The 144084-nt window shown below is 47.3% G+C and overlaps 1 protein-coding gene across 3 annotated transcripts; it reads left to right on the plus strand.

Annotated features, from left to right (window-relative positions):
- The first annotated feature begins 426 nt into the window (after positions 1-426).
- adnp2a (ADNP homeobox 2a) lies at positions 427-71550 on the plus strand. 3 transcript variants are annotated; one of them, XM_038797008.1, is made up of 5 exons: positions 427-569; positions 14999-15160; positions 47267-47379; positions 63647-63736; positions 64619-71550. In XM_038797008.1, exons 3-5 carry the CDS (start codon positions 47272-47274, stop codon positions 67265-67267), a joined length of 2847 nt encoding a protein of 948 aa, XP_038652936.1. In that variant the 5' UTR covers positions 427-569; positions 14999-15160; positions 47267-47271; the 3' UTR covers positions 67268-71550. The 3 variants fall into 3 exon arrangements, with proteins under 3 accessions (XP_038652936.1, XP_038652935.1, XP_038652937.1); XM_038797007.1 differs by lacking the exon at positions 14999-15160; XM_038797009.1 differs by lacking the exons at positions 427-569; positions 14999-15160 and adding an exon at positions 1764-1939.
- Positions 71551-144084: the final 72534 nt, after the last annotated feature.

A 144084-nucleotide genomic window follows, 5' to 3' on the forward strand; every position in this document is an offset into this window, starting at 1 on the left:
GAACTTGACTTATTAATTTCCTCATGTCACCCTCATTTAAGAGCTTTTCTCCATTCTTGGATTACACTTTCTCCATTGGGTAACAACCCAATGGCTTACCATTGCATGGCTGCACCATGCTGATGCATGGTGCAAAGTAGGTCAAGTGTTAAATTTCTCCACGTGGTTGGTGACCGCCTCCAGCATACGTCACTATGACGCTGGCCCTTTAATTCTCGCGAGAATTAATATTTTGGGGGGTCCAGGACCCAACTTAGATTGATAAATTGCAACATTTTTGTACACTGGCTCATTTTGCATTGATTTCTGTTGAAACAAGTTTCAGCAAATTGCTTTATGCATATTTCAAGAGATGCATACGGTACTATATTCCTATTGGTCCATTGGTCGGTATGCAAATTACGCTATACGTCACTTCCAGGTAGAATCGAGCGCCATTTTGTCAAGAACGTTACGGTTCTGGAGTGAATTTATGACAAAAGATCAGATATAGAGGAGGGGAGGGGGAAGAAAAAAAATCATTAAGCAATTTGACAGCGTACCAGCGGAAAGTTGGAAAACGGGCTAAGGTTAGTCGGGTGAGGGAATTTGGCGCGCAATGTTTTGAGTGGAAAGGGGGTGGGGTGAATAGCTCCCTCTTCCAGCCCTGCCTGGTAGTGAGGGGCTGAGGGTAAAGCGGCGTCGGTCGCTATCAGCCCCCCCCCCCCCCCAAACTCAAAAGGAGCCATGCGCTTCCACCAACCACCCCCTTAAAAAAGAAACAACCCTGCACCTTTAACACTCATTGAGTGAACTGGGTACTCCTACTGGTTGGTGCCAGTGCGCCTGTGGCTGAGCTGTTTGGAGGGGGTGTCTTTTTAAATATATGTATATTTTATTGTTTTGTCAGAATGTTTTGCTTTGTATTGCCTCGAGTTTGTAAATAAGTAGACAGCCAACAGGTGAGCGAGTTCACAGCAGCCCGGCGACTGCTCCCGGTGCGGGCAGTACCTGGGCTGCACCTCCCCTCCCCGTGCAGCGGAGAGGATGCCTTCAACTTGCTCAAAGGCGCAAACTTGAATGGTTGGTTATGACACTCTGCCAGGCTGGTTGGTTGGGGGGGGAGTATATCAGATTTTCCTCACAAGCTGCCGGCGTGAAGCGTAGCTGTGCCAGGAGAAGCCTTGCGCGGTAATCGGCGCTTTAAGGTTGCATTGAACATTTTTGCTTAAAAGTAACTTCCATAAGCACTTGGTAGTGTGGTATTCAAGATGGTTTTTTTTTGTGGGGGAAGATGCGGCAAAAAAGATCAATATTCATGCAAAACCTATTTTGATGAAACGTGGAATTAATAGATGCATGCACTTGGGAACTATCTGCTAGAAAGTAAGATGTACTTCTGCCGCATGTAGTTGATCACTGCATTTGATTTGGTGTACTTTCTGGCATTCGTTAGTAATACATTGAAAAGTGGTGTAGTGTGGAGATGAAAAATTATGTACGGTATTGGGGAAACATTGCACTGTAACAAGAGTACTTGCAATGTTGTATGTTCCACGTGATGGCTAACTTTTGTTTGATCAACACTTTAGGATCACTTTCACGCATACAAGTGTAAACATTGCGGTAAATATGGCCCATCGCTAGTCAAGATCGAACCAAATTGATTTGCAAGTGTCCTGTTATTTTTTTCGCCCTCCGGGATTACTAAAGTAGCAGAAGATTTATTGAATGCAATTTCAACTTGATTTTGGCTACTGTAACAGTTCTTACGGGGTGTTATGTACCTTTTTTTTTAGATCAGTATTATTTCTGAGCCACTCTAATCTATGCTGATTCCCTTGTTCCAGTCCAAGTACAGCTAAGCACGTGATCACTGCTATTTATTTCTATTTGACGAGGCTCTCAGCAAATGCCAGTGAAGGCAAGCCAAGTGGGGGCGGGGTTTGGCTTGTTTCAGGTCAGTATTAACCACGTGATCATTTCCATGGTAACAGTGGCTCATTGGGTTCTGAATGGTGTGATTGGTCCCTGGAAACAAGGTGATTAGAAAGTTGATCTGTCATTGGTCAGTAACTCTTGCACTTTATTGGTTGGTTATAATCACCTGAGCACAAATAAATTACATCACAAAAGCAGTGACATCAGAGCAGTTTCAATTGTAATTTTTTACCGGATGTAGACCTAATTATATAACACCGAAATGGACCATATGGTCCAACTGGTGGATGCTCCACTGGCTTCTTCATCTCGCACTATTCCTTCTCCCGCATCTAGTTTCCCCGTGGTACTATTCGCCTCACTGCTTCCCAGTAGTGGGAAGTTGCATTCTATGGATAGCAAAGTTTCTCCTGGATTTATTAATGACTATTTTATATTTGCAACCCCTTAGCTTTAGACTGTCACCAGTGGAAGCATCTTCTCTACAAATATGCTATCATAATGTTCAAGACTATTTATCAGTTCACGTCTTGGTATTCTCTTTTCCAGCCTGTTAGTTAATCCTGTTGGTTACAGCCTCTCCGTTCTGGTGACCTTGTAATTATTTTTGTACATTTTCTAATGCCTAAATGCATCTCTATATCCTTTTTGCGATTATGGAGACCAGAGGGTTTCACAGTAATCTATGTTATGAGGGTCATGGATTGTGTTGCACACACACGAGATGTCATGCAGGCAAATATGCAATGCACCGGAAATGTATGTTACATTTCACATAATACAAGTAATATCCACTCAATTTTCAAACACCCTGCAGGTAATAAATACAGTTATATTTCTTCAGTCCAAGTATCATGCAGCCAGCCTTTTTCTCTATTTGCCTAGATCAGTGAAGTAACTAGCCTCATCACTCGTGACCCATGATGGGTACTATGGAGGCCACCTGCAATTCTTTATCCTTTCTTGGAAGCTCAGGAGCTATTGACATATTCTTTGCGACCCCTGCCAAACTTTCAATCAATTACTGAGCCAACAAATTGAGAATTAATGACTCCTTAATGTCTGGTTACAAGACCAAGTTATTATTTTATTGCTGTACCAAATATTCCTGGAATGCCAGGTGCAATTGGGTGCAAATAAGCTTTTCTCCTGCTGCCCATCCCACTGGTCAGTAAAATTCTTTTAGTAACTTAAAAAAAAAATATTGATACAATTCAAGAGACCGTTAGTCATTGTGATGATCATTATGACTTTTTGCTGTTGAAGCATCTCAACTGTCAGCTTAGTAGTTATAATTCTTCAACATTGGACTTTGAGACCCGCAAACAAATTTGACTTTTGACTGACTTTTTTCCACATGGGCTTTCCCTCAGTGATATTTTCGTCTCAGTTACTGTCTGAATTTGGGATGGAAAAATTGGCAGATGGGAACCTTCCTACACTATTGAAACTCACTACTTTCCAGCAATAGTATTTGTGATTGTGCTGTTTTAAGGAATATGGCTGCTTGAAGAATTTGACGAAATCAATTGACTTCAGCGATTCTTCACAACCTTACATGAAAAATGAAAATCGCTTATTGTCACAAGTAGGCTTCAATGAAGTTACTGTGAAAAGCCCCTAGTCGCCACATTCCGGCGCCTGTCCGGGGAGGCTGGTACGGGAATCGAACCGTGCTGCTGGCCTGCTTGGTCTGCTTTAAAAGCCAGCGATTTAGCTCAGTGAGCTAAACCAGCCCCTTGTCGTTGCTTTAATGGAAACTGTCTAGACTGCAGCTATGATTCGCCTCTGATCACACTCTGCTTCTCCCAGCTCCTCTGCGTTTTTTCTCAATCAAGCATCTTGGCTTGTTCGACCCTCCATTTTCTTTTGAAATTAATTCTCAACTGCCCTGTTTCCCAGTCCCTACAGTGTGTTTCTCACAGATACCCTTTCTTCCCTCTGTCTGCACCGAGTGACTCTTCTGCTTTGGTTTTTCATCTCAACTACTCTTGTCCTACTCCTCTGATTTCACTGCCCTTCAGTAACACCTCAACCCTTTAATGTCTTTTGGATATGCTCTCCCAGCTCCCAATCCCGTGGCATTTGGCACACTCCATTCATCACTTTATGGATGAAGCATTGATCTGTTCAGTCATCTCTTGTTCCTTTCCTTTCCTCTTTGTCTGTAAGTTATCTCACACTTCGACCAGTTTATTGCCACAATGTTTTCCCCAGGTGCCCTTGTTTGCAAGATGAACAAATGACAGACACGGGTTACGGTTTTATGCACAGTTCTCTCATGCTCTCAATATAATTCAGACTCCCACCGAAGGAGGCTGGCCAGGCTACAATCACTCAATGTGGTTCCCCTTTCTTGCGATGATTGTGACAGGGGACTCCCAGGTTATTGCTGAAGATCTTTCCCGATATTTTTTTATATTGATTCTGCTGGCACTGAGTCACTGCTGCCTCACGGGTTTGGTCCCGGTTCCGGGTCACTGGCTGTGTGGAGTTCGCACATTCTCTCTGTGTCTGTGTGGATCTTGCCCCTCAGCCCAAAGATGTGCAGGGTAGGTGGAGTGGCCACACTAAATTGCTCCATAATTGGAAAAAATGGTTTTGAACGGTATATGCCACATACCTGGCCTGAGTTCTGTTTTCTCCATCCAGACTGGAGCTCATTAATGGGAATAAACAGGATACTCCTGTTCTGCCAGGGTGATTCAATCAAGATCTATTGTCCTCTAAAACACGCTTGTCTGACCTGCTATTAGCCCATTATGGAGTCTGCTGGCCTTTTTGTTTGTCCTGCTATGATGTTCATCACCTGTGTCTGGAAGTTAGTTACATATTCATAGCATTGTCTTGTTCATAAATGTAAATACATGGTGTCACTAGTTTGGGCAATACTATTTCCTGGAGTGAGTTCAAGATGCATACAATATTCAAAGCATATTCAATCATACGTTCAGAAACCAATTCCTATTTCTCATTACAGACTCCACTTTTAATTGATCTCCCATTTGTCTTTTTCCATCTTTTGAACATAACCATCGTAAAAGCTTGATATATGGTAACAAGAACAACAGCAATAATAACAAAATGTAATGTACCCTGTATCCAAGGGTGTATTTCCACTTTAGAGCCCCAATCCCAAATATTGTCCCACCAAGTTATTTCTTTCAACTGCTTGATGTTATTACTCTCATGTTTCTTGTTCTACTTGAATATATTTGGGGCAGCAGGGTAGCATGGTGGTTAGCATAAATCCTTCACAGCTCCAGGGTCCCAGGTTCGATTCCCGGCTGGGTCACTGTCTGTGTGGAGTCTGCACGTCCTCCCCGTGTGTGCGTGGGTTTCCTCCGGGTGCTCCGGTTTCCTCCCACAGTCCAAAGATGTGCGGGTTAGGTGGATTGGCCATGCTAAATTGCCCGTAGTGTCCTAATAAAAGTAAGGTTAAGGGGGGGTTGTTGGGTTACGGGTATAGGTGGATACGTGGGTTTGAGTAGGGTGATCATGGCTCGGCACAACATTGAGGGCCGAAGGGCCTGTTCTGTGCTGTACTGTTCTATATATCTTGTGTACCCTTTTTAACCTTTTCTTTAATTGCCTCAATTTTTTCTGTAAGATAGCTCTCTTTTATAGTCTTGCCGTTTCTCTTTTAGTAACGCTAACAGTGACCCTCTCAAGGCAAACTTGATTTTCTCCAAACAGAGAAAGCTAGCCATGTCCGATAGCCAAGTCTCCGACTTCGGGGGCTTTGAGTCCCTCCAAGCTAATAGTATCCGCCTCCGGGCTACCAGGGAAGCAAAGGCCAGAATGTCTGCGTTTTTCTCCTCCTGGATCCTCTGGTCTTCCGATACTCTGAAAATCGCCACCACTGGACTCAGCGCCACCCTTGTTTTAACACCGTGGACATAACATCTGCAAACCCCTGCCAAAATCCCCTAAGCTTTGGACATGTCCAGAGCATGTGGACATGGTTCACTGGCCCTCCTGCACATTTTGTACGCCTGTCTTCCACCCCAAAGAATCTGCTCATCAGGGCCACTGTCATGTGAGCCTGGTGAACGAATCGGGCTGAGCCTGGCATGTTGCGGATGCATTGACTCTACTCAACGCGTCCGCCCATAGACCATCTTCTATCCTCCCACTTGTGCTTGACTTTTGATCATTTATGTATGCCTATTTCCCATATATCCTACTTTTTAATGTTTTGTTTGCATTATAGTTATCATTGTAAACCTAAATTCCCAATAGTCACAGCTCAAACCTCTTGTCTCCACTAACATACCCAATCTATGTCCCCATAATGTTTAAATGACTCAGTACAGGTAAAAGTAACACATTTTATGCCACCTTAAATTGTAGAAGAGACTCCTCCATTAACTCATCATTGTTCTCGACCCTTCTTTCTTAGTTCATGAGTGGTGTGATCTGCACCAATGGTGTGTTTTATTCCTCTAAGTTTTTGACTCCCATTCCCTAACCCCAGATAATTAAGTGATGCAAGAATCCCACCATCTGTTGCAGCTTCATTGACACTCCCCAAATTTAACATTATCTACCCACCTGTAGATCCCCTCACTCGTGAACACATAACACTGTTCTTACCCTTTTACAGAAAGTCATTCATTTCTAACCTTTTTGCAATTAAGTACAAAACGATGCAAGAACAACAGAACCACCCCACTTCAACACTCCAATAGCACTGAGAAACCCCCTTCCCCCTTCCCCCAGCCACCACACTCTCCTTAGCAGCTGATAGTAACCAGCACTTTAAAGTGTAGAATAAACAGACTCCATCTCTTGTTTCATTGCCCAAATACAGAAACTCCATCAGGTCTCCAAGTCCCACACAGGCATAGGGTGGAGAAGCTGACCTCCACCTCAATAGGACTGGCCTGCAAGCAATTAGCGAGGGAAGGCTGAAACATCTGACCTGCACCTGCCTGCAGGTCTGATACCCCAAATATGACCCCCAGGGGACTGGGCTCCAAGTATACATGCAGGATCGCTGACACGGTGCTGAAAAACAACCTCTAAAATCTCGCCAACTTCGGCAAGACCAGAGCATATGTGCATGATTGGCCGGACCCCTCCCATTCTGCGGGCAAATGTCCTCCACTCCTCAAACAGCCGGTTCGCCCTGAACCTTGTCAGCTGCACCCTGTGTCTTGACACCAGCCTTGCGCACGAGGTTGGATGTGTTCACCATCTGCAACACAACCCCTCCTCCTGTATCATCCCCCAGCTTCTCCCACTTGACCTTTACCACCTCCAGCGATGCCATATCCACCTCCAAAATCCTACCACAAGTCACCGAGATGACCCCTTCCTCTAACCCCATCGCCGACTGCACTCCCATCAACAACAAGGAGGACGCTGTCACTGAAACATTGGGAAAGCCTTCCTTGCAAAGTCCTGCACTTGCATTTACCTAAGGCCCCCCTCCTCGCGGAATCCCAAACTTCTCAGTCAACTCCTCCAAACTTGCAAACTGCCCTTCCAAAAATAAATCTTTCATTTCTGCCAACCCCAAAACATAGCATCCAGACTTGCCAGCTCAAACACATGATTCTCTCGTTCTGGCATTAGTTTCGACCCCACCCCCAACCTTAAAATGCTGCCTCCATATCTTCAGCATGGCCACCACCACCGGACTACCAGAGCAACTCCAACCCCGACCCCCTAAAAGAACCTGCATCCATCCTCGCCCACATTGCCTCCGGCTCCCTACCCCAGCCCTGCACCTTCTCTGTGTTCGCTGCCCAATAATACAACAGATTTGCAAGAGCCAAACCCCCCGACTTGTCGCCATCCCTGTAGCACCATTCTTTGAAGAGGTAACCAGTACAGTCGACAAGGGGGAGCCAGTCGATGTGGTATATTTAGACTTTCAGAAGACGTTTGACAAAGTCCTGCATAAGAGATTATTGTGCAAAATTAAAGCACATGGGATTGGGGGAAATGTATTGAGGTAGATAGAAAACTGGTTGGTAGAGAGGAAACAGAGTAGGGATTAATGGGTCCTTTTCAAATTGGCAGTCAGTAACCAGTGGGATACCATGGGGATCGGTGCTGGGACCCCAGCTATTCATAATATATATTAATGATTTGGATGAGGGAACAAAATGTAACATCTCCAAGTTTGCAGATGATACCAAATTAGGTGGGAGGGTGAATTGTGACGAAGATGCAGGGATCCTACAGCAAGGTCTGGACAGGTTGAGCTAGTGGGCAAACCAATGGCAGATGCAGTATAATTTGGATTAGTGTGAGGTTATTCATTTTGGAAACAAAAACAGAAAAGCAGATTACTACCTGAATGTTTGTAAATTGGGAGAGGGGTGTGTGCAGCGGGACCTGGGTGTTCTTGTGCAACATTCGCTGAAGGTAAGCATGCAGGTGCAGCACGTGGTAAAGAAGGCTAATGGTATGTTGGCCTTCATTGCAAGAGGTTTCGAGTATAGAAGCAGGGATGTGTTGCTGCAATTGTACAGGGCCTTGGTGAGGCCACACTGGGAGTATAGTGTGCAATTTTGGTCCTTCTCTGAGGAAGGATGTTCTTGCTCTTGAGGGAGTGCAGTGAAGGTTTACCAGACTGATTCTGATGATGGCGGGACTGTCATGTGAGGAGAGATTGACTAGGTTGGGATTGTTCTCGTTGGAGTTCAGGAGAATAAGGGAGGGGGATCTTATAGAGACTTATAAAATTCTAACAGGACTAGACAGGGTAAATGCAGGGAAAATGTTACCAATGATGGGTGTGTCCAGAACCAGGGGTCACAGCCTGAGGATTCAGGGTAAACCATTTCGGACAGAGATAAGGAGACATTACTTCACACAAAAGAGTGGCGAGCCTGTGGAATTCATTACCACAGGAAGTAGTTGATGCTAAAACTTTGAATATATTCAAGAGGAGGCTGGATACAGCACTTGGGGAGAATGGGATCAAAGGCTATGGGGAGAAAGCAGGATTAGGCTATTGAGTTGGATGATCAACCATGATCGTGATGAATGGCGGAGCAGGCTCGAAAGGCCACCTCCTGCTCCTATATTCTATGTATCTTCCGAATCCTCGCTACGGTACCCACCCATACAAATGACAAAATCAACCCTTCCACCCCCATAAAAAACATCTTTGACAAAAGGGCCGGTAAGCACTGGAATAAAAATAAATACTGTGGCAAGATATTCACCTTTGGGTGACATGGTAGCACAGAACTTAGCACTGTTGCTTCACAGCTCCAGGATCCCAGATTCGATTCCCGGCTTGGGTCACAGTCTGTGTGGTGTCTGCACTTTCTCCCCGTGTCTGGGTTGGTTCTCTCCAGGTGCTCCGGTTTCCTCCCACAGTCCAAAGATGTGCAGATTCGGTGGATTGGCCATGATAAATTGTCCCTTAGTGTCCAAAAAAGGTAGGGTGGGGTTACGGGAGATAGGTTGGAGGTGTGGGTTAAGTAGGGTGCTCATTCAGGGGCTGGTACAGACTCGATGGGCCGAACGGCCTCCTTCTACACTGTAATGCTATCCCAATTATAGATTTATTAATTGAATTTAAATTCTACCAGCTGCTACGGTGGGATTTGAAACCATGTCCTATGTCAATGAGCCTGAGCCTCTGCATTACTATTCCAGTAAGAGGAACCAGAGGTCAGACGAGGAGAATTTTGTTTATAAAGTCAGTTGTGATCTGGAATGCACAGTTGTCATAATGTGCAAACATGCAACCAATGAACACTCAGAATAGGACACAACCAATGGGTAGTCAGGACACTCAAGAGGTGGCATCACCACAAGGGGGCATGACATAAACAGTATAAAAGGGACGAGGCACTCGTACCCTACCTCTTGCCACAGACATCACACCCCAGCCCGTGGCTTAGAGCAAGCTGGTACAGTTAGACTGAGTTACTACAGTTAGATTAGCAGAGAGTCGAACTCATTTGAGAACTGTTAATAGTTCAATAAACACGTTGAACTCATTTCAGAGTCTGGAGCATCCTTTAGTTAAGACTGCATCAAGTAGCAGCCTGTGTTATCTGAAGCAGCATAACACAACAACAGTCTGGAGGAGTGGTGGGAACTGATTCAGGAGAGTTGAATAAATACTTGAAGGAAGAAACTCTTTGAGGCTATGGGGAAATGGGAGTAATTGGATAGTGCTCTCAAAGAACTAGCACAGACATGATGGGCTAAATGACCTCCTGTGTTGTATTCTATATTCCATAGACTAGTCATTGGGTCAAGAGTTGATACTACTTTCACTTAAGATGTAGTTCATTGAATATTACTTGGTGGAAGATCATTATTATTTCTGTCTCTTAAAATCCTAAGTAGCATTCTGTTTCTACTATTGGAGAGATGTTTATAATGGCTGTGGATGGACATGAGTGGGTCCTCCCATTGAATTTTGACATTAGAACTTATGATAAAAGGAATCAATAAATAATTTTAAAAATCCATAAATTTGAAGGACATCTTTTAGATTATTGCTGCAATAATTTAAGGTCAAATTCATCTTTGCTTGTACCAAAATTTGCAAACTGTCTCACTTGATGATTCAGCAGGTGGACAAGAATAATGTGAAAAGGCCTTCAGCGTTGGAGAAAGACTTCTTGGGCCTATTAGTCTACCTGGTATTCTTCTTTACTTTGTTGAATGTAATTCAATTTTCATGGATCCCAGTTGAGCAGCTTTGGAATGGTCTGGTGTTAATTCTGGATTAATGTTTGAAGAATTGGGCCATAGATTTTCCACACTAAGCTTGAAAGAATCCAGTTGAGCTTTATCATAGAATTTACAGAAGAAGGCCATTCGACCCATCAAGTCTGCATCGGCCCTTGGAAAGAGCCCACACCTCCACCCTATCCCCGTAACCCCACCTAACCTTTTATTTTTGGAACACTTAAGGGCAATTTAGCATAGCCAATCCACCTAACCTGCACATCTTTGGACTGTGGGTGGAAACTGGAGCACCCGGAAGAAACCCACGCAGACAATGGGGAGAACGTGCAGACTCCACACTGACAGTGACCCAAGCTGGGAGCTGTGAAGCAACTGTGCTAACTACTGTGCTACCATGCTGCCCGAAGTCACTATTGATGGAAGAACTTCATTCTTGTCTCAAGAGTATCCAGTTGCAATCCACATTCTAAAATGGAACCCAGAGCGGCATGGATTCTTGCGGGTTGACGCTCCCATTTAAATGAGGATTCTTTTGGAGTTTTGCTGTATTACCTTTTGGGATGAGACCAAATTTATGCAGCACTTCTTTCCTGTGGGTCAGTATCACTGTTTGAAAGAGTAGTTTGCTTGTAGAGGCAGTAACCATAGCAATCAAAGTGGTCTTTCCTCACTTTAACTTTGTTAGTGTAAAGATTTCACTCATTCTGACTAGTGACCATGTTCTGGCAGAATATTGTTGTTGCATATTTTGGGTTTGCAATTAAATTATACCCACTTGCATATGCCTTTTAACATGGGAAAATGTCTTAAAGCGCATCATTGGCGCGATATTATGATTGCGGGGAGGGATTGAAAGCAGTGAAGAGAGTGGCAAGACTATTAAGGGATTTGAACATGAGGATGACATTTTTCACCAAGGGATTTGTGCACTCGGGGGCAATGTAGATCGGGAAGGCCAAGAATATAGTAAGTATGGTTTTGAATGAGCCTGTTTGTAGGCTGCAAGATGGGAAACTGGGCAGGAGAGCATTGGAATCATCAAGTCTGCAGGTAACAAAAACATAGATGTTAGCTTCAGCAGCAGATAGGCTGTGTGGGGCAGAGATGGCTGATATCATGGAAATATCTAGGCAGTCTTGGAGAAGATGTGGTGTTAGAAAATCAGTTCCAGATCAATTAAGACGCTCAGGCTGTAAGCAGCTTGGTTCGTCCTAGGACAACAGCTGGGGAAAGGAATGGAATCAGCTTGAGAATGGTGTGGGGCTCAAGACGATGACCTTAGTCATTATTTTTTAAATTTAGAGGGCCCAACCTTTTCCAATTTAGCGTGGCCAGCCCATCTACCCTGCACATCTATGGGTTGTGGGGACGAGACCCACGCAGACACGAGGAGAATGTGTAAACTCCCCACGACCAGTGACCCGGGGCCAGAATTGAACCCGGCTCCTCGGCATCAGGAGGCAACAGTGCTAACCACTCTGCCGCCCGGCTTCAGTCATAATGAGGAAATTGTGGCCTATCTGAAATATTGGGAAAGTAAACTGTTAAAGGCAGCAGAGGGATCAAGAGATGTGGTGTGAAGTAGAACTGGGTGTCATCAGTGTGTGGGGAATATGACCATCCGATGTCTGAGATGAGGCCAAGGCTCAATTCCAGGATAGGGGTAATGTGAAAGTGACAGGATATCCTCTGCCAAGACTGGATGGTTAAGATACAGGACCCAGCAAATCGGGACAGTGATAAGGAGGTGTTGAAGGATGTTGTGGTTAATTCTGTGAAAGAGGAATAATGCACTGCAACCATATACACATGGAATGTCATTTGTGACATGGGTTAAGCCATTCAGTGCCCAGTAGAGCGGAAACCCAATTGGAGAGGTTCAGACATGGAGTTGCAGTAAAGATGTGCATGGATTTGGGAGGCTAAAACACATTCAAGGATTTTGAAGTCGAAGGAAGGACAAATTGATGTGTTTTGTGTCATGTATCTTGATATGAAATGTCATTGTAATGATGTTTCACCCCTCTAAGGAGGAGGTATGTTAGTCCTTCCTTTTGACTTCTCTTTGTTTCCATTGTTTCTCTTATTTTTGGTCCATGGACCCATAATTTGAATGTGCCTTTTAAGCAATGGGCTTGAGCTGAAGCAGCCTGCTAGCCACGACTGCGTCCCAGAATTTGTTTTTGGAGGAGAAAACGGACTTGTCAGTGATGAATGGATCTTCAGAACCAGCTTTGGAGGAAGCCTGTTTAATTAGCTGGCTGGAAACCTGTGCGTTGGCCAGGGACAGTGTTCTGGCTGACAACAATCGGTGATTGGTTCCTGCATGATGCTTCTGAGAGAGATGGGGCAGACGCAATTCGACCCTGAAGGGAGAAGGGACACTCTCGCACTCTCTTGCTGCTGAAGTAAAGAACTACTTTATTGTTCTCCGTGAGTCTGGCACATCTTTAAAATATATTTGAAAAGATCTGGAATCTACAAAGAGAGTAGACAGCCTTGCCACAGAAAACCATCGCAAGCGGAAAAGGAATAAGTATCAAAACTAATGCTTGAACTTAACTGGAAGCCAACCTACTAGATCGGTGATTCTTTATCCTATTATTATATTATTAGGAAAGGAGTATTAGGTAGTTACATTTTTGTCAGTTTAATTATATTAATGTTAAATAATAAGGTTATTAACTTTGCAAACCTGCTGACTGCAGTTTTTTTTGGACTTAGTGAAGGTCCTCCGCTATTTTAAAATAACTTGTGTTGTGATTCTGGGTCAAGTGGGCTGGAATTAAGCGTGCACTAGCCCAGGGGCTCGTGACAGACTGGAGTTGGTAATTTTCAAAGCCAGAGGAACCAAACTGCTTTTGAGGAGCTCATGTAAACTGTTGCTATCTCGTATGAAATTGACTGTCTTTAATTTAATCTGTAAATAACCCGTATTAATCTTTTCATGACATTCAGTTCTGTAGTTTCTTGGTAGGTACAATAGGTTAAAGTTGCAGCAGAGTTTGTAAAATGTAACATTGAAGTGCATAACTCTATTTGAAGTTTTGAGTACACTTCAGTGAACAACATAATGAACACGGATGCAGCAAAATATTTGAGGAAGTTTAATTGTCTTTAATTTGCAGCACGGTAGCATAGTGGTTAGCACAATTGCTTCACAGTTCCAGGTTTGATTCCCGGCTTGGGTCACTGTCTGTGCGGAGTTTGCACGTTCTCCCTGTGTGTGCGTGGGTTTCCCCCGGGTGCTCCGGTTTCCTCCCACAGTCCAAAGATGTGCAGGTTAGGTGGATTGGCCATGCTAAATTGCCCTTAGTGTCCAAAAATTGCCCTTAGTGTTGGGTGAGGTGACTGGGTTATGGGGATAGAGTGGAAGTGTGGGCATGGGTAGGGTGCTCTTTCCAAGAGCCGGTGCAGACTCGATGGGCCGAATGGCCTCCTTCTGCACTGTAAATTCTATGAATTCTATAAGCAGGCATATGTTGACTATTACAAGGACTCTGTTGTACCCTCAACTCTAAATAATTTTTTGATCAAGATCTCATCAGCAACTGTTCTTGATCATAACTTTTGCAAAGTTATAAAAACAGCTGTATTTTCTCATTAGCCATTGCAAAATCATTTTAGCCTGAAATTGAGAGAGCAATTTGTTCTGACCCAGGCTGGCATGTGTTTAACTACCCTTCGCAGTAGCTCGGATCAGACATTCACCATGTGAGGGATTACCCTTTACTCGTGATGTCCTGTTGTTGTTCAATGCGCTACATTGCCACACAACTTAACAGGACAAGAACAAGAAGTTAAGAGGTGTAACACTTTTGAAGCAAGTAGCGGAACAAATAATTCTTATGTCCTTTTCCGGTGTCACCTTTCACTATCTATCGAAAAGCACTGATTTTCAAAGATTCTCCTTTTTCTTCAGTAATTGAAATGTCCAAAATTGGATTTCAAACAGAAGTTGCATGTTTTATTAATAGTAGATTGAATCATAAATCTATTAACTTAAAAAACATTCAGTTTTTATTTGAAAGCCTTGGCTTCTCCCAAAACCAGAGATTTGACTTGATAATTTTGTCTAAAGTTCAATGTGGATTGTGTAGTTTGAGCATGTGATTTTTGTCAAAATACATCAGTACCATATTATTCGGGTAACTGCTAGTATATTGTCTTATCTTCTAGCAGTTTTTGTCTGATTTGTTTTGAGTATTTTCTTTATGTATAGTGAGGAAATATTTTGTATGAGCTTAAATTTTTTTACAAATATTGCAACAAAAAATAAAAATAAAATGATTAGCAATGCAAACCAGGTACAGTCCAGAAAGAATTATTGCACATATATGAACAAACAAGACAGGAAACATTTAAACTACATCTTTAAGGAATTAGTGTCTTCAATTTGATACAGGATCAATCCAATAACAGAGATTAATAACAGATTAACGGGAAAGGAGGATAAGGCCATATAAATACAAAAGGATAACCATTCAGGCTGCACACTTTCATGTATCGCAAAATCAGGACTTATAATATGGCTCATGGAAAACCCAACAGGAGCAAGTCGGACAAGGTAAGAGTCTATAAATTTAAAATAGAGGTCCCACAGTCTATGGGATGCAGCAGATTTAGATTGGATCACAGATGTCAGGAATTCCACAGGAATGCATTCCATAACTAATTTGTGCTAGTTTTGAATTGAAAGATGATCACTAATCCTGGAGCACAGGATATTCTTACAAGCTGCAAAAGTCAGGATATTGTACAGCCTTTTTTTTTATTAGCATCAGTACTTCTCCCATCTGGAAGACCCAAAATTAGAAACATAGGATTAAATTCTAATGCTCAGTCAAAGATTTTCTCCAGGTCTCTGACTACATTAGACCAATAGGATTGAATCTTAACACGATACGCAGTGTGCACAGTCACCGTTGGCTTTTGGGAACTTTAGGCATATTGGGGATATAGCAGGATTAAACCTGTTTCTTAAGACTAGGTGTGATATGCAATCGGTGTAGCATCTTAAATTGAGTCTCCTTCATTTTATTGCAAACAGAAATTTTACTGGCGTAAATCCTCATCGATGTTAGTTGCCAAGTCTTTTTCCCACGTCTACAGGGTACTCGTGTACAAACACAGGATCTAGTGCCACAGGGCTCGGTCCTTGAGCCCCAGATATTTACTATATATATTTTTTAAAATAATTTTTATTGAAATTTTTTGAAAAATGTATAGCAACAGAACAATAATAATAATAACCCCCCCCCCCCCGCACTCGTAACAACGCATATAACGAACCCCCCCAAACCAATAAACAAAAAAATAATAAATTAACAATAATTAAATTAACATAAACAATACCCCCCCCCCCCGGGTTGCTGCTGCTGCTGCCCTAGTTCCTTATCGTTGAGCCAGAAAGTCGAGGAAAGGCTGCCACCTCCTAAAGAACCCTTGTACCGACCCCCTCAGGTGAATTTCACCTTCTCCAGCTTAATGAATCCCGCCATGTCATTGATCCAGGTCTCCATGCTTGGGGGGTCTCGCATCTTTCCATTGCAACAAGATCCTCCGCCGGGCTACTAGGGACGCAAAGGTCAAAACACCGGCCTCTTTCGCCTCCTGCACTCCCGGCTCCACCCCAACCCCAAATATCGCGAGTCCCCAGCCTGGTTTGACCCTGGATCCTATCACCCTTGACACCGTCCTTGCTACCCCTTCCAGAATTCCCCCAGTGCCGGGCATACCCAAAACATATGGGCATGGTTCGCTGGGCTCCCCGAACACCTAAACGCACCTGTCCTCACCCCCAAAAAACCTGCTCATCCTCGTCCCGGACATATGAGCCTTGTGCAGTACCTTGAACTGGATGAAGCTAAGCCTCGCACATGAAGAGGGGGAATTCACCCTCTCCCGGGCGTCCGCCCATGTCCCCTCCTCAATCTGCTCCCCCAGCTCCACTTCCCACAGCCTTCAGCTCCTCTACCGACGCCTCCTCCACCTCCTGCATCACATGGTAGATGTCAGACACCTTCCCATCCCTGACCCACACCCCCGAAAGCACCCTATCTCTTACCCCCCTGTGTGGGCAGCAAAGGGAACCCCTCCACCTGCCGCCTAGCAAACGCCTTAACCTGAAGGTACCTGAACATATTCCCCGGGGGGAACGCAAACTTCTCCTCCAGCTCACCCAGGCTCGCAAACCTCCCGTCAATGAACAGGTCTCCCAACTTCCTTATGCCCGCCCTGTGCCACCCCAGGAAAACTATTTACTATATTAAAGACTTGGATACAGGGATAGAAAATTCTATAGCCAAATTCTCAGGTGACGCAAAAATAGGTGGGACAATCAATTGCAATGAGGAAATAAGAACCTTGCAAATAGATAGGAGAGTGGGCCAAAATGTGGCAGGTGGAGTTTAACGTGGATAAGTGTGAGACCATGCATTTTGGTCGAAAAAATGGAAAGGCAACTTGTTATCTAAATGGGGAGTGACCTCGGTGCTCCGATCTGGGTGTCCTTGTGCATGAGTCACAGAAAACGAGCAAGCAGGTGCAGCAGATAATAAGGAAAGCAAACGGAATGTTGGCATTTATAGCAAAAGGAATTGAGTATAAAGGTAAGTATTGCAACTATGCAAGGCATTGGGAAAATCGCACCTGGAGTATTGTGCACAGTTTTGGTCCCTTATTTGAGGAAAGATGTAGTTGCATTGGAGGCAGTTCAGAGGAGGTTCACTAGATTGATTCCAGAGATGAACAAAACAGGTATACCGCTTTGGATACTGTTGAGGGAGATGGCTCACCAGGGGAAGGCAGCAGCAGCCAGGTTCATGGCACCGTGGCTGGCTCTGCTGCACAGCAGGGCAGGAAGAAAAATGGCAGGGCTATAGTGATAGGGGACTCGATCGTAAGGGGAATAGACAGGCGGTTCTGTGGATGCAATCGAGACTCCAGGATGGTATGTTGCCTCCCTGGTGCAAGGGTCAAGGATGTCTCGGAGCGGCTGCAGGACATTCTGGGGGGGGGGGGGAGGGTGAACAGCCAGCTGTCGTGGTGCACATAGGCACCAACGATATAGGTAAAAAACGGGATGAGGTCCTACAAGCGGAATTCAGGGAGTTAGGAGTTAAACTAAAAAGAAGGACCTCAAAGGGAGTAATCTCAGGATTGCTACCAGTGCCACGAGCGAGTCAGAGTAGGAATGTCAGGATAGATAGGATGAATGCGTGGCTCGAGAGATGGTGCAAGAGGGAGGGATTCAAATTCCTGGGGCATTGGGACCGGTTCTGGGGGAGGTGGGACCAGTACAAACCGGACGGTCTGCACTTGGGCAGGACTGGAACCGATGTCCTAGGGGGGGGTGTTTTCTAGAGCTGTTGGGGAGGGTTTAAACTAATGTGGCAGGGGGATGGGAACCAATGCTGGAAGTTGGAAGGTAGTAAAACAGGGACAGAAACAAAAGGAAGTAAGGGGAAAAGTGCAAGGCAGAGAAGACATAGTCAGAAATCCATAAGGGCGACAGTACAAGGTACAGTGACTGAGGGGAGCACAGTGAATAGGCCCAGTAATAACAAAAGGAATAAAACTGGAGATGTTAAGATTCAAAACAGAGGTAAAAAAACCAACATAAGTGTACTTTACCTGAATGCTCGTAGTATTCGGAATAAAGTAAATGAGTTGGTGGCACAAATCATCGTAAATGACTATGATTTAGTGGCCATTACTGAAACATGGTTAAAGGATGGTCACGACTGGGAGTTAAATATCCGAGGGTATCAAACTATTCGGAAGGACAGAGTGGATGGTAAGGGAGGTGGTGTTGCTCTGTTATTTAAGGATGACATCCGGGCAATAGTAAGGGATGACATCGGTGCTATGGAGGATAAGGTTGAATCCATTTGGGTGGAAATCAGGAAATGTAAGGCGAAAAAGTCACTGATAGGAGTAGTCTATCGGCCACCAAATAGTAACGATATGGTGGGGCAGGCAATAAACAAAGAAATAACTGATGCATGTAGAAATGGTACAGCAGTTATCATGGGGGATTTTAATCTACATGTCGATTGGTTTAACCAGGTCGGTCAAGGCAACCGTGAGGAGGAGTTTATAGAATGTATCCGCGATAGTTTCCTAGAACAGTATGTAATGGAACCTACGAGGGAACAAGCGGTCCTAGATCTTGTCCTGTGTAATGAGACAGGATTGATTCATGATCTCATAGTTAGGGATCCTCTCGGAAGGAGCGATCACAATATGGTGGAATTTAAAATACAGATGGAGGGTGAGAAAGTAAAATCAAATACTAGTGTTTTGTGTTTAAACAAAGGAGATTACAAGGGGATGAGAGAAGAACTAGCTAAGGTAGACTGGGAGCTAAGACTTTATGGTGGAACAGTTGAGGAACAGTGGAGAACCTTCCAAGCGATTTTTCAGTGCTCAGCAAAGGTTTATACCAACAAAAAGGAAGGACGGAAGAAAGAGGGAAAATCGACCGTGGATATCTAAGGAAATAAGGGAGAGTATCAAATTGAAGGAAAAAGCATATAAAGTGGCAAAGATTGCTGGGAGATTAGAGGACTGGGAAATCTTTAGGGGGCAACAGAGAGCTACTAAAAAAGCTATAAAGAAGAGTAAGATAGAGTATGAGAGTAAACTTGCTCAGAATATAAAAACAGACAGTAAAAGTTTTTACAAATATATAAGACAAAAAAGAGTGGCTAAGGTAAATATTGGTCCTTTAGAGGATGAGAAGGGAGTTTTAATAATGGGAAATGAGGAAATGGCTGAGGAACTGAACAGGTTTTTTGGGTCGGTCTTCACAGTGGAAGACACAAATAACATGCCAGCGACTGATAGAAATGAGGCTATGACAGGTGAGGACCTTGAGAGGATTGTTATCACTAAGGAGGGAGTGATGGGCAAGCTAATGGAGCTAAAGGTAGACAAGTCTCCTGGCCCTGATGGAATGCATCCCAGAGTGCTAAAAGAGATGGCTAGGGAAATTGCAGATGCACTAGTGATAATTTACCGAAATTCACTAGACTCTGGGGTGGTCCCAGTGGATTGGAAATTAGCAAACGTGATGCCACTGTTTAAAAAAGGAGGTAGGCAGAAAGCAGGAAATTATAGGCCAGTGAGTTTAACTTCGGTAATAGGGAAGATGCTGGAATCTATCATCAAGGAAGAAATTGCGAGGCATCTGGATAGAAATTGTCCCATTGGGCAGACGCAGCATGGGTTCGTAAAAGGCAGGTCGTGCCTAACTAATTTAGTGGAATTTTTTGAGGACATTACCAGTGCAGTAGATAACGGGGAGCCGATGGATGTGGTATATCTGGATTTCCAGAAAGCCTTTGACAAGGTGCCACACAAAAGGTTGCTGCATAAGATAAAGATGCATGGCATTAAGGGTAAAGTAGTAGCATGGATAGAGGATTGGTTAATTAATAGAAAGCAAAGAGTTGGGATAAATGGGTGTTTCTCTGGTTGGCAATCAGTAGCTAATGGTGTCCCTCAGGGATCCGTGTTGGGCCCACAATTGTTCACAATTTACATTGATGATTTGGAGTTGGGGACCAAGGGCAATGTGTCCAAGTTTGCAGATGACACTAAGATGAGTGGTAAAGCGAAAAGTGCAGAGGATACTGGAAGTCTGCAGAGGGATTTGGATAGGTTAAGTGAATGGGCTTGGGTCTGGCAGATGGAATACAATGTTGACAAATGTGAGGTTATCCATTTTGGTAGGAATAACAGCAAACGGGATTATTATTTAAACGATAAAATATTAAAGCATGCCGCTGTTCAGAGAGACTTGGGTGTGCTAGTGCATGAGTCACAGAAGGTTGGTTTACAAGTGGAACAGGTGATTAAGAAGGCAAATGGAATTTTGTCCTTCATTGCTAGAGGGATGGAGTTTAAGACTAGGGAGGTTATGTTGCAATTGTATAAGGTGTTAGTGCGGCCACACCTGGAGTATTGTGTTCAGTTTTGGTCTCCTTGCTTGAGAAAGGACGTACTGGCGCTGGAGGGTGTGCAGAGGAGATTCACTAGGTTAATCCCAGAGCTGAAGGGGTTGGATTATGAGGAGAGGTTGAGTAGACTGGGACTGTACTCGTTGGAATTTAGAAGGATGAGGGGGGATCTTATAGAAACATTTAAAATTATGAAGGGAATAGATAGGATAGATGCGGGCCGGTTGTTTCCACTGGCGGGTGACAGCAGAACTAGGGGGCATAGCCTCAAAATAAGGGGAAGTAGATTTAGGACTGAGTTTAGGAGGAACTTCTTCACCCAAAGGGTTGTGAATCTATGGAATTCCTTGCCCAGTGAAGCAGTTGAGGCTCCTTCATTACATGTTTTTAAGGTAAAGATAGATAGTTTTTTGAAGAATAAAGGGATTAAGGGTTATGGTGTTCGGGTCGGAAAGTGGAGCTGAGTCCACAAAAGATCAGCCATGATCTAATTGAATGGCGGAGCAGGCTCGAGGGGCCAGATGGCCTACTCCTGCTCCTAGTTCTTATGTTCTTATGAGGGGATTTGTTGTATGAGAGGAGATTGAACCGTTTAGGTCTATACTGTCTAGAGCATGAGGGGAGATCTAATTGGGGTATACAATATGTTAAAAGATATGGATAAAGTAGACGTGGAGCAGATGCTTCCTCTTGCGGGTCATTCTAAAATGAGAGGTCATAATCTTAGGATAAGAGGTAGCAAATTTAAAACCAATTTGAGGAGAAACTACTTCTCCCAAAGGGTTGTGAATCTGTGGAATTCGCTACACCAGAATACGGTGGATGCAGGGACAGTGAGTAAATTCAAAGAGGAGTTAGACAGATTTTTAATTGGTAATGGGTTGAAGGGTTATGGAGGAAGTACAGGATAATGGCATTGAGGCCATGATGGGACAGCCATGATCACATTGAAGGTGTTTAGGCTTGGGAGGCTAAATTGCCTACTCCTGCTCCTCGGTCATGCATTCTAGGGAGGAGATGCTCTGTCTGCGGCATTGTTGATAACAGATGAGGAACATATCAGCCATGATCGAATGGCGGAGCAGACTTGATGGGCCACATGGCCTAATTCTGCTCCTATTCTTTGCTGATTAACTGTTTAGGCTCCAATTTTTTTTCCACCGGGGAAATAGAGGAGTTAAGATGTACGGCCGCCTTATTGGGATAAAACCTCTTCAGTTGTAAATACTTAAAAAAGGAGCGTCTCAGGATGTCAAACTGTTGGCATAGCTGCTCAAAGGATGATAAAGAAACCTCTCTGAACATATCTCCCAGCCTACGAAAGCATCTATCTCTCCATGTATAGAGTCCATGGTCCGTAAGATCCAGGTGTGAAGTTTTGGGTAGCCTGGATGGGAGAAGAGAATGGGAGTCACTTTAGATCTCTTTCCTAATTGAAGAACCATCCTCCACAAGAACCTGCTTTAATGTCTTCATAAAATAACAAGTGTTTCTCCCCACCCCCAACAACTTGAGGCGTGGCTTCTTCCAGACAAACAAACTGAACATTTGTTTGATCTTTTTAAAACACTAGCTAATAGAAATGTTGGCAACATTGGCCGGGAGTATAACAATCTAGGCAACATGTTCATTTTAATCGAGGCAATCCTGCCCAGCCATGAACGGTCAAGTCCCACCTAATTGAAGCAATCCCCTGAGGGAAATTGGCCCCATACAACTGCAGTGGTAAGCCTAAAAACCAGGTACTTGAACCCCATTGGGGTCCACCTAAAGGGAAATTGGCATGGGGAGGGATGGGGGAAAGATTCACACCTTAGCTCCCCCTCCGGCATCGACTCTGACTTTGTAAATTTGATCTTGTAACTGAAGGCTCACTAAATTACCCACCACGCTAATGATGGTGGGAATTGAAACATCGAGCTTTGACACGCACAGTAACACATCGCCAACATAAAGCATGACCTTATGCTGCTTATTTCCACACTCTAGCCCTGATAGTAGGTGGTCCAGCTAACAGCCTCTGCTAATAGCCTCTGCCAATGGCTCTATGGCCAGTGGAGATAACGAGGGGAAGGGGGCAGACATGCTGGTCTCCCTCTCTGGAACCAAATTGTTCCATTGAAGCAGACTCGATGGGCGGGGTGGCCTAATTCTGTTCCTATGTCTTATGGTCTATACCTGTCATCACATCACTAGACTAATCTGACCTATGATACTCCGCATAGAAATCCCTCGAAGGCCCATTAATCTCCTCCATCTTCATTAGCTCCCCCTCCCCCTTTTCCAGCCGGTCTTCACCCAGAGGGAATAATCCTAGAGTCTGCCGCCTTATTCAAACGGGTCAAGAACACTTTTGTTTGCACTGATTGCTGAATTTGAGTGCTTTCGTGAGTTTGGTGACTGAGGGAGATGGGTGAGGAGGGAGCAAGGTGCTCCATTTCATTTCCTACACTTCCTCAAAGAGTGTGAAGGGAGCCGGGGGGTTTACAGAGTGCAGCTGACTGGGAGCAGAGTTGGAGGGCGGAGTTCCAGTTGGTTCACAGGCTGGTACATTCTGTAAGATCAGAAGTGATGGAGGCTAGGGCAGTTGCATGCTGCTCCTGTAGGATGTGGTGGTGATGGATACCACCGGTGTCCCTGCTGACTACACCTGCGGGAAGTGCACCCAACTCCAGCTACCCACTTGCATATGCCTTTTAACATGGGGAAAATGTCTTAAAGCGCATCATTGGTGCGATATTATGATTGTGGGAGGGATTGGAAGCAGTGATGGGTGGAAGTCAGAAACAAGAAAGGAGCCCCCCCTCCTGCCCCGCCCCGGCCCCAATAGCAGCAGAGAGATAAAGGAACAGATTGGGCGGCAGATCTTGGAAAAGTGCAAAAGTAACAGAGTTGTTGTCATGGGTGACTTCAACTTCCCTAATATTGACTGGAACCTCCTTTGTGCAAATGGTTTGGATGGAACGGATTTTTGTCAGTTGTGTACAGGAAGGATTCCTCACTCCATGTGTAGATAGGCCGACAAGGGGGGAGGCCATATTGGACTTGGTGCTCGGCAACGAATCAGGCCAGGTGTCAGATGTCTCGGTGGGTGACAGTGACCACAACTCCTTGACCTTTACTATAGTCATGGAGAGGGATAGGAACAGACAGTATGGGAAGGTATTTAATTGGGGGATGGGAAATTATACTGCCATTAGACAGGAGCTGAGGACTTAAAGTGGGAACAATTGTACTTGGGGAATGCACAACAGTAACGTGGGGGTTTTAGGAGCACTTGCTGCGAGTGCTGGATAGTTTTGTCCCACTGAGACGAGGAAGGAATGGTAGATGAAGGAGCCTTGGATGACCAGACAAGTGGAGCTTCTAGTCAAGAGGAAGAAGGAAGCTTACGGAAGGTTGAGGAAGCAAAGATCTGACTCTGCTCTAGAGGGTTACAAGGTAGCCAGGAAGGAACTCAAAAAGAGACTGAGGAGAGCTAGAAGGGGGCATGAAAAAGCCCTGGTGGGAAGGATTAGGGAAAACCCCAAGGCGTTCTACGCTTATGTGAGAAATAAGAGGATGATCAGAGAGAGAATAGGGCTGATCAGGGATAGTGGAGGGAACTTGTGCCTAGAGTCTGAGGAGATGGGGGAGGCCCTAAATGAATATTTTGCTACATTATTCACTAGAGAGAGGGACCTTGTTGCGCATGAGAACAGTGTGAACCAGGTTAATAATTCGTACAGGTTGATATTAAGGAGGATGTGCTGCAAATTTTGAAAAGCATCAGGATAGATGAGTCCCCTGGGTCTGACGGGATATACCCAAGATTACTACGGGAAGTGAGGAAGGAGATTGCTGCACCGTTGGCGATGATCTTTGCATCCTCACTCTCCAGTGGAGTAGTACCAGATGATTGGAGGGAGGCGAATGTTGTTCCCCTATTCAAGGAAGGGAATAGGGAAATCGCTGGGAATTACAGATCCATCAGTCTTTCGTCTGTGGTGAGCAAAATATTGGAAAGGATTCTGGGAGATAGGATTGATGATTATTTAGAAAAGTATAGTTTGATTAAGGATACTCAGCATGGCTTTGTGAGGGGCAGGTCATGTCTCACAAGCCTCATTGAATTTTTTGAGGATGTGACGAGACACATTGGTGCAGGTCGGGCAGTGGATGTGGTGTATGTGGATTTCAGTACAGCATTTGATAAGGTTCCCCATGGTAGGCTCATTCAGAAAGTTAGGGGGCATGGGATACAGGGAATTCTGGCTGTCTGGATACCGAACTGGCTGGCCAAAAGAAGACGGCGAGTGGTAGTGGATGGAAAGTATTCTGCCTGGAGGTCGGTGACCAGTGGTGTCCCGCAAGGATCTGTTCTGGGACCTCTGCTCTTTGTAGTTTTTATAAATGATTTGGATGAAGAAATGGAAGGGTGGGTTACTAAGTTCGCCAATGATACGAAGGTTGGGGGAGTTGTGGATAGTGTTGAGGGTTGTTGCAGGTTACAGAAGGACATTGACAGGATGCAGAGCTGGGCTGAGAAGGGGCAGATGGAGTTAGGAAGGTTGAATTTGAATGCTGATTACAGGGTTGAAGGCAGGATTCTTGAAGTGTGGAGGAACAGAGGGATCTTTGGGTCCATGCACATGGATCCCTCAAAGTTGCCACCCAGATTGATGGGGTAGTTAAGGCGTATGATGTGTTAGCTTTCATTAACAGGGGGATTGAGTTTATGATCCACGAGGTTTTGCTGCATTTTCATTAAAACCCTAGTTAGACCACACTTGGAATATTGTGTCCGGTTCTGGTCGGCTCATTATAGGAAAGATGAGGATGCTTTGGAGAGGGTACAGAGAAGACTTACCAGGATGCTGCCTGGACTCGATGGCATGTCTTATGAAGAAAGATTGAGGGAGTTGGGGCTTTTCTCACTGGAGTGAAGAAGGAAGAGAGATGACTTGATAGAGGTGTACAAGGTGATGAGAGGCATGGATAGAGTGGATAGCAGAGACTTTTCCCCAGGGTGGAAATGACTGTCACGAGGGGACATAATTTTAAGGTGATTGGAGGAAGGTATAAGAGAGATGTCAAAGGTAGGTTCTTTATGGAGAGAGTGGTGGGTGTGTGGAATGCACTGCCAGCAGAGTTGGTGAAGTCCGAGTCATTAGGGACATTTAAGCGTCTCTTAGACAGGCACATGGACAGCAGTAAATTGAAGGGGTGTAGGTTAGGTTGATCTTGGATTAGGATAAATGGTCGGCACAATATCGTGGGCTGAAGGGCCTGTACTGTGCTGTACTGTTCTATGTTCTAACACATTTGGCTTATCCCAAACTCGTACATTTTCTGCCTTGCAAATTTTAAGCTTCTCTTGGACTGCTGTGCCAATAAGGAGTCTAGAGCCATCCTAGCTGCATTAACCTCCTTCAGCAATTGCTCGTTGGGGTCTCTCCCATATACCTCCTCGGCATCAGCCAAACAGACTTCAAACCGGCGCATGCTCTCCAGCATTTACACCTTGTTGTCAGCCGTGTGAGAAATAGCCAGCCCCCTAGCATAGACCTTGCAAGTCTCCCACAAGGTGGAAGGAGTGACATCAGAGATAGAATTAACTGAGGAGAAAACCTCAGACTCCTTCTTAAACTCGCCAAGTAGGGCAGCATCAACCAGCCATGACCTAGACTGTGTGGGTTGGGGGCCCTCAAGCAAAACTCTAGGAAAATGGGAGCATGGTTGGAAATTACAATACTGCCTATAGAACAAGAGGAAACTAAATGCAAGATCATCCGCAGCACAAATAGTCATTTCTGGTGTGACACTGATGGGAGGCTAAGAAAAAAGTAAAATCTCTGTCCCTAGGATGCAAAGTCCTCCAAATATCTCACCTTGTCACACACACCGAGGCCAGTGCTCTCGCCTGTTGGGTGAGGGGGGTTCTAATGACCCGGGAGCTTGTCTATCAAGGAATTTGGATGACAATTGAAGTCACCACCCACAAACTAATTAACTGGGGCCAATTTAGCAAAGTCCAGAAAAGCCTTCATGATAAACTTCAGAGAGTAATCCGGTGGGCCATGCACATTCATTATTGAGGCAGTTTCCCTGTGTACCTGCCACCCTTGTCCTTAACAGTTCTCTATCTTCAATGGGATATTCTTGTTGATCAAGATTGCCACACCCCTACTACTCTTTAAAGATGCAACAAGGACCTGCCCACTCATTCTTGGTTCAATTTGAAGTGCTCCCTGTTATCCAAGTTAGTCTCCTGTAACAAGGCTATGTCAATTTTCTCTTATGAGAGGATCCTCCTTTTTGATGGGATGATGAATATCCATGAGTAAATTTTAAAATTTGTTGCTGACATAGTATAGACCACCATAAGAAAAGCAGGGTAGGGTTTTCATGCCACATTCGGGTATGCGCCATAAGCCCCTCTCAGATTTCCATTTATAGCAGAGACCACAGTGTCTCCAACCTGTTCCTTCCACAGATATAAGCCAAGTCTGTACCAATGCAGGAGAAAGTCAGCAACATCGAGACCCCAATATAATAATACAGAAGAATCGTGACCACAGTAGTTCTCAGGGGTCATTCTTCAGGGGACCTGTAGAGCTAACCCTATGGCCATACTGTCATTACCGACCACCTCCTCAGTAAGGAGGAGAAGAGAGCCAACAAGGGAATGGGAGTCAAATTCCCTTCCCACATTTTGAGCCCACCCACAAAGACCTGTATCCACTACCCGCCCTTCGGCAATGGCACTAATCAATTCTGCCATGATTAAGACACAATAGTAGAAGGTGATGGACAACTAGCATGTGGCGCGACTACCATGCATAAAGATAACGAGTCCCCAAAGACACTCAAGGACAAGAAGAAGACATTGAATACCGTGCTCAATTATTAGCATCTCCTTTTAAACAGGATATATGACAAAATCAGACAAAGAACATTATGAGGAGAGAGTCCTTGCTATCCATGGACTTTCATAGATAGAAGCATACATCGAAAATAGAAGCAAGAGTAGGCCATTCAGCCTTTGAACCTGCTCCACCATTCATTATGATCATCAAATCCAATACTTTAATCCCACCTTCTCCCCATATCCCTTTAGCCCAAAGAACTATACCTAATTCTTATTGAAATCAGACACCGTTTTGGCCTTGACTACTTTCTATGGTAGTGAATTCCACAGATTCACCACTCTCTGGGTGAAGACATTTCTTCTCGCCTCAGTCCTAAAAGGTTTACCCCTCATTCTCAAACTATGACCCCTAGTTCTGGACTCTCCCACCATCGGGAACATTCTTTCAGAATCCACCCTGTCTAATTCTGTTAGAATTTTGAGTTTCATTGCGATTCCCTCTCTTCTAAACTTTGAATATATTCCTAACCGACTTAATCTCTCCTCATATGACTTCCTGTTATCCCAGGAATCAGCCTTGAAAACCTTCTCTGCACTCCCTCTATAGCAAGAGCATCAGTCTGAGGCTGTACCTTCCGGTTCTAGTGGTGGAATCATCCTCTCCACATCCACTCTATCTAGCCGTCTCCACATCCACTCTACCTAGCCATCTCAATATCCTGTAATGTTTCAATCCTTCTAAACTCCAGTGAGTACAGACCCAGTGTCCTCAACCACTCCTTGTACGACAAGCTCTTCATTCCAGGGATTGTTCTTGTGAACCTTTCCAAGGCCCTCGCATCCTTCCTTCAATACGGAACCCAAAACTGCTCACAATACTCCAAATGGGGTATGACCAGAGCCTTGTACAGCCTCAGAAGTACATCTCTGGTCTTGTATTCTAGCCCTCTCGACATGAATGCTAACATTGCATTTGCCTTCCTAACTGCCAACTAAACCTGCACGTTAACCTTTAGAGAATTTTGAACAAGGAATGCTAAGTCCCTTTGTGCTTCTGATTTCCTAAGCCTTGTCTCATTTAGAAAATAGTCTATGCCACCATTCTTCCTACCAAAGTACCTCCTACTTCCTACCTTCCACTTTGTATTCCATCTGCCACTTCTTTGCCCGATACTAATTTCCTTCAGCTCCTCACTAAAACTGCATTTCTCGGATGTTCTGATACATTATTCCTGTCTTCCTTTGTGAAGCCAGAAGCAAAGTGCGAATTTAGTTCCTCAGCCATTTCTTTGTTCCCCGTTGTGAATTCTCCCATTTCCACTGTAAGGGGCCTGTATTTGTTTTTTTATAAAATCTTTTTCTCTTTGCATATCTTGACAAAGGCCAAGACAGTAGTCCGATTATTGAAAGACTTGACAGAGTCGCTGGATATCACTTTCAGGATTGCAGGATAACATGTACATTCGCTCCAGCTGCCTTAAGTTGCCGTTGAACTTCACTGAAGCCGCGACTTCCGGTGGCGGCCAAGAAGTGAGTGGTCACACCTTTAGTGGCTCCCACTCGAGGTGGATTTTTTTCAGTCCTTCCCCACCTGAATGGTTCAGTATTTGAAGGCAAAAAGTGTACGAGTGCCTAGGGAAGGTAATATTCCTCTGGTTAGGCTGGTGTGTGGATCAGCGGATGAGAAGTGCTACGAGAAAGAGAGCAGCTGAATCGGGAAAGTTTTTGTGGTGTGGTGAAGATGGCAGAGGGCAAGGGGGTAGTGCTGCCCACCCAGTGGTCAATGGAGCAGCTGGTGCAGTTTTTGAGTCACGGATTCCAGCAGCAGAGGATGGAGAATTTGGCCACGGTGGTGGGTGGAGCTGCTCAGGGCGGTAATGAGTGGAGCAGAGGCAGGAGGCTCAGGGCCTGCCGATCCAGGTGAGTTGGTGGGGGGAGCATGAGAAGCAGCTGCCTTGCTGGAGACAGAGTTTGGGATGGTGTTGAGCAGCCGGAAGAGGCTGAGAGAAATTGGAGGACCTTGAGAAGCGCCCCAGGAGGCAGAACTTTTGGATTGTCAGGATGCCCTTGGGCATTGAGGCAAATTTGTGGCAAACATGCTGTAGAGGTTGATGGGGGAAGGGGCGTTCGACTGGCCCCTCTTGTGGGTGGGGCGCACAGGCTACTGAAGAGGAGGCCGCAGGTGGGAGGAACCATCGAGGGTGAAGGTGGTGAAGCTGCATCAATTTTTGAACAAGGAAAAAATTTTGATGTGGTCGAGACAGACCAGGAATTGCTCCTGGGAATGGAGTGCGCTGTTGCTCTATCAGGACCTGGGTGCGAAGCTGGCAAAGCGGAGGGCCAGGTACAACCAGATAAAGACGGCCCTCTTTAAGAGGAGGATGAAGTTCGGTGTTTCACCCTGCCTGCTTCTGGATGACAAAACAACAGCAGGAATTTTACTTGACTTACCAGAGGAGGCGATAGATTGTGGGACCATGGACGGGGAGGAGTGTGAGGACGTTGAACATTGGAGAGGAGCATTGTGTTCATTGTAGGGCACATGGTGTGGATTTGACGGAGGAGCGGTGATGGCGAGTGTGCCTTTTGTTTGTCTTTGTTGGTGGTTGGGAGGATTGGGGGGAGGGGTGGACTGGCGGGGTGAGGGGAAGTCAGAGGCCTTTGTGCGAGGGCCACCATTTCCTTTATTCAGTGGGGGGGGAGGGTTGCTGACATGGGTGTGGTTGGTGTGGAGCAGATGAGAAGGGAGAGGTGGGGGCGGGACTGGAGGGGTGTGTGACGTGGGCCAAGGGCCGGCTTAAAAAATTATATGGCTTATGCAGGCCCTCCTTCGGGATTAGCATAATCGGCAAACTCCTTCTAGAACTCTGCCGGGTAACCGTCTGGCCCTGGGACCTTCCCCAACTTCATCCCTTTTATGCTTTCCATTGCCCCTCTCAGCCGTAGTGGTTGCTCCAGCTTCTGCCTCCTTTCCTCATCCAACCGTGGAAATTTGGGAATTCCAGTTCATTCAAAAACCGGCCCATATCCCCACTCGGCTCGGCCCTGTATAACTTCTCATAATACTCCCAGAATGCCTCGTTAATCTTCCCCGGCTCCGATACTACCTCTCCCTTCCCTATCTGCACCCTCAGAATTTCCCTGATGAAGCCTCTGCCTCTGCCTCTGATTGGCTGGCATGGGCTCACCTTCTCTCCAGTGGAAGCTCCAGGAGAGTGCAGCGAGATTCTGTTTGGTCTTCAAACGCCTGTCAGGTCCCCCCAAAACCCCAATCTAAATGACTATGGTTACAACTATTTAATAATCTAATTTCAAAGACCAATGACTACCATCATTTCGACGGAAGTTCTACAAGTTTCCACTGATTCTGCACCATTTAGGTCTGGAGATAAGTAAACTACAATTTAGTTTCCACTTGTACCGTACGTGGTAGTTTGACACGAGGTCCACCTAGTTCCTCAAAAGATTAGCATTTTGAGTATTGCGTTCCTGAATTTGTGCAGAACAGTACTGAGATTTTGGTAACACTGCTAATTTTATTGAAGACCGCTGTTCTAACTGCTCTCTACGGACCATTTTTATTTATACTTGAACTCTTACTTTTTGGCAATTTTTCAAATGGTTCTTAGTGAGCTACAGTTATTCTGTAGCCAGCATGAAGTCACATTGTGCGAGACTGCCTCCAAGAATAGTCTCTAGCCACCTGCCAAAATTTAGCTCACTTAATTTCATGACCTTAGACAAGCGTTGGTGAGATGAAAAAACTTTTACATCCATGCAGAAATATGCTCTCATTAAATTGCATTTGTTAGAACAAGTGTAAATCTTCTGAAAAGCCTGATTGGGCAATATACACTGGCCATGCCAGGCGGCATGGTAGCACAGTGGCTAGCACTGTTGCCTCACACCGCCTGAGACCTGCATTCGATTGTCGGCTTGGATCACTGTCTGTAGAAGTCTGCGCGGTCTCCCTGTGTCTGCGTGAATTTCCTTCGGGTGCTCCGGTTTTCTCCCACAGTCCAAAGATGTTCAGGTTAGGCGGATTGGCCATGATAAATTGCCCTTGTGTTCAAAAAAGATTAGATGGGGCTACTGGGTTACGGGGATAGGGTGGAGGTGTAGGCTTAAGTAGGGTGCTCTTTCCAAGAGCTGGTGCAGACTCGATGGGCTGAATGGCCTCCTTTTGCACTGTAACTTCTATATTCCAACTGCTCCATCTGGGGCTTCCCAACTACGATGACTCTTCCTCTTCCTCGTCCGCCATCTTCACAATTGCTACTGCGCCACAGGTCTCCGCCAGGTCCTTAACCTTTTTTTGCCGGTTCTGGTAATCACAGACGTGCCATTCGAGGGGGGATCTTCTCCAGCACGCCTTCAGCTACACTTTCCTGATGAAACTACCCCACTTTCGGGTAAAAAGAGATCAAACCAACGCCTTTTGAGCTGGAGCTGCCCTGTTTTTCGTTTTTGTTTATGGAGGGTTGGGATTAGGGGGCAGGGGGTCGGGGGTTGTTGTGGGTTTGGGGGAGGTAGATGTAGGTGGATGAAATTTTCAATGGTGTTGATTATATTGTTATTATCTGAAAAGAAATGTCTTTTAATAAGGTAGAGGAGAACTTCCGGGTGCGGCTATGACTAGCTAAGTCGCACACTTGGAAGCTCCTGCGACAAAGGTGTTTTCGGGCCAACTGGAGGGCCCCAAAGGTGCAGTAAAGACGAATCCCGGTGGGGGAAGGTCCCCTGAGGAGAACTAGACCGATTTTATGGTCGGTACCCGGAGTGGAGCGGCAAGAAAAACGGCAGCAGCTCCCCAAAAAAAGCGGGGGAAGAAAATCAAAATGGCGGCCGGCGCGCACCGGAGGAATGGAAGAAATGGGCGGAGGAGCAGCAGGCCGCTCTCCTCCGTTTTTTCACGGAGCTGAAAGTGGAGCTCTTAGAGTCCATGAACGCGACGACCACCAGGTTGGTGGGAGCCCAGGCGACCCAAGAGGCGTCGATCAGAGAGCTGCAGCAGGAGATGACCGCGAGGGAGGAGGAGGCCACAGTCATCGGGGCAAAGGTGGAGGTGCACGAGGCACTCCACATGAAGTGGCAGAGCCGCTTCGAGGAGCTGGACACTTGGATGAGGAGGAAAAATTTGAGGATCCTGGGCCTGGAAGAAGGCCTGGAGGGGTCGGATCTCCCGAGATATGTGGCGGAGATGTTGAGCTCCCTGATGGGGGAAGGGGCCGGTCCGGCGCCCCTGGAACTGGAAGAGGCATACCGGGTCATGGCCAGGAGGCCTAGGGCAAACGAGCCCCCGAGGGCGGTGCTGGTGCGGTTCCAGCGGCTAAGTGATCGAGAGAAAGTCCTGAGGTGGGCAAAAAGGGAGAAAAGCAGCAAGTGGCAGAACTCGACGGTAAGGGTGTACCAGGACTTGAGTGCGGAGGTGGCAAAGCGGCGGGCCCGGTTCAACCGGACAAAGGCGGTGCTACACGCGAAAAAGATCAAATTTGGAATGCTGCAGCCGGCGCGCTTGTGGGTCACCTACAAGGACCAACATCATTATTTCGAGTCCCCAGAGGAGGCCTGGACCTTTGTACAAGAGGAAAAGTTGGACACGAACTAAAACCTGGGAGCACCGGCGGTCGTAGCCGCCTGGGGACTCTTGATTGAGCAAGTGGCCCTTTTCTTTTTCAGGCCAGGTTGGAACTGGGTAACAGTTTCGTGGATTGTTTGGGGTGTTTTTTTCTCGAACGTTTGACTTTTCTGAATATCTTGAAGGTTTCGAGTTGTTGGGTGTTTCTGTATATTTGAACTGTTGAAATCTCTATTGTGGGTCGTTGGCTTCTTATGGGGTGTTTCTTCCCGTTTCCAATTTCCCTTAGTTATTTACCCCTTTTACCCTTTTCCTCTGGGTGCTTGTTTTTTGTTCTTTCTTTCTTTTCTGGTTATGGTTATCTGTGGTTATTTATACTGTTTGATGGAGGGTGATGGTTGAGCACACTGTTAGTTGATAGCTAGTTAATTATTTTGTTATTTAAGTATGTAGTTAAGTATTTATGTATTTATTTGCCATTGGGTATTTATATCGTTAAGTTGGGGAGACGGGACGGGGGGGGAGTGGGCTGATTATGCGGGTCTTTCTCTGGGGTTTTAAGGGGATCTTTCACGGGCGCAGATGGGGTGAACCGGGAGGAGTCGGAATGTGGCAGGAGCAGCCGGGTCAGCGGAGACCAGCTGACTCTCGGGAGTACGATGTTGGGTACATCGCGGCTAGGAGGGGTCCTAGCCGGGGGGGGGGGGGGGTTAGGGGGGGACACCGGGTTGCTGCTGGAAAGACCAGGGACGGGAAGGGGAGGGCCGGGGGGGGGGGGGGGGGGGGGGTTAGGGGGGGGACACCGGGTTGCTGCTGGAAAGACCAGGGGCGAGAAGGGGAGAGCCCGGGGGGGGGGGGGGGGGGGGGGGGCATCGCTATGGGAAGCGGGTCAGAAAAGGAGGGATGACCCGGGGTGAGCAAGGGACAAGACATGGCTAATCGACAGGGAGTAGGGACGGGTCGCTCAGCGATCCGATTGATCACGTGGAACGTAAGGGGGCTGAATGGACCGGTTAAAAGATCAAGGGTCTTCTCACACCTGAAGGGACTGAAGGCTGATGTAGCAATGCTGCAGGAGACTCATTTGAGGGTAGCAGATCAGGTCCGCCTGAGAAGGGGGTGGGTGGGACAGGTGTTCCACTCAGGCTTGGATATCAAGAACCGGGGGGTGGCGATTTTGGTGGGAAAGAGGGTGTCGTTTGTGGCGGCAGAGGAGGTGGCAGATAAGGAGGGCAGGTATGTGATGGTGAGGGGTAGGTTGCAGGGAGAGAATGTGGTGCTGGTAAATGTGTATGCCCCGAACTGGGACGACGCGGGTTTTATGAGGCGCCTGCTGGGCCTCATCCCGGGACTGGAGGCAGGGGGCCTGATCATGGGAGGGGACTTCAATACGGTGTTAGACCCTGGGCTGGATAGATCGAGTTCCAGGACGAATAGGAGGCCGGCAGCGGCAGAGGTGTTAAGGGGGTTCATGGAGCAGATGGGAGGGGTAGACCCATGGAGATTTGGTAGGCCTAGGGCGAGGGAGTATTCTTTTTTCTCCCACGTCCACAGAGTGTACTCTAGGATAGATTTTTTTCGTATTAAACAGGGGGCTGATACCGAGAGTGCAGGACACGGAGTACTCGGCCATTGCGATATCGGACCATGCACCACATTCGGTGGACGTGGAAATGGGGGAGGCGCGGGATCAACGCCCGTTGTGGCGCCTGGATGTAGGGCTGTTGGCGGACGAAGAGGTGTGCAGAAGGGTGAGAACGGGCATTGAGAACTATCTGGGTACGAATGACACAGGTGATGTGCAGGTGGGGACGGTCTGGGAGGCCTTGAAAGCAGTGATTAGAGGAGAGCTGATCTCCATAAGGGCACACAGAGAGAGGAAGGAGAGGCAGGAAAGGGAGAGGCTGGTGGGGGAGCTCCTAGAAGTAGATAGGAAATATGCGGCGGCACCAGAGGAGGGGCTATTAAGGGAGCGGCGTAGCTTGCAGGCCAGGTTCGACCTACTGACCACTAGGAAGGCGGAAACGCAGTGGAGAAGGGCGCAGGGTGCGGCGTATGAGTACGGGGAAAAGGCGAGCAGGATGCTGGCACACCAGCTTCGTAAGCGAGATGCAGCCAGAGAGATTGGGGGAGTGAGAGAGAGGGGTGGGGACGTAGTGCAGAAGGGGCAAGAGGTGAATAGGGTCTTTAGGGACTTCTATAGGGAATTGTATAGGTCTGAACCGCCGAAGAGGAGAGGGGGAATGAAGAACTTTCTCGACAAATTGAGGTTCCCAAAGGTACAGGAGGAGCTGGTAGAAGGGTTGGGGGCGCCGCTAGAGCTGCAGGAGCTAATTAAAGGGATAGGCCAGTTGCAGGCGGGGAAGGCGCCGGGGCCGGATGGGTTCCCGGTGGAGTTTTACAGGAAATTTGTGGACTTGGTGGGTCCAGTGCTGGTGAGAGCCTTTAATGAGGCGCGCGAGGGGGGGGTTCTGCCCCCAACAATGTCGCAGGCCCTGATCTCCTTGATTTTGAAGCGGGACAAGGACCCGGTCCAGTGCGGGTCCTACAGGCCCATCTCCCTCCTAAATGTTGACGCCAAGCTGTTAGCAAAGGTCCTGGCAACCAGGATAGAGGACTGTGTGCCAGGGGTAATCCATGAAGACCAGACGGGGTTCGTGAAGGGACGCCAACTTAACACAAATGTCCGGAGATTGTTAAACGTGATCATGATGCCAGCAGTGGAGGGGGAGGCGGAGATAGTGGTAGCGCTGGACGCGGAGAAGGCATTTGACAGGGTGGAGTGGGAATACTTGTGGGAGACGTTGGAAAGGTTTGGGTTTGGGGAGGGATTTATCAAGTGGGTAAAACTGCTCTATTCAGCTCCGATGGCGAGTGTGGTAACAAACGGGAGGAGGTCAGAATATTTTGGGCTCCATCGAGGTACTAGGCAGGGATGTCCCCTATCCCCCTTACTCTTTGCATTAGCGATTGAGCCGTTGGCGATGGCACTGAGGGGTTCAGGGGGGTGGAGAGGACTGACAAGGGGAGGGGAGGAACATCGGGTCTCGCTCTATGCGGATGATTTGTTGTTGTATGTGGCAGACCCGGAGGGGGGAATGCCGGAGGTAATGGGGATACTAGCGGAGTTCGGGGACTTTTCGGGGTATAAATTAAATCTGGGGAAAAGTGAGGTCTTTGTAATACACCCGGGAGACCAGGGGGAGGGAATTGGGAGGCTCCCCTTCAAAAGAGCAGTTGAAAGTTTTAGGTACTTGGGGGTGCAGGTGGCAAAGAACTGGGGGACCCTCCACAAGTTGAACTTTTCTAGACTGGTGGAACAGATGGAGGAGGAGTTTAAGAGGTGGGACATGGTGCCGCTGTCGCTAGCAGGGAGGGTGCAGTCAGTTAAAATGACGGTCCTCCCGAGGTTCTTGTTTTTGTTCTAGTGTCTGCCCATCTTCCTCCCCAGGGCCTTTTTCAAGAAGGTAACGAGTAGTATTATGGGGTATGTGTGGGCACATGGCACCCCTAGAGTTAGAAGGGTCTTTTTGGAGCGGAGTAGGGATAGTGGAGGGCTGGCGTTACCCAACCTTTCAGGATATTACTGGGCGGCAAATACATCGATGGTACGAAAGTGGATGATGGAAGGGGAGGGGGCAGCCTGGAAGCGCATGGAGAGGGCGTCCTGCGGCAACATAAGCTTAGGGGCACTGGTAACGGCACCATGGCCGCTCCCTCCCACGAGGTATACCACGAGCCCGGTGGTGGCGGCCACCCTCAAGATCTGGGGGCAGTGGAGGCGACACAGGGGGGAAGTGGGAGGTCTGATAGGGGCACCATTAAGAGGGAACCACAGATTTGCACCGGGAAATACAGGAGGGGGATTCCAGAGCTGGCAGAGGGCGGGTATTAGACAACTGAGGGACTTGTTTATAGAGGGGAGGTTTGCGAGCTTGGGAGAGCTGGAGGAGAAATTTGGGCTCCCCCGGGGAACACGTTCAGGTACCTCCAAGTGAAGGCATTTGCCAGACGACAGGTAGAGGGGTTCCCCGCGCTTCCCGACAGGGGGGCGAGTGATAGGGTGCTATCAGGGGTCTGGGTCGGGGAGGGGAAGATCTCGGACATCTATAAGATTATGCAGGAGGTGGAGGAGGTACCAGTAGAGGAGTTGAAAGACAAGTGGGAGGTAGAGCTGGGGGAACAGATAGAGGACGGGACATGGGCAGACGCCCTGGAGAGGGTCAACTCGTCGTCGTCATGTGCGAGACTAAGTCTCATTCAATTTAAGGTACTGCATAGAGCCCACATGACGGGGACAAGGATGAGTCGGTTTTTCGGGGGTGAAGACAGGTGTATTAGATGTTCGGGAAGCCCTGCGAATCATGCACATATGTTTTGGGCATGTCCGGCACTGGAGGAGTTCTGGAAGGGGGTGGCAGGGACGGTGTCGAGAGTGGTGGGGTCCAGGGTCAAGCCAGGATGGGGACTTGCGATCTTCGGGGTTGGGGTGGAGCCGGGGGTACAGGAGGCGAGGGAGGCTGGAATATTAGCCTTTGCGTCCTTGGTGGCTCGGAGGAGGATCTTGATTCAGTGGAGGGACGAAAGGCCTCCAAGTGTTAACACCTGGTTAAACGACATGGCAAACTTCATCCAATTGGAAAGGATCAAATTCGCCCTGAGAGGGTCGGTGCAGGGGTTTCTCAGGCGATGGCAACCCTTCCTGGACCTCTTAGATCAGAGATAGAAACTGAGGTCGTGACAGCAGCAACCCGGGAGGGGAGGAGGGGGGGGGGGAGGGAGGGGGGAGGGGGGACAACAACGAAGGAAGTACGGTAGAGGTGGTGGCACGGGCAAGGCCTGCCCGAGGACACTGCCAGAAATGATAAGTTGGTCTGACTGTCGGTTCGCCGGCGGGGGGGGGGGATGGGGGGGACGCGCGAGTAGGGGGTGGGGGGGACTTTTTGTTAAGTAGGGGGGTTTGACTTTGTTTTGATATAATTTAAATTTAAATGTAGGGGGGGTTAAAATGTTTGTATTTTGAAAAATTTCTTCAATAAAAATTATTTAAAAAAAAAAATAAGGTAGAGGAGAAGGTAGGAGTGCAGGTTAATGATGAGGACTTTTGAACTAGTTAGGGGGGGGTGGGGAGTGGGGGAGGGGAGGAGCTCAGGAGAGGGTAGTAAAATTTCCAGAACATGTAATAGAACAAAAGAGTATGGAAAACGAAAGGAATCTATCTTCAGGCACAGCAGATAAGGGGACACTATGAGGAGGGAGGGTGATCAGTGCAGGATTGAGGATGTTGTACCTAAATGCACGCATTATGCAAAACAAGGTAAATGAGCTTGTAGCACACATTGCTGGGTACAATGTTATGGGCATCACAGTGACGTGGCTGCAAGGCTTTCAAGGCTGGGGTATAAATACCCAAGGATGTGTGTCCTATCCAAAGGACAGGCAGAAGTGCAGAGGGGGAGGGGTTCCCTTGTAAAACATGTTTTAATAAAAAGTTTCATTATAACAAAGTAAAACCACTGCACATAACATACAACTCCAAACGTAATCACCCTCCCACTGCAACCCCCTCAAATGAGAACAAAACAACCAAAGCGCCCCCCCCCCCCCCCATTACTGACTGTGACTAATTTCTTGAAATGGGAAATTACTGGCTGCTATCTCAAGTAGAACCCTCCTACCGATCACCTCATTGTGTACTTGACCGTCTCGAAGTATAAAAACTCCTTGGGTCACTCAACCGGCCGAGGCAGTGGCGGAGCAGGAGACCTCCACCCACGCAGAGCTCTCCTTTAGGTTAGGTGGGGCTAAGTAGGGTGCTCTTACAAAGGGCCGGTGCAGACTCAATGGGCCGAATGGCCTCCTCCTGCACTGTAATGTCTATGATCGCCTCCGGGTTATCAACGAGGTGAAGGCAAAGGACATCCACCTCCCCCTCTGCACGTCTGCCTGTCCTTTGGATAGGACACACATCCTTGGGTATCATCCACCTTCGCATCATCAGCGAGTCAGCGACCCTAAAAATGTCCTAGCTCAATCCCAAGACCCCTGACATGGTGCTGCAGAAGGAGATCCTGAAGCTAACAAGTTTAAGACTTGATCGGAACATGTGCGTATGATGCGCCAGCCCCCTAGACCATTGCTTACACCTGTCCTCCACCTCCAATAAGAACCCACTCATCCACGCTCTTATCAAGTGTGTCTGATGCACCAATTTGAACTGAATCAAACTGAGCCTAGCATGTGAGGAGGAGGTGGAGTTGACAAATCCCAAAACCTCTCCAGTCCCTCACTTCCCCTACCACCTGAACAACTAGTCCAAACCCACTGGCACGAAAAGGATTCCTGCAGATTGGGACTAACATCAACATGGAGCCCAGCTTAAAATGTTGCCTGAACTGCCTCCAGATCTTCGGAGTGGCCAACACTACTGGACTCGAAGTAAATTTTGCGGGGGAAAAATGAAAGCGGAGCAGTAGTCCCAATTTCTCAAACTAGTACCTCTTCCAAGTGCTTGCCTCCATCTACCCCCATATGGAATCTGGATCCTTAATCCACCACCTGTACTTTTTCAGTGTTCGCAGCCCAACTAAAGAGAGCAGATCAGGTGGTGCCAGGCTTCTGACTGCCTCTCCCTCTGCAGAAACGTTGTATGAATCCGTGGGGTCTTGCCCGCCCAAAAAAAGGAAGATATCATTTGTTAACCTTCAAGAAGAAAGACTTGAAGAAAACTGGGAGACACAAACAAAAATACAAACCTCAGGTGGGCATTCATTTTTACTGTGTGACCTCTGCCCCTGGGGCAGCATGGTAGCAGAGTGGATAGCATTGTGGCTTCACAGCCCCAGGGTTCCAGGTTCGAATACCCGATGGGTCATTGTCTGTGTGGAGTTTTCACGTTCTCCCTGTGTCTGCGTGGGTTTCCTCCGGGTGCTCCGGTTTCCTCCCACAGTCCAAAGACGTGCAGGTTTGGTGGTTTGGCCATGCTAAATTGCCCTTTGTATCCAAAACGTTTAGGTGGGGTTATTGGATTATGGAGATGGGGTGGAAGTGAGAGCTTAAGTGGGTCGGTTCAGACTCGATGGGCCGAATGGCCTCCTTCTGCACTGTATGTTCTATGTACAGAGGGAGGTTATCCCCCTTCAAGTCAGACTTCACCCCATTCACCAGATTAGCAAAACCCTATTCGCTAGCAAAATTTAATTTATGGAGCGAGGCACAATCGTGGGCCACCCAGATTCCCGGATAACGAAAGCTGGACTTGGCCAAGCAAAAAGGCAGCCTCCCTAGATCGGCACCCCTCCCTGGGGAAGTCACCGGACAGTATTCACTTTTGTCCAGGTTCAATTTATATCCTGAGAAGGAGCCTAAACTCCACAGTAGCTTCATTATCTCCTCCACATTGGAGAGTGGTTCTGTTATGTACAGAAACAAATCATCTGCATACAAGGATACCCTATGCTTCCTCCCTTCCATCCCATGGATGGCATCAACACTATGGACAGAGGTTCGATTGCCATGACAAACAAAAGTGAGCTCAATGGGCAACCCTGCCTTGTACTCCTTTTCAATTGGAAGTAGCCCGAGCTCAGGGCATTTGTATGAACATTTGCTGTGGGGGCCTTGTACAGGAGATGGATCCAAGATGTAAACCTAGGTGCAAAACTGAACCTCCTAAGAATCTGGCACACCCACAGGTACCCCTACCAAAAGCTCTTCAGTATCCATTGAAATAATCATTTCTGGTTCAGGGACCTGAGAAGGTGACAGGACGATATTAAGTAGTCGACATATGCTGGCCGAAAGCTGCCGGCGCTTAACAAAACCATTCTGTCCCTCTGAAATCACTTCTGGAAGGCAGGGCTCCATACGCATTGCCAGCACCTTTGCCAACGGTTTAGCACCGGCATTCAGCGATGGGATGGTATGACCCGCGTTCTTTCGGATCCTGATTCTTCAAAATCAAGGAGATTGATGCCTGCGTCAGTGTGACCGACAATACCTTCGGGACCTAGAATAGTTAAACATGTCCAGCAACAATGGGACCTGTTGACCTATAAAAAGGTTCCCCGTGGTAGGCTCATTCAGAGTCGGGGGCATGGAGTGCAGGGAAATTAGGCTGTTTGGATACAGAATTGGCTGGCCGAAAGAAGACAGCGGGTGGTTATGGCTGGAAAGTATTCCGCCTGGGAGTCGGTGACCAATGATGTCCCGCAAGGATCTGTTCTGGGACCTCTGCTCTTTGTGGTTTTAATAAATGACTTGGGTGAGGAAGTGGAAGGGTGGGTTAGTAAGTTTGCCGATGACATGAAGGATGGTGGAGTTGTCGATAGTGTTGAGGGTTGTTGCAGGTTACAACAGGACATTGACAGGATGCAGAGCTGGGCTGAGAAGTGGCAGATGGAGTTCAACCTTGATAAATGTGAAGTGATTCATTTAGGAAGGTTGAATTTGAATGCTGAACAGAGGGTTAAAGGCAGGATTCTTGAAGTGTGGAGGAACAGAGGGATCTTGGGGTCCATGCACATGGATCCCTCAAAGTTGCCACCCAGGTTGATGGGGTTGTTAAGAAGGCGTATGGTGTGTTAGCTTTCATTAACAGGGGGATGGAGTTTAAGAGCCGTGATGTTTTGCTGCATCTTTATAAAACCCTAGTTAGACCACATTTGGAATATTGTGTCCAGTTCTGGTCGCCTCATTATAGGAAGGATGTGGATGCTTTGGAAAGCGTGCAGAGGAGATTTACCACGATGTTGCCTGGACTGGAGGGCATGTCTTATGAAGAAAGGTTGAAGGAGTTGGGGCTTTTCTCACTGGAGCAAAGAAGGAAGAGAGATGACTTGATAGAGGTGTACAAGGTGATGAGAGGCATGGATAGAGTGGATAGCCAGTGACTTTTCCCCAGGGCGGAAATGGCTGTCAGGAGGGGACATAATGTTTTTTTTTATAAATTTAGAGTACCCAATTCATTTTTTCCAATTAAGGGGCAATTTAGCGTGTTCAATCCACCTAGCCTGCACATCTTTGGGTTGTGGGGGTGAAACCCACGCAAACACGGGGAGAATGTGCAAACTCCACACGGACAGAGGGGACATAATGTTAAGGTGTTTGGAGGAAGGTATAGGGGAGATGTCAGAGGTTGGTTCTTTACCAGAGTGGTGGGTGCGTGGAATGCACTGCCAGCGGAGGTGGTGGAGTCAGTCTGAGGGATATTTAAGCGATTCTTGGGCAGGCACATGGACAGCAATAAATTGAAGGGATGTAGGTTAGGTTGATCTTAGATTAGGATAAGTAGTCAGTGGTGCCGAAGGGCCTGTACTGTGCTGTACTGAACTCTGTAATTCAATAGGGAATCTGTCCGGGCCCAGAGCTTTACACAACTGCATTGAATCCATACATTTCATGATATCCAGGTTCAACCGGGACTCCAAATTCCTCTCTCCTCTCCCGTTCCACCACTAGAATGGACAACCCCTCCAAAATTTGCATCATGGGTAACCTGTCCCGTGGGGGCTTCGGTAAAAGGCCTGAAAAGCAGCATTGATCTTCGCTGGAGCAGACACTAACCTGCCACTCGAGTCCCTCACCTGCAATGTCTGGCAGATAGCTTGCTGACTCAGCTGGTGCACTGAAAAGCAACTGGCCTGTTCCCCATATAAATTCCTCCCCTCGCGTGTTGCAGCAGGGGCACCGCCTTGCCCGTCGAGACAAGCTCAAATTGCATCTGCAACTTCCTGTTTGCCAACAAAAGGCAAGCGAGTACACCAACCTCTGCCTCCACCTTTCCAGTCTTCTCTTTTTGTGCCTTGAAGGATATTATCTCCCCCTAATCACCGCCTTCAGGGTTTCCATGAAGCTTTGACCACCAGCAATGGTGGTCACGCCACTATCTTGACGTGGAATGCAAGATAGTCTCGCTCCTATCGAACTCCATGTACTCCTCAATGGTGGAGGAAACGTTCTCACAATGCTTTGACCACCAGCAATGCCGTATCCAATCTTGGAGGGGGGGGCTGAGCCCTGAGCGCCCCCCCCCCCCCCACACACACCATATGTTCCATTAAACCTAATGATGCCTTTGCCACTCCCGATGGTATCAACAAAATAGGGTTTGACCTATCCACCCAAAGCCCCCCCCCCCCCCCAAAAGAAACTGCCAAACAGAATCAACTGGTGCAATTCCAAATCGGGAATAGAAGCCAGTAACTTGTTGATTAAAAGCTGTATCGTTGCAATTCAGTGTTGGGACCGTGACTATTCACGATATACATTAACATTCTGGAAGACGGAACTGAGGGCATTGTTGTGAAGTTTGAAGATAATACAAAGTATGTGCAGGGACAGTAACGTTGAGGAAGCGGGAAGGCTACTGAAGAACTTGGACAAGCTAGGAGAGTATGCAAACAAGTGGCAAATTGAATACAATGTGGAAAAGTGTGAGGTTATGCATTTTGATTGATTGGAAGAATAGAGGCACAGACTATTTTCTAAATGGGAAACGACTGGGGAGCTAATCTGATTCCCAGCTTCATAGAATTAACAGTGCAGAAGGAGGCCATTCGGCCCATCGAGTCTGCACCGGCCCTTGGAAAGAGCACCCTACTTAAGCCCACGCTTCCACCCTATTCCTGTAACCCGGCATAACTCTTTTTGACACTAAGGGCGATTTAGCATGGCCAATCCACCTAACCTGCACATCTTTGGACTGTGGGAAGAAACCGGAACACCGGAAGAAACCCACGCAGACAGTCACCCGTGGCTGGAATTGAACCTGGGAGCCTGGCGCTGAGATAGCAGTGCTAACCACTGTGTCGCCATGCAGCTTGGCCCGAGGAAAGTTCCCCAGGGCCAGGAAGGCATTGATCACTGTCTAGAGTTGGATTGCTCCCATTTTCCACTCCCCTGCAGACAAATCTGCTATCACAGGGCTTGGAAAGCTCAACACTTTTTTTTAAATTCTATTGCGAAGTCATGCATGCTAATTATGTAGCAGAAATAAAGGATGTAACCAAGGGACTTATAAGGTCGAGGAACATTCGGCAATTGACCTGAGCAAAGTATTGAAGAAAATGCTGCAGTCTGTTACAAGGAAGTCTTGACGATCCACTTTTCCTGATCATTACTATGATTTTCGAAGTCAACCTGGTTTTATGAAAGGGAAATGGTGTTTGACAAATTTACTACAATTATTTGAGTGGCTAATGAGTTGGATGACGAAATGGAAAACAGTAGATGTATAATACTTTGATTCTCACAAGGTATTATACATTACAAGCGACTCTTGGATTTTCACATGGACAGCAGTAAATTGAAGGGCTGTAGGTTAGGTTGAGCTTAGATTCGGATAAGTGGTCAGCACAACATCGTGGGCCGAAGGGCCTGTACTGTTCTAGTACTATGTATTCATTGAGATGCCACACAAAAGGTTAATGGACAAATGATGGACTTGTAGAGTTGGGGTAACATTAACTTGGATTGGTTAATGGGTAGGAAGAGAGATTACAGCTAGGAGGCATTTTCAAGTTGACAGGCTGTAGCTATTAGGATCAGTACCATGGCTTCAGCAAAAAGAGACCAAGAGTAATGTATCTAAGTTTGTTGACAATACAATGTTAGTTGGGACTATAAACTGTGAGGAGGACACAGAAACTGCAAAGAGGTACAGACAGGTTTATTGAGTGGGCAACAAGATGGCAGATAAAGAACCATGTGGGGAAGTGAGGCTATTCTCTCAATAATAGAAAAGCAGAATATTTTTGGAACTGCAAATTTTGTAGATGTTGATGTTAAGAGAGAATGTGTTTATACAAGGAGCTCAAAGTTAGCATGCAAGTACAGCAGACAATTAGGAAGGCACAGGGTGCATTTACTTTTATTGCAAGGCGATTGGAATACCTATATAAAATTGTGAAGTCTTGCACTGTTGCACAGGGCTTTGGTGAGGCCACATCTGAAGTACTCTGCATAGATTTTGTGCACGGTTTACTTTCATTGGAAGTGATACAACAAAGATTAATTTCACTTTGCTTCTGTGGATGAGAGGGTTACCCTGTTTACTGAGTAAATTGGGCCATACGTTTTGAAGTTTAGAAGAATGAGAGGTGGTCTCATTGAAACATGCAAGGTTCTGAAAGGGCTTGACAGGGCAGTTATTCAAGTTGTTTTCCCTTGGCTCCATCGTCTAAGGCAGTGGTTCTCAACCGGGGTCCACATGGACCCTGGGGGTCCATGTAACATTACTGGGGGTCCACACAAAAAAATACCGAATTGGGGGTCCAGTGATATTTTAGTGGTCCATAGAGCAATTCTACTTCAGAACAATTGTTATTACTGAGAATCAAGTAGAAGAAAAAAATGTTTGTTTTCATGATGAATATTCACCTTTCTCTCTCTCGCACTGACAACGGTCAAAGAGAGATTATAATCTATCTAATTTACCTTGAGGTAAATACCCACGGTTGACCTGACGCTTATGCCACGTTTCTCCTTGACAAGTTTAAAGAATGATTTAACACAGTAATCACTAGAAACTGTGTATATTTGATATGAATTGGTTATTTTTAGAGTAATTGAATTCAATTTAGTCAGTAAAAAGTTTTTTTCATTACTTTTCATACTGTATTAGAATAAATTTGGCAACGTACGAAAATACCGCTAATCCGTTTCTAACCCTCATGGTAAGGTAGATGGACTTTAGGATTAGTTTACCACGCATATAAGAAGCTTTTTTTTCTGTGGAATGGCTATGGGGGGTCCACAAAAAAAAATTAAGAGGAAAAGGGGTCCATGGGTTAAAAAAGGTTGAGAACTCCTGGTCTAGGGCATTGGCTCCTTTGAGGACTGTTGATCATTTTGGACTTGAGGCAAGAAATGTGGCTTACTCCCAGATGGGGGCAGAAATGTGCAAGAGATATAAAAATGCTTGGATAGAAACCTAGAAAAGAATAAGAACAGGGATCAGCCATTTTGCCCGTTGAGCCTGTTTGCCATTCTGTATGATCATAGCTCTATCTCGATGCCATACTCTTGTGATCTCCTCATATCCTTGATGCTATTAGAGTCAAAACTTTATCCATTTCCTTCTTAAATATATTCAGTGACATGGCCTCCACAAACAGGAGATACCTGGGCAATTTTTTCACGTTTTTAGGATGACCCCAATATTGTAGCTTCACTGGAACAGCTTGTTTAGAGGTGTAGCTAGTCCTGGAACACTGCCACCAGGATGTTGTCCAGTGTGTTTAGTCACTTCTTGATATCATGTGGTGAAGACTGGCTTCTGCAATTGTAGAGTTCTCTAGAAAAAGCCAAGATGGATTATTCCTTGGTACTTTGGCTCAAGATGGTTGCAAACACTTCAACCTTGTCTTTTGCACTTGCATGCTGGGCGCCTCCATCACTGAAGATGGGGTTTGTTTCAGGGGCTGACTCTCCTATTAGTTTAATTGTCCACCGCCATTCACGACTGGGTGTGGCAGGATATACAGAGCATTGATTTGATCTGTTGGTTGTGGCGTCATTTAGTGCCGTCTACAGAATTCTGCGTACCATGCACGTAATCCTGTTGTCTCGTCACTCCTCTGGTACCTGACTTTCGGGTGTACTTGGTGCTGCTTCTGATATGCTGTTCCATTCCTCATTGAACAAGTGTTTGTTCCCAGCTTGATGACAATGGTAATGGTGAAATGCTACCCATGAGATTACAAATTGTGGCGGAATGCAATTATTTGCTGCTGATGTCCCACAGCACCATTTGAGGCAGGCAGCGGGATGATGGAGAAAGAAGCTGAGGACAAGTTGCATTTTCACCAATGCAAATTGCAGCTTGCAGCCGTCAATGACTCCTATCCCTTGCATTCCATCTGCCGTCTCCTTCCTGCCAGGTACAGTTTCATCCTCTTTCCTGCACCCAGCCAGATGAAAACAACAAGTCATAGACGTGTGAAGACAAGTAGAGGGCACACAGAAAAGAGGCCAAGAGAAATAGTAACATGAAGATGTGATGACCCAACCTGAAGTGTGTCTTATTGTACTATTATTTTTAAAGTTAATTTCTAATATCAGTGTTCTGAGTGAAATTATTAACTTGAAAATGTATGCTGCATGCCTGCACTGGTAAATAAACAACTAAACCAAGACTGAATTTGTTTAGACCAATCCAATTGATGGGTGGGAGGTGGTGCTTTTGCCCATTTAGTCAGGTCCCCATTGTTGTTTCAGAAGTGAGGAGAATTTGGTTCGAACTCCATGCTGACCTAACTTCCTTTGTTTAATCAATAACAGTAAAAATGTATCAGCTTCCTGTAACCAAGTTGGAAACCATCAGGAAATCCAGAAAGAAGGTGAAGAGGATCCTGTCTGATATTGGTCTGGAATACTGTAAAGAACTATTGGAGGTAAGTAGCAAAGTGTACCTGTAGGAACTAACAAAGAAAGATCTAACAATGTTTCATACAGCAAATAATTTTGTATTGATTAGCTGAATTGTGCAAAACAAATACAATTCTCTTTTTTTCCATAAATTGTCCTGTGGTGAATTTTTAAAACAATTTTATTCAGAAAAGTTTTTCATTATAACACAGTAAAACAAAAGCACCCCGTCACCGTTTCATTATTTGCAGCCCAGTAATAAAATAACAATTAGGCAGCCGCAGCTGCCCCTCTCTCTGTAGAAACGTCCTATGAATCCGTGGGGTCTTGCCTGCCCAAATAAATGAGGGTACCATTTTATTGACACTACAAAAGAAAGGCTGGAAGACGCTGAGATAAAACCAAAACCCTCAGGAGGACATTCATTTTCACAGTCTGCACCCAGCCCGCCAAGGTCAGACGGAGGATTCCCACCTATTCAAGTTGGCCTTTTCCCCATTCATCAGACTAGCAAAGTTGAGTTTGTGGAGCAAGTCCCAATTGTGGGTGACCCTGATTCCCAGATAACTGAAGCTAGTCCTGGCCAGGTGAAACGGCAACTTCCCCCAGATCGCTCCCCTCCTTTGGAGACTCACCAGAAAATATTCACTGTCCCCAGATTCAGCTTGAGAAGGAACTAAAACTCCTAAATAGCTTCATTATTTCCTCTATATTGGAGAGTGCGTCTATGATATACAGAATCAGATCATTCGCGTATAAAGATATTCTATGCTCCCTCCTCCCCGCTCTATTCCCCCTCCTCCCAGTGGATGACTTCAACGCAATGGTCAAAGGCTTGATTGCCATGGCAAACAAAAGAGGAGACAATGGACAACCCTCTCTCATACCCCTGCTCAATTGGAAGTAACCCAAACTCTGGGAATTTGTCCCACAATCTTGGTGGGGACGCTGTACAGAAACCGAATCCATGACATAAATTTTGGCCCAAAGCGAACCTTTCAAGGATTTCAAATAGGTACCCCCACAACCCCATCAAATGCTTTTTCAGCGTCCATTGAAATAATCACCTTGGTCTCGGGCACCGAAGAGGGGGAAAGAACGGCATTTAACAATCTCCATATGTTGGCCGATAACTGCCGGTTCTTAACAAAAAGCAGTCTGCTCCTCTGAAATCACCCCTGGACAGCAGGGCTCCAAGAGCATTGCCTACATCTTAGCATCAGCATTCAACAATGAAATGGGATGTTACGACCCACACTCTTGTAGTATTCTTATCCTTCTTCAAGATCAGGAAATGGATGCTTGCGCCAACGTGGTCGGCAGCATCCCCCGAGACAAGGAATCATTGAACATGTCCAGCAGCAGTGGGATCAACTGACCCGCAAACTTTTTATAGAATTCAATATGCAACCCATCTGGACACAGAGCTTTACCCGACTGCATTAATCCGATACACTTCATAACCTCCTCCGGTCCCATCATCACCTCCAACTCCTCTGTCTGTCTCTCTGGGTGTCTGTCTGTCTCTCTGGGTGTCTGTCTGTCTCTCTGGGTGTCTGTCTGTCTCTCTGGGTGTCTGTCTGTCTCTCTGGGTGTCTGTCTGTCTCTCTGGGTGTCTGTCTGTCTCTCTGGGTGTCTGTCTGTCTCTCTGGGTGTCTGTCTGTCTCTCTGGGTGTCTGTCTGTCTGTCTGGGTGTCTGTCTGTCTGTCTGGGTGTCTGTCTGTCTGTCTGGGTGTCTGTCTGTCTGTCTGGGTGTCTGTCTGTCTGGGTGTCTGTCTGTCTGTCTGGGTGTCTGTCTGTCTCTCTTTGTGGATAATGTCAAAGAGTTACCAAACAAGGAGTGCAACAAATAAGGGACTAGGGAGGTTATGCTGCAATTGTATAAGGTGTTAGTGAGGCCACACCTGGAGTATTGTGTTCAGTTTTGGTCTCCTTACCTGAGAAAAGACGTACTGGCGCTGGAGGGTGTGCAGAGGAGATTCACTAGGTTAATCCCAGAGCTGAAGGGGTTGGATTACGTGGAGAGGTTGAGTAGACTGGGACTGTACTCAGAATTTAGAAGGATGAGGGGTGTTCTTATAGAAACATATAAAATTATGAAGGGAATTTAGAATTTAGAACAGTACAGCACAGAACAGGCCCTTCGGCCCTCGATGTTGTGCCGAGCAATGATCACCCTACTCAAACTCACGTATCCACCCTATACCCGTAACCCAACAACTCCCCCTTAACCTTACTTATTAGAACACTACGGGCAATTTAGCATGGCCAATCCACCTAACCCGCACATCTTTGGACTGTGGGAGGAAACCAGAGCACCCGGAGGAAACCCACGCACACACGGGGAGGACGTGCAGACTCCGCACAGACAGTGACCCAGCCGGGAACCGAACCTGGGACCCTGGAGCTGTGAAGCATTGATGCTAACCACTATGCTACCGTGCTGCCGTACGAATAGATAGGATAGATGCGGGCAGGTTGTTTCCACTGGCGGGTGAAAGCAGAACTAGGGGGCATAGCCTCAAAATAAGGGGAAGTAGATTTAGGACTGAGTTTAGGAGGAACTTCTTCACCCAAAGGGTTGTGAATCTATGGAATTCCTTGCCCAGTGAAGCAGTTGAGGCTCCTTCATTAAATGTTTTTAAGGTAAAGATATAGTTTTTTGAAGAATAAAGGGATTAAGGGTTATGGTGTTCAGGCCGGAAAGTGGAGCTGAGTCCACAAAAGATCAGCCATGATCTCATTGAATGGCGGAGCAGGCTCGAGGGGCCAGATGGCCTTCTCCTGCTCCTAGCTCTTATGTTCTTATGTTAAGGCGCAACATTTGGACCAAGAGGACTCGCGTGGCACAGCAGGACAAAAGATGGCAGAAGGACCTGTATCGCAGTTGCCCAATACAGCAGTTGGTGGCATTCCTGGGGGCTGATTTGAAGCAGCAAAGGAAGGCAGCCTTTGAGTATCTGGCCAAGGTGGTAGAGCCGATTCGGGCTACCCTGGAGAAAGTGGAGCAGATGCTGGAGGTGCAGAATGCGTCGATCCAGAAGGTGGAGGAGGCGGTGGCTGACCATGAGGACCGCCTTGTTGGAGGCTGAAATGCCGATGATGGCGGAGAGTCAGAACAAGTTGAGGGAGAATTGTTCGAGAAGGAAGGATCATGCGTCTGCCTGAAGAGATCGAGGTGAATGCCGGCCACAAAGCGGGCCATAAAGTATGTGGCCAAGATGTTTGAGCAGTTGGTGAGGGAGGGGGTCTTTGACCGTCCTCCTAAAGTAGATCTGGCACACGTGTTGCTGTGGGAGAGCTGCTGAGAGCGGTCATTGTGAGGCTGCATCGGTACTTGGATAAGGAGAAGATTCTGAAGTTGGCGAAGGAGTGCACCTGGGAAGGCCATACAGTTCATATCTGCTGATGCTTGGGAGAGGAACTCTCCAAGAAGTGGCCTTGGTTTAACAGGGTCAGAGCGGCCCTCCTAAAGGAACAAGGTGAAGTTTGGGGTGCTGTACCCAGCTCATCTGGGGATGGGAGATTATTTCGACATGTCGAAGGATTCGAGCAGCTTTTTAAGGTGCCACAGATTGGGGGACTTTTGAGGCTGTAGTTTGGTTGGGTTCATCTGTGGAACGGCCTGAGGTGTTAGGCTCTGGGAGGGAAGAGAATTGAATGTTTTCACGTGGGGTTGTATGGTTAGGTTTTGTTTTTGCGGCTGGTTTGATAGGCCGAGCGCAGAGGTATTTACGTTTCTTCTCTCCTGTTCATCGCGCGTATTACTGGATCGGGTTTTTTGTCATGGACAAGCCATTGTTGGGATGGAGTACTTGCCGATCGGGGTGTTGGACCATGCGCCGCATCTCGTGTACCTGTGTATGGTTAAGGGGAGGTGTCGGCGGCCACAGCAGAGGCTGGATTTGGGGTTGTTGGCCAATAAGGAGTTTTCTGAGATGATAGGGATGGTCATACGTGCGTATGAGGAGGTCTCAACTGCTGTTTTGTGGGAAGTGCGTAAGGCGGTAATTGGGGGGGGGGGGGATTTGATTTGGGCGCATAAGGATTAGGAATGGTAGAACGGTTGGAGAGACAGAGATTGATGGAGGCCATTTTGAGATTGATCAGAGGTATTGATCCACGGGATAGCCATATTAATACTGTGGCTACCATAGCAGGATGAAGGAATCCTACAGCAAGTAACTCGCCTCTTGACCCCTAAAGCCTGTCCACCATCTACAAGGCACAAGTCAGGAGTACAGTGGCATACTCTCCACTTGCCTGGATGAATGCAGCTCCAACAACGCTAAACTCGACACCATCTAGGACAAAGCGCCCTGCTTCTTTGCTACCCCTTTCAGAAACATTCAATCCCTCCACCACTGAAAAGTGGCAGCCTTGTGTACCATTTATAAGATGCACTGCTGGAGCTCGCCAAGTTTCCTTAGGCTGCACCTTTCAAACCCAGGCCACTACCATCTAGAAGGACAAAAGCATCAGATACCTGGGAACCCCACCACTGAGAGGTTCTCCTCCAAGTCACTCACCACCCCGACTTGGAAATATATCGCCGTTCCTTCACTGTCGCTGGGTCAAAATCTTGGAAGTCCTTAACACTGTGGGTGTAATTACATCTCGGGGACTGCAACGGTTCAAGAAGGCAATGCCCACCAATTTCTGAAGGGCAACTAGGGATGGGCGATAAATGCTGGCCTAACTGCCGATGCCCACATCCCGTAAATGCCCTTGGGAGGGTCAGGAAACCGAAGTGATAGTGTTGATGGACGCGGAGAAGGCAGTTGACCGGGTTGAGTAGGAATTTTTGTTTGAGTGATGGAAGGTTTGGATTTGGGTAGGGATTTGTGGATTGGATGCGGTTGTTATATAGGGCCCCTATGGCAAGTGTTTGCACAAACTATGTTAGATCGGGGTATTTCCGTTTGTACCGGGGAACGAGGCTGTCTTGCTTTTTGCGTTGGCGATCGAGCCTTTGCCAATGGTGCTTGGGGCTTCAGGGGGTTATGGGGTACAGGGGGGGGGCATCAGGTCTCCCTGTATGTGGGTGCCTGAAGTTGAAGGAGTTCTGGATGTCATTTGAGGGAGACTATGTCAGGGGTTCTGGGGGTGAGGGCGGTTCTGAGCCCGTGGGTGGCGATATTTGGGGTGTTAGACGATCCGGGAGTGCAGGTGGAGAGGGAGGCCGATGTGTTGACCATTGCCCCCCTGATAGTCCAGAGGCGGATCTAGTAGGATGGCGGGATCTGGAGGTGTCTAAAACGGGACGGGATGGGTGAGTGACTTGATGGAATTCCTTCATTTGAAGAAAATTAAATTTGCCTTGAGGGGATTAGAGGAGGGGTTATTTTTGAGATGGAGGCGATGCATCACCTTTAAGGAATGTTAAACATCAGCAAGGGGTGCTGCGTGGGTTGGGGTTGATTTACTGTACTGAGTATTTTTTTGTATATTTTGATTTAAATGGGTGCTTTGTGAATAAAAATATTTTTAAATCTGAGGTAGTTAGATTTTTGTTAAGCAAAAATATTCAGGGCTATGGGCCAAAGGCAGATATATGGGTCGCGATTCTCTGGCCTTGTTATGCTCTCACTCAAGCCAAATGAGACCGGTGAGTACCGGGAGAGGCAGAAAACGAGAACTGCGCCAGGCACCAAACAGTTTGTGATGCAACCGGCCCGCTTCTGTAGGTGAAATCTGGATCTCGCCGTAGCGTGGTGAGAAACCAATTATCACCACCCTATTTCCATATAATTGATGAAAGCCACCCCATATCCATCGGCCTCCCCAGCAAGTGGTCACGCTGCTGCCAATTAGTACTCCCTTTTTTAAAACGTTGAAGTTAAAACTCACCACTATTCTTAGAATTCCCCCATACCAAAAAAAGGTCGATATTCTAAATGGTGAACAGGGATTCTCACTCCCTGACTCCGATGTAGGCTTCTGTGGGTGCTATTCAGGTCAAACTATCTTTTCAAGTTATCCCCCGGTATAACCCATACCTTCACCGAAGAATTTTACCTACTTACCCCTTAATAGCGTCGATGTCCTGGGTCCTGCGTTATTAAGGAAGTGAAGTAAGCTAATAACCACTTTTTCAGGTTAAGTTATTTTTATTATTATATTTTTTCTTTTAAAAGCTGCAAACACTTTCTTTACAGAAAGGAAAAAAGATCTTGCTTCTGGCTGCTGCTGGTTGGTTGTACAGACCTTCAGGCCCACCTTGTCAATCAATCTTCTTAAAATCTGGTCTTCTGGAGTTGTATTCACTGGTGAACTCGGTTGCTGTGTCCTGTCCTTCCCATGCACCGAGCTGTGAGAGCTGGCTCTGGCTCTGTTTAAATTCTAGTCTTCCTTAGATGTATAACTGTTTAAACTCGGCTGCTTGCCTTGTCTTTCCCATGACCGAGCTCTCTCTCTCTCTCTCTCTCTCTCTCTCTCTCTCTCTGTCTCTGAGTTCTCCTCCCCTTCTCTCCTGTTGCTGTTGCTCCCTGGGTTTATATTCTCTTTCTAATAATTAAGTTTTTAGAGCCTTATTGTAAATTAACTTATTTCCCTTTGATTGTTAAAAATATCTTTGATGTAAACATTCTAATACAACTAATTATTCATTTTGGGCATATCGTCTCCTCTCAGATCTGATTAAACAATGCTTTGGTTTCGATAGGTGTTACTTTTATTTCTGTGATTTCGAATCGTTTAATTTTCCAATTGTCCCCAGCTCATAACTTTGCCTTTGATTTTGACTTAAATTATGTCTCCCCTAGACAGGTCGTCTCCAATTTTCTTTTAATTGACTTGATGTTCATAGAATTTTACACTTTAGAATTGACACCAAATTCGACTGAGCATCATCGATCCTTTCCAGCTGTTTAGAACATAGAACAGTACAGCACAGAACAGGCCCTTCGGCCCTCGATGTTGTGCCGAGCCATGATCACCCTACTCAAACCCACGTATCCACCCTATACCCGTAACCCAACAACCCCCCCCCCCCCCCCTAACCTTACTTTTTAGGACACTACGGGCAATTTAGCATGGCCAATCCACCTAGCCCGCACATCTTTGGACTGTGGGAGGAAACCGGAGCACCCGGAGGAAACCCACGCACACACGGGGAGGACGTGCAGACTCCGCACAGACAGTGACCCAGCCGGGAATCGAACCTGGGACCCTGGAGCTGTGAAGCATTTATGCTAACCACCATGCTACCGTGCTGCCCCTTTACTAAGAGAGTTTATTTCAATTAAGGTGTGAAACTTTGCTTTTAGCTGTATGCTAAAATTTAACTTGGTTATGACTTGAAAGACTTGCCTGTTTTAAACATTCGTTACTTAATGCAATTGAAACTCTCATCCATGCTTTTCCAGATGCTTCCTGAGATAGTTACATTCCATGAAGGTGTGAGCCATTGTTTTAGCTTACCACATGAAACCTGTGTGTTTGCTAAACCTGCTTGTGAGCAAGAATCTGCATTTTACAACCCTGCTCTTTGCAGCTGCTATTAACCTTTTGTGGGATCTTTCCCTGTACCCTCTCAAACCAGATTTTGCCAGACTTCCATGTTTCAAATGACACATTTTTCTGTATTTTCAAGAACAACGTGAATCTTTTTATAAATGTGAATCTGGCAGATGGGTTTCTGCTGGCAGCCAAGGATGTGAGTAGCCATCTTTGCTCACAGGCAAAGAACCCGGGGGCGATGGACTAGCCACCCTAGTGTTTGATGGGGGAACTCCAGCTGGGGTGGGGGGCCCACCACAGGGGAGGGTGTACCTGTTCTGGGGGAAACCCTTGACCTTGCCCGTCTGCTCCACCAACCACCCATAACCCCTACCGACTGCCAAGGCCTCTGACGTACGGCTGGAGATGATTGCGAATAGGGAATTGACAACTGTGATTAAGTGAACAGTTCACACAACCCAAGCGGATCCTGTGGGTGGGCAGGCCATGCAGCAGGAGTCATTGCTTAGCATCCCAATCACAGCTTGATGCCTGGACACTGTGCTTGAACATTTCCGGGAGGCAACACCAACAGCCAACATCCAAACACCTAGGTGAGGTGACACAGCTCCAGGGACATGTTCAAGGGTGGGTGAGTGCCGGGGATGGGGGGCTGGTGGAAGGAGAGAGAGAGAAAATGCCTGGCAGATGAACCAAGGGTTCAGAGATTGGCCCACATCACGGAGTGACCGAGGCATCATACTAGTTGTGCACAAAGGTGTTTATTGTGTTTTACAATATCTTGCCCTCCCACCCCCCCCGGTGCCCTCAGTGGTCCTCGGTGCTTGGCCGTCCAAGCCCAACCACTATGTCTTGGTGTGTCCCCAGGGTGCACATCTGAGGTGCTTACCTCATCCCAAGGCCTTCAGTATCCCTGGCAGGCATTTCTGGGGGCTCTTGCTGGAGGGCCCCGGCTCTCTTGGCAGCACGTGCAGCCCTGATCCGTGTGCTGGCTGGGTGACGGGGCCTCGTCAGAGCAGTGCAGGGGGAGCTGATGGCCACCGTCGTCACTCCATGGCACGGTTCTGGGTTGGCACCTGCCGCCCCCTCCTCCCGCTCTGTGCACATGGGGCCCTGGGGACAGAGGGCCAGCTGGTTTGAGCCCTGGCTGCCCCAGCATCATCTGGCTCTGCCAGTCCTGGTTGCTCCCTGATGTCCACACCATCGTGTCGCCGCCCTCAGCTATGCTCCTCTGTGACGGGGGCAAGCTCCCCAGCGTCTCAGCCATGTCCATCTGAGAGCGGGATATGTCCTGCAGAACTTCATCAAGGTGACTGGGTAACATTCCCCAGCGAGGCAGACATTGTCGATACCCTAAGCCATGGCCATCACCATCTGCATGACGCCTTGGGACACCTTCACTAAGGGTGCCGATAAGGGAGAGTTAAGAAGAGCGAGGAGAGGACACGAAAAGTCATTGGCGGATAGGATCAAGGAAAACCCTAAGGCTTTCTATAGGTATATCAGGAACAAAAGAATGACTAGAGTAAGATTAGGGCCAATCAAGGATAGTAGTGGAAAGTTGTGTGTGGAATCAGAGGAGATAGGGGAAGCGTTAAATGGATATTTTTCGTCAGTGTTTACACTGGAGAAAGACAATGTTGTCGAGGAGAACACTCGGGTTCAGTCGACCAGGCTAGATGGAATTGAGGTTCAAAAGGAGGGGGTGTTATCAATTTTGGAAAATGTCAAAATAGATAAGTCCCCTGGGCCAGATGGGATTTATCCTAGGATTCTCTGGGAAGCCTGGGAGGAGATTGCAGAGCCTTTGTCCTTGATCTTTATGTCGTCTTTGTCGGAATAGTGCCGGAAGACTGGAGGATAGCAAATGTTGTCCCCTTGTTCAAGAAGGGGAGTAGAGACACCCTGGTAATTATAGACCTGTGAGCCTTACTTCGGTTGTGGGTAAAATGTTGGAAAAGGTTATAAGAGATAGGGTTTATAATCATCTTGAAAACAACAAGTTGATTAGCGATAGTCAACACGGTTTTGTGAAGGGTAGGTCATGCCTCACAAACCTTATTGAGTTTTTTGAGAAGGTGACCAAACAGGTGGATCTGGGTAAAGCTGTTGATGTGGTGTATATGGATTTCAGTAAGGCGTTTGATAAGGTTCCCCACGGTAGGCTATTGCAGAAAATAAGGAAGTATGGAATTGAAGGTGATTTAGCGGTTTGGATCAGTAATTGGCTAGCTGAAAGAAGACAGAGGGTGGTGGTTGATGGCAAATGTTCATCCTGGAGTTCAGTTACTAGTGGTGTACCGCAAGGATCTGTTTTGGGGCCACTGCTGTTTGTCATTTTTATAAATGATCTGGAAGAGGGTGTAGAAGGATGGGTTAGTAATTTTGCAGATGACACGAAGGTCGGTGGAGTTGTGGATAGTGCTGAAGGATGTTATAGGATACAGAGGGACATAGATAAGCTGCAGAGCTGGGCTGAGAGGTGGCAGATGGAGTTTAATGCGGAAAAGTGTGAGGTGGTTCACTTTGGAAGGAGTAACAGGAATGCAGAGTACTGGGCTAATGGCAAGATTCTTGGTAGTGTAGATGAACAGAGAGATCTCGCCATCCAGGTACATAAATCCTTGAAAGTTGCCACCCAGGTTAATAGGGCTGTTAAGAAGTCATGTGGTGTGCTAGCCTTTATAAGCAGGGGGATTGAGTTTCGGAACCACAAGGTCATGCTGCAGCTGTACATAACTCTGGTGCGGCCGCACCTGGAGTACTGCGTGCAGTTCTGATCACCACATTATAGGAAGGATGTGGAAGCTTTGGAAAGGGTTCAGAGGAGATTTACTAGGATGTTGCCTGGTATGGAGGGAAGGTCTTACGAGGAAAGGCTCAGGGACTTGAGGTTGTTTTCGTTAGAGAGGAGAAGGCTGAGAGGTGACTTGATAGAGACATATAAGATAGTCAGAGGGTTAGATAGGGTGGACAGTGAGAGTCTTTTTCCTCGGATGGTGATGACCAACACGAGGGGGACATAGCTTTAAATTGAGGGGTGATAGATATAGGACAGATGTCAGAGGCAGTTTCTTTACTCGGAGAGTAGTAGGGGTGTGGAACGCCCTGCCTGCAACAGTAGTAGACTCGCCAACTTTAAGGGCATTTAAGTGGTAACTGGTAGACATATGGATGAAAATGGAATAGTGTAGGTCAGATAGGCTTCAGGAGGTTTCACAGGTCGGCGCAACATCGAGGGCCGAAGGGCCCGTACTGCGCTGTAGTGTTCTATGTTCTATGTTCTATCATGCATCAGGCTCTCTACTGCGGTCGCCACCCATCAGAGTTGGCCTCGGTGCCACGCATTACCGGTGACATCTGCGCCCATAGCCCCTGGGACTCCTTTAAGTGGCTATGGATCTGCTGGAGTGACGTTGTCATCTCCTTTGAATGTCCCAGCTGCACTCTATTGTCTCCCATCAGCTCCGGGATGACCTCTTCCAGAGGCTCAACATCCGGTCCTGGGATCCAGCAGACCTCTGACTACTGTCAGAGCAGTGTGGTGCTCACCAGGTTGTGTCGCAGAAGCCTGACCACTAACATTTCCCACTGAGGTGCACGTTGTCTGTGCTGGTCGAGGGTGGGGATGACAGCTGTGACGCGGCTATTACGGTGTCATCCTCGGTGCTCTCCTCCAAGGTGTCCTCGTGGAGAGACTGAAGAGGATGCCACCTAGGATGGGCTGACGCTGTCGGCTGGTGGATCCTGTGGGAGAATGCACATGTGGTCAGTGGCTGGGAGGGTCTAGAATCCCTGTATGCAAGTCTGGGTGTGTCTTGGAAAGTAATCCTAGGTGCTTCTTGTTTGTGCGCGTTACGTGATTGTCCACGAGGTGGATACATATTGTGATCACTGCCTACTTCACTGTCATTTCTTGACTCGATCCGTTGTTTATGATAGCATGTTGCTATCCAATGTCCTACCTTACTGCATAAAAGACGTTGTGACATTTTCTTGCGTGATTTTAATGGAGCAAGGGTACATGTTTGCCCTGACTCATCTGGTGAAACCGTAGTTATTGCTGATATTCCTGCAGGCGCTGGAGCAGCGGGTAACACAGGTTGAATTTGAGCAACGGGTAACATCGGCTGTATTTGAGCAGCTGCAGTGTTATAGATTGCCTGGTTATGCATCTGAATGGTTATCTATCTGAATGCATCTGTCAACTATGTCGCGATATGTACCAGCTGTGACCCAAGTTTGTAAAATCAAATTCAAGGCATTAGAAACTTCAGGTTTAATACCGGCTATAAAAGTCATTTTAATTGGACCTAAAGTGCTTGTGTCCCAAGTGTCCGTTTCATTTTCAAGTGTCATTCCTGAGTATTCTATCCAAACATGTAAAAATCTTTCTTCAAAATCCTGAATATCTTCAGTATATATTTGAATGCAAGATGTGATTTTCGACCAATCGTTTCTCGGATGGCGAAATTTTAATAGCCAATTCTTGACTGCCAGCCAACCAGCTTCTAAATTTTGCAAATCATCTCCAAGGGCAACTTCTACCTCTGTTCCAAGAATTGCGCTGGCACGTGTGCTACCATAATAGTCAGAATTTGTACTCCATCAAATGGGTGGAGATGGTAAATGGATTTCAATCTGTGAACTTGATTCCATGTGGTCATACCACCCCTTTTTGGGTGTTGAAGATCTTTAGACCATCTGTCAATTTTTTCAGGGTCTGCTACATCATGAACCCAATGGTGGTCAAATATGATTTTAGTGATAACCGTACCACCTTCATCTACTTCTTTGCTTCCAACTTTAACCCATTTGCATTTTAAAGGGGCTAAACGAATCAATTTAGTATTTTGCATTCTAGGAAACGTGTTTCATCACTATCTTCATCTGATTCAACTGGCAAATGAAATTTAGATTTTGATTTAGTCCTGACACTTGATCTCGGCTGTGGAATTGGAGCTGATTGTGCAACTGGGGCTGCTTGTTCAATTGGAGCTGTTTGTGCAACTGTTTGAGAAACAGGAATTATTTGTGAAATTGAATTTGGAGGTGAAACTGGATTTGGAACTGTTGCTTAGAGTACTTGCATCAGAACTAACATTCACATTTGTGCTTCGGTTTAAATTATAAGCTGCAAGACCATCTGTCAGGATTTTGCAGTGTCTTTTAAAATTGTTCATTTCACCTTCCAAAATACATCTTTCTTCGATTAACTTGCAATTTTCAATTTCGACTCGCTCAGTTTTTGTCTGTAACTGTTGGTTTTTTGACTCTGTTTCAATAACTTTACGTTGCAATTCTCCAATTTGAAAAGATTGTTGCTGAACTTTAAAGGTTTCGTTTTCCAGCAATGTTTTAATCTGATCATAATGCTCAAGTTTAGATTTTGCATCTCGTAATTCCTCAACAACTGCGGCTAGTTGATCTTTAGTGCACTTATTTTTAACAGTTACTACTTGCTGTCTGCGAAGCTGTGCCATTATTGCAAGAGACCATTTTGCACGTTCTTCACTGTGCAAGCGTGTGATTTATTTCCCCCCCAATGCTCTCTCGATATTATCGAGGGACCACTGTCCTCTGGGGATATCATATTTTGATTCTTGAAATTTTGCATAGTTCAAATTGTCTAGGAATCAAAGATCCAAAATCACCCAATATATCGTCAATAGAGACATCCGGTACAGCGCTACCTCCCTTGGAAGTTGTGGGAAGTAGTTCGCTGCCGGTTAAAGGTTCTGAATCTATTTTAGGATTTCTTTCTGCCATATATTCAACCTTGCACCCAATTTTTTGGTCGGCAACTATGTGTAATCTGTGTATACTACCGTGACTATTTTTTCAGCCCTGTTCTATTTTGGTTTCAATGACCAGCACCTGATTGAATTAACACAGTCTATTAAAATGTCCTTTCTAGCGGTCGAAGCACTGCTTGATGCGGCTTTAAGACTTTTAATGGGTGAAAAAGATGTTTCTTGCCCCAGTCGAGCCATTTTTCTTTGGATCTTCCGTCCTTCTGGGCTTCCATTAGCCGTACGATCGTTCGTCTTCCGAAGTATTCTCCCCGATCGTTTCCGACTTGTTCCGAAGGTTTCCGAACACCTCCGATTTCGTCCAATGTCATCCGATTTTGTCTGATTTGTCTCAGAGCTCCTCCCCCTTTTGCCGAACTACACCAGTTGTAGAAATCTACCATGCGGATTTAGTGGCACTTGTGAACACTAAAACTCAGTAGAAATTTAACACTTCCCGGGTGCAAATAAGAATTGTTTATTGTCTTCTATTTGATCACAATTGAGAATCACTTAAATCTTATTCTCTAATAAGTCTAGCATGCAAAAGGACTCAGAGAAGTAATTTGTATACAATTTAACTTTCAAATGATACAGAAATGATTTTCTTGCTTATGGCAAACAGCTTGCGTTTACTTCAAGAGTTAGAGTGGAAAAGTGAAAATATGAAAAATAGAGACAGCGAGTAAGTTAGATCAAAGTATAGAATGATCCAGGAAAAAGATGGCCGTACGGTCTATCACGGTTATACTAAATCATATCAGTCTTTAGCCATCTATCTACACCCCTATGTAATCCTAATTGGTTTGGGTTAAAATCAAATGAGTTGGATTTGACGGTTAGCTGTCAGTCTTGAATGTGCAACATTAGTTTTCATTGTTTTGTGTCTACATTCTTGTGTATGTTAAGGAATGCGATATTCTGCTGTTATCGCAACCAGCTTGAACTGGCCTTTTGCTGACTTAGCTGTTATAACAATAGAGCCTTCATGTTACTTGTGTTGTTGCTATGGAGCCTGCCCTGTCCTTGGATACTGTCTTGAAAAATGTATTCATGTTTGTTTTAATCTCTACTGCTTTTGCATGTATCAGGTTCTTTTGTGTTTCTGTTGTTTTTATGTTGTACTGTCTTGCTAGAATAATGGAACTTAGTAAAGTGAATTATGCTGTGTTATGCAGTTTTGTAAGCTGTATGTTTTGAGATGACCTGAGGTTGAGTGTGTTGAAATCCTTAATTTATAATGGGTAAAACTGGGGCTTAATATTTATCCTAAATAGCTATCCTTTACCTATCAGGTGTATTAGGAAATAATCGACTTCTACAGAGGGGTGGGTCAGTCAGTAAGGGAATCACTCCCGTTTTGATCTGGGTGGAGCCTGGTGGTTCCTCACCTCCTGCGGTGTCGGCCACCCCCCGCGTTGGTGATCGCCCTGTCCTCAGCCACCCTAGTCACCTCCAGGGCACGGTCCTCGAAGGTGGTGAGGATTCTGATGTCTAGCACACCACCACCAGTCTGGACCCTCTCCCATTCTTGCCCATCTGCTGCCTTGTATTATACTTGTTGGGCATTACTTTTATGTACCCCATCAAACTACTTAAATTTCTCCCCAAAATCACCCAACAAGTCGCCACATAGCCGCCACTGGAAGTCCTTTGTCCTATGGTGAATTTTAAACCCTTTTGCGCTCTTGTTTATTCTGGACCACATTCATGAATAGGGCAGCACAGTGGTTAGCACTGTTGCTTCACAGCTCCAGGGTCCCAGGTTCGATTCCGGCTTGGGTCACTGTCTGTGCGGAGTCTGCACGTTCTCCCCGTGTGTGCGTGGGTTTCCTCCCACAGTCCAAAGATGTGCAGGTTAGGTGGATTGGCCATGCTAAATTGCCCCTTAGTGTCCAAAAAGGTTAGGAGGGATTATTGGGTTACGGGGATAGGGTGGAAGTGAGGGATTAAGTGGGTCAGTGCAGACTCGATGGGCCGAATGGCTGCCTCCTGCACTGTAAATTCTATGATTAAAGGGTAGATGACTCTAAAGATCTGTGACACCAGTCAATTGAGGATGATTGATTATGATTTCAGGTTGCACTCCGTTTTACCTATACCTCCTCTTTTCTTCTTTTTTTCTATCCAACTCGCACTTTGGATATTGTGGTTCTGTGTCAAAATGCCCAGCTGGGTAGTGGTCTGTGTTTCTGGAAGGGAATGTCCAGCTGGGTGGTGGTCTGTTTCTGGAAGGGAATTGCAAGTAGAAATGTCAATAATGCGGGGATTAGTTAGATATTTGAGTGTCCACCAGTTTATCACTACCTCAATATAAAAGAATTTGTGAAATCTGACCGGGGTTACCCTTGTGGCAGGTTGGGGTAAGTGGTGATGGTGGGTCAATATTGTTGAAGAGGACACTGGTGCAAATGCAACACAAACTACTTGGGACTGCAACTGAAATGGAGAAATCATTTTTTTGGTCTAGCTGTTCTAACTGGTCTGAATGTCAGAGAAGTGACCTTTCTTTTTTTTTTGGACGCTCCACAATTTGGCCTTGACATACATGTAAATGTTTGTCTTGGCTTCCTTTTTTGTCTTTGATGTGTGAAGTGTACATAAGAATACTCAAATGCTAATATTGACTTCTCACAGTTAAGTATATTGTCTAGGCTTCCTAATCCGGCAAAATGCCAATTCCAGGTACTTCAGGGAAAAGTGTGAAGCTGAGAAGTAGGGTGGCATTTCCATTCTTTTTTTACTCTGCTGAATATGCCCATTTCCTGAAGTCCCTGGTAAGTGCCTGCGTTCTGGTCCAGATTGTCACGTAATGTAGTTCTGCAGAACGGTTTGGATGTATGCATTGTTTGTTAACTTGTGATTGCTTACTATGAACTATCAATATAACTAGGCCTCTCCTGATGCATGCTGTAAATTGAAAAAGACCCATCTTGCATAAAGTTCAGAACCTTTTTTTGAACACTAACTGCGGAAACTTGTTTTGTGTTTCTTTGTAAGTGCCAATGTGCCGCAGCTAAAAATGTTCATATAATTGCAGGCATTTAAAAGTCATAATCCAGGGGATTACTACATTAGGAACACATGCTGGAATGACGTTTCCTTATGGCAGCCAAGTAAAAAGGCAAAGGTAATCAAAGTATTTGTTTGAGATTTAATTTGTGAACTTAAATGCAAGAATACATTATCTTAATATACTTTTCTCAATAGCGGATATAACTTACAATATGCTTTTGAGGTTTGGAAGAAGTTCAGTAAGCCCCAAGTTTATTTTCATGGTATGTCATAATGAACAAACTTTATAGTAAATGTACAGAGTATGGTGACTTGATATCATTTGATACTTGCAGCTTAAACCTCTGATGCCCACTTTTGAAAATCCTGTTGGGCAGCAAGTGTACCTTTTGAAAGGTGGAACAAAAAGGCACTGCTCAAGAATGTTTCTTTATATCTACAATTTGGATAGAGAAGTGCAAAGTGCACATCTTAATAAGGAAATAGTGACACTAAAGGTCTTTCACTGATTGGTTTTTGACTGAAAATTGATGGAACCAATGAATTGTGGATGGGTGGGGAAGTAGGGGGATTCAAATCAGGTCTCCTCTTGTAAAGGTTCCTATTTTGGGTTATCACTTCATGGGTGCCAGTCAGCTCTTGTCAAATGCCCATTATTTATTTGTGAGCCTTGATGGTCACTGGATAGTCAATGACCAAACTCTGTCCTGATCTGACTCTTTCAAATTGCTCCTTTACAGCTATTTGCTAGGTAGCAATCAGCAGTGATGGGGTGAGAGTCCAGGCTTCACCCCAGCCCCTTCCAAGCCTGTTGTTAGGATCCAATAACAGCACATCTGGGATTGCCTGATTCTTATTGAAGGAGTGCTACATTGTCCAGGGCCTTTTGGAGGAGTCATAAATTGCTTTTGGACTGTCCTGAGTTGTGAAAGGTGCTATGTTAATGTAACTCTCACTTCTGGTCCATTTTAAAAATGTATTTCATTTTCATTTGCAGGCCTACCGAGTAAAACCATATTGCTGCAGCCTGTGTGATTTTTCAACCAAGTTTATTTCTGCTTACAAGAGTCACATGCGATGTTCCCATGAGGATGAAATGGATGTGGAACTGATGGTTAGCTGTCCTCATTGTGCATTTATCTCTCATCCCAAGAGAATGAAGAAACATGTTAAAATGTTCCATTCTGATTCTCGGAAAGCACACAGTGTTGCTATCCAGGCGAGTGCAGATCAAATAAGACAGATCCAACCCAAAATGTTCCAGGGCAAAATATCAAACCTAGTCCAGCCTTTTTATTTTTGCAGAGTGTGCTCCTACAAAGATGTATCATTGTATGCCATAAAGAAACATGTTTTTCTCTCACACTTTGGCAATTTAGTAAATACTTACATTGGTCAGATAGAGGAACAGGTACTACTTTCTGTATATAAGTATTTTTGTAAAGGATGCCAAATGAAAATGGTCACCTATGATGCCTTACTATATCACATTCTGGATCGACATAAGGAAGTGGAAGGTCCAGTGAAAGCTACAGTTGGACATATAACAGAGCTGAGACCTAAGCTACAAATTGCTCCTAAGCCTCAGATGAGCAATGCTTCTCTTCCGGTGCTTCCGAGTGTGGAATCAGGAGTATCATCACCTAATGCCATACTAACTGGACAGGTTCTTTCCTGTGTCAAGTCACCTGCACCGGCCCCCAATGTCAGACCAATTGGACCAGTATTTTCGTGTATGAAATCGACCAATATTCTTACCCCACCTATACCATCAACTACCTGTGTCAGATCACCTGTAACAACGCCCATGCAACAGGCAGTTAATTTATTGACACTTCCTCAAAATATGAAGCCCGTAACTTTGGGATCATTAAGGCCAAATATGAATTCTTTCCCTTTGCACAACAATATGATTCCAGTAACTGTATCCACGGTTGGTCCTGTAGGTTCTCCAAAACAAACACATGTTAACCTTGTCTCTGCTACTTTTCAGGTCACCCAGAATAACCTTACAATCCGAGCAGTAGGTCCAGTCCTTCCTCAGGCATTTTTGATGCCACCGGGATTGACCATGGACCATATTCCTGGAAATGCCCTGCCAGCTGGTTCACAAACAGTGAGACATTTAATCCAGAGCAGCAAACATGTTAATGGTGCACCTGCATACACTCTGACCCCAGTTCAGTTTTCTCTGCCCGTTACACCAGGTGATATAACGTCTAGCAAACTTGGGATGCTTCCTACAACTCCAGTGCCATTTAATATTTCCCAAACAAATACAATTACTTCTATTTCTCACCAACAAACCGGATCCTCCCCTGAAATTAAGGTTGCACCTGGAGCATTGGGAGTGGGACAGAAACAGAGTGCACGCGTAGCTACAGTTGTAGACTTGACCACACAAAATACCAAGGCTCAACAGTGGAAGAGTTGCTCAGTGTGCAGTGCATTGCTGCCACTGAGTGCTTATGATAATCATGTTGCAACAGCACACAAAGTTGTGGAATGGTCTAACAAACCGGAGAAGATTGTAGCCTGTGCTACTTACCTGCAGAGAGTACGTACTCACACCAGTAAGTGTCTTTTCTGTCAAAGCTACGTGGATAAAAATGTGCTGATTTCCCACTTACTAATGCATGGTCTGACTTGCTTATTCTGCTCTTTGACATTCCATGACCTCTCCAAACTTTCAGAACATGTGAAGGCCTTGCATGCTGGGCTGAAATTTGAAGCTGTTGAAAACGTTACAGATGGAGTTTCAACTACTACCGAAATAAATGGTGGCAGTTTTAACTTTACTATTAAGTTGCCAGAAGTTAAAATGGGTCCGAATGATATTCACTTGACACTTATTCCAAACAAAATGTCTTCTCCTCATGCACCTTTAGTAATTGAGGTATGCAGACAAAAAGAAAGTTCTGTCGAAGAGCCTCAACGTTCAAAATGCCCATTTTGTGGGAAAAAGTTTTCAAACTTAAAATATGAAAACCATCTGCAGGAAGATCATCACGTAGCATCCATGATTCATCCACTGCTGAAAATTCCGGCTTTCAAGTGTATTCACTGCCTTGGTGTGTACACAGATAGCATGATAAATTCAACAATATCTCTTCATCTGTTGCGTTGTCGAGGCCTTAATAAACAGCAAAATAACACTTTGCAAAAATGTGTTCAGTCGAAGCGCGAGTTTCCAGAAACTGTCCAGCACAAGAATGAACTTTCAAATGGAGACAAAAGAGATTTGGCAGTGCCGCCTCCTAAACGAACAAAGACTAATGTGATAGCAAACGATTATGAAGATTCTCCTGCGGCACTGGATGACACTGCAAGCACTTCACAAACTCCATCATTATCAGACCCATCTACCGTTTTGGCACTGACTCCAAAAGGCTTTGAGGAAAGCTCTTATGAAGAAAGGAAGCTCTTCCTACTTGACTACTTTCACAAACAACCATACCCCAGTAATAAAGAAATCGAGATGTTATCTTCAGTCTTGTGGCTGTGGAAGAGTGACGTTGCTCTTGCGTTCAGCACCAAACAAACACTGTGCTTGAAAGCAATGAAGTACAAGCCATCTGTGCTTTTGGGATTCAATATGTCTGAATTAAGGAAAGTGAAACACAATTTAAAACTTGGTAAGATTTGATTGGGGAAAATAGCTGCCAAGCTTGCACAAACTTGCATAAGCAATCTGCATCAAGTGAAAATGATGGCATAGCTGGCCCACAAATTGTATGATGTAAGCAGCGTAGGGAGCCGTTTGTAATCTTGGACAATCAAAGTAGCAGAGTAAATGGGCAGATCATTTTGCTTTTTTGGGGTGAGGTGCCTTTCGTTCCACACTTTGGCTAATATTTCTTGTTGGAAACTAGAGGCCAAGAATAACCTAAATGGTAATGTTTAACTTGAATCCTACTTTAAGCCAAAAATGTTGTCATGTTTATTTAAAGCCATTTAGTGCGCTGCCTAGTTACTCAGTGGTTTGCAGAAATATGTAACCTTGTATATAAAAGCAAGATAGAATTTGTTGGTGTTAGGCAACACTACATGATATGTTGCAGGATGAGATTAATGTACAACCGTGTTATCTTTGCTGAACCCCATTTGGAAAGCAATCTTTATCTGCCTTGGCATTTTTTAAAAACTTAGTTGATGTGGAAGTCTCCTTCCTCCTGGGGAAAAATGCATTGACGTTACAGGAGAAGTAAAATACTACAAATTTGGTCGTGCTGACAGTGTCACTTCTGGCAAAGTCTTTGATGCCTCTTTGCATAAGCATTACTTTGCTCATTTGAATGTTTCAAATTATTGTTAATGAGGGTCTTGGCTGCCTCTTTCCCCATTTTATCTACTTTCTTCCTACAGAATTTGGTGTTTAACCCTACAATCACTAAACATCATACCACACTCACTGCCCCATAATTAGTTAGCAGTGTGAATCACTTAATCCCCTCGAGTAATTTCCATTCACTCGTATTTTCATTATATTCAATAAAACAAATTTGACCTCGGGTGATTGAAGTGTTGAAATTATAATCTTAAAATGTTCTGTAAAAGAGAACATTTGAGTAATTGTGCCAATGATTAAAACAATCCCAGGACTGTTGATTCAATGCGTAATTACTGTTGCATTGTGAAGTATGAGCTGTTTCTTTTTCTACCCTCGTCTTGTCAATTCTAAAATGTCTAAACACTAACAACCTTTTGTGAAACTGATTTGATACCTGCTACTGTACTAACTCTCCACTAGGTAATAACCTAACAAATGTATAGAGATGGACAAACTTAATATCGAATGTCTGATCACGAGACAGCATGTCTGAATATTTCAAAATAAATGGTTTGCTTGTTAGTTAGATAATGCTCAGGTGTGATCTCTATACCAGGTATTTTACATAAACTCATCTTGCCCCTCAAGTTTCAGTGCTTTTTTTAAATTGAAGACTGCTTATTGTAATATGCTCTGAAATGTATATCATTCCTGAATACAGATTTAAGAGCAAGAAAATGATGCTTGCCATTGTCTACAGCAAACTGGGTACACTTTGCAAATAAAACTCCATCCAAACTGATGTAACAGTTTAATTTAAGCAAACAGTCCTTTCCGCTACCTTTTAAAAAAAATTTCTTATCTGAAATATTTTCACCTCTGCTCCAGAGTGCCACATATTAGTTACACTTGGTGCTGGCTTCCTGTCAGGCTAAATCTGAGCCGGTTCATTTACGACTTCCTAATTAAGTGAATCTTGTGCTCCTGAAAGAGTCTCAATAGCTCTTGCAAAGATACAGTTTTGCACTAATAGCAATTGCATCCATGAAGGGGAGTTTGGAACTGTCACAAATGCAATCATTACACGGATTTTCCTTTCACACACCCTGCATAGTTTGAATGATTATCTCCTTGAGGTATGAAATTTGAAACTAGTTTTTGAGAAATACTCATTTATTACTCTTGTGGCTTTCTGTGACATGTTTAAACCAGCTTCTGGTGTGGCTCATGTTGGATTGTAAATTATAGCTAAATCCAACCCCCACTCTTTTTTTAAGTTAAGCATTTGATTTCTGACCAATATTGCAGTGCAAAGGCGGCCATTCGGCCCATCGAGTCCGCACCAGCCCTTGGAAAGAGCACCCCAACTAAATTGATGAATTCTTATCACAGAAATCCCAATCAGAGGGGATGGTCTTTGCTTATTTGACCAAAACCCATTATAATTTTTTAAATCTCCATAAAACCTACTCTTAACCTTCTTGACTCCAATCAACATCGTCATATATCTCATATCTACCCTCACAGCTATACTTTCCCATCCCTGAAATTAGCCTGTAGAATGACAACCTAGGCTAGCATGTGGCCCTCATACACACCGAATATTTCCTAATGAGTTATAGAATGTTGCAAAGTTCTTTGACATTGGAGGTCAGTGACACTTATAAGCAACATTGCTGAATGGATTACTCCATTTTGAGTACCCATTAATTTTTTTTTCCCACTTACCCTGCACATCTTTGGGTTGTGAGGGTGAGATCCATGCAGACGCTGGGAGAATGTGCAAACCCCACATGGACAGTGACAAGGGGCCGGGAGTCAACCCGGGTCCTTGCTGCCGCGAGGCAGCACTGCTAACCACTGTGCTGCCTTTGAGTACCCATTAATTTTCAAATCAAAGCACTGACTTGCTTTCTTCGCTTTGTTTGGTTCATTACTCTCTGCTGATTGTGAATTGATTCATATCAGCAAACATCATTTCAGAAGCAGGCAACTGCTGTTGTGAGTAAGGCCTAAGATGGGAGGGAAAGAAACAAGTTGCAGTACCTGCCTTTCTTTCCCCCAATTTTTTAAAGGCACAACAGGTATTTTATTAAACACTTTAAATCGCACCCTCTTGATCACAAATATTTCTTTCCAAATAAATGCCTGTAGTCATTTCTTCACAAAAACACAATTAATACTACATTTATCTATTTAATATGCATCCTCCTTCCATGAGCAAAGACTTGAGTTTGAAAATTAGTGTATCCATTAAATGTTGACCATCTGTGCATAAACATTAGATTAACTCCTTTCACACCAAATCATTATTTTTCCACCATTATAGATATTTTCCCATCTGCAACTCTGCTGAGTAAAGAATGGCATTGAATCTTGTATGTTTCAGTGACATTGATAATCCTGGGTAGGGGCCTATATCTTACTGTTTTTCAGTCAAGCTGATTCATAATCACATGTTGTACTATGCCACTTTTAGTTCCGGAAATGGATGAATTTTGTGGAGAAGGCAGGGAAGTAAAATGAACTGGGCAAGGTACAGAGCAGCGAGAGCAAGTTATGTTATGTGGATTATATCTTAACATCAGTTGGCATAAAGAAAAACAAAGTTTTGGTTTGGCTATCCAAAATCACTAAAGATTATACTGTGAATATTGACAGCCTATTCAATTAAACAATAATTGAACTCCATTGTTGTAGGTTGAGTTTTCAAAGTGAACTATTTGTCACAAATAATGGCTTTTGATGTATTGTAGCTTTGATATTGACTCACTTTTTATTGCAGTATCTTTCACGTTTCCATGGCTTTGTAGCTTAAAACATTATTCCCTACTGAGTAGTTAAACTCCGTTTAACTGTATCCTCCATAAAACACGCAATTAAATTCTTCCTTTTTACGGAAAAGAAAAGTAGTGCTTTACATGGTAGGATTATGGATTGCTCTTGTTAACATACCCGTATTCAAATTGTTTGATTGGTCTGATAATGATGGCTTTTTACTTTGATATGTTTAAACACAGGATATCCATAAAGGATCTAAACAATGTTAGTCTTTCAGAATAGCAAAAGATTTTTTTAATGTACTTGAGCGGTGGTGATGCTCAAGGCTAAATAATAGAATTTGTTTCTACACTGCTTTTATTGCTTAATTAAATGGACAAATTTTGCATTTTTATAAGAGTGCATATTGCTGAGCATACTTGACATGTTCTATTTGTATGTCCATTTACGTGCACTTCCAGCACTTGGCTCATAATATAAGCTGGTTAAGCTGTCACTTGTTTTTAACTTGTTGATTGGTTTGCCGTTGTACACCAGATATGGTTTGTCCTGGTTTGTTCACATAGTTGTTGTATATTCAGTATGAAAAGGTGCTTGTAATTCATGCAACGTTGAGTTGACAGGTTTTTTTTTGTGCGGCTTGTTAGTGATGTAATTATTTGTACATAGTATTACAAAATATCTTTTTTAAAGCATTTTTTTTTTCTGGATTTGTGCAGTGATTTGTTTTGTAAAAATTACCTTTTTCCCAGGGCAGAAGACCTTTTTATGAAGTACTATATTAGGGTTTGGGGTTTTATGGCCTTTTTATATTCATTCATTGTGAGTGGTTGAATTTTGCTTCTGTACAAAATAAAATAAATAAAATTCCTTTTTGCATTTTTGGTCGTCATTTTTTCACTTCACCATGGCCATCTCTTTCAATATAAAATAATTTGAGCTAGATCAGTTGAAGTAGTCTCCATTTCAGTGTATAAATTCATGTGCACCTCTTCCGAATATTTTTGAGACCAATAAAATAAAGATGGGTTAGAAATTAATGAACACCATGCATCTTGAAGCCAGCTCAGAATCCCTACAGTGCAGAAGAGACCATTTTGGTCTGCACCAACTTCCAAAAGGGCACCCTGCCTTGGCCCAATCCCCTGCCCCATCCCTTTGACCCTGCACATTGATTGTGGCCAACCTGACTAACCCGCATGTCTTTGGACTGGGAGGATACCAGACAGGCACCCAAGGCTGGAATTGAACCCAGATTCCTGGTGCTGAGAGGCAGCAATGCTAACCAATGTACTGCCATGCAGCAGCTTACCATAGAAACTGCTGACATTCAACCATAGTTTTTGTTTAGATAATGCAGGTCATGTGCCTGGAAGATGCTGTCATGAGAACCTTGGTAAATTGTTGCAGTGCATCTATAGATGGCACACTGCAAATTCTACTGTTACTATACACTGGTGTGGGGGAGAGTGCATGTTTAATGATCGATGGGGTGCCAATCAAGCTTTGTCCATGCTCCTGACTTGTGCCTCATGGATCGTGAACAGGCTTGGGGAGTAAGGGAGGTGAGTTCCCCAATTCCCATTGATTTGGGAGCTTCAGCTCCTTGATGCCCGCCATCCTTGGCCAAATGCAGCCTTTCTATTCGGGGCAGCTACTGTCCTCTTGCCTCTGGTCCAAACATGGATGTTAAATCCAGGGTTATATTGATGTCAAGAACTCAATGTCCCTTGAGGAACCCAACCCGACCATCCATGAATATAGTGCTTTGGGGTAGTTGTCCTGATATATTTTGGTTTATGTACTGAAGTTTCTTAAGGCAGTGTTGAAACTTAATTGAAGCACAAAATGCATGATGTTGAGCCTGTTTGTTTTTACCTAAATTTGTCAGTTAAGCGGTTGCATGCATCTGACATTGTGGTTTTGGTTTGAGTGAATTCAGAAGATAAATTTAAAATTTTAATTCATTTCTTTTTAATTTTTAAGAATACCCAATTTTTTCCAATTAAGCATCAATTTAGCGTGGCCAATCCACCTACCCTGCACATCTTTGGGTTGTTGGGGTGAGACAGTGGGCCGGGAACGAACCTGGGTCCTTGATGCCACCGTGCTAACCACTGCGCCATCATGGCCTCCTTAAATTTGAATTAATTTCTGCTAATGATATTGCAGTTACCAGTCAAATGGACCATTTATCCATTTTGTGTCTAATTAAGGGTTTTCCAGTGCAAGTGTTATTCCTTTTGGTGAGAAGCAGAAAGTTCGGCATTAGATGTAGCTGCACTTTAATATAGGAGAGTCCCATTACAACTAATACACAGATAAAATGTATTCTGTAAGGAACATAGAACATACAGTGCAGGAGGAGGCCATTTGGCCCATCGAGTCTGCAGCGACCCACTTAAGCCCTCACTGCCACCCTATCCCTGTAACCCAATAACCCCATCTAATCTTTTTGGACACTAAGGGCAATTTAGCATGGCCAATCCACCTAACCTGCACATCTTTGGACTGTGGGAGGAAACCACAGCACCTGGAGGAAACCCACCCAGACACGGGAGAACGTGCAGACTCCACACAGACAGTGACCCAGCAGCGAATCGAACCTGGGACCCTGGAGCTGTGAAACCACAGTGCTAACCACTGTGTTACAGTGTTGCCCTTGCTTTGTTGAATATGAAATGGAAAAAAGTCAGTTCTACCAGTTTTTTTTTTAAAAACCCTCATGCTAAATTTGCCCCTCTGCTGTCTGCCATGTTTTTTTTTTCTTTAGTAATAAAGTGCATTGAAACCTTGGCTGATCTCCAGCGATTAGTATAGTCCCACAGATGATGATAATTGCCGATTTTAATATCCGATCACACCCTGCACATTATGTGGTTGGAGAAGGGCTGCGCTCAGCGACCCCCATGGAGGTTGATACGGCGCTGCTCCCAGGCCTGGAGTTTTGAGAGGATGGCTTCTGCTACTGGAAATTGTGAATTTGAATAAGAATGAGGAGATCTCACCTTCAATGTTCCCACAGTACTGTGTGGGATCCCACAGAGCTTGGTGCACAGCTGCATCCGAACTGTCATGGAGGCCCAATACATCCATTACAAGGTGGACCGAACCTACCAGGATGCCTGGGCAGCAGGGTTCCTCTGGCTTCAACAGGATGCCCTCGGTCCAGGGGGTGAGCGACAGGATGCATGTTGCCCTGCAGACGGCAGGTCGCACTACGCAAACCAAAAGGGTTCTACTCAATGAACATGCATAGAACATTACAGCGTAGTACAGGCCCTTCGGTCCTCGATGTTGCGCTGACCTGTGAAACCACTCTAAAGCCCATCTACACTATTCCCTTATCATCCATATGTTTATCCAATGACCATTTAAATGCCCTTCATGTTGGTGAGTCCACTACTGTTGCAGGCAGGGCATTCCACGCCCTTACTACTCTCTGAGTAAAGAACCTACCTCTGACATCTGTCCTATATCTATCTCCCCTCAATTTAAAGCTATGTCCCTTCGTGCTAGACATCACCATCTGAGGAAAAAGGCTCTCACTGTTCACCCTATCTAATCCTCTGATCATCTTGTATGCCTCAATTAAGTCACCTCTTAACCTTCTTCTCTCTAACGAAAACAGCCTCAAATCCCTCAGCCTTTCGTCATAAGATCTTCCCTCCATACCAGGCAACATCCTGGTAAATCTCCTCTGCACCCTTCCCAATGCTTCCACATCCATCCTATAATGCGGCGACCAGAATTGCACACAATACTCCAAATGTGGCCGCACCAGAGTTTTGTGCAGCTGCAACATGACCTCATGACCTCTACCAATAAAAGCTAACACACCGTACGCCTTCTTAACAACCCTCTCAACCTGGGTGGCAACTTTCAGGGATCTATGTACATGGACACTGAGATCTCTCTGCTCATCCACACTACCAATAATCTTACCATTAGCCCAGTACTCTGTCTTCCTGTTATTCCTACCAAAATGAATCACCTCACTTTTCTGCATTAAACTCCCATTTGCCACATCTCAGCCCACCTCTGCAGCTTATCTATGTCCCTCTGTAACTTGTAACATCCTTCCGCACTGTCCACGACTCCACCGACTTTAGTGTCATCTGCAAATTTACTCATCCATCCTTCTACGCCTTCCTCCAGGTAATTTATAAAAATGACAAACAGCAGTGGCCCCAAAACAGATCCTTGTGGTACACCACTAGTAACTGGACTCCAGTCTGAACATTTCCCATCAACCGTCTTCCAGTTAGCCAATTTCTGATCCAAACTGCTAAATCACCCTGAATCCCATGCCTCTGTATTTTCTGCAATAGCCTACCGTGGGGAACATTCTCAAACACTTTACTGAAATCCATATACACCACATCAACTGCTTTACCCTCGTCCACCTGTTTGGTCACCTTCTCAAAGAACTCTAAGGTTTGTGAGGCACGATCTACCATTCACAAAACCGTGTTGACTATCTCTAATCAAATTATTCCTTTCCAGATGATTATGCATCCTATCATAAACCTTTCCAAGACTTTGCCCACAACAGAAGTAAGGCTCACTGGTCTATAGTTACCGGGGTTGTCTCTACTCCCCTTCTTGAACAAGGGGACAACATTTGCTATCCTCCAGTCTTCTGGCACTATTCCTATAGACAAAGATGACTTAAAGATCAAAGCCAAAGGCTCAGCAATCTCCTCCCTAGCTTCCCAGAGAATCCTAGGATAAATCCCATTCGACCCAGGGGACTTATCTATTTTCACACTTTCCAGAATTGCTAACACCTCCTCCTTATGAACCTCAAGCCCTTCTAGTCTAGTAGTTCAGTATTCTCCTCGACAACATTGTGACCATTGGATGTATCTCACGCATGTCTGCGCCCGATACCAGGGCAGTGCACGATGCCTCAATGATTCCCGGCCTCTTTGAGGCGCACACCTGGCTGGGGGCGTGGTTCCTGGGGTACAGGGGTTATCCACTGCGGCCATAGCTGATGACACCTATCCGAAGGTCACAGACCGACGCGGAGACCTGCTACGAGTCCCATACAGCTACCAGGAGTGTGATTAAGCGGTGCTTCGACATCCCGAAGATCGTAGAATTATCATAAAAATTACAATGCAGAAGGAGGCCATTTGGCCCATTGAGTCTGCACGGCCCTTGGAAAGCACCCCCCTCAAGCCCACACCTCCATCCTATCCCTGTAACCCAACCTAACCTTTTTGGACACTAGGGCAATTTAGCATGGCCAATCCACCTAACCAGCACCTCTTTGGACTGTGGGAAGAAACCAGAGCACCCAGAGGAAACCCACACAGACATGAGAACGTGAAGGTTCCGCACAGTGACCCAAGCCAGGAATCGAACCTGGGACCCTGGAGCTGTGAAGCAACTGTGATAACCACTATGCTACCGTGCCGCCTTGGTAGGCACCTGCACTACTCTAGATGGGACCTCCAGTATGGCGCTGCAAGGGGAGCTGCATCCTCCACCACATTTTGCATTGAGTGCTGAATTTGAGTGCTATCGTGAGAGTTTGCTGACTGAGGGAGTTGGGTGAGGAGGGAGCAAGGTGCTCCATTTAATTTCCTACATTTCCTCCAAGAGTGTAAAGGGAGCCGGGGGTTTACAGAGAGTACAGCTGACTGGGAGCAGAGTCAGAGGGCGGAGTTCCAGTTGGTTCACAGGGCAGCAACATTCTGTAAGGTAAGAGTTTTGTTTTGGGTTTTTAAATTTTTTAAAAATTTTAATTTTTGTGTTTGTTTTGTTTGGGGGGGGGGGGGGCAGCAAGCTATCAGTGTATCATTCAGCAGAATCACCAATCTTAGCAGGTTCACTTGGCAGAGTAGCGACACTATATATTTTTTTTAAGGGCCTAACGGTGTTTAATATTTTTTTCCCCCCTTTAAATCTCTTCAGGAGTTCTGATCAGAGGGGATAGAGGCTAGGACAGTTGAATGCTCCTCCTGTAGGATGTGGATGGTGAGGGATACCACCGGTGTCCCCGCTGACTACACCTGTGGGAAGTGCACCCAACTCCAGCTCCTCCGAGACCGTGTTATGGAACTGGAGCTGGATGGACTTTGGATCATCCGGGAGGCAGAGGGGTTAATAGAGAAATTACAGGGAGGTAGCTACACCCAAGGTGCAGGACATTAGTAGCTGATTACAGTCAGGGGAAAGAAAAGGAATGGGCAGACAAGGCAGGGATCCCTCAGGGCGGTACCCCTTCAAAACAATTATACCGTTTTGGATGCTGTTAGGAGGGGGGGGATGACCTACCGGGGGAAGGCCCTAGCAGCCATGTCTCTGGCGCTGAGCCTGGCTCTATGGCTCAGAAGGGAAGGGGGAAAATAGAAAAGCAATAGTGACAGGAGACTCAATGGTTAGGGGAATGGATAAGAGATTCTGTGGTCGCAAACGAGACTGCCGGAAGGTATGATGCCTCCCAGGCGCCAGGGCCAGGGATGTCTCGGATCGAGTCTTCGATTATTAAGGGAGAGGGGGAGCAACCAGAAGTCGTGGTGCGCATAGGCACCAACGATAGAAAAAGGATGAGGATCTAAAAAGTGATTTTAGGTAGTTAGGTTGGAAGCAAAAGAGCAGAACAAGCAGAGTAGTGATCTCGGGATTGCTTCCGGTGCTACATGCAAGTGAGGCAAGGAACAGAGAGCAAGTGCAGCTGAACATGTGGCTACAGGGCTGGTGCAGGAGGTAAGGCTTCAGATATGTGGATCATTGGGATATCTTCTGGGGAAGGTGTGACCTGTACATGAAGGACGGATTGCACCTAAACTGGAGGGGCACCAATATCCTGGGTGGGAGGTTTGCTCGAGCTCTTCGGGAGGGTTTAAACTAGTTTGGCAGGGGGATGGGAACCAGAGCTATGGATCAGAGGATAGGGTAGCTGTTGAACAGGCAGAAATAGTATGCAGCCAGTCTGTGAGGAAGGATAAACAATTGATAGGGCAAAGTTGCACTCAGTGGAATGGTTAAAGTGTGTCTTTCAATGCAAGGAGTGTCAGGAATAAGGGAGATGAACTTAGAGCATGGATCAGTACTTGGAACTACGATGTTGTGGCCATTATGGAGACATTGATTTCACAGGGGCAGGAACGGTTGTTAGCTGTTCTGGGGTTTAGATGTTTTTGAAGAATAGGGAGGGTGGTAAAAGAGGAAGGGAGTGGTACTGTTAATTAAGGAGTGCATCACAGCTGCAGAAAGGGAGGTAGTCGAGGAGGGTTTATCTACTGAGTCAATATGGGTGGAAGTCAGAAACAAGAAAGGAGCAGTCACTTTCTTGGGAGTTTTCTATGGAATAGAAATAGCAGCAGAAAGATCGAGGAACAGATTGGGCGGCAGATTTGGAAAAGTGCAGAAGTAACAGAGTTCTCATGGGTGACTTCAACTTCCCTAATATTGACTGGAACCTCCCTAGTGTAAATAGTTTGGATGCAGCAGATTTTGTCAGGTGGTGTACAGGAAGGATTCCTGACTCAATATGTAGATAGGCTGACTCGGGGGGAGGCCATATTTAATTGGGGAAGGAGAAATTATATTGCTATTAGACAGGAGCTGAGGAGCATAAAGTGGGAACAATTGTACTTGGGGAAATGCACAACTGGGGTACTGCGGGTTTGTTTCGGGTGGGTGTTGTATGGGTACTGGGGTATTGAGGGGTTATTTTATTGATGCTCGGAAAGGGACGTTGGTTAACACTTTTCTGTGTACATGGCGGGAACTGTATTGCACCTGGAGCAGCCTAGCGCGGCTGTTTGAGGTTTACATTTTGTTTGACCTTCCTGTGTTAGTGAGATTGCTCCAGTGGGTTGGAGGGAGGGATGGTGTGCTGGGGAGTGGGGATGAGGTCGGGGAAACAATGGGAATGGGACAAGTGGGCGCTGGAGTGAAGAGTCACCGGGCTAGCAGATTGGCTAGTCAAGGGAGTCAGGTGAGGGGGGGGAGAATACAGCCAATGGATGGCAGGGGTGGGGTTACGGGGGGGATGTTGCTAGGGGGGGAGGGGGGGTGTTATTCTGCTGACATGGGGGGAGGGGGGGGTGTTATTCTGCTGACATGGGGGGATCTGAAGTAGGTAATGGAAAGGAGGTCGGAGGTGGAGGCGGCCAAGAGGCGAGCCAAGAATGGCGCGGCGCATGGGCCGGGGGCCGGCCCGAGTACGGTTATGGCTGACCGGCGGCGGGGGGGGGGGTTGTGCTCCACAACCAGGCTGATCACCTGGAATGTCAAGGGACTAAATGGGCCAGTTAAAAGGGCCCGTGTGTTCGCGCATTTGCAGGCTCTGAAGGCGGACGTAATTATGTTGCAGGAGACGCATCTGAAAGTGTCTGACCAGACTAGACTAAGGAAGGGCTGGATTAGCCAGGTCTTCCACTTGGACTTGGATTCTAAGTCCGGGGGGGGGGGGGGGGGGGGGGGGGTAGTAATTATGATCAATAAGCGGGTTCAATTTGAGGCGGAAGGCGTAGTCACAGTCAGGGGGGCAGATTCCTGATGGTAAGGGGCAAACTGGAGGGGAGAAGAGTGGTGCTGGTGAATATATATGCTCCGAACTGGGACAACGTGGACTTTATCAAAAGAGTGCTGGGGAAGATCCCGGACCTGGACTCATGTAGGTTGATAATGGGGGGGACCTTAATACAGTCCTTGACCCCGGGCTGGACTGGTCGTGTCCCAGAACGGGTAGACTCCCAGCAATGGCAAGGGAGCTGAAAGGGTTCATGGAGCAAATGGGGCCAGTGGACCCATGGAGAGCCAGACAGCCGACAGGAAGGGGCTACTCGTTTTACTCACATGTTCATAAAGTATAATCTAGGATTAATTTCTTTATCTTGAGCAGGGACTGTGTAGGGGAGGTAAAGACTACGGAATATTCAGCAACCACTATCTCGGACCATGCCCCGCATTGGGTGGACCTGCAGGTTGGGGGGGTGAATTACCAACGCCCGCAATGGAGGTTAGACGTAGGATTGCTGTCGGAGAAGAGGATATGTGAGAGACTTCGGAAGTGTATGCAAAACTACTTGCAGGTGAACGATACGGGGGAGGTTTTAGCAGCGACCCTGTGGGAGGCGTTGAAGGCAGTAGTGAGGGGGGAGCTGATCTCAATTTGGGCTCACAGGGTCAGGGTGGACAGAGCAGAAATGGACAGATTGGTCAGGGAGATTTACCGGATAGGTGAGGAGCATGCGGGATCCCCCGGGGAGGACCTACTCGGGGAGTGGCGGAGATTACAGGCGGAACTGGGGGTGCTATCCACGAGTAGCGCCGTGGAACAACTTAGGAAGGCGAGGGGAGTGGTGTATGAGCTTGGGGAGAAGGCCAGCAGATTGCTAGCGCAGCAACTCCGGAAGAGGGAGGCGGCCAGGGAAATAAGTAGAGTGATTGGTGGGGAGGGGAGCAGAGTGGAGGACCCGGCAGGATTGAATAAGGTATTCCGGGACTTCTATAGTAGGCTGTATGCTTCAGAACCCCCGGAAGAGCCGGAGGAGATGAAAAGATTCCTGGACGGGCTAACATTCCCAAAAGTAGGCGGGGGACTAGTGGATGAGCTGGGGGCCCCGATTAGAGTGGAGGAGGTATTGGGGGGCCTAAAGGCCATGCAGTCGGGGAAAGCCCCGGGGCCGGATGGATACCCAGTAGAGTTTTACAAGAAGTTCTCGGAGTTAGTGGGACCGGTCTTGACGAGGGTTTTTAATGAGGCAAGGGACAGAGGGACCTGCCGCCGACAATGTCGCAAGCCACCATCTCGCTGATATTGAAGCGGGACAAGGACCCGGAATCCTGCGGGTCATACAGGCCAATCTGCCTGATCAATGTGGATGCCAAGCTCCTGGCAAAGGTCCTGCCGATTAGAATTGAGGACTGCATACCGGAGGTGATTGGGGACGATCAGACAGGGTTTGTGAAGGGCAGGCAGCTGACAGCTAACTTGAGAAGATTGCTTAATGTGATCATGATGCCCCTGATGGGCAAGGAGGTGGAGGTAGTGGTGGCAGTGGACGCTGAGAAGGCCTTCGACTGGGTGGAGTGGGGCTATCTGGGAGGTGCTCGGACGGTTTGGGTTTGGGGAGGGACTGGTGAATTGTGTCAGACTATTGTACCAGGCCCCAAAAGCTAGCGTTAGGACGAACAGGGTAGTGTCAGATTATTTCAGACTACATCGCGGGACCAGACAGGGATGCCCACTCTCCCCGTTGCTGTTGGCGATTGCGTTGAGAGCTGCGAAGGGATGGAAGGGAATGACGGGGGGGGGGGGACATAGGGTCTCTCTCTATGCGGACGACCTGCTCTTGTACGTGTCGGACCCACTGGCCGGCAAGTTCGGCCGGTTTTCAGGGTACAAATTAAATATGGCCAAGAGTGAGATGTTTGTGGCGCAGGCTAGGGGCCAGGAGAATAGACTGAAGGAGCTGCCATTTAGGCTGGTTGAGGAAAGTTTCCAGTACTTGGGGATACAGGTGGCACGAGACTGTGGCAGGTTGCACAAGTTAAATTTGACCAAAGTGGTGGAACAAATGAAGAGGGAATTTCGGAGATGGGATGCACACCCGCTGTCACTGGCGGGGAGGGTGCAGACTGTAAAGGTGACAATCCTCCCTAGATTCCTGTTCATCTTCCAGCGCCTCCCACCTTTATCCCATGGTTTCTTCAAAAGGACTGGCAAAATCATCATGAGCTTTGTCTGGGCAGGAAAATCCCCGCGGGTGAAGAAGGCGATGCTTGAAAGGAGCCGCAGCGAGGGAGGGCTGGCATTGTCGAGTCTGATTGACTACTACTGGGCGGCTAACATAGCCATGATAAGGAAGTGGATGGTGGGGACAGGGTCTATCTGGGAGCGGGTGGAGGCGGCTTCGTGCAGGGGCTCCAGCTTGGCAGCCCTGGTCACGGCTCCCCTACCACTGCCGCCGGCCAGGTACTCCACCAGCCCGGTAATGGCGGCGGCCCTGCGGATATGGGGCCAGTGGAGGAGGCATGTGGGGGAGGTGGGTGTGTCTGTCTGGGCTCCAATATGTGATAACCATCGATTTGCCCCCGGGAACATGGATGGAGGGTTTCGAACATGGCTGTGGGCAGGGGTGAGGAGGGTGGGCGATATGTTCCTGGAGGGGACCTTTGCGAGTTTGAGGGGCTTGGAGGGGAAACTTGGGCTGGTAAGGGGAAATGACTTTAGGTACTTACAGATGCGGGACTTTGTCCACAGACAGGTCCCATCCTTCCCACGCCTCCCGCCAATAGGGATCCAAGACAGAATAGTCTCTAGAGGAGAAGGAGGAGAGGGTAGAGTCTTGGATATTTATAAGGTGCTCATGAAGGGGGAAGAGTCCCAGACGGAGGAACTGAAACTCAAATGGGAGGAGGAGCTTGGCGGGGAGATGGAGGACGGGCTGTGGGCAGAAGCCCTGAGTAGGGTAAACTCAACCGCAACATGTGCCAGGCTCGGCCTGATTCAATTTAAGGTCGTTCACTGGGCCCACATGACGGTAACTCGGATGAGCAAATTCTTTGGGGTAGAGGATAAGTGTGCTAGATGCGCGGGAGGACCAGCGAACCATGTTCACATGTTTTGGGCATGTCCTAAGCTTAGGGGGTACTGGGAGGTTTTGTGGGGATCATGTCCCGGGTGCTTAAAACAAGGGTGGTGATGAGTCCAGGGGTGGCAATTTTGGGGGTTTCGGAAGACCCGGGAGTCCAGGGGGAGAAAGAGGCTGATGTTTTGGCCTTTGCTTCCCTAGTAGCCCGGCGGCGAATACTGCTGGCATGGAGGGACTCAAAGCCCCCGAAGACCGAACGATGGCTTTCGGACATGTCAAGTTTTCTGGGTATGGGGGGGGGGGGTGGGGGGGTGGAGGAAAGAGAGTAGAGTAGGAGGGATAATCAGGCGGGTAGTGTCGATGGGAGAGGAGCGGGCTTGTGCAGTATGGTTTGATTGAAGTATTGAGTTCACGTTGATGTTTGCACATTTTTGCATTTTTTTTTGTTATTATCTGTAACTGTTTACAATGCCGAAAAATACCTCAGTAAAATTGTTTGATTAAAAAAAAAAGAACATTGAACATACAGTGCAGAAGGAGGCCATTCGGCCCATCGAGTCTGCACCAACCAACATTAAGCCCTCACTCCCCCCCCCCATCCCCCTAAACCAATAACCCGTCCTCACCTTTTTGGACACGAAGGGCAATTTATCATGGCCAATCCACCTAACCTGCACATCTTTGGACTTGTGGGAGGAAACCGGAGCACCCGGAGGAAACCCACGCACACACGGGAAGAACCTGCAGACTGCGCACAGACAGTGACCCAGCAGGGAATCGAACCTGGGACCCTGGCGCTGCGAAACCACAGTGCTATCCATTTGTGCTACCATGTTGCCCAATCGGTTGTGTTCCACGTGACTAGCCACTTGACAGTCGTTGAAACGTTTCTAGTGCAGCGCCAGGTTTGCTGTCGTGGAAGTCCTTGAATCCTGCCCTGGAATCAACACTTATTTAATAATCTTTTATTGCCACAAGTATGAAGTTACTGTGAAAAGCCGCATGTCTCCAATTACGGCCCCTGTTAAGGTATGCTGGTACGGGAATTGAACCCGTGCTGCTGGCCTTGTTCTGCATTACAAACCAGCTGTCTAGCGCACTGAGGTAAGCCAGTAATTAGTTTCAGGAATGGAGAATTCCTCCATGGTTTTCTATCCCATCATCTAAGTTGTGTAGCCACCTGGGGTGGCCACGTCCCGATTACAAAATGGACACTTTGCAAAGAATGAAGGGAAAAATGGACAATGCTGAGAAAGCAAGTAGGAGCAAGGTTTGTCTGTTGATTGGAGCTATAGCTCCCAGACAAGACCGATACTGCAAAGCCATGAGCATACTAATGGGCCATCTCTGGGGACAAAAGAGTAACATTTAGGCAAACGATACTAAAGCAGTCACCCCGGCGCCAGAGGAGACTAGAACAAAGCAGGCCAACGGCCACCTAGGGCCTGCCCAGCAATCAGAGCAGCCACCCCTTTATTGGAGGAAATGGATACCAATGATCAGGATACGATCCAATTAATTGGGACCAAGTTCAAGGCCCGCCCAAAAGTGCGCGAAGCCCCTTTGGGTATAAGAAGAAGCCCCCAAGAGAGAATCATTCTTACTGGCCTTGGCTCTCAGTGACGCGAGGCCTGCCTAGCAGCTGCACCAGAACAAGTCCAAAGTCAACGCACGTTACGAGACAGACGCTCCCAGCTACTATTCTGTACCAGCTCGACCCCAGCAGCCTCAGAACCGGACCACGGCCATTGTTCCTCTGACTGAGTGGGCGCCCGAAGCTAAGTACAGGCTTTTAGTAGTGGTGATAGTTTAGTTGGTAGAGTTTGTGCATGAGTATAATTGACTGTGTGTGTCAATAAATGAGCATTGCTTTTGAACTTACTAACTGGTGTATCGAGTCTTTGATCAGTATTCGGTTTTGAACCTTGTGGCGGTATTGAAAGATATCTGGCGACTCTTGAGCAAACGTAATTAGAATTAAGGAAGGCGACCATATTAACCGCCGTAAACAGAGCCAATTAAAGAGAGAACACAACGAGCAACATTTTCTGGCGACATCTGACGGGACTCGATTTAGAAGTGGCTTCACCACTCCGAGAGAACCCAAATTTGATTTGAGAATCCAATTAGAAACAAAAAAGCCACAAGCGTTTGAACAATACTGATCGAGCCTCCGAGATTTGGAAGTGTGTTAATGCATGCGTACTAACAGGGATATAAGGTGAACCTGAGAGATTTTGTTGCGTAAAACTGTCGGGAGTTTTGTAGGCCGGAAAATAGCGTAAGCCGTACCCGTGTTTATATCGCCACTTTATCACCCCCTGTTCGAAATTCAGTAGAACCTAGATAGAGAAGATGGCAATGAAGGCAATGGAACACCTTATGAACCCCCAGGAATTTGAGGTCGCAGCGACCAGTAGAGTAAGACAGTGTCCCGTTTGGGAAGATGAGATCAGAAAATATCTCAACGGGAAAGGATGGAGGAATTGGAGTGAATTCTGCGCCAATGATGAAACAGGTCCCGGGAGTATAGGACATACTTGGTGGGAGAACCTGTCAGAGATCCACAAGAAAAGCTTAGGGAAAGCTCGCAAGCCGATGGCAATCGTGTCCTGCTTGGCACAATTGCGAGGCACAGAGGAGGTCGTTAGGACGCTCCGTAGAGAGATTGAGGAGAGAGATAGAAATAGTGAGGTAGATGTGAGCGAAGTTGAGAAGGAGAATAAGGAGTTAAGAGAGAAGTTAGCAGTGAGGGACAGAGAGGTGGATGATGCCAAGAGGGCACACCAGTCTTGTCTTGTCTCGCGCATTTGAGTAGTTTCCAAACCCAATATGATAAGGCCTACAAGGCACGCAACGTGCGGTCTTGGTAAGACAGGAGACCGAGCAACAGGTAGAAAAATTGCAGAAACAGTGCAATGATTTGAAAGCAGCCCTAAGAGCACTCCATACTTCCACAACGGAACAAAGACAGAGCTCCGTAGACCACGCAAAGTGCCGGAAGCAAATTGTAGAATTGCAATCTCTGCTTTCCGTTCAAAATATATTTCAGAGTACATTCGGACCCCAGTTAGATCAGGAAAAGGGCCCCGATTGGCAGGAATTGAATGAGACTGCCCATAGATACGTACATGGAACATGTACGCAGGAAAAACCCCAGAAAAGGAGAGCACCCCAACCCCCCATTGAACAGGGTGAACATACCCCCATGGACCCTGTAACCACACACCGCAGGGCCACAGCAGAAAGAGACACAGATTTCCTTTATACAACCCCGTTAACCGTAACCCAATTACGGGACGCGTGTGGAAAAATTACACCATTCCTCCCCACATCAGACCCCCACCAGTTTTTTGCTAAAGTTAAACATCAGGCCACCATGTACGGCCTGGACGAGAGAGAGCAGGTAAAACTCATGGTTTTAAGCCTCGACCCTTCAGTCGTGGCCGCCCTTCCTGATCCTCAGAATGTAGGAGGAGGCACACTCCAAGAGATGCACAAAGCGATCCTTGATGCGATCAGCTATAACAGAGGAGACCCGGTAGAAGGCCTAAACAAATGTAGGCAAAAGAAAACAGAGCATCCCACAGCGTTTGCTGGACACTTGTGAATTCACTTCACCGCAGTTTTTGGAGAATTAGCCCGCGCCCATTTATCCGCAGATAACATGACCAAATGGACTCGAATCCTGGTCTCTCATGCAACAGAGGCAGGACAGAGAGCTTGCGCAAATTATGACCCCTCAGACGAGGCCCACAATGAAAAATGGGTTTTGTAAAGGTTGTCCCGCGCTTGGGCGCAATCAGTACAAGGCAAAACCGCGTTTATAAAACCCGAGGAAGAACAGGCAGACATAAATCCAGTTAAAACGCACCAGAACCCCGCATGGGTAAATGAGGGCAGGAACAGCCCACCCCAGACCAATTCCCAAGAATGTTACAATTGTGGACATTTAGGACACTTTGCACGAGAGTGCAACGCACCACAAAAGCAGCAGAGAGTACAACAGACAGGCACCCTAAATAGGAATAGGGCAAAGCCGATCCATAGCACTGGTGCCCGTTCAAACAATGGAGACATGAACGGCACCGACTGACGGTGTTCGGGCTCCCCAACTTGGGTCTGCAACACCCTTTGGGACAAGTCCGGTCCACCGGTCGTAGCAGGCAAAGTCCGGGGACAGCCCATAGAATTTCTTTGGGACACAGAAGGGTTCCGCACCACACTCAATTCTTCCACGATGTTCCAGAGGGACACGTGGCCCACAACAGACACCATCACACTCAGCGGCTTTACAGATCATTTACAACAGGGACACATCACAGCCCATGTAGCGATACAGATAGGCAACATTACCACCAAGCACCCCATAGTTTTAGTTGATCTGCCCCACACAGCAGAACATATCCCAGGGATCGATTTTATGAGCTCCCACAACCTTTCTTCTGATCCAGTCAACAAGTGTGTTTGGAAAATGGCAAAGGCAGCACGAGCCCCCACCACGCTCACAGGTGGAGAGTATGAGAACAGGATTAGCTCCGTAGGAGACTTGTGGTTCGACCCTCGAGCCATTAGTCCAGACAAACAGGTTAGGGCAGTCCTGCAGGAACACAAAGCAGCATTTGCACAGCACAAGCACGACTGTGGCAAACTGGCTGGCTCTGTGTATATCACAGGTCCTGACCCCAGACCCCAGAAGCAGTACGGATTTCCCCAGGAAGCAGAGGGAGAAATCCCGAAGGTAATAGAGAGTTTACTTGACCAAGGCGTACTGAGATCAGTAGCCTCCACAAACAATGCCCCAATTTGGCCTGTCAGGAAACCGGATGGATCATGGCGACTGACCATTGATTACCGGGAACTGAACAAAGTAACCCCACAGTAGCCACAAGTCCCGGGATGATGCTCAAACAGGACTCCAGTCAAAAACAATTTCGGTTTTGGACATTAGCAACAGTTTTTGGTCCATTCCATTGGATAAAGCGTGCCAGTACAAATTCGCCTTCACATTCCAGGGACAACAATATACGTGTACGTGCCTTCCATAAGGCTTCCACAACTCCCCCTCCATTTTCCACTGATAGCAGGCAAATGGATTAGCAAAGTTTTCCCACCCCGATTGTCTGGTCCAGTACGTAGATGACTTGCTGCTACAAACAGACACAAAGGGAGAGCACATTTCGCTTGTCGCCGAACTCCTCGGACTCTTAAAAGAAATTGGTTGTAAAGTTAATCCCAAAAAGGCCCAGATTTTGAAAGAAAAAGTGATTTACTTGGGTACAGTAATCACTCATGGCAAACGCAAGATCAAGCAAAAGACAATTGACTCGATCGTCAAATTGCCCCTTCCCCACAATGTCTCAGCCCTCTGGTCATTTCTAGGACTGGTTGGCTACTGCCGAAACCATATTGAGGGTTTCGCCACTAAAGCAGCGCCCCTGTCGGAACTTCTCAAGAAGCAGGCACCTTGGGAATGGCTTCCACAGCATACGGATGCCGTGGACGCTTTAAAGACAGCACTCAGCACAGCCCCCGTACTACAGGTCCCAGATCTACTTTCCCCGTTTGCTATTGAAGTAGCAAGCACCAACTGAACCCTTTCGGCCGTGCTCCTCCAGGAACGCCAAGACCAATTACGCCCTGTAGCATACGCCTCACGCATTTTAGATCCTATCGAGCAAGGATTTTCTGCCTGTGAACGGCACCTGCTCGCAGTTTTTTGGTCAGTACAGTACTTTGCATACATAACAGGCCTCAACCCCATCACCATCCTCACTGAACACACCCCAACACAGCTATTGTTAGACGGCCGACTTAAAGATGGCACAGTCAGCCAAATCCGAGCAGCCCATTGGGCCCTTCTTTTCCAGGGACGGGACATTACAGTAAAAAGAACCAAGACCCACACCTTCCTTGCTGATAATTTGTAGTATGCAGGCACCCCTCGTGAGTGTGAGATCATCACCACACAACACAACACAGGCCCATTTATACCGAAGACACCTCCCAAGAAAGCAGGTAGTACACCCCAGACACCCCAGCCCACAGACACGTGCGCACCCCTGAAAATGTATGTGGATGGTTCCTCCACAGTTTTAAATGGAAAGAGAATCACCAGTTGCGGCGTTTATGTAGAGGACGTGCAGGGACGCACCCTAGATGAGATTTCACTAAAGTTGCCAGGACACTTAAGCTTGCAGGCAGCAGAACTGGCAGCGATCGCTTGTATTGTCGACCACCCCGACCCATTCCCGACCCCAGCAGACATCTACTCGGACAGCTTGTATGTCTGCAACAGTTTAATGGAATTCCTACCCCTGTGGGAAACCAGAGGATTTGTTTCCGCAGACGGCAAACCCCCACCCTCAGCCCCATTACTCCGACACATCTTAGAGAAAGCAAGAGATCGGAAATATGGAATCATTAAGGTTCGCAGTCATCACCGTTCTTCCCCCCCCCCGGTAACGTTAAAGCAGACGCCCTAGCGAAGGCAGGCTCCAGGCATGGTTATTTCTGGAACCCCCCCAAGACACCCCAGTACACGCAGTTCAGGTCTCACAGACCAACATTCAGGATCTAGCGAAAGCACAGAAAGAAGATGAGAAACTCAGGGAAGTTTTAAAGGGAACCTTCCCAGCCCCTTATGACAAGTTTAAAAATGCGGTAACCACCCATGACGGTGTGATTTTGAAAGACGGCATTTATGTAGTTCCCCGGCAGGACAGGAACCAGATCATTTGTCAGTTCCATGACAATCATGGACACCAAGGCATTGAACCCACCTTAGCCCACCTCAGACCACTCTGCTAGTGGCCTGATTTAAAAGCCTATGTAACCCACTATATTGAGAATTGCTTGATCTGTGCCCGGAACAATCCGGACAGATATGCAAAAAAAGCTCAACTTAGTCATACCCGCCCCATTAATGGCCCCTGGACTAATCTGCAGATAGATTACATAGGACCCCTACCCCCTTGCAGAAATTGGTATAAGTATGTGTTGGTGGGCATCGACACCTTCACAAAATGGGTGGAAGCTTTTCCATCACGAACGAATACGGCAAAAACAACTGCAAAAATCCTAACCCACCACATCTTTACAAGATGGCGCCTCCCCCGCAGTATAGAGTCCGATCAAGGCTCCCATTTCACAGGACGCGTAATGAAAAATGTCCTCACAATTTTCGGCATAAGACAAAAGTTTCATATTGCATACCACCCCCAGTCAAGTGGTATTGTAGAGAGAATGAACAGGACATTAAAAGCCACCCTTAGGAAAATGGTGCCGCAGAACAACAGTACCTGGGATTCAGTTCTTCCATTTGCTTTAATGTTTTTACGGAACACGGTATCCACGTCCACAGGATACACCCCCCACACACTCATGACCGGACGCCCCACGAAAGGGACAGAGTATTTATTAGGACTGGATTTGGCCAGCCCCGCAGTCACAGCCCTCACACATGAAAATGATGTACAGCAGCTAATTGAGAATATAAAGGCAGCCCAACTGGCAGCAGCTGTGAGACTTGGGACACGGAGGAAACAGAGCAAGGCTTGTTTCGACGTAACAGTACACGCCACTGAGTTTGCAGTAGGGCAGCAAGTGATGCTTTCCCTATACAACCCCAGTTCATTCCTTTCCTCCAAATTTTCCGGACCGTACTCCATTTCGGACAAAGTCAGCCCCTCGGTATACAAGACTACATATCCCAATGGCAAGTCTGCGTAGTTTCACATAAACCAGCTCAAGGCTTATGGCTCGCAGAATAACCATACACACCACATCCTGCTCGCAGCAACAGACGATCACACCCCGCCCACAGATGAAGCATTCCTACCCTCCCTCAGCCAGTCCAGCCCGTCCTCAGACACAACTTCAACTCCACCCCCAGAGGCACGACTCTGCCTCTCCCCGCCCCCAACCAGCAATGACAGCAACAGTGATAGCGACAGCAATGACGACAGCCACAGCACACCACGTTATGACTATCCCCCTGTACCAGGCCCCACTCCCAGCGATTCCAAGCATGATTCCAGTGACCCCTTCGAGATCAGGTACATAAAAGCCCCTGACCCAGACCCAACGCCCGACGATTACGGATTAAACCCTAGTAGCTCCAAACTCGACACACGATTCTGGCACCGAGACAATTCATTCAGGCTCATCCGGAATGATGAGATGGACCCCAATTCGCCCCACGCAGTTTTGGCAAAGTTACTCCAGTCGAGAGTATGGCAGCCGGGAGAAGATGGTGACATAGAGTCTGACTCCCACCAAACAAATCCCTTTGCGACTCTGTTCGCAATTGAGCAGTGAGGCGTCCAGATGATGGTAAAAAGGAACCGATGGAGAGATACGGTGTCCTTTCTGATGGAACCTGCACCATGTTTGTTGTATGTTTGTTTGTTAGTGTTACTGTTAAGTGTTGATTGTGAAAATTGCACGTTTTCACGGCCCCAGGCCACCACTCCTTTAACGCCCCCTGGCAGTTAATGGATCAAGTTTGTCCACAGACAACCGTTCAGAGGAACAAGTTTGTCCACAGAAACCTTTTGGAGGTAAAAGTTTGCCCAGACACCAGTTCGTAACTGCTCTTCTGCTTCGAGAGAGAAGAGGCATAACTGCAACCCCCACGACGACCACATTCTTACCCGTTCTTGCTGGTTGCTCAGGCAGTGGAGAAACGGCACTGGTCCCCGCCCTGCCTGAGGCCCCCCCCCTTTGGTCAGCTACACTCAGGTAGAGCACATACGGCACTGATCACCGTCCTACCCAGGGATTCCATCCATTTCTTACCCGCCACGGCCCACACGCACCCCATTTTGGCACTTTTTGTTCGAAATTTTTTTTGTTTGTTTCACGGCGACCCTTTGGTTGCTCTCCATATGCTATTTACATCCTCAAACACTGGGATGGTAAATTACACCGGCTGCGAGACGGCTCGCACTGTGTCAGTATTTTGCTCGGATGTCTTGTCCAGATATTCGGTTTTTAAAAAAAATGAGGGAGTCACAGATGGTGACTAATTATAAAGGGTAATTGGCAATAAAGGACAGACAGAGAGACAGACACACAAAATCTTAAGCAAGATAATTTCAGATATTATGCTTGTGTTCACAGAATTCCGGAACCTCAGGAAGCAACAAGAAGAAAAGAAGAAGAAAGAAAGACGAAAGATGAAGACGACCTCCATCTTTTTCACCTGGATCTTAGCGGGATCCCTTCAATTGCGCGCGGACACTACCCCCCTCTCTCCCCCCCCCCCCTCCCCCCCCCCCCCACCCCACAGGCCGTCAATGATTCCCACTCCTGCAATACACAGAGCCCAGCGACAGTTAACAATACCCCGACCTGGTGTGATAAGTCTATCACTTGGTATTCACTCTCGTACGTAGTAGAAGCCCTCTTAGCACTGGTGATACTTTGCAGTGTCGTGCAGACTATTAAAATCAGAAAATGGCGAAGGAGAGCCTACCGCTCTCACACCCCGGTATACACGTTTAGGTCCCCTATCTTCGGATTTCACCAGACCCCCGAACCCCTTGACATGAATTAAAGTGCATCTGTTTTTTGTGTGTGTTTTGTTCGTTCCAGTAAAGAAATGTAAACTCTGTGCTTGACTGCCAAGCCAGAGAAATTTGTGTGCTGCTATTTGTAGAGTTAAGATGTTACAGAATATTTTTGAATTGTTTGAGTGAGGATAGTTTATTGAGGATAGATAGAGGTTCCAGTTTTTAAATTTATTTTGTAATGCATGCCTGAATGTCATAGTGCCCCGTAGAGTTTTATAATAATGTATGTGTTTAAAATGATTTTAGGTAAAATTGTGTTTCTTAGCATAGGGCAGTATAGAGCCTAGTCATGGGTGCCCCGCTTGGTCAGAGAACGAAGACGACACGGTAATGTGATCCTTCACGCTTCACGTTGAGGGTCACAAGGAGGGAGTGTAGCCACCTGGGGTGGCCATGTCCCGATTACAAAATGGACACTTTGCAAAGAATGAAGGGAAAATTGGACAGTGCTGAGAAAGCAAGGAGGTGCAAGGTTTGTCTGTTGATTGGAGCCGTAGCTCCCAGGCAAGACCGATACTGCAAAGCCATTACCATACTAATGAGCCATCTCTGGGGACAAAAGAGAAACATTTAGGTAAACGATACTAAAGCAGTCACCCCGTTGCCAGAGGAGACTTGAACAAAGCAGGCCAACGGCCACCTAGGGCCCGCCCAGCAATCAGGGCAGCCACCCCTTTATTGGAGGAAATCGATACCAATGATTAGGATACGGTCCAATTAATTGGGACCAAGTTCATGTTCCGCCCAAAAGCACGCGAAGCCCCCTTTGGGTATAAGAAGAAGCCCCCAAGAGAGAATCGTTCTTCTTGGCTCTCAGCGACGAGACGCCTGCCTAGCAGCTGCACCAGAACAAATAAGTCCAAAGTCAACGCACATTACGAGATAGACGCTCCGAGCTACTATTCCGTACCAGTTCGACCCCAACAGCCTCAGAACCGGACAACGGCCATTGTTCCTCTGACTGAGTGGGCGCCCGAAGCTAAGTATAGGCTTTAGTAGTAGTGATAGTTTAGTTGGTAGAGTTTGTGCATGAGTATAATTGACTGTGTGTGTAAATAAATGAGCATTGATTTCGAACTGACTAACTGGTGTATCGAGTCTTTGATCAGTATTCGGTTTTGAACCTTGTGGCGGTATCGAAAGGATACCTGGCAACTCTTGAGCAAACGTAATTAGAATTAAGGACGGCGACCATATTAACCACCATAAACAGAGCCAATTAAAGAGAGAACACAACGAGCAACAGTTGTTAGTTAAGATGGTAAATAGCTGAGGCCCAGATCCTCAATTGGTACCAATAATCACATTCTGCCAATTAGATAACCTGTCCATTATCCTTACACTGTGCCTCTTGCCATGCTGTCAATTTCCTAATCAATCAATCATTTATCAATTCCACGAGTTGGGCGGCATGGTTGCGCAGTGGTTAGCATTGCTGCCAGGGCAGCACGGTGGCCTAGTGGTTAGCACAACCGCCTCACGGCGCTGAGGTCCCAGGTTCGAATCCCGACTCTGGGTCACTGTCCGTGTGGAGTTTGCACATTCTCCCCGTGTCTGCGTGGGTTTCGCCCCCACAACCCAAAAATGTTCAGAGTAGGTGGATTGGCCACACTAAATTGCCCCTTAATTGGAAAAAATAATTGGGTAATCTAAATTTATAAAAAAAAATAAATAAAATAAAATAAAGCATTGCTGCCTAACAGCGCTGAGAACCTGGGTTCGATCCCAGCCCCTGGTCACTGGGCGTGTGGAGTTTGCACATTCTCCCCATGTCTGCGTGGGTTTCGCCCCCACAACAAAATATGTGCAGAGTAAGTGGATTGGCCACACTAAATTGCCCCTTAATTGGAAAAAAAATAATTGGGTACTCTAAATTTACTTTTTTCTTTAGAATCAATTCCATGAGAGATTTTGTGAAATGCCTTCAGGAAGTCCATATAAATAACATCCACTGGCATTCTTCTGTCCACTATCTTCAATTCTTTGAAGAGATAATCAATCAGACTCATAAGCCATGATTTGCCCTTTACTTATCCATACCCAAAAAGTTGTCTGGTAATCTCTTTAACAACAGACATTAGGCTTTTTGGTCTACAATAACCTGGCTTCTCTTTCTCACCTTTTTTTAAATCGTAAAGGGCCAACGTGCACAATTTTCCAATCAAAAGGAATGGTTCTGGAATCCGGAGAATTTTGGGAGATTATAGTCAGGGCATCTATAATGTCAACAGCTATTTCTTTTAAAACTATGGGATGGAAACCATCTGGTCCTGATGATGTGTCAGTCTTTATTATCATTTACTTAATTACTGTGATTTGTTGATCTTGATTTGTGTGAGCAAGTCTTTATCCCTGATTACAATATTGGGTTCTTGGGATCTCTAGCATGCTCAACTCTTTCTCTACTGTCTATACTGATGCAAAGTAATTATTCAACATGTCTGTGTTGTAGACGGGAGGGGGGTTTAATAGAAACAGTCCTGATTTCTCCAGTCACTATCTGTCTGTAAACAGAAAGGTATATTCATTTCCCCATTTATAAGCAGTGGCGTATTTCCCAATCCCTCAATTGTGGTGTGATCCAATTACTATTAATAACTCACAGCAAAAGCTCTAGGCAGCATAAACTCAGAGGGTTAGTTTATTTGCATATGCTCAAAACTCAGGAGGAGGGTCACTATATTTTCCCCTACACATTCATACCATAAAAGGTAGCACCAGGGTCCCAGGTTCGATTCCTGGCTTGGGTCACTGTCTGTGCGGAGTCTGCACATTCTCCCCATGTCTGCGTGGGTTTCCTCCGGGTGCTCCGGTTTCCTCCCAAAGTCCGGAAAGACGCACTGTTAGTCAATTTGGACATTCTGTATTCTCCCTCTGTGTACCCGAACAGGTGCCAGAATGTGGCGACTAGGGGCATTTCCGTGTTAATGTAAGCCTAATTGTGACAATAAAGATGATGATTATTATTATTTTTATTATTAAAAGAGCGATAAAGAAAGAAAGATTTGCAGGGCAAAGGTGATGGTTCAGAAGTTCCAGTACAAATGCTGGAGATGTGGCCAGATATTCAAACCTGGACACAGCCCCTTTTCTGTGCTGCTGCTTGGTTGATGAAAGATGACAGACCGAGTTTTGCAGTTCCCCAAGGCAATATTACAGGTTCCACCTGTAATATCGGTGTCATGTCACATGACTCCCACCTCTGTGCTTTGGCTTTGACAAAGGATGTATAGATGAAGATTGTTAATGTTCTAACAATTAAGTCTTAACAGGAGATTGCGGGGTCCTTTATCCTAGCAGTCAAATCGGCACCAGTTGCCCTGGCCTCACTAATGACATGCAGGTGACCTTTGTATAACTCCCTTTAAATTTGGTTTCTGCACTCCACAGGAGCCATGAGCATATCCTCAGAGACAGCGAGGTGCAAGTGGCACTGCCAAATAATGTCATATCTAATAGTTTATTGTTTGAGGGTGTGATGATCTGGAATGGCCTGGATTTTAGACTCAATAAAATTGGACGCTAAATTAAGAATTGGACATTTTAAATCAAACTGCAGTGAGCTCTAGGTAGGTTAATGGAAATTTGAATTTGACCAAAAATCCAAATACACTTAAGCACAGGCATACTGCCAGGATATTTCTGGGCCTGCCTTATCAATCACCCATCAGGAGATAATAAGCTCCATTCATATGCATTGATTTGTTTTGGGTTGCCCAGATCGAGCCAGTCTTTCTGGCACCCAGAGTTCCTGTCATTACCTTATATGGCAACTGACTATATACAAACAACGCCACCAGAGATGGACATCTAGGGGTAGGTCCCTTGTGTCCAGCCGAGCAGTCATCACCAAGATTATTGGGTGTTGGGACCCCCTCCCGAGACCCTATTAGCTGTGGGCCAGAGAATGTTCCGGAAAGGCGCAAAGGGAGGGGGATAAAGGTAGACGCTCAAAGACACACCGCAGTGAAGACTCCGTGCTGCAGAGATGGGAGGAAGCAGCTAGTGAGACCTGCCTTCATAACGCAAACCCTGAGGAAATCGAGACTCAGAGAATCGGACCCCAGTGTGACTTGAGTTCATTGGCACTGGTGGTATTAAAATCTTGGAGCTGTTGTTAGTGGGGCAATTTAAGAGTTAATTGAAGGGTAACTGTTTTACTGTTTGTCGATAAAGTTTTGTCTTTTTTACGCCTTGTCTGTAAAGATACATGGGTAAAACATTTGGTTAATAAACTGGTGGCAGGCAGCACGGTGGCATAGTGGTTAGGATTGCTGCCTAGGGCGCTGAGGACCTGGGTTCGAATCCCGGCCCTGGGTCACTGCCCGTGGGAGTTTACACATTCTCCCAGTGTCTGCGTGGGTTTCACCCCCACAACCCAAAGATGTGCAGTATAGGTGGATTGGCCACGCTAAATTGCCCCTTAATTGGAAAAATTAATTGGGTACTCTAAATTTATTAAAAATAAATAAATAAATAAACTAGTCGAAGTGTCTGAAATTTTACAGACGCAACAAGGGTCACCCCCAGACACGGCCTCAGCCATTTTAAAAGGGCATTGACCAGTTTTAAAATTCTAGAATTGAGCCTGGAGGAGATATCTATATGGGGCAGCACAGTGGTGAGCACTGTTGCTTAACAGCGCCAGGGTCCCAGGTTCGATTCCCGGCTTGGGTCACTGTCTGCGGAGTCTTCCCGTGTCTGCATGGGTTTCCACCGGGCGCTCCAGTTTCTCCCCACAAGTCCCGAAAGACGTGCTGTTAGGTGACTTGGACATTCTGAATTCTCCCCGTGTACCTGAACAAGTGCTGGAGAGTGGCGACTAGGGGCTTTTCACAGTAACTTCATTGCAGTGTTAATATAAACCTACTTGTGATCGTTATAGAGTGTGAGGTCTTGGTTCATGTGCTATTTTCATATTTTGTATTGCCAACATCACCAGTGTTTATTTCCCGGGTCCACGTTGCTCCTGACCAGTCTTGTTTTAAGTATGTAATTATGAACACTTTTTGTGTTGTTTTTGAAGTCCTTTGCAAGTTTCTATTGATACTTTTCCTAACTTTTACCATCTGTTTTGTCATCCTTTTCGATTCTTTATATCTTCCTCATTTGTCCAGATCTGTGCTTTTTGTTTTTGCATTTTACATGTTTTTTAAATTCTCTTTTATTAGTACTGCTCTCATACTTCAGGGGTATAAACTGATTCTGTATCACATTCAATTATTTTTTCAATGTTTCCTACTGACCAACTGCAAGGAGAAGAGGATCGATTTGGAAACTACCCTTTTTAGATAAATCTTTCTTTAAATATTGCAAAAGACTAAGAACTCAGACTGTATATTTTTATCTAAACCATATAGTTAGCCTAATTGCTATTTTGTAAATTTAAAAACTGAGCAAGATCCTTAAAATGGCTGAACCTACGGCTGTCTGTGACCCCAAACAAAATAAGCCACTTGGCAGTTGTAGGAAAACTTATAGCTCGTTATCTCTGAGGATCCACGAACAGCCCCCTTTGGCTGCACAGTCCAAATGTAAAGAGAGCTGCACAAAGGCCATCTCCATTTAATAACTCAGGCTGGCCAACAGGAGATGGATCATTTGTTGAGACAAATACCCGCAAGCTTCCTTGCAATTCTTAATGACTAAGTCATTTAAGTCTTTGGAATCCAGACAATGGATGCACATCCTTTGTCAAAAGGATGGAGTCATGTGACATGGGCCTCAGGCTTGTGGGACAAGTAATATTACTTTGCCGAATTGTACAGCTTAGTCTTCTGTTTATCATCAAACTGGCAATCTCACAGAAAAGGAGGTCTGCCAAGGTTGAACACCTGGCCCCATCTACACTGCTTGTGGAAATTCTGTACCATCGCCTAAATACTGATTTATCTTTGTATGCTTACTTCATCGTTTGGCGTCAACACTACTGGAAAATTGAAATATACAGCATCGGTTTTTGACCCACCAACCTCCGCGAAGGAATACCTCATTGGACTTTGATTCTGGGCTCTGGAACCCACACAAAACAACATTTCTTTTCTCTCTGGTCTCAGTATTATCACCTTTTCTCTATCCTGTTCTGAACTGAATGATTGTGGAAGCGACATTGTGATCCTGCTTTAGCATTTTGTATGTGCGCAAATAAACTAACCTTTGTTAATCCTATCTCGGGTTTGCTGTGGGGTTATTTTTTTTTTAATGTTTCTTTATTCTCCTCCTTTTTCGCATTTCCTCCCAAATTTACACCCACCAACAATAAACAATAATCAGTAACAAATATGTCAATCCCCATATCAATAACCCCGAATGCATCCTCCCACCAAATCCAAAACATTCGCCCACATGTTCACATAAACAACTGACAAAAAGGAATCAGGAATCACCTGTGGCCACCATTAACACCCATCGCCCCCCTTCCCCCCCCAATCCCTCCCACCACCCCCCCCCCCCAACTAATGTTCGATGTCATCCAGTTCTTGAAAATGCATAATGAATAATGCCCATGACTTGTGGAACCCCTCAGTCCTTCCCCTCAGTTCAAACTTAACCTTCTGAAGAGTCAAGAATTCCAACAGGTCCCCCGCCACGCCAGGGCACAGGGTGGAGAGGCTGCTCTCCATCCCATCAGGATCCGCCTTCGGGCGATCAACGAGGCGAAGGCTACGACATCTGCCTCGGCACCCGTTTCCAACCCTGGCTGGTCCAACACCCCGAATATGGCCTCCCGGGGCCCGGGTTGCTGTGGGGTTATTAATAGAAAATTGGATCTCACAACTAACCGAGGGGTTGGGGAAATAGGCCATTGCTTCTAAAGTGGGAAACAAATCCAAACCCTTTTCTGTTTATGGCTGGGTGGTGAGAAGAGAAATTAGTGCTGTTTAAATTGACTTCCTCCCTCCCCCCTTCTGCATAAGAGTATTCGGCACCTCTGAGGGATGCAAATGTCTAGCAATTCAGTTACGCTTCATAAAAAAGGTGATGCTCTTCAGCATTGCAATGATTTCCTGCATTTGATACAGAAGTGACTGCCGTCATTTTGAAGTATTTACTGGGACTCGCACAGAATTTTCGCCCGTGCCCAGATGGAGATGATGGTAATCATTGGAGTGTCGTGCACCAAGATACTAAGAGAACTTGATGAGGAGACACAAAACGACAAATGACTTTGGCATTGACTTTGAGCGTTCCAGCTCATACCCTGTCATGAGGCACGTTTCATTCAAGACTTACAGATGAGTGGGGCACAATTGTGGAGCTGTGGCTTTTTATCTTGAACCGAGTAAAGTAATTGTGTGGCCACGCAAAGAAGAATTACATCACAGGTCGATTATAAACCAGAATCGTTACTCGCTGTCAAACTAAGTGCTACAGTGACTAATGGAGCATTGTGTGCTTTTGTTTGCATGTTTATTGGGTACAAAACGAATAGTGACCCCATGTCCTAACCTCTGGATTTCAAGCTTTCCGGAGAAATCAAGTCACTGCCATTCATGTTCATCCAGGGCTAATGAGTGATGTTCTCCCTACCCTCCTCAACTTTCCACCACCGACCCCCTCCAACCCCACATTCCCTCCTCAACCTTTCCAATCTGCCTGTGACACAAATGTTGACCATGTCACCTTCCTCCCAGGAGTTCTCTTCCTTTGACAAGACTTATCCAGCGTGAGCTCCCTTCTCCCTCCACGGACGCTGCCAGACTTGCTGAGATTGTCCAGTGTTTTCAGTGCTTGTTTCAGATTCCAGCACCCGCAGTAATTTCCTTTTAGCCCTTGCTCAGCTAACCTTGCCCAGTCCCATTCCTATCTATCCAGTCGTAGCCTGCAATGGCGTCTCTTCTCGCTGCCAATCCTGCATGATTGCCTCTGGAATAAACGAGGATTTGTCCTTGGTCTCCTCTTATTTCTCATCCATATGCCCGCCCTTGGCGACATCATTCGAACATCAATGTGCACCGATGGCGCCCTGTTTGCCATCCTCTCTTTCTGCTCCTCCACCATTATTGATTTGATATTCTGCTTTTCTGCCAGCTAGTACTGCGTAAGCACAAATATCCTCCAACTAAATATTAGAAAGACTGAAACTTGCTTTCCATTTTCCTGCAAATTCTGTCTCCTTGCCAACGGGTCCATCCCTCTCCCTGGCCCCTGTCAGAGTTTGAAACATTGGTGGTGTATTTACGTTTCGCTTCCAAACATCACTTACACTTCCATAACATTTCTCATCTTTACTCCTGCTTCAGCTTGCTGTTGCTTGCCCACCACAAGCTGTCGCCAGGTTATTTGTGGAGGGCATTGCCCTGTTTAGGGTTTCTAATAGCTACAAAGCTCAATGCAAAAATCCGCATCAAGGGCTGAATTTTATGGGGCCCTCAGGAGTGGAATAAGGAGGCAGGGGGTTGAGTGCCTGTTGCCAACCTACTGACGTGGCATTCTGCCAGTGGCATGGAAGGTGAAGGACGTCTCTTCCACACAGAGACCAACTGTGCTACTTAAGTGGCCAAGTAAGGGTCTCTCCCCACCATTGCTGGTATCTTACCAGTGGTGAGTGGACCCTCCATCATGTAGTGAGACCGCCTGGTCAGTCCTGGTTCATGGACAGACTCCTCTCGTGGAAACACTGCCTCCTTCCCCCGCAATCCTGCTCCTGGTGGCACTGCTGGGTATGACTGGCAGCTCATTGAGGCAGACCCAGCTGGCAGCTCTCCAGCTGTTTGATTGTTATACTCCAGCCTGGGCTCCCCGAATAGCAGAAGCATGGTTGCTTCTAGCTTTCCAGCCCATTATCGGGGCATTACTCCCGAACAGGTGCTAGAATGTGGCGACTAGGGGCATTTCACAGTAACTTCATTGAAGCCTACTTGTGACAATAAGCTATTATTCTGCGTACAGTCCAGACAGATCGTTCCATACATACAAAAAACCATAGGGCAAACATAAATCACAATGTAAATACATGGACACAGGCATCGGGTGAAGCATACAGGAATGTAGTATTACTCAATAGAGAAGATTTGTGAAGAGGTCAGATCAGTCCATAAGAGGGTCATTAAGGAGTCTGGTAACAGTGGGGAAGAAACTGTTTTTGAATCTGTTTGTGCGTGTTCCCAGACTTTTGTATCTCCTGCCCGATGGAAGAAGTTGGAAGAGTGAATAAGCTGGGTGGGAGGGATCTTTAATTACGCTGCTCGCTTTCCCCAGGCAGCGGGGGGTGTAGACAGAGTCAATGGATGGGAGGCGGATTCACGTGATGGACTGGGCTGTGTTCATGACTCTCTGTAGTATCTTATGATCTTGGGCCGAGCAGTTGCCATACCAGGCTGTGATGCATCCAGATAGGATGCTTTCTATAGTGTATCTGTAAAAGTTGGTAAGAATCAATGTGAGCACGGCGAATTTCCTTAATTTTCTGAGAAAAACTTTGTTCTTTGCCATTTTTAGCCATTGTGCTTTGTTGATTGTAGCATTGATGTAGGTGGACCAGGACAGATTGTTGGTGATGTGCACTCCTAGGAATTTGAAGCTGTCAACCATTCACCTCGGCCTGTTGATGCAGACTTGGGTGTGTACAGTACTTTGCTTCCTGAAGTCAATGACCAGCTCTTTAGTTTTGCTGGCATTGAGGGATAGATTGTTGTTGCTGCACCATTCCACTAGGTTCTCTATCTCCCTCCTGTATTCTGACTCATCGTTGTTTGAGATCCAACCCACTACGGTCATGTCATTAGCAAACTTGTATATGGTGTTGGAGCCAAAATTTGCTATGCAGTCATGTGTGTATAGGTTTTGTGTACAGTCGGGGTTAAGTACGCAGCCTGGTGGGGTCCCAGTATTGAGGACTATCATGGAGGAGGTGGTGTTGTTTATCCTTACTGATTGTAGTCTATGGGTCAGAAAATCAAGGATCCAGTTACAGAGTGAGGAACCAAGTCCAAGGTTGTGGTTTGATATGAGCTTGGCTGGGATTATGGTGTTGAAGGTGAAGCTGTAGCCAATGAATAAGAGTCTGACGTAGGAGTCCTTGTTGTTGAGATGCTCCAGAGATAAATAAATTTAAAGGGCCGAATTTTATTTTCCCAATTAAGGGGCAATTTAGTGTGGCCAATCCACCAGCACCGCACATCTTTGGGTTGTGGGGGTGGGACCCACGCAAACAGGGGGAGAATGTGCAAACTCCGCACGGACAGTGACCCAGGGCCAGGATCAAACCTGAGTCCTCAGCACTGTGGGGATGGCGTCTGCTGTGGACTGGTTGTGGCGGTATGCGAATTGCAGTGGATCTAGCCTTTCTGGGAGTATGGAGTTGATGTGCCTCATGACCAACCTCTCGAAGCACTTCCTAATGATCGATGTCAAGGCCACCGGACGATAGTCATTGAGGCACATTGCCTGGTTCTTCTTTGGCACCGGTATGATGGTGGTCTTTGTGAAGCAGGTGGGGACCGTGGAACGGAGTAAAGATGTCTGTGAACACATCTGCCAGCTGGTCCGTGCAGGATCTGAGTCCACGACCAGGGACCCCTTCAGCACCCGTCGCTTTCTGAGGGTTCACTTTCAAGGAAGCTGATATGACTTTGGAAACTGTGTCGGTGGGTATGGGCATGTCAGAGGCTGCTGGGGCAGTTGTCAACAGTTTGATGGTTTCCTGCCCGAACTGAGCACAGAATACATTGAGTTCATTAGGGAGGGGTGTGCTGCTGCCAGAAATTATACTCAGCATTGCTTTTTAGCCCGTTATATTGTTTAAGCCTTGCCTCAACCGATGAGAGTCCGTGACGTTAGTCTGTGACGTTAGTCTGTGACTCTAGCTTGGTCTGATATTGTCTCCTGATGACTTTGCAGAGATCGTACCTGGATTTCTTATATAGGTCGGAGTCGCCTGTCTTGAATGCTTCAGACCTGGCCTTCAGGAGGGAGTCAATCTCCTGATTAAGCCATGGTTTCCCTACTCCCACGTCCACAAGGTGTATTCCCGAATTGACTACTTTGTTGTGAGTAGGGACCTGCCGGCCGGAATGGTGGGGGCAGAATATTCAGCAATTGCCATGTCGGACCATGCTCCGCACTGGGTAGGCCTGCAGTTTTGTAAGGTCAGCTTTCAGAGCCCACCATGGAGGCTGGAAGTTGGATTACTTGCGGACGAGGCGGTGTGCGAGAGGCTGAGGAAATGCATGCAGAATTACCTGCAGGTGAACGATATTGGAGAAGTCTCGGCAGCGGTGCTCTGGAAGGCACTGAAGGCAGTGGTGAGAGGGGAGCCAATTTCAATCCAGGTGTACAGGGACAGGACGGACAGGGCAGAGACGGACCGACTGATTAAGGAAATTCTACGGATGGACAGGAGTAACGTGGAATCCCCGAGGCCAGAGTTACTCAGGAAACGACAGAGGCTGCAGGCCAAATTTGGGGTGCTGACTACTGGCAAGGCTGTAGAGCAGCTTAGAAAGGCAAAAGGCCCGATTTATGAGAAGGCCAGTAGAATGCTTGCGCAGCAACTGAGGAAGAGGGAAGCGGCTAGGGAAATAGGGAGGGTAGTGGATGGGAAGGTAATCTAGTGGGTGACCCGGCAGGGCTGAACAAGATCTTTAGGGCCTTTTATAGGAAGCTGTACACTTCGGAACCACCCGGGAGAACAGGGGGATGAGGCGATTCCTGGACGGATTGACCTTCCCAAGAGTGGGGAGGGGGTTGGTGGAAGGACTGGGGGCCCTGGTCAGGATCAAAGAGGTATTGGGGGGCCTGAAGATCATGCAGTTGGGTAAAGCCCCGGGGCCGGACGGGTATCCGGTGGACTTTTACAAAAAATTTGCCGGGATAGTGGGGCCGGTGCTGGTCAGGGTCTTTAACGAGGCAAGAGACAGAGGGAGTTTACCCCCGACGATGTCGCAGGCCACCATCTCGCTTTTCTGAAACGGGATAAGGACCCGGAGGCTTGTGGTTCATACAGGCCGATCTCTTTGATCAACGTAGACGCCAAGTTACTGGCCAAGATTTTGGCAACTAGAATTGAGGACTGTGTACCGGATGTAATTGTGGAGGATCAAACCGTGTTTGTAAAGGGGAGGCAGCTGGTGGCCAACTTAAGAAGGCTGCTCTGTTGCTCGTTGTGTTCTCTCTTTAATTGGCTGTTAATGGTGGTTAATATGGTCGCCTTCCTTAATTCTAATTACATTTGCTCAAGAGTCGCCAGATATCTTTTGATACCGCCACAAGGTTCAAAACCGAATACTGATCAAAGACTCGATACACCAGTTAGTAAGTTCGAAATCAATGCTCATTTATTTATACACACAGTCAATTATACTCATGCACAAACTCTACCAACTAATCTATCACTACTACTAAAGCCTATACTTAGCTTCGGGTGCCCACTCAGTCAGAGGAACAATGGCCGTTGTCCAGTTCTGAGGCTGCTGGGGTCGAGCTGGTACGGAATAGTAGCTCGGAGCGTCTGTCTCGTAACGTGCGTTGACTTTGGACTTACTTGTTCTAGTGCAGCTGCTAGGCAGGTCTCTCATCGCTGAGAGCCAAGGCCAAGGGAGCGATTCTCTCTTGGGGGCTTCTTCTTATACCCAAAGGGGCTTCGTGCGCTTTTGGGCTGTCCTTGAACTTGGTCCCAATTAATTGGACCGTATCCTGATCATTGGTATCGATTTCCTCCAATAAAGGGGTGGCTGCCCTGATTGCTGGGCAGGCCCTAGGTAGCCGTTGGCCTGCTTTGTTCTAGTCTCCTCTGGCGCCGGGGTGTCTGCTTTAGTATCGTTTACCTAAATGTTTCTCTTTTGTCCCCGGAGATGGCTCTTCAGTACGGTAATGGTTTTGCAGTATCGGTCTTGTCTGGGAGCTATAGCTCCAATCAACAGATAAACCTTGCACCTGCTTGCTTTCTCAGCATTGCCCATTTTTCCCTTCATTCTTTGCAAAGTGTCCATTTTGTAATCGGGACGTGGCCACCCCAGGTGGCTACAGCTCAACGTGATTATGATGCCCCCGGAGAGTAGGGAGGTAGAGATAGCGGTAGCCATGGATGCTGAAAAGGCTTTTGACCGGGTCAAGTGGGATTATCTGTGGGAGGTACTAGGACGGTTCGGGTTCAGGGCGGGGTTCGTCGACTGGGTTAGGTTATTATATCAGGCCCCGGAGGCGAGTGTAAGGACGAACAGGACGACATCGGACTACTTTAGACTGCACCGTGGGATAAGACAGGGCTGCCCTCTCTCCCCACTGCTGTTTGCGCTGGCCATAGAGCCGCTGGCAATTACACTGAGAGCTTCTAGGGGCTGGAAAGGGCTGGTCCGGGGGGGAGTGGAACATAGAGTCTCGTTCTACCCAGACGATCTGCTGTTATATGTATCAGACCCAATGGTGGGGATGGATGGTATCATGGCAATCTTGAGGGAATTTGGCCGACTCTCAGGATATAAACTGAACATGGCTAAGAGCGAGTTGTTTGTAATTCAGGCGAGGGGGCAGGAGAGCAGGCTGAGGCGGTTACCGTGGGGGAGAGTTTCCAATATTTGGGGATTCAGGTGGCATGAGACTGGGGCAAGTTGCATAAGCTCAATCTGTCCTGACTGGTGGAACGAGTGAGGGAGGAGGTCCGGAGGTGGGATGCGCTCCCACTGTCATTGGCGTGGAGGGTGCAGACTGTTAAGATGACGATTCTCCTGTGGTTCTTGTTTGTTTTTCAGAGTCTCCCCATCTTTATCCCGCGGTCCTCCTTTAAGAAGCTGAATAAAATTATTTGGGGATTTGTATGGGCAGGGAAGTCCCCGCGGGTGAAGAGGGTGGTGCTTGAAAGGAGCAGAGGAGAAGGGGGGCTGGCGTTGCCGAACATCAGCAACTATTACTGGGCGGCCAACATAGCGATAAGGAAATGGGTGATGGGTGCGGGGTCGGTTTGGGAGCGGATGGAGGCTGCTTCGTGCAGGGGCACTAGCTTAGCAGCCCTGGTCATGGCGCCTCTGACGCTTCCACCGGCACGGTACTCCACCAGCCCGATAGTGGTGGCGGCTCTTCAGATCTGGAGCGAGTGGAGGAGGCATGTAGGGGAGGTAAGAGCCTTGGTGTGGACCCCAATCTGTGGCAACCACCAATTTGCCCCGGGGAACATGGACGGGGGTATCGACTGTGGAGGAGGGCGGGGATTGTGAGGATGGGAGATCTGTTCCTGGAAGGGAGCTTTCCGAGCATGAGGGCGCTGGAGTAGAAGTTTGGGCTGGCGAGAGGGAACGACTTTAGATACTTGCAGGTGAGGGATTTTGTACGCAGACTGGTGCCGTCCTTCCCACGCCTCCTGCTGAAGGGGAGGCAGGACAGAGTAGTTTCTAGGGGAGAGGTGGGAGAGGGTCGAGTCTCAGACGTCTACAAGGAACTAATGGGAGCTGAGGATACGCAGAACGAGGACCTGAAGCTTAAATGGGAAGAGGAGCTCGGGGGGGGGGGGGGGGGGGGGGGGGGGGGGGGGAGGAGAGATGGGATGAGCAGAGTAAACACGACGGCAACATGCGCCAGGCTCAGCCTGATCCAGTTTAAGGTTGTGTACCGGGCCCACATGGCGGTGGCCCGGAGGAAATTCTTCGGGCTGGAGGACAAGTGTGCTAGATGCGCCGGAGGGCCGGCTAACCATGTACACATGTCCTGGTCGTGCCCTAAACTCAGGGGGTATTGGCAGGGATTCGCAGATGTCATGTTCCGGATATTGAAAACTGGGGTGGTAATGAGCCCTGAGGTGACAATCTTTGGGGTTTCGGAGGGCCCGGGAGTCCAGGAAGAGAGAGAGGCCGACATTCTGGCCTTTGCTTCCCTGGTAGCCCGGCGACGAATACCGTTAGCATGGAGGGACTCAAAGCCCCCGAGGGCTGAGGTATGGCTATCGGACATAGCGAGCTTTCTTGGCCTAGAGAAAGTAAAGTTCGCCTTGAGAGATTCGCTTCTAGGATTCGCACGAAGGTGGCAGCCATTTATTGACTTCTTCGCAGAAGAGTAAGCGTAAGCGGAGGGGGGGGGGGGGTGGGGGGCAGGGGCGGCTAGGGGCTAGGGTAGAGTAGGGGGATATTGAGGCAGGGCCTTGCGTGAACAGAGCCGTGGTTTGCACTATGTTTAATTTGTGTCTTGACTTCTTTTTTTTATACTGTACAATGTCACTTTTTCTATATGCCTAAAATACCTTAATAAAATTGTTTGTTAAAAAAAAGCCATGGTTTCCGGTTGGGGATTGTGCGTACTACTTTCTTTGGCATACAGTCGTCCACACATTTGCTGATAAAGGGCGGAATTCTCCGACCCCCCCCACTGGGTCGGAGAATCGCCGCGGTGCCACTCGAATCATCCGGCCCCTCGACTGCTCCTACCTCCACCTGCTGTACCAGAGCGGCTGTGTGGTGTGCACCAGTTAGTGTCCCAGAAGTCTCATCACTAAAATGGCCAACCGAGGTGAGTGTCTCTGCGATGGCGGAGGGTGCAGGGGACAGCTGTGACGCAACCTCAGTGTCTTCATCGGAACTGAGGTCGGGGGTCCCCTGGGGTGCCATGTCCTGTATGTCCGGCCCCTCCGTGGTGGTGTCGTGTTGTGTTCTTTCATGTCTGCCTGTGCCCTGTGTGCTGGTGTCCTGGGTCATCGTGTCGTGTCTGTCTGTCCCCTGTGTGCTGATGTCCTGGGTCATCGTGTCGTGTCTGTCTGTCCCCTGTGTGCTGATGTCCTGGGTCATCGTGTCGTGTCTGTCTGTCCCCTGTGTGCTGATGTCCTGGGTCATCGTGTCGTGCCTGTCTGTCCCGTGTGCTGGTGTCCTGTGTTGTCATGTCGTGTCTGTCTGTCCCCTGTGTGCTGATGTCCTGGGTCATCGTGTCGTGTCTGTCTGTCCCCTGTGTGCTGGTGTCCTGGGTCGTCGTGTCGTGTCTGTCTGTCCCCTGTGTGCTGGTGTCCTGGGTCATCGTGTCTTGTCTGTCTGTCCCCTGTTTGCTGGTGTCCTGGGTCATCGTGTCGTGTCTGTCTGTCCCCTGTGTGCTGGTGTCCTGGGTCATCGTGTCGTGTCTGTCTGTCCCCTGTGTGCTGATGTCCTGGGTCATCGTGTCGTGCCTGTCTGTCCCCTGTTTGCTGGTGTCCTGGGTCATCGTGTCGTGCCTGTCTGTCCCCTGTGTGCTGGTGTCCTGGGTCATCGTGTCGTGTCTGTCTGTCCCCTGTGTGCTGATGTCCTGGGTCATCGTGTCGTGTCTGTCTGTCCCCTGTGTGCTGATGTCCTGGGTCGTTATGTCGTGCCTGTCTGTCCCCTGTGTGCTTGCGTCCTGTGTCGTCACTGGACTGGGCCGGGGGGCTGTTGTTGGAGCTGCCCTCCCCATCGCTGCTAGAGTCCCTGCGGGTTGGCCGCCCAGGCGCTGGCCGGGGTCGGTGTAAGCCTGATGCGCCTGGTTGATCTGGGTCGGCTGACCGTCTTGGCGCTGGATGGGCGGTGTCTGCCAGGTGCGCCCAGTTGGTCCGCGTCGGGTGGCTGTCCAGGCGCTGGATGCGGGCGGTGTCCGCCGGGTGCTCCAGGTCGGTCACCGCCTGGCCTTGCGACACACAATACACCATCATGGTTAGGCAGGTGGAGGGGGATGTGTGTCCGGTATGGGGTGAGGGGGGAGTGCTGAGGGGAGAGTGCTGAGGGGGGAATGCTGAGGGGAGAGGGCTGAGGGGAGAGGGCTGAGGAGAGAGTGCTGAGGGGAGAGTGCTAAGGGAAAAGGGGCCAGGCAGAGGGGTGATCTCACTTGGTGGCACGCCCCTGATCTCAGCATGGGCAATCTCCTGGTCCTCCGGGAGGGGGGTGTGGGGGGGGGGGGGGGGGGGGGGGGTGATAGCATTGTTTGGGGTCCGATGCAAGCGGTTGGATCTATGTTGGCATGGGTGCGCAGGGCACACGGCCAACGCGGCTTGCATAGGAGGCTGCAGCCATGCGGGGCACGGCTGTGGGTGTACCGTCCCCCTGGGGAGGGGGTGGGTGTTACACATGTGGGGGGTAGGGGGGGGGGGTGGTGCCATGGGCACATTCCTGGATAGTCACCCTGGCTGCCCTCAGTAGGTCGTTCAGCTTTTTGTGACACTGCTCACCAGTCAACGCATTGGCACTGACGGCCGCGCCCACCTCCCTCCACAGATCCCGGGCCACGTTTGGTGGGACCCTCTGGCCGGGTCCAGGGTACAGACACCCTCTCCTCTCCTCGAGGGCGTCCAGGAGCGTCTCCAGGTCGTGGTCGGTGAACCGGAGCGCTGCTCGGCTTGGCGCCATGTTGCTCCAACGGCGGCCTGTGCGCTCGCGTTGCCTTATGTGTGACACGGCGCCACGTCGATTGCGTGACGCTGCATCTCCGATGCTGCTCTGATGTCTGATGCTGCACCTCCGCGCTGCCCACCGCGCCCCTGCTAGCCCCCTTGTACGGTGCAGAATGGGGTCCCAGAATGGGCGTCGACCGCAGAGTGAAACATTCCCGTTTTGACACCACCGCCAACACTCTGCCATCGGAGCTGAGAATCGCGCCCAACATCTGTGACGGTGGTGGCTTACTCGTTTAGGTTGGTTGCTGAGTTCTTAAATATGGACCAATCCACTGACTCCAAGCAGTCATGTAGGAGCTCTTCTGTTGCCTCAGACTAGCACTGCACGACCTTCTTAACTGGATTCTCCCGCTTGAGTTTCTGCTTGTATGCCGGGAGAAGAAGCACCATCTTATGGTCCAATTTTCCGAGTTGCGGTCGAGGGATGGAACGGTAGGCGCCCTTGATGTTAGAGTAGCAAAGGTCAAGAGTGTTGTCACCCCTGGTGGGACAGATGTGCTGGTGGAGTTTTGGCAGTACACTCTGGAGGTTGGCCTTGTTGAAGTCACAGGCCACAATAAGCAAGGCCTCCGGGTGTTCTGTTTCATTGCTTTTATAACAGTTCGTCCAGCGCCTTCCTCACTTCTGCCTGGTGAATGTAGAATGGGTGGGATGTAGGCCGCTGTGATAATGGCTGAAATGAACTCCCGTGGTAGTATGGGAGGCACTTCACGGTCAGGTATTCCAGGTCCGGGGAGCAGTAGGTCGCCAAGGTCGCCACATCCAAGAACCAGGATGATGAGGAGGCAAATCCCCTCCACCCTTTGCTTTGCCTGATGATGCCGTGCGGTCCAGTTGGTGAATTGAGAAGCCTTCAGGTTGTGTGGCACAGCCCAGTGAGGCGGGGGTGAGCCATGTCTCTGTGAAACAGAGCACACAGCAGTCTCTTACTTCCCTCTGAGAGGTAAGTTTGGGGATAAGTTCGTCCAGCTTGCTTTTGATCGCTTGGACATTTGCCAGGAGAGGAGACACAATGGGGCTGGTTTAGCTCACTCAGCTAAATTGCTGGCTTTTAAAGCAGACCAAGCAGGCCAGCAGCACGGTTCGATTCCCGTACCAGCCTCCCCGGACAGGCGCCGGAATGTGGCGACTAGGGGCTTTTCACAGTAACTTCATTGAAGCCTACTCATGACAATAAGCGATTTTCATTTCATTTTCATTTCACTTGGATGGTGTATTTGATCTTCTCCAGATGGAGATATTCTGCCAGGTCTGCCAGCCAGTTCGCAGCTGTGGGTGGTGCTGATCACCAACCGAGGAGGATTCTCCGGCAGGTGATTAGGGAAGCAAAAACAAGGGCGTCGGCCCTCTTCCTCAAATGAAGTTCTAGCTGGTCTGAAGCCTTGAAGGCTGCCACTCTTGGGCACGGCTCCACCCTCACCCCCACAACCTTGGACATCGCCTCGAAGAAGACTGTCCAGAACCCAACAAGTCTGGGGCGTGCCTAGAACATGTGGGTGTGATTGGCCGGGCCTCCCTGACACAGCTCACACTTGTTCTCCGAACCTGTTCATTTGGGTTTGGTCAGGTGTACTCTGTGCACCACTTTGAACTGCATGAGGGTTAGCCTTGCGCAGAAGGAGGTGGAGTTGGCCCTGTTCAGTGCTTCGCTCCAGAGTCCCACCCTACTTCCATCCCTAGTTCGTCCTTCCATTTCTGTCTTGCTCCGTCTAGAGGTGTCCTCGCCGTTTCTAACTGTCGTCCGTAAATGTCCCTGCAGTTCCCCTTCTCCAAACAGTCCATGGCCAGTAGCTCCTCCAACATTGTGTCTCTCAGGGCTCTAGGTTACTTCGTCGGTTATGTGCGGAGAAAGTTTTTGATTTGTAAGAAAGGAGCCCTTGCTAAACTCAAGTCAATGGGAATCAGGGGGAAAAGTCTCCATGGTTGGAGTCATACCTGGCACAAAGGAAGATGGTTGTGGTGGTTAGAAGTCAATCATCTCAGCTCCAGGATATCACTGCAGGAGTTCCTCAGGGTTGTGTTTGAGGCCCAACCATCTTCAGCTGCTTCATCAATGACCTCCCTCCCATCACAAGATTACTAATGACTGCACAATGTTCACCACCATTTGCGACTCCTCAGATAATGAAGCAGTCTATGTCCAAATGCAGCAAGACCTGGATAATACCCTGGCTTTGGCTGATAAGTGGCAAGTTACATTCACGTCACACAAGTGCCAGACAATGACAAGGGAGAATCTAACCACCATCCCTTGACATTCAATGGCATTACTATCACTGAATCCCACACAATCAACATTCTGGGGGTTACTATTGATCATAAACTGAACTGGACTAGCCATATTAATATTGTGGTAACCAGGGCGGTCAAAGACTAGGAATCCTACGGCGAGTAACTCACCTCCTAACCCCTGAAAGCCTGTCCACCATTTTCAAGGCGCAAGTCAGGAGCATAATGGAATACTCTCCACTTGCCTGGATGAGTGCAGCTCCAACAACTCTCAAGAAGCTTAACAGCATCCAAGACAAAGCAGCCCGTCTGATTGCTCCCCCTTCCACAAACATTCAAACCCTCCACTATCAACGAACGGTGGCAACCGATGCACTGCAGTAACTCATCAAGGTTCCTTAGGCAGCACCTTCCAACTCCACAACCACTACCATCTGTTTAACGTTTAACGTGGGCAGCACGGTAGCATAGTGGTTAGCACAATGGCTTCTCCCCGAGTCTGCGTGGGTTTCCTTCAGGTGCTCCGGTTTCCCCCCCACAGTCCAAAGATTTGCAGGTTAGGTGGATTGGCCATGCTAAATTGCGCCTAAGTGTCCAAAACAAAAAGGGGAGGTTACGGGGATAGAGTGGAGGTGTGGGGATAGGGTGGAGGTGTGGGCTTAGGTAGGGTGCTCTTTCCAAGGGCCGGTGCAGACTCAATGGGCTGAATGGCCTCCTTCTGCACTGTAAATTCTGTGATTCTATGATCTAGAAGAACAAGAAGCCTCAGGTGAGGAAGGAGGAGTGCTCCGAAAGCTTATGTTTGAAACAAATCTGTTGGACTTTAACTTGGTGTAAGACTTCTTACTGTGCTCACCCCAGTCCAACGCCAGCATCTCCACATCATAGAAGAACAAGAGCAGCAGATACCTGGGAACCCCACCACCTGGAGGTTCCCCTCCAAATCACTCACCACCCTGACTTGGAAATATATCACCGTTCCTTCACTGACACTGGGGCAACATCCTGGAACTCCCTCCCTAACACCTGTACCTACACCTTAGTACTGCAGCGGTTCAAGAAGGCAACTCACCGCCTTCTGAAGGGCAACTTGGGCAACTAGGGACGGCCAATAAATGATGCCCTAAACAGCGACGCTCACATCCTGTAAATGAATTTTAGCAATAGAACATAGAACAATACAGCACAGAACAGGCCCTTCGGCCCTCGATGTTGTGCCGAGCAATGATCACCCTACTTAAACCCACGTAACCCGTTTACCCGTAACCCAACAATCCCCCCATTAACCTTACACTACGGGCAATTTAGCATGGCCAATCCACCTAACCCGCACATCTTTGGACTGTGGGAGGAAACCGGAGCACCCGGAGGAAACCCACGCACACACGGGGAGGACGTGCAGACTCCACACAGACAGTGACCCAGCCGGGAATCGAACCTGGGACCCTGGAGCTGTGAAGCATTGATGCTAACCACCATGCTACCGTGAGGCCCCTAGTTTAAACGTCGGGGCTCCTGTCTGTTCGGTAGCTCCAGTCTTTCCGTCAGCGCATCCAGGGTTGCAAGTCTGTCCCCCATGTAGAAATCCCTAATCACCAGCGTCCCCCCCGTCCTGTCTCATCTTCTTAAAAGTGGCCTATGTTCAAAAAGAGAGAGAGGCAGAATGTGGGAAATTACAGACCAGTTAGTTTAACATCTGTTGTTGGAAAATTGTTAGAATCAATTATCAAGGGCATAATATCAGGACATTTGGAAAGCTAAAGCTATCCATCAGAGTCAGCATGGTTTTATGAAGGGCAAATCATGTTTGACTAATTTGCTTGAGTTTTTCCCCTCAGCCGCCCCGCAAGACGTCGTGGCTTGATCTTGCGGGGCGGCGGAGGGGAAAGAGAGCTTCCCCTTGAGACGCCGGCCCGACGATCGGTGGGCACCGATCGCGGGCCAGTCCCCTCCCGAGCACGGTCGTGGTGCTCGATCCCCGATCCGCCCCCCCCTAGGCCGCACACTTACCTGGCGTGCCATGTTCATGACGGCAGTGACCAGGTGTGGCCGCCGCCGTCGTGAACAGGTCGGGAACGGCAGGCCGCACGGCCCATCCGGGTCGGAGAATCGCGGGCTGTCGTGAAAAGTCGGAAAACCGGAAACGCCATTTTGGGGGGGGTGGGAGAACAGCGGGAGGTACGGGAGTGGACTTCCCGCTATTCTCCAACCCATCGTGGTTGCGGAGAATCGCGGTCAGTATATCCGGACTTCCGGAAGGCGTTTGATAAGGTTATTTCACAAGGTGAAATCACATGGGATTAGGGGTAATTTACTAGCTGGGATAGAAGACTGGCTGACGGACAGTAGACAGCATCGGGATAAATGGGTCTTTTGCTGGATGGCAAGATGTAACTAGCGGGGTGCCACAGGGTTCGGTCTTTGGGCCCCAGCTATTTGCAGTCTATATAAATGACTTGGATACAGGGATTGAAGGGTCTATAGCCAAATTCGCAGGCGACAAAAAAATAGGTGGGACAGTAAGTTGCAGTAAGGAAATAAGAACCTTACAAATGGATGAGATAGGTTAGGAGGGTGGGTCAAAATGTGGCAGATGGAGTTTAATGTGGGTAAGTGTGAGGTCATCCATTTTGGTTGAAAAAATGGAAAGGCAACTTGTTATCTAAATGGGGAGTGACCTCGGTGCTCTGATCTGGGTGTCCTTGTGCATGAGTCACAGAAAACGAGCAAGCAGGTGTAGCAGATAATAAGGAAAGCAAACGGAATGTTGGCATTTATAGCAAAAGGAATTGAGTATAAAGATAAGGAAGTGTTGCAACTATGCAAGGCATTGGGAAAACCGCACCTGGAGTAGTGTGCACAGTTTTGGTCCCTTATTTGAGGAAATATGTAGTGACATTGGAGGCAGTTCAGAGGAGGTTCACTAGATTGATTCCAGAGATGAGGTGGTTTGTCGTATGAGGAGAGATTGAACTGTTTAGTTCTATACTGTCTAGAGTATGAGGGGAGATCTCATTGAGGTATACAAGATGCTAAAAGGTACGGATAAAATAGACGTGGAGCTGATGCTTCCTCTTGTGGGCCATTCTGAAACGAGAGGTCATAATCTTGGGATAAGAGGGAGGGATAGTGAGTAAATTTAAGGAGGAGTTAGACAGATTTTTAATTGGTAATTGTTGAAGTGTTATGGAGAACGGGCAGGACGGTGAAGTTGAGGCGAGGATGGGATCAGCCATGATCACAATGAAGGTGATTAGGTTCGGGAGGCTCCTGCTCCTCGGCCATGTGTTCTAGGGAGGAGAGGCTCTGGCTGATTTCACAACCCAGCTCTTGGTCTGTAACATTGTAGGTAGCAGATGAGGAACATATCAGCCATAATAGAATGGCAGAGCAGACTCAATGGGCTGAATGGCCTAATTCTGCTCCAATACCTTATGAACGTATAAGTGGCATCTAGCATGGCTGGTGGGAATTTGTGGTTACCGCAGATGGGGGCCATGGTGGACACCTCGGTTAAGTCTCATCTGGTTCCAAGTTTTTAATGTTGCTACCACCACTGGGCTGGATGTGTACCTTGCCAGGGGAGGGGGTGGGGGAAATATGAGCGCTGTCATGGCTAGGGCTTGGAGGGTCGTTCCTGTACAGGTGGACTCCTCCGTTTTCATTTTCACCCATTCTTTGCTCGGCTCCCTTAACCATCCCCTCACTCTCTCCGCTGTGGCTGCTCAGTGGTAGTATGTCAGGTTCGGAAGGACCAAGCCGCCCATGTTTCTTCTACTCTGCAGTTTCTGAATTATTGCCCTTGGCTGCTCCCCTGCCTTGGGCTTCGCTAGGAGCGATCTGTGTGCCCTGTCGATCTCCGGTGCATTGGGGGAGCTGTGCCTCCTGATTAGGTTGCTGAGCATTTGGGCCAAATAGCCCATCGAGTCTCTGCCTTCGATCCCCTCTGGCAGACCCATGGTCCGGATATTCTGGCATCCGGACCTATTCTCCTGGTTCTCGACTTTCACCTTCAAGCTCTCCTGAGTCACCACCAACCTTTTGATTTCAGCCTCCAGAGTGAAATCCTGTTGCTCTGGTCTATCGACACCTTCTCCAGCTCGAGGATCATCTTCCCTTGAGCCTCCACCTTCTTCGTCAGGCCATTGATCGCCGTCTGCATGGCGACCAACAACTCCGTCACTGCCACCTTGACCGCCACCTGGATCTCTACTTTTATTGCCTCCCTCTTCGCCATCACTTGCTTCGTCACAACGTGGGGGGTGGGGAGGCCGTTGTTCGGGTTGTCGGTCTCCCTCTCTCGGGGGTGGCCGGGGATCCCTTGCCTCGTGGGTCCGTCGGCTCTTACACCCACTTCTCATGGCCTTTCCTTCCAATCCTGCCATCTCTGTGGCCTCTCGAGCTCCCGTTTGCTGGCATGATGATTCTATCTTTTCCCTTTCTTAATTGTGGGTGAGATGCGACCGAATATTCGGGCTAATTTTGACTAAAAGTGCCTATTTGGCTGGAGGAGAGCCACCAGCTCGCACATCACCATTACCGGAAGTCTCATAGTTACTATTTTTTAACATCAATAAACATTAATGAAGTCATTGACAAAAATTGGACCCCAAGCAGATAGATTTGGAGAAATATCATTTATTTTTAAAAAAATAATTTTTATTGAAATTTTTGGAAAATGTATAACAACAGAACAATAATAATAACAATAATAAACACCCCCCGGACCCGTAACAACGCATATAATGAGCCCCCCCCCCCCAACCCGATGGACAACAAAATAAATTAAATTAACATAAACAATACCCCCCTAAAACCCCCTCCCCCCCGGGTTGCTGCTGCTGACCTAGTTCCCTATCGTTGCGCCAGAAAGTCGAGGAAAGGCTGCCACCGCCTAAAGAACCCTTGTACCGACCCCCTCAGGGCGAATTTGACCTTCTCCAGCTTAATGAATCCCGCCATGTCATTGATCCAGGTCTCCAATGTAGCCATGCTGGCCACGCAAAATGGACACTGAGCCAAACTAAAATGGAAGGCTGCTGGGAAACAGACAGTTCAGCCAGAACAGCAGTCTGCAAAGAGCAGTTTGCATTCTGCAGCAGCAGGAACCAGTTTGGGCTCAGGTGAAAAGACCTTAGCTAGGTGCAAATGGCAAAACGCTTTGCATGCTAATGAGGCCATCAGACTTGAACACCCACACAATAGATACATTTGGTTCTGAATGGACACATTCCAATCAAGACCCAGACATCGAGGCACCAGAAACCTCCGAACAAAAGGACATAAGAAACGCCCCCTCCATCACGGAGACCCCCTCGCATTGGGGAATTAATCCAGTATCGATAAGAAATTGATCCAATAGGTAGAGCCCGCCCGAGAAGAGGGAAGGACAACGGAATCCCTATAAAAGATAGGGACCTCGTGTTGTCCGGTCTGTTAAACCCGTGCTCCGGCTCCGACTGACACCTGGCATCCTGACTCCAGCCGTTGAGCACCAGCCGCCGAAACCGTAAGTTCAACGCTCGCTACGCGATCCAAGCCCACTAGACTCCCAAGTGCCAGAACGCTTGCTGAAGGCTGCAGACAAAACCAGGACGAAGGCCTCGTTCTCTGACCTTGCCTGTTCCTGTTAGATAAGTATTCTGTTTGCTTATGTTTAGTTGTAGCTTAGTCTCTTAGTGTGTGCATGAGTATTTATTATTAACTGTATAATAAATATTGATCGTTTGAACTTTACTAATCGGTGTATCGTCTTTATTACTTTGAACTTGACCTTGGAATACTTGTGACGTTGCCTATACGGCAACTGGCGACTCCAGAGCTAAATAATTACATAGAACAGAGCCTAGCAGTGTTAAGCACACGTCGAACTCGGAGGCGTGTTAATACACTCCAATAAACGCGTTTTACGCCCATAGTAAAACGTGCAACATTTAGTGGCGACATCCGCCGGGACCCTGTTGTAAGTGGAAACACCACAGTGTCCAGGACCCTGAAATTTGAATTAGAACTCCAAATTGCAGAGAAAGAAAGAGATCACAAGTATTCAAGGTGTTCAAAATAATAAGCGAAATTCGGAAGTGTGTTTTAGTGCATGCGTACTAACAGGGCTGTAAGGTAAAACTGAAAGCTTTTTGTTGCGACAAACTTTCGGTAGTTTTGTGATCGGAAAATAGCGTAAGCCGTACCCTTTTTACGAAACACCACCCCAGCAACCCCCTGTTCCAAATTATAAAAAGAGAGTCAGAGAAAATGGCCATGCAGGCAATGGAATGTCTGATGGATCCAGCAAAGTTTGTGGTCGCAGCGACCAGCAGCAGTAGCAGAGTAGGCCAGTGTCCCACGTGGGAGCTGGAACTCCGCAAATATCTGCAGGGAAAGGGATGGCCCCTTTGGAAAGAGTTTTGTGCAAATGAGGAGACAGGTCCCGGGAGTATAGGTCATACTTGGTGGGAGAACCTCTCTCAGATACACAAAAAGAGTTTAGGTAAAGCACGCAAGCCGATGGCGATTGTGTCCTGCTTGGCACAGTTGCGAGGCGCAGAGGAGGTCATCAGGACGCTCCGGACAGATTTAGAGGAAAGGAACCGAATGAGTAAGGTCGATGTCAGGGACATCGAGAAAGAAAACCTGGAATTAAAAGGGAAGTTGGCAGAGAAGGATAGAGAGGTGGATGATGCCAAGAGGGCTCACCAGTCTTGTCTAGCTCATCTGAGCAGTTCCCAGACCCAGTATGAGAAAGCCTATCAGGACGTGCAACGTGCCGTTCTGATAAGACAGGAATCGGAAAAGCAGGTGGAGGCATTGCAGAGGCAATGTTCCGATCTCAAAGCAGCTTTGAGAGCACTCCACGCTGCAACGACCGAACAAAGACAAAGCACAGTTGACCACGCGAAATGCAGGAAACAGATTGCGGAACTGCAATCTCTGCTTTCGGTGCAGAATGGCTTCCAAAGCACCTTTGGAGCTCAGTTAGATGGGGAAAACGCCCCAGATTGGCAGGAATTAAGTGAGACAGCGCAGCGTTATGTTCAGGGAACATGTGCGCCCGCAGCTCAGCAGAAACGACAGGCACCCCAACCCCCCACAGCTCAGATCATAACCGCACCCATGAATCCCGTAACCACACAGAGGAAAGCCGAATCAGAAGGCGCCCCAGACATAACTTACACCACCCCTTTAACAGTAACCCAGCTAAGGGACGCTTGTGAAAAGATCACTCCGTTCCTCCCCACCGCAGACCCCCACCAGTTCTTCGCTAAAGTAAAACAGCAGGCTACCATGTACGGCCTGGATGAGAGAGAGCAGGTTAAGCTCACCGTGTTGAGCTTAGACCAGAGTGTAGTGGCAGCCCTCCCCGACCCACAGAACGTGGCAGGAGGCAGCCTAGAGGAGATGCACACTGCCATTTTAGATGCCATCGGGTACAATAGAGGTGACCCCGTAGAAGGATTGAATAAGTGCAGGCAGAAGAGATCCGAACACCCCACAGCATTCGCAGGAAGGCTGTGGATTCATTTCAGCGCAGTTTTCGGACAGCTAGATAGAGCGCATTTAACCCGCGAAAACATGGTTAAGTGGACGCGCACAATTATCTCACACGCAACAGAAGCAGGACAGAGCGCTTGCAATAGTTACGACCCCTCAGAAGAGGCCCATAACGAAAAATGGGTCCTGAAAAGATTGTCCCGCGCTTGGGAGCAATCGCTTCAGGCAAAAGGAAAGGTTAGATCCCCAGAAGAGGCTCAGGCTGCTGCAGATATCCAAGCAGTCAGAGAGCACCAGAAGCCCGCATGGGTAAATGAAGGCAAGAGCAGCCCTCAACAGAAAGGACAGGAATGCTATAACTGTGGACAGTTAGGGCATTGGGCAAAAGAGTGTAATGCACCCCAGCGATCTCAGAGAGGCCAGCAGACAGGCACTCTGAACCGCAACAAGGCAAAACCCATCCACAATGTAGCAGTACAGTCAGGACCCACCAATGTGGACGAGACGAACTGACGGTGTTCGGGCTCCCCCACTTGGGTCTGTGACACACTATGGGACTCATCAGGGAGGCCCGTAGTCACGGCAAAAGTCAAAGGGAAGCCCATAGAGTTACTGTGGGACACAGGAGGATCCCGCACCACCATTAACTCCACAACCACGGCACACGCAGACACGTGGCCGACCACCTCCACCATCACACTTAGCGGGTTCACCGGACACTCGCAGCAGGGGCACATTACAGCACCCATAGCAATTCAGCTAGGGAACATTAGCACAAGGCACCCCGTAGTTCTAGTAAATCTTCCCCGGACAGCAGAGCACATCCTGGGGATAGATTTTATGAACGCTCACAGCTTGTCGTTCGACCCAGTGAACCAGTGTGTCTGGCGAATGGCGAGATCAGACAGAGCACCAGCCACCCTCACAGTAGGAGACTACGCTAATCGGATTAGCGCAGTGGGAGAGTACTCATTCGACCTGACTACACTCCACACCGACAGACAAATTAAGGCCCTACTAAACAAACACAGGACAGCATTTGCAAGTCACCGTCATGACTGTGGCAGAATGACTGGACAAGTTCATGTTACCGGACAGGACCCCCGACCGCAAAAGCAGTATAGATTTCCCCTCGAGGCAGAGGTGGAAATAGAAAAGGTTATAGGCAGCTTGTTGGACCAAGGTGTACTGAGAACGGTAGCCTCCACCAACAATGCCCCTATTTGGCCAGTGAGGAAGCCCGATGGATCATGGCGTCTGACCATCGATTATCGGGAACTCAACAAAGTACCCCGCAGTAGCCCCAACGGTAGCTACTAGTCCCGAGACCATGCTCAAGCAGGGTCTCAACGCCAAGTACTTCACGGTATTGGACATCAGTAATGGATTCTGGTCAATACCATTGGCAAAAGCGTGCCAATACAAATTCGCATTCACTTTTAAAACGCAGCAGTACACGTGGACATGCCTCCCACAAGGATTCCACAATTCACCCTCCATTTTCCACCGACAGCTGGCAAGTGGATTAGAAAAATTTTCCCGACCCGAATGTCTGGTACAGTATGTAGACGACCTACTACTGCAGACAGACACAAAGGCAGAGCACATTTAGCTTCTGGCCGAACTCCTAGAACTCTTAACTGAAATTGGCTGTAAAGTTAACCCAAAAAAGGCCCAAATATTGGAAAGTAAAGTGATGTATTTGGGATCAGTCATCACGCACGGCAAACGCGAGATCGAATTCAAAAGAATTGATTCGATCGTCAAATTGCCCCTTCCCCAGAATGTATCAGCCCTCCGGTCGTTTTTAGGACTGGTTGGCTATTGTCGGAACCACATAGACGGATTCGCGACAAAAGCCGCCCCACTTTCAGACCTCCTTAAGAAAGGAGCCCCCTGGGAATGGCTTCCGCAGCATACAGGCGCTGTGGAAGAGTTGAAACGAGCCCTTAGTGCAGCACCCGCGCTGCTAGTCCCCGACCAACTTTCACCGTACGCAATAGAGGTAGCGAGCACCGATCTGACCCTCTCGGCCGTGTTGCTTCAGGAACGGCACGAGCAGCTAAGACCAGTGGCTTATGCCTCCCGACTGTTAGACCCGGTAGAACAAGGATTTTCAGCCTGTGAGAGGCACCTCCTTGCTGTCTTCTGGGCAGTGCAGTATTTCTCATACATCACCGGACTCAACCCCATTACTATTCTGACCGAACACACACCCACACAGCTACTACTAGACGGTCGACTGAAGGACGGTTCAGTTAGCCAGATTAGGGCAGCTAGGTGGACCCTACTTTTACAAGGACGGGACATTACAGTAAAACGGACACGCACCCACACATACTTAGCAGACAACCTCCAATACCCCGGACAGCCCCATGACTGTGAAATTGTAGCTCCCCTGCATAACACAGGACCCTTTTTAGCAAAAACACCCCCCAGGAAGATAGGGAACCCGAAACAAAGCCCCCAGCCCACAGACACGTGTGGACCCTTGAGGATTTATGTAGACGGTTCCTCCACAGTTTTAAATGGTGAGCGTATCACAGGATGCGGCATCTATGTAGAGGACGCGCAGGGGCGCGCTCTCGAAGAGATAGCTCTTAAGTTACCAGGTCACTTAGGCGCGCAGGCAGCAGAGCTAGCAGCCATAGCGTATATAGTGGACCACCCCGATTCTTTCCCCAGCCCAGCAGACATATATTCAGACAGCTTATATGTCTGTAATAGCTTGACAGATTTTCTACCCCTGTGGAGGACACGAGGTTTTGTCTCCGCAGACGGGAAACCCCTTCCATCAGCCTCTCTACTCCAGCATATTTTAGCAAAAGCGAAGGACAGGACCTTCGGCATAATAAAAGTAAGAAGTCACCATAGGTCATCACCCCCTGGGAATGTAAAAGCCGACGCGTTGGCTAAGGCAGGTTCCAGGAGAGGACACTTATGGACCCCCCCAGCTAGCGCACCAGCTAGCGCCCCTGTGAGCGCAGTCCAAGTCTCACAGACTGATATTAAAGATCTCGTGGCAGCACAAAAACAGGACGGAGACCTCAGGGAGATTTTCAAGGGAAACTTTGTGCCTGCTTACGAGCACTTTAAACACGCACTGACCACACATGAGGGTGTGATCATTAAGGACCAACTTTATGTGGTCCCACAGCAGGACAGGAATCAGATGATTGCCTTGTTCCATGACGGACACGGGCATCAGGGAATTGATGCAACAACGAGGCACCTCAGGCAACTCTGTTGGTGGCCTGATCTCAGGAATGATGTTACGCACTACATAGAGAATTGCCTGATTTGTGCTCAGAATAACCCGGAGCGGTATTCTAAGAAAGCACAACTTCGGCATACTCGCCCAGTTAACGGCCCTTGGACAAACCTCCAGATCGACTTTATAGGTCCATTGCCCCCTTGCAGGAATGGCTATAAATACGTTCTGGTGGTGATAGATACCTTTACCAAGTGGGTAGAGGCATTTCCCTCACGAACAAATACAGCAAAGACAGCTGCAAAGATCCTGACCCACCACATCTTCACGAGATGGGGTTTACCCCGAAGTATCGATTCGGACCAGGGATCTCACTTTACAGGACGGGTCATGAGGAACGTCCTGACAATATTCGGAATCAAACAGAACTTCCACATTGCGTATCATCCACAGTCCAGCGGGATTGTGGAGCGCATGAATCGGACCCTAAAAACTACCCTTAGGAAAATGGTTCAAGAGAACAATTCCACATGGGATTCAGTGCTCCCATTTGCACTTATGTTCATAAGGAACACTGTCTCCACATCGACAGGATACACACCACACACACTCATGACCGGACGCCCTATGAAAGGTACAGAATTCCTTTTAGGACTGGACATGACAAGCCCCGAAGTGACGGCCCTCACACATGAAAAGGCAGTTAAAGATCTAGTTGAGACTGTGAGGTCTGCACAGCTCGCAGCCGCAGTCCAGCTAGGGAAACGCCGACAGCAACGGACTGCCTGTTTCAATAAGACCGTACACACCACAGAATTCCAGGTTGGGCAACAGGTAATGTTATCTGTTTATAACCCCAGCAGTTTTTTGGCTCCAAAATATTCCGGTCCCTACTCAATTTCGGACAAAATTAGCCCCTCCGTTTATAGGATAAAGTATCCTAATGGGAAGACCGCGTGGTTCCATATAAACCAGTTAAAGGCATATGGAACACAGGCCAACCATGCTCACCATGTCCTGCTGGATGCAGCAGAACACTTCACCCCGCCCACCAGAGACACTTTTCCACCATCCCCCTCACAGACCAGTTCATCAACGGACTCGCCCACGACTCCGCCCACAGACCACAACAGACCACGCCCCGACACGCCCACAAGCTGCCACAGCAGAGACAGCAGGACTGACACTGACTCTGAAGACAGCGACACCACACAGCCATACAGCCCACACTGCACCAACTACGACCCCGACTCCAGTGACCCCATGGAAGTCACCTACCTCAAACATCCAGAACCACCACCCGACCCCGACTACCCCGACAACACACTCGACGCTACACAATGGCACAGGGACAATTCCTACAGACTTGTCCGCAATGACGAGAGTGACCCCCGGTCACACAACTCCAAAATAGCATGCCTGATCCACACAAGGGTGTGGGATCCGGGAGAGCAGGACGACACGGTGTCTGACTCCCGACACGGCAACCCCTTTGTGACCCTGTTCACAGAGGCAGAATCAAAGTGAGGTGTCCAGATGATGTAAGATAGGAATCGTTTGAGGGAAACGATGTCCTTTCTGATGGAACCTGCACGTATGTTTGTCTTCGTTTTATGTTTGTTTGTTTTCAGGAATGTAAATGTTTCAGTTGGAGGATGGACATCTTCTTTTCAGCTGAAAAGATTGTGACCACCTCACATACACGTTAGCTTGTCCGCAGATACCTTTGAGAACTTCGGTTTGATTGGAGATCTTTTCCAAAGTTGTAACACTTGTGACAGCCTGGTGAGCAGCTCACCGTACCGTCTAAAATATCTGAAGACCAGCTCATGTCCTCAGTTGGAGCATCTTGGCTCCCTTGGTTTTTTTTAGGTGCCCCTCTATTCGGCGAAATAGAGGCTGCAAGTCATGGTCAACACATTCGTACCCGTTTCTTTCCAGGTTACTCAGGCAGTGGACAAACGGCACTGAGGACCCGCCCTGTCTGAGAACCAACCCTTGGTCAGCCAAGCTCGGGTATGGCACAGCACGCCCTACCCGGGGATTCCATCCAACTCATACCCGTCGCGGCCCATACGCAACTCATTCGGATGTTTATTTCCAAGTTTGTTTTCATTTTACGTTAGGTAGCCCTTCGGCCACCATCCCACATGCTATTTACATCCGGGAACATTCGGATGGTAAATCAGCAAAGCCTGCGAGACGGCTCGCAGAAGGAAGGATTGTTAGGTGTATGCTGGTCTTTAAATTCGCTTTTTGAAAAAAAAAAATGAGGGGAGTCACAGGGTGTGACTTAGCCAGTCATTTTAAAGGGTCAATTGGGATTTGAAAGACAGATGCACTAACAAGTAAAGGTCTTAAACTGTGTATTGACAGATACTGTGCTTGATCCCAAAGGTTTCAAAGGACGAGACAGAGGTCGAAGCCAGGATTGTCAATACCGGAGGAAGAAGGAAGAGAAAGAAGAAGAACAGCAAAATGATGGAAGCCCACTTATTACTGTTTAATGTCATATGTATATGTGTGGAAACAAGACACGTTTCCCCCACAACCCCCACCGTAAATGTTAGTACAACAAACCCCCAGTGCTCAGCTCTGATCAGCGAGGTTCAGACCTGGTGTACTAAATTCATGACGTGGTACTCCATGTCCTACATAATCGAATCACTGTTGGTGATCGCGATCCTCATCATCCTAGTGCAGACCCTCAGGTTGAGGAAATGGAAGAGGAGAGCCTCTCGTTCCAGCACCTCACCCATCTATAGAGTGCAATCCCCCATCTTCGGATTCCACCAAACCCCTCAACCCCTCACTGATTACAACACTCTGTAAATAAAATTCAGCCATGTATTATATTGTTCCATACTCGACTGCCGAGTTGGGAAGTGTGATGTTGTGGTGTGAATGGTTAAGGTTTTAGAGTGATTAAATGTTTAAGTTAAGGTTAAGGTTAATAGTGATAGGTAGAGGTTCCCAATTGTAGTAATGCATGTCCCTTTGACATAGGGCCAAGTAGAAATGTTAGTTAAAATTTTTTTTTCTCTTCTTCCCATAGTTTAGAACAGAGTAGAACAGGAACTGGCAAGAGGTCAGAACACAAGGAGGCAAAGTACATAGGTGATCCTTCACAATAGTACGATTGTGAGGATCACAAGGAGGGAATGTAGCCATGCTGGCCACGCAAAATGGACACTGAGCCAAACTAAAATGGAAGGCTGCTGGGAAACAGACAGTTCAGCCAGAACAGCAGTCTGCAAAGAGCAGTTTGCATTCTGCAGCAGCAGGAACCAGTTTGGGCTCAGGTGAAAAGACCTTAGCTAGGTGCAAATGGCAAAACGCTTTGCATGCTAATGAGGCCATCAGACTTGAACACCCACACAATAGATACATTTGGTTCTGAATGGACACATTCCAATCAAGACCCAGACATCGAGGCACCAGAAACCTCCGAACAAAAGGACATAAGAAACGCCCCCTCCATCACGGAGACCCCCTCGCATTGGGGAATTAATCCAGTATCGATAAGAAATTGATCCAATAGGTAGAGCCCGCCCGAGAAGAGGGAAGGACAACGGAACCCCTATAAAAGATAGGGACCTCGTGTTGTCCGGTCTGTTAAACCCGTGCTCCGGCTCCGACTGACACCTGGCATCCTGACTCCAGCCGTTGAGCACCAGCCGCCGAAACCGTAAGTTCAACGCTCGCTACGCGATCCAAGCCCACTAGACTCCCAAGTGCCAGAACGCTTGCTGAAGGCTGCAGACAAAACCAGGACGAAGGCCTCGTTCTCTGACCTTGCCTGTTCCTGTTAGATAAGTATTCTGTTTGCTTATGTTTAGTTGTAGCTTAGTCTCTTAGTGTGTGCATGAGTATTTATTATTAACTGTATAATAAATATTGATCGTTTGAACTTTACTAATCGGTGTATCGTCTTTATTACTTTGAACTTGACCTTGGAATACTTGTGACGTTGCCTATACGGCAACTGGCGACTCCAGAGCTAAATAATTACATAGAACAGAGCCTAGCAGTGTTAAGCACACGTCGAACTCGGAGGCGTGTTAATACACTCCAATAAACGCGTTTTACGCCCATAGTAAAACGTGCAACACCACGCTTGGGGGTCTCGCATCTTTCCATTGCAACAAGATCCTCCGCCGAGCTACTAGGGACGCAAAGGCCAAAACACCGGCCTCTTTCGCCTCCTGCACTCCCGGCTCCACCCCAACCCCAAATATCGCGAGTCCCCAGCCTGGCTTGACCCTGGACCCTACCACCCTCGACACCGTCCTCTCCACCCCCTGCCAGAATTCCCCCAGTGCCGGGCATGCCCACAACATATGGGCATGGTTCGCTGGGCTCCCCGAATACCTAATGCACCTGTCCTCACCCCCACAAAACCTGCTCATCCTCGTCCCGGACATATGAGCCCTGTGCAGTACCTTGAACTGGATGAGGCCAAGCCTCGTACATGAAGAGGAGTAGTTCACCCTCTCCAGGGCGTCCGCCCATGTCCCCTCCTCAATCTGCTCCCCCAGCTCCACTTCCCACTTAGGCTTCAGCTCCTCTACCGACGCCTCCTCCACCTCCTGCATCACCTGGTAGATGTCAGACACCTTCCCATCCCTGACCCACATCCCCGAAAGCACCCTATCCCTTCCCCCCCCCCCCCCCCCCCGGTGGCAGCAAAGGGAACCCCTCCACCTGCCGCCTAGCAAATACCTTGACCTGAAGGTACCTGAACATATTCCACAGGGGGAGCTCAAACTTCTCCTCCAGGTCACCCAGGCTCGCAAACCTCCTGTCAATGAACAGGTCTCCCAACTTCCTTATGCCCGCCCTGTGCCACCCTAGGAACCCGCCATCAATGTTCCCTGGGACAAACCGGTGCTTCCCCCGCAACGGGGCCTTCACCGAGCCCCCCACTTCCCCCCTGTGTCGCCTCCACTGCCCCCAAATCTTGAGGGTAGCCGCCACCACCGGGCTCGTAGTGTACCTCGTTGGAGGGAGCGGCAACGGCGCCGTTACCAGTGCCTTCAGGCTCATGCCTCCACAGGACGCCATCTCCATCCGTTTCCATGCTGCTCCCTCCCCATCCATTACCCACTTGCGTACCATCGAGACATTAGCCGCCCAATAGTACCCAGAGAGGTTGGGCAGCGCCAGCCCCCCTCTATCACTGCCCCGCTCCAAAAAGACCCTCCTCACCCTCGGAGTCCCGTGCGCCCAAACAAATCCCAGAATGCTGCTGTTCACCCTCCAAAAAAAGGCCCTCGGAATAAAAATGGGGAGGCACTTGAACAAAAACAAAAACCTCGGGAGCACCGTCATTTTAACAGACTGTACTCTACCCGCCAACGACAGCGGCAGCATGTCCCACCTTTTAAACACCTCCTCCATCTGCTCCACCAACCTAGTAAAATTAAACTTGTGCAGAGTCCCCCAGCTCCTAGCCACCTGAACCCCCAGGTACCTAAAACCCCTCACTGCCCTCTTCAGCGGGAGCCAACCAATCCCCTCCTCCTGATCTCCCGGGTGTACAACAAACAGCTCACTCTTGCCCAGGTTCAACTTATAGCCCGAGAAACTCCCAAACTCAGCAAGAATCTCCATCACCTCCGGCATTCCCCCCACCGGGTCTGCTACATACAGCAGCAAGTCATCTGCATACAGTGGCACTCGGTGCTCCTCCCCACCCCGCACCAGACCCCTCCACCTACCCAACTCCCTGAGCGCCATGGCCAGAGGCTCAATTGCCAACGCAAAAAGCAAGGGGGACAGGGGGCAACCCTGCCTCGTCCCACGGTAGAGCCTGAAGTACTCGGACCTCCTCCCATTTGTCGCTACACTCGCCATCGGGGCCTTGTACAGCAACCTCACCCATTTAATAAACCCCTCCCCAAACCCGAACCTCTCTAACACCTCCCACAAGTACCCCCACTCAACCCTATCAAAGGCCTTCTCCGCATCCAACGCCACCACAATCTCCGCCTCTCCTTCTGCCGCCGGCATCATTATCACATTTAGCAGCCTTCGCACGTTAGTGTTCAGCTGCCTCCCCTTCACAAAACCCGTCTGATCTTCACGTATCACCCCCGGCACACAGTCCTCTATTCTAGTGGCCAAGATCTTCGCCTGCAACTTGGCGTCCACGTTCAACAGTGAAATTGGCCTATATGATCCACACTGCAAGGGATCCTTATCTCGCTTCAGGATCAGGGAAATCAGCGCCCGTGACATCCTCAGGGGCAAAACTCCCCCCTCCCATGCCTCGTTAAAGGTCCGAACCAGCAGGGGGCCCAACAGGTCCGCATATTTTTTATAAAATTCAACCAGGAACCCATCCGGTCCCGGAGCCTTCCCCGACTGCATGTGGCCAATCCCTCTAACCAGCTCCTCCAACTCGATCGGCGCCCCCAGTCCCTCCACCTGCTCCTCCTGCACCCTTGAAAATCGCACCCTGTTCAAAAGGCTCTCCGTTCTGCACCCCCCCCCCCCCCCCCCCCACCACCGGCGGCTCCGACCGGTACAGTTCCCTGTAGAAGTCCCTGAAGACCCCATTGACCTCTACCCCCTTCCGCACCACATTCCCACCCCTATTCTTCACTCCACCAATCTCCCTAGCCGCGTCCCGCTTGCGGAGCTGATGCGCCAGCATCCTGCTCGCCTTCTCTCCATACTCGTAGGCCGCTCTCTGCGCCTTCTCCACTGTGTCTCCGCTTTTCTGGTGGTCAGTAAATCAAACTTAGCCTGCAGGCTACGCCGCTCACCCAATAATCCCTCCTCCGGGGCCTCCGCATACCTCCTATCTACATTAATTCAGCAGCTCCCCCACCAGTCTCTCCCTCTCCCTCCTCTCCCCTCTCTCCCTATGGGCTCGGATGGAAATCAGCTCCCCCCTAATCACTGCCTTCAGAGTCTCCCACACCATCCCCACCCGGACCTCCCCAGTATCATTGGCCTCGAGGTACCTCTCAATACATCCCCGGACCCTCCTGCACACCTCCTCATCAGCCAATAACCCCACGTCCAGACGCCAAAGCGGGCACTGGTCCCGCACCTCCCCCATCTCCAGATCCACCCAATGCGGAGCATGGTCCGAAATCGCTATAGCCGAATATTTGGCGTCCTCCACCCTCGGGACCAGTCCCCTACTCAGGACACAAAAATCAATACGGGAATAAACCCTGTGCACGTGGGAGAAAAAAGAGTACTCCCGCGCCCTCGGCCTCCCAAACCTCCAGGGATCTACCCCTCCCATCTGGTCCATAAACCCGCTCAACACCTTGGCCACCGCTGGCCTCCTGCCCGTCCTAGAACTAGAACGATCCAGTGGAGGATCCAACACCATATTGAAGCCCCCCCCCCATGATCAGACCCTCCGCCTCCAGGTCAGGAATGCGGCCCAACATACGCCTCATGAAACCAGCATCATCCCAATTTGGGGCATATACATTTACCAACACCACCCTCTCCCCCTGCAGCTTACCGCTCACCATCACATATCAGCCACCACCTCAGACGCCTCAAACGCCACCCTCTTCCCCACCAGGATCGCCACCCCCCGGTTCTTCGCGCCGAGCCCTGAATGGAAAACTTGCCCCACCCACCCCTTCCTCAGACGAACCTGGTCCGCCACCTTCAGGTGAGTCTCCTGAAGCATGGCCACGTCCGCCTTCAGCCCCTTCAGATGCAAGAACACCCGGGCCCGCTTAACCGGCCCATTCAACCCCCTCACGTTCCACGTGATCAGCCGGATCAGGGGGCACCCCGCCCCCCTCCTCCGTCGACTAGCCATGGCCCCTCGACTGCTCGCCGCTGGCCAGCACCCCCCACTCGGCCCATTTCCCATGGCGATAGAACCTCACCCCGACCCCCCCGACCCGCACCTCCCTGGCCAATCCAGCAGCAACCCGGTATCCCCCCCCCCCCCCCCCCCCCCCCCAGGCTAGGACCCCTCCTAGCCGCGACACTCCCTCCATAGTGCTCCCGTGAGCCAGCTGACTTCTGCTGACCCCGGCAGCTCCAGCCCTAACTCCGACCCCTCCCAATATGGAGTGATTTGGAGAAATATCATTCAAATTTATTTTGAAACATTGGTAAAATGCTAGGTTCTGGTCTCATAGATCGAAACAATTAGTGGAGTCTGGAAAAGTTGTATGAGGCACAATTATATAAAATGACTCCACAATCACTTGGTATGATTGAGTCCCTTGTTGAAGGCTTCAGGAGGCAGGTCTGAAGGTTACGTTGCTATGGCCACTGCTTGTGCTCCTAGAATCTTGGATGTAGACTGTAGAAAGTCTGCAAGAAATAGCACAGCCCAGATTTTGAAAATTCCATGTAGTACATTTTCCCAAAATAACCATCTGAGACCTTCGTAGAATCCCTGCAGTGCAGAAGGAGACCATTCGGCCCATCAAATCTGCACCAGCCTTTAGAAAGAGCACCCCGCCTAAGCTCACGCCTTCACCCTACCCCCGCAACCCAAAAACCCCACCTAACCTTTTGGACACTAAGGGACAATTTAGTAACAGACCTGCCATACAGGAATGGAATTCACTTTCTTGTTTTGCTTTGTCTTCATATGTTACAAAGGAGCCAATTACCTGAACATAATCGTTCGCATTTGGAAACTGGGATCCACCCAGTTAGATCACCTTCAGAATGAGAATTCATTGTTAAGAATCTTACCAGTTTACAGTGCTAGCGCTACTAGACTAGATACTCCCTCCTCTGTTTTTCACACATGGATAAGATTGTCAGCAAAAGCATGATTCACCCTGGCCTTCTGTTCTGGAGTCTCAATTTAGAGAAGACTTTGACTGCCAGAATGTGATAAACACCAGCATCTATGAACATTGTGCAGAGGATGGAGAGGATTCCAGTAACTTCTGCAACAGTTTATGTACCTAGATTATAAATTCACCAGTTTTGTCCAGATTCTTCAGTATCCAGTAGCCTTTTTTCTGACAAACTATTTCTTCCTCTTGCGACACATTATCTCTTTGGATTAGTCACTGCAACCACATCTCATTGTGAACGCAACTTAAAAGCATCTTGAGTTAACAAGAGGAAGAGGGAATATTCTGGGCAAGACCTGGATATTTCTAAATTCCTGTATTGAATATAAAGGGTGGAGGGGACCTTATGGCTGAGGAAAGCAAGGGGTGACAGGAGGATGGAGAGAGGCATGTCGGTCCTGAGTGAAGAGTGACCAGTTAATAAGTGACAGAAAAGCATTAGTGTTCAGAAGTGATTAGAAAGAGTAAGGCTGGGAATTGAGAAGGTAAAAGAGACTGAGGTCAGAGATAAAGGAGTTTTTAAAATATATTATTAAAGATTTTCCAATTTTATATTCAATTTTACAAAACCCACATTCCACAGCATATGACACAAAAAACCAACATAACAAAAACCCTAACCAACCAGACCCACCCCATCCACCAAGACAAAAGAAGACAACCAACAACTGAGTGACTGAGGGGCAGCACGGTAGCACAGTGGTTAGCATTGTCGCTTCACAGCTCCAGGGTCCCAGGTTCGATTCCCGGCTTGGGTCACTATCTGTGCGGAGTCTGCACGTTCTCCCCGTGTGTGTGTGGGTTTCCTCCGGGTGCTTTGGGTTCCTCCCACAGTCCAAAGATGTGCAGGTTAGGTGGATTGGCCATGATAAATTGCCCTTAGTGTCCAAAGGGGTTGGGTGGGGTTGCTGGGTTACGTGTATTGGGCGGAGTTCTGGGCTTAAACGGTGTGCTCTTTCCAAGGGCCGGTGCAGGCTCGATGGACCAAATGGCCTTCTTCTGCACTGTAAATTCTATGTAATCTATGTAATTCCTTAAAGTGAGTAATCCCACCTCCAGTAGAACCTGATGCTGGCTAGACAGGGTGGGGAGGTCTTTGCCGGCATGGAGGTGCGGGGCCTGCTCGGAGTATTGAGTAATCCTCATTACAGAATGTAATTTTTAAATTTCTTAATTGTCTCAATTCCTTTCAGCTATGTTGTCCTGATTTTGTCTGGAAACGTCTGATCCCACAAAGTACACTTGATTAGTGTTTGGTTGCACAAACTGTTCTCAATTTTTTTTTGTTACAGTACACTGTAAATTCTACTGCTCTGTTCTAAGTAAAACGTGTCCCTGCAAACACCAGGATATAAGTGGATGCGGGGTATGGTGCTTTTAATGACTGTTTTTTTGTGGAGGCGAAAGGCAAACTGGTGTGCCTGCACTGAGGAGAATCAATTTCAGTCATTAAAAAGGCCAATGTAGAAAGACACTGCAGCACGAAGAATATCATGCATGAAGAACTTCAAGGCCAACTATGTGCAGATATTAAAGCACTTAAAAATGTGGGTGTGTAGCAATTATTTTTCACAAGACCAAGAAGGAAGATGGACAGTGAAAAAGTAAATAATCCATCTGTTTTATATTTTCACAAGTTTTCTAACTATGGTCACCTTAAAAAAGTCTTTGAATGTTTTGCAACTCAAACTGTGCAAATCATAAAGGTGTTGCAGGCTTTATTTTACTGTGGAAGCTGGCCATTTTATCAGTTATATTCAGCATTGCTGCAAAATCTTTGCAAATTTGATAGGTCACCTGAAGAAAAAGAAATGCACAATTTATTTTTTGTTCTGTATTGCGTTTGGTTAATAAAATGTTGGTTTAAATTGGAATTATAACCTATTGAACTGTGAACAGCAGGGTGTTTATTGTGGTTGTGATGAAAGTAAGTGGATTGACTATACTAAATTACCCCTTAATTGGGGGGAAAAAGAATTGGGTATTCTAAATGTATAAAAGAAAAAGAAAATCCTCAAATTAGGAACCAGAGACTGTCAGTAAACTAATTGTTTTTTTTTAAAGTTCCTGACTGATGGCAAGGAACCAGTGATTTGAAATGGTTCTGATGATCTCGATGGCGCTGAAATTTGTGATTAGAAAGAAAGGGGAAATTATGCTGCTATTGAGCTGCATGCTAACAGTCTGAAGAAATCTTATAGTTGGATCATGCTACAAATTTTTTTCCGAATGTTTAAAGTTAATAGCAGTGTTACTAATGATCTATGCCACTTTTGACCAGGAAGAATGGATAAAATCTTGGTAACATTTGTGTGCCGTTATGATAAGTAGAAGCAAAAGAAATGTTGAAATGTGGTGGCTAACCAAATCTATTATTTTGGATGAGGTTTGGGTAATTGTATCATTTGCATCCTTGAACTGGTTTTGCTGATGACCAAGTACACATATATAAATGTATGGCTGTTGAATCTTATTATTCCAATCCATCTCTAACTCAAGAGTGTAGCAATTTGCTATTGACACAAAGCAATCATAGACCAATGGACTTGAATATGAGTTTGCAGCACCTTTACTTTGACCCTAAGTAAGAAGAGATCCTCAGATTGAGCACTTCAGCTGTTGAATCAAACTATCATTGTGGGGCTGCACGGGGGCCTAGTGGTTAGCACAACCGCCTCACGGCGCTGAGGTCCCAGGTTCGATCCCGGCTCTGGGTCACTGTCCGTGTGGAGTTTGCACATTCTCCCCGTGTCTGCGTGGGTTTCGCCCCCACAACCCAAAAATGTGCAGAGTAGGTGGATTGGCCACGCTAAATTGCCCCTTAATTGGAAAAAATAATTGGCTCATCTAAATTTTAAAAAAAACTATCATTGTGGACATTAGCCATCACACTGCTGAAGTTGAGGATGCTTGCCCAACTTGGATCTAATTGAACCTGTGAGCTGGTAGGAGTCATCATTTGATTAGAGCCGGGCGTCAAGGTGGCGCAGTGGTTAGCACAGCTGCCTCACAGCACCAAGGACCCGTGTTGGATTCCAGACCCGGGTTACTGTCCGTGGGAGTTTGCACATTTTCCCTGTGTCTGCATGGGTCTCAACAGAAAGATGTGCAGGATAGGTGGACTGGCCACGCCAAATTGCCAATGAAATGTAAAAATTAAAAAATCATTTGGGTCGAGCCCAACAACTATTGCACCAGTTCCGATGCTGGTGCTTTGCCAGTTAATTGTATAGTAACTTTGTTTTATTTTATTTTTTTGAGAGTGCCCAATTCATTTTTCCAATTAAGGGCCAATTTAGCGTGGCCAATCCACCGACCCTGCACATCTTTGGGTTGTGGGGGCGAAACACACGCAAACACGGGGAGAATGTGCAAACTCCATTTGACTGGTAGGAGTCAAATGATGACTCCTACCAGCTCACAGGTTCAATAGATCCAAGTTGGGCAAGCATCCTCAACAGTGACCCAGAGCCGGGATCAAACCTGGGACTTCGGCGCTGTGAGGCAGCAGTGCTAACCACTGTGCCACCTGTTGCCAATCGGCACTGGAGTCACCAATAATGTCGCCCTTTTCAATGACTGGGATACTATCCCACCAATCGGCACCAATAATGTTGCCAAATTAACTAGATATGGCAGTTATTAATGTTATTGCTTTTCAGAGTCGCCAGGTATCAAATGATACCACCACAAGGCTTTACTGGATATCGATCAAAGACCAAACAAGCAGTTAGTCAGTTCAAGTTCAAAGATAGTTTATTTACATTTACACACAAGGATTACTTCGACATGCAACATAAAACACCAAGTTGAACTACACCTAGCAACTACAATAACCTATGCTTAACTTCAGGGCAACTGGCTCTTTGCAGATGAACAAGGCCTTTGTTCGGATCTTGCGTGGCTGGGTAGAAGAAGTGGCTTTTTTTCTGCTGGGCTAATCCGTCTGGTAGCAATCGTTGGTCTTGAACTTGTCTTCTGGTCGTAATGTTACACTTGGTTTTAGGTGTAGGCCGGGGCCAAGACAGACTGAACACATGGCTGTGTCTCTTTTTATCCCTCTGGGATTTCGCGCTCTTTGGGGCGGTCCTTAGCTTTGGACACAACAATTCGACAGGCTTCGATCACTGCCTTTGATTTTGGCCAATAAAGAGGTGGGTGCCTTGACGGCTGGGCGTGTCCTGAGCGGTCATTGACCTTGGCTGTTTGGGCTTCCTTCGTAAAGGGAGTGGTGCCGGTTAGTCTGCATCTGTATCGGTTACCGGAGTACAGTCCTTTTGTTCTGGGGAAATGGGCCACTAGAATGCAAACGAGCAGGGGTTTCGATCGTGTCTAGCTGTCTGGGTTGCAAATACACACACAAGCTCTGAGTGTGTCTGAGTCCTGGGATGACCATAATTGCCATGGTCCTTTGCACATGGCCATCTGAGATGGCTACATCCCGTCCTCTTGATCCTGAACGCGAAGGGTGGTGGATCACACTGTTGATCCCTTATCCGTCCTTAGTGTGCCGTTTACCCTTGGTCAAGGACAGGTTCTACACCACTTGTCCGAAGTTTTGGAGCATTTACCCAAGTTTTATTAACACATCATACATTCATAATCTCTAAGGGGGTCACTATAAAACATTCAACTTTTACACATTTAATTTATTCGCGCAAGGGAATATCTAACTATGACTATCTAAGCTATGCTCTGCTGCTGGATTGGATTGGATTGGATTTGTTTATTGTCACGTGTACCGAGGTACAGTGAAAAGTATTTTTCTGCAAGCAGCTCAACAGATCATTCAGTACATGGGAAGAAAAGGGAATTGAACAGAATTCAAGAAAATACATGAGAATACATAATAGTGCAACACAAGATATACAATGTAACTACATAAGCATTGGCATCGGATGAAGCAGACATGGGTGTAGTGTTAATGAGGACAGTCCATAAGAGGGTCATTTAGGAGTCTGGTGACAGTGGGGAAGAAGCTGTTTTTGAGTCTGTTCGTCCGTGTTCTCAGATTTCTGAATCGCCTGCCCGATGGAAGAAGTTGGAAAAGTGAGTAAGCCGGGTGGTAGGGATCCTTGATTATGCTGCCTGCTTTCCCCCGGCAGCGGGAGGTGGCAAATATAAAAGGAACTTATGTACAATACAACATTTTTAAACCAATGGCAGCATCCATTTCTACTTAACTTATCAACGTTACAGAGGTGTACAATCTTGATTTTTAATCGGTGGTTACATTGTTGGGTTGGGCGAATTCCGAAGAAGGGGGCTCGAAGTGTATATATCAGGGAGCGGGAGGATCTTATTCGCCATTAGTGGAGTCTAAGTATCAGGATGACACTGCAGATTATCGGTATCACCAGAAGGGCGTCTACTGTATATGAAAGGGAATACCACTTAACAATGTTTTCGCACCAAGTAGGGTATCTCTTTGTGTGGTGTGGTGTCCGGGCTAGGGGTATCATGTTGTGTGGTCATGTTCAGAGCTGGTGCGGTGTATGGTACAGAGGCTCCTGTACACGCAGTTGTAGGAGTCCAGCGATGATCATAATGTAGGTCATCAATCCTCTCTGCATCTTGTCTTCCGTTTTCTGTATATTTCTGGGAGTGCAAGCTTAATATCTGTTATTATCTTCGGTCAATATCTCGTTTATTTGTCTTTCTCTCCTTAACTTCAATTACCCATTAGAATCGTCACCATGTGTGACTCCCTCATTTAAAAAAAAATAAAAAATTTTGAGAGACAAGACATTTCCGGAAAAAAAAATTCTTTGTAATTGCAGAGATTCTCGCAGCTGGTGGTCAATGCGGGGAGTGGGCGGACAATTTCTCCGTCCAGTCTTTTCTTTACAACCATTGATGATTGAGGCTCATTCTTAACTAAGCCGAATTTTAGGGCGGCCGGTTTTATAAAGTTTCTTCGTCCCAGGGTCCAGAGGTAGTTCGCGTAGAACAGCATATATGTAGCAACCAAGTGTGTCAAACATGTAAATAGCAGGTGGCGAAGCGACCAGAGGGTCGCGGAAGGTAAAGAGTTGAGTGTACAGACTGTGGAAAAGGGCATTCTTTAAACCACAATGAAAAGCAGAGAAGGGAAAACGAAGACCTGCACAGACAGTGCAAAGTGTAAAGAACCATTCTGGAGTACTCAAAGTGACAGGAACATGAGGTGTGTGTGGGCCGCGGCAGGGCAAGAATGGGTGGAATCCCCGGGTAGGGCAGTGATCAGTGCTGCTGCTTCACTACTCGAGCTTAGCTGACCGGATGCATTTGGGGTCCTCAGGCAGGGCAGGGATTAGTGCCATTACTCCACTACCTGGGTGACCGAAACGAAAGGGAAGCATTTGTAACACATGCGAGATCCAACAATTGTTCCTTTAACAGCCATCGGTCAGTAAATGGCATCAGAAGAGTAGCTATGACTGTATCAAGAAATTGGGTGTCAGGCCGACATTAATTAAAACCATGTAGCAATAAGAAAGAATGGAGGAAATAAAAGGCAGGCAGGCTCCATCAGTAAATAGGACACCGTAAATCTCACGCGGTTCCTTTTTTCTCATCATCTGGAGATCTGGTAAAGCTGAGCTAACGGACAGGTCAAGGCTCATGACTATAAGCTTAACTTCCTCCGGTTCATCTAGACCGTACATAACCGTTTGCTGTCATACTCAAAGAAATTATGTGGGTCTGCGGTGGGTTTGAATGGTTCAATTTTGGCGCAGGCATCTCTCAATTGGGTGATGGTTAGTGGGGTGGTGTAAACAAAATCAGGCTCATCCCGATCCGATGACTTGCGCTGTGTGGTGACTGGATTCATGGGGGTGTGCGCTGCCTGTGCAGTCAGTGGTGCGGGTGCTTTCCTTTTTGGGGCCTGGGGGGTTCTATTGTGATTTTTGGTATTCTCCACATATCTATGGGCGGTTTCATTTAGTTCTTGCCAATTGGGGCCATTGTCCTCATCTAAATCTTGTCCAAAGATATCTCTGAATCCGTTTTGCACTGACAGCAGTGACTGCAACTTCTCTATTTGTCGTCTACATTTCGCGTGGTCTACTGTGCTGTCTTTGTTCTGTAGTGGAGCTATGGAGCGCTCGTAAAGCTGCCTTTAAATCTGTGCATTGTCTCGTTAACTGTGCTACCTGCTGTTCTGTCTCTTCTCGTACCAAGACTGCGTGCTGTGTATCCTGGTAGGCTTTATCATACTGGGTCTGAAAGCTGCTAAGGTGAACTAAACAAGATTGGTGTGCCCGTTTGACATCAGCCATCTCTTTATCTTTAGCTGCCAACTGTTCCCGGAGTTGCTCATTAATCTTTTCACATTCACTAGTTTCCCTCATTCTTCTCTTTATCAGCTAGCTGTCTGCGGAGTGTCCTCACGACCTCCTCTGTGCCTCGCAACTGTGCCAAACAGGACACTGTTGCCATCTGCTTACCAACTTTTGCTGCATTCTTCTTATGTACTTCAGTTAGGTTGTCCCACCAGGTTTGTCCTATGCTTCCTGGACCCGACTCACCATTTGAACAAAACTTGGACCAAAGGGGCCATACTTTCCCCTTCAAATACTTCCTCAATTCCTCTTCCTATATAGGGCACTGCTCTGTTGGTTGCTGCGCCCTCGGGTTCCTGCGAGTTCATTAGGTGTTCCATCACTTTTGTAGCCATTGATACTATTATCTGTTTTTCCTACTTGTTCTTGAAAATACAGAAAAATGTGTCATTTGAAACATGGAAGTCTGGCAATATCTGGTTTGAGAGGATACAGGGAAAGAACCCACAAAAGTTTAATAGCAGCTTCAAAGAGCAGGGTTATAAAATGCAGATTCTTGCTCACAAGCAGGTTTAGCAAACACACAGGTTTCATGTGGTAAGCTAAAACAATGGCTCACACCTTTATGGAATGTAACTATCCCAGGAAGCATCTGGAAAAGCATGGATGAGAGTTTCAATTGCATTAAGTGACGAATGTTTAAAACAGACAAGTCTTTCAAGTCATAACCAAGTTCAATTTTAGCATACAGCTAAAAGCAAAGTTTCACACCTTAATTGAAATAAACTCTCTTAGTAAACAGCTGAAAAGGATCGATGATGCTCAGTCGAATTTGGTGTCAATTAAGTGTAAAATTCTATGAACATCAAGTCAATTAAAAGAAAATTGGAGACGACCTGTCTACGAGAAACATAATTTAAGTCAAAATCAAAGGCAAAGTTATGAGCTGGGGACAATTGGAAAATTAAACGATTCGAAATCACAGAAATAAAAGTTAACTATTGAAACCAAAGCATTTTTTAATCAGATCTGAGAGGAGACGATATACCCAAAATGAATAATTAGTTGTAGTAAAATGTTTACATCAAAGATACTTTTAACTATCAAAGTGAAACAAGCTCATTTACAATAAAGTCATTAAAACTTAATAACTCTCAGAAAGAGAATATAAACCCAGGGAGCAGCAGCAACAAGGACAGAGGAAACCAGCAACAGGAGAGAAGGGGAGGAGAACTGAGAGAGAGAGAGAGAGAGAGAGAGAGAGAGTTCGGTCATGGGAAAGACAAGGCAAGCAGCCGAGTTTAAACAGTTATACATCTAAGGAAGACTAGAATTTGAGCAGAGCCAGAGCCAGCTCTCACAGCTCTGTGCATGGGAAGGACAGGACACAGCAACCGAGTTCACCAGCGAATACAACTCAAGACCACCAGATTTTAAGAAGATTGATTGCCAAGGTGGGCCTGAAGGTCTCTACAACTAACCAGCAGCAGCCAGAAGCAAGATCTTTTTTCCTTTCTGTAAGGAAAGTGTTTGCAGCTTTTAAAAGAAAAAATATAATAATAAAATAACTTAACTTAACCTGAAAAAGTGGTTATTAGCCTACTTTACTTCCTTAACAACGCAGGACCCAGGACACCGATGCTACTAAGGGGTAAGTAGGTAAAACTCTTCGGTGAAGGTATGGGTATTACTGGGGGATAACTTGAAAATATAGTTTGACCTAAATAGCACCCACCGAAGCCTGCATCGGAGTCAGGGAGTGAGAATCCCTGTTCACCATTTAGAATATCGACCTTTTTTGGTATAGGGGGAATTCTAAGAATAGTGGTGAGTTTTAACTTCATACTGTTAAGCCCTCTGTTTTCCTACCTCTAAGTTCTCTTTTGCTCTGCTTCTAACGTCTCTTTTCCTACCGTCAATTTGGGACACGGGGAATAAAGCGGTGATTCGATCAGCGGGTATGGCCTAGGCTATTTTTTGGTTAACAATACTCCCGCTAGTATTACACAAAATCTAATGAGTTTATGTTAATATGCATGCAGGTTAATACACACTTCCGAATCTTGATGACTTGATCGATACAGGCCATACACCGGATGCATTTGGGGTCCTCAGGCAGGGCAGGGATTAATGCCGTTATTCCCTACCTGGGTGACCGAAACAAGGGGAAAGAATTTGTAACACATGTGAGATCCAACAATTGTTCCTTTAACGGCCATCGGTCAGTAAATGGCATCAGAAAGTGGTTTCTTTCACTTTTCCTCAATTGGATTTCTAATGCAAAGTTTTGTGGATTCTCTCAGAGTGACAAAATCACTTCTAGGTCAAGTCCCACCAGATGTCGCTAATAATGTTGCCAATCGGCACTGGTGACGCCAATAATGTTGCTCTTTTTAATGAGTGGAATACTATCCCACCAATCAGCACCAATAATGTTGCCAAATTAACTAGATATGGCAGTTATTAATGATAATATTGCTTTTCAGAGTCACCAGGTATCAAATGATACCACCACAAGGCTTTACCGGATATTGATCAAAGACCAAACAAGCAGTTAGTCAGTTCAAGTTCAAAGATAGTTTATTTACACACAAGGATTACTTCGACATGCAACATAAAACACTACAAGTTAAACTACACCTAACAACTACAATAACCTATGCTTAACTTCAGGGCAACCGGCTATTTGCAGATGAACACGGCCTTTGTTCGGATCTTGCGTGGCTGGGTAGAAGTAGTGGCTTTGTTTCTGTGGGGCTAATCCGTTGGTCTTGAACTTGTCTTCTGGTCGTAATGCTACACTTGGTTTTCGGCGTAGGCCGGGGCCAAGACAGATCGAACACATGGCTGTGTCTCTTTTTATCCCTCTGGGATTTCACGCTCTTTGGGGCGATCCTTAGCTTGGACCCAATAATTCGACAGGCTTCAATCACTGCCTTCGATTTTGGCCAATAAAGGGGCAGGTGCCTTGATGGCTGGGCGTGTCCCGAGTGGTCATTGACCTTGGCTGTTTGGGCTTTCTTAGCAAAGGGAGTGGCGCCGGTTCGTCTGCATCTGCACTATGTTCTATGTATTGGTTACCCGAGTACAGTCCTTTTGTTCTTGGGAAATGGGCCATTAGAATGCAAATGAGCGGGGGTTTTGATCACGTCTAGCTATCTGGGTTGCAAATACACACACAAGCTCTGAGTCTTTCCGAGTCCTGGGTTGGCCATAATTCCCATGGTCCTTTGCAGGTGACCATCTGAGATGGCTACACACCATGCTGCCCAATTGTACAATAACTTTAATGCACCATGGATGGAGTACTTGAAAACAAGGATTACAACCGGACAATATTGTTGAATGGGCTAAGATTACAATACAAAATCTTACTCGGATAAGTCTCGTCAGATAAGAAAGAATTGGGAGGGTACGGGAACAAGAATTCACAAGGTCAGAAAACTTCAATATCCTGAACAACCTGTGGGACTAAAATCAGTAACTCCAGTAATGCAGCACACCCTCAGTACTGCATTGAAGTGTGCACAATAATAATCTTTATTGTCACAAGTAGGCTTACATTAACATTACAATGAAGTTACTGTGAAAAGCCACAAACTTCTGCAGTATGGTTCAACCTTCTGGCTGAACGACGAATTCAGTGAATCATAGCTGATACCCAAGCAATAGACATTTCTACATCATGATCCTAGAATACCACAGAACGAGGCCATTCAACCCATCGAGCTTGCATTAGATCTTTCCAGAAGCAATCCAATTTGTCCACATCATAGTTAGGAACATAGAATACAGTGCAGAAGGAGGCCATTCGGCCCAGTCTGTACCGACCCACTTTAAGCTCTCATTTCCACCCTATCCCCGTAACCCAATAACCCCACCTAACCTTTTTGGACACTAAGGGCAATTTTAGCATGCCAACTTCACCTAACCTGCACGTCTTTGGACTGTGGGAGGAAACCGGAGCACCCGGAGGAAACCCACGCACAGGGAGAACATGCAGATTCCACAGTGACCCAGCGGGGAATCTAACCTGGGACCCTGCCGCTGCTAAGCCACAGTGCTAAACGTGCTGCCCTTTCCTCACTTACCTGCATTTTTTTCTGCTTCAAAGTATTTACCCAGTTCTTCTTGGAAGCGACTATTTAATTTATTTCCGCTGCTCTTTCAAGCAGTGCATTTCAAATCCTAACCACTTGTATAAAAAATGTTTTTCTTTCTATACGTGCAGAACCTGGCCTGGTTGGAATCATCCTCAGAAGAAAACTGGAGCATTCAGAATCTTTAAAAACTGTTAAGAAACAATCTGGCTTTAATCAATCCACCGATCTGCACAAAACTCCCAGTGCAAGTAGGATTCAAGTGTCCCAAAACAATCAATTGTTTCAAAAATCTGGCAGGAAGAAGCAGTGAAATAGTTCAGTACAGACAGCTGAAAATGTATTATATTATTTCAAATCACATTGGTGTTTCAGGCATCAACAAAAACCACAACCGCTGGACAGGAGTAAGGCAAGAGGTAGAGAGGATTTGCAATGGATCATTCAGTCTGCCCTGAACGTGAAAAGATGTGAAGGTCTCATGGAGGGTGCAGAAAAGTTTTACAAGAATCAAAGACCCTCTCCTTGGAACCACATCGGATAAATTGGAGTTGTTGTTCTTAGTGCAAAGATTAAGTGGAATTTGGTCAAGGCTTTCAATATCATGAAGGACTGTCTAGACAAGAAAAGGTAGAGGGAAACTTTTCCCATTATTGAAAGGGTTGAAAAAGTTAGAAGAATTTTTAAAAATGTTTTATTCTTTCACGGGATGTGGGCGTTGCTGGTTAGGTCAGCATTTATTGCCCATCCCTAATTGCCCTTCAGGAAGTGGTGGTGAGTTGCCTTCTTGAACCTCCTGCAGTCCCTATGGTGTAAGTACACCCACTGTGCTGTTAGCGAGGGAGTTCCAGGATGTTGCCCCAGCGACAGTGAAGGAATGGCGAAATATTTCCAAGTCAGGGTGGTGAGTGACTTGGAGGAGAACCTCTAGGTCGTGGGGTTCCCAGGTGTCTGCTGTTCTTGTCCTTCTAGATGGTAGTGGACGTGGGTTTGGAAGATGTTGTCTAAAGAACCTTGGCGAGTTACTGCGGTGTCTCTTGGAGATGGTACACGCGGCTGCCACTGTTCATCGGTGGTGGAGGATGTTTGTGGAACGTGGAGCAATCAAGCGGGCTGCTTTGTCCTGGATGGTGTCGAGTTTAGTGTTGTTGGAGCTGCACTCAGCCAGGCAAGTGGAGTATTCCATTACACTCCTAACTTGTGCCGTGTAGATGGTGGACAGTCCTTTTTGTGTGTGTGTGTGTGTGTGTGTGGTGGGGGGGGGGGGGGGGGGGGGGGGGAAGAGAGAAAGAGACTGTTAGGAGGCAAGTTATTCGCCATAGGATTCCAAGCCTTTCACCTGCGTAGCCACAGTATTACTATGGCTAGTCCAGTTCAGTTTCTGATCAATGGTAACCCCCAGGATGTTGATGGTGATTCAGCAATGGCAATGCCATTGAATGTCAACAGTAATGGTTGTAAGAGATGGTCATTGCTTGGCACTTGTGTGGCTCAATGTAACTTGCCACTTGTCAGCCCAGGCCTGTATATGGTCCAGGTCTTGCTGCATTTGGACAGCTTCAAGAATGATTTGAGATGAATGGCAAAGAACCAGAAGGCACATAAGGAAATGGTTTCACACTGCAAATGGTGTTGAGATTCAATCATATCTTTCAAACAGGAATTAAATACAGGGCTTTGGGCAGAGGGCGGTGAACATCTAGCTGGATTGTTCTTTCAGCAAGCTTTCAGGGACTTAGATAATTCAAATAATGTCCATCTGTGTTGTAATCATGGAATTAATTTACACATCAGTCTACCTTCAAATGCTGTTCAATCGCAGACAGGAAGTGGCCAGCTTTTTAAAACAGAAAAGCTAATTACAAGAT

Source organism: Scyliorhinus canicula, chromosome 5, assembly GCF_902713615.1.
Source record: "Scyliorhinus canicula chromosome 5, sScyCan1.1, whole genome shotgun sequence".
Classification (NCBI taxonomy): domain Eukaryota; kingdom Metazoa; phylum Chordata; class Chondrichthyes; order Carcharhiniformes; family Scyliorhinidae; genus Scyliorhinus; species Scyliorhinus canicula.

Excerpts from the sequence above, each read along its gene's own strand:
- adnp2a (XM_038797008.1), top strand. The coding sequence starts at position 47,272 with ATGTATCAGCTTCCTGTAACCAAGTTGGAAACCATCAGGAAATCCAGA. Across the intron at positions 47,380-63,646 it reads ACTGTAAAGAACTATTGGAG|GCATTTAAAAGTCATAATCC; the intron begins GTAAGTAGCAAA and ends ATATAATTGCAG. Across the intron at positions 63,737-64,618 it reads AGCCAAGTAAAAAGGCAAAG|GCCTACCGAGTAAAACCATA; the intron begins GTAATCAAAGTA and ends TTTCATTTGCAG.